This window comes from Microchirus variegatus, assembly GCF_963457635.1.
Source record: "Microchirus variegatus genome assembly, chromosome: 21".
NCBI classification, from domain to species: Eukaryota; Metazoa; Chordata; class Actinopteri; order Pleuronectiformes; family Soleidae; genus Microchirus; species Microchirus variegatus.
Genome location: NC_139822.1, coordinates 16,020,684 through 16,162,009, shown reverse-complemented (window position 1 = coordinate 16,162,009; position 141,326 = coordinate 16,020,684). Strand labels below are relative to the sequence as shown.

General features: G+C 41.3%; 10 protein-coding genes across 11 annotated transcripts in view; 6 read left to right on the top strand and 4 right to left on the bottom strand.

Annotated features, from left to right (window-relative positions):
• akt1 (v-akt murine thymoma viral oncogene homolog 1) overlaps positions 1-12,851 on the top strand; it is a 34,201-nt gene extending 21,350 nt beyond the window's left edge. For both annotated transcript variants that reach the window (XM_083907714.1, XM_083907715.1), the window contains exons 4-14: positions 1,012-1,123; positions 1,429-1,555; positions 3,350-3,481; positions 3,614-3,679; positions 4,296-4,364; positions 4,516-4,641; positions 6,267-6,395; positions 10,012-10,226; positions 11,195-11,282; positions 11,532-11,634; positions 12,649-12,851. In XM_083907714.1, the coding sequence (XP_083763840.1) occupies positions 1,012-1,123; positions 1,429-1,555; positions 3,350-3,481; positions 3,614-3,679; positions 4,296-4,364; positions 4,516-4,641; positions 6,267-6,395; positions 10,012-10,226; positions 11,195-11,282; positions 11,532-11,634; positions 12,649-12,728 (1,247 nt within the window). In that variant the 3' untranslated portion in view covers positions 12,729-12,851. The remainder of the gene's footprint in view (positions 1-1,011; positions 1,124-1,428; positions 1,556-3,349; positions 3,482-3,613; positions 3,680-4,295; positions 4,365-4,515; positions 4,642-6,266; positions 6,396-10,011; positions 10,227-11,194; positions 11,283-11,531; positions 11,635-12,648) is intronic.
• A 7,041-nt stretch (positions 12,852-19,892) lies between these two features.
• Positions 19,893-34,884, top strand: cep170ba (centrosomal protein 170Ba; the record flags this gene model as incomplete). The annotated part of the gene is made up of 18 exons (XM_083907867.1): positions 19,893-19,997; positions 21,284-21,373; positions 22,123-22,201; positions 23,074-23,132; positions 23,800-23,956; positions 26,094-26,222; positions 27,003-27,497; positions 27,573-28,456; positions 28,630-28,788; positions 29,478-29,616; positions 29,728-31,317; positions 32,022-32,271; positions 33,044-33,176; positions 33,641-33,775; positions 33,865-33,953; positions 34,041-34,134; positions 34,210-34,261; positions 34,339-34,884. 18 exons carry the CDS (start codon positions 19,893-19,895, stop codon positions 34,560-34,562), a joined length of 4,863 nt encoding a protein of 1,620 aa, XP_083763993.1. The 3' UTR covers positions 34,563-34,884.
• A 1,427-nt stretch (positions 34,885-36,311) lies between these two features.
• pld4 (phospholipase D family member 4) lies at positions 36,312-39,537 on the top strand. Its single transcript, XM_083907852.1, has 11 exons — positions 36,312-36,362; positions 36,472-36,532; positions 36,613-36,773; positions 37,299-37,482; positions 37,560-37,680; positions 37,771-37,898; positions 37,972-38,172; positions 38,359-38,498; positions 38,595-38,760; positions 38,851-38,947; positions 39,106-39,537. Exons 2-11 carry the CDS (start codon positions 36,485-36,487, stop codon positions 39,306-39,308), a joined length of 1,449 nt encoding a protein of 482 aa, XP_083763978.1. The 5' UTR covers positions 36,312-36,362; positions 36,472-36,484; the 3' UTR covers positions 39,309-39,537.
• Positions 39,538-39,884: 347 nt separating this feature from the next.
• On the top strand, positions 39,885-45,657 carry srp14 (signal recognition particle 14). Its single transcript, XM_083907988.1, has 5 exons — positions 39,885-39,997; positions 41,043-41,115; positions 44,292-44,404; positions 44,485-44,517; positions 44,637-45,657. The coding sequence occupies exons 1-5, from the start codon at positions 39,974-39,976 to the stop codon at positions 44,724-44,726; spliced, it is 333 nt and encodes a 110-aa protein (XP_083764114.1). The 5' UTR covers positions 39,885-39,973; the 3' UTR covers positions 44,727-45,657.
• A 134-nt stretch (positions 45,658-45,791) lies between these two features.
• On the bottom strand, positions 45,792-60,305 carry xgb (x globin; the record flags this gene model as incomplete). Its single annotated transcript, XM_083907992.1, has 5 exons — positions 45,792-45,911; positions 46,196-46,276; positions 48,082-48,202; positions 56,635-56,742; positions 60,124-60,305. The coding sequence occupies 5 exons, from the start codon at positions 60,303-60,305 to the stop codon at positions 45,792-45,794; spliced, it is 612 nt and encodes a 203-aa protein (XP_083764118.1).
• Positions 60,306-61,732: 1,427 nt separating this feature from the next.
• On the bottom strand, positions 61,733-92,622 carry LOC310942642 (pleckstrin homology domain-containing family G member 3-like). Its single transcript, XM_083908056.1, has 19 exons — positions 92,552-92,622; positions 86,936-87,003; positions 75,740-76,272; positions 72,358-72,458; positions 70,826-70,895; positions 70,702-70,748; positions 70,471-70,621; positions 69,544-69,675; positions 69,029-69,211; positions 68,810-68,902; positions 67,665-67,751; positions 67,526-67,556; positions 67,209-67,310; positions 67,060-67,092; positions 66,347-66,357; positions 65,670-66,035; positions 64,780-64,890; positions 62,761-64,213; positions 61,733-62,683 (listed from the first exon to the last, which is right to left on the bottom strand). The coding sequence occupies exons 2-19, from the start codon at positions 86,982-86,984 to the stop codon at positions 62,076-62,078; spliced, it is 4,161 nt and encodes a 1,386-aa protein (XP_083764182.1). The 5' UTR covers positions 86,985-87,003; positions 92,552-92,622; the 3' UTR covers positions 61,733-62,075.
• A 3,159-nt stretch (positions 92,623-95,781) lies between these two features.
• On the bottom strand, positions 95,782-103,844 carry spint1a (serine peptidase inhibitor, Kunitz type 1 a; the record flags this gene model as incomplete). Its single annotated transcript, XM_083908055.1, has 10 exons — positions 95,782-96,688; positions 97,357-97,416; positions 97,577-97,747; positions 97,836-97,886; positions 97,995-98,126; positions 98,953-99,000; positions 99,485-99,652; positions 101,498-101,639; positions 101,756-101,913; positions 103,427-103,844. The coding sequence occupies 10 exons, from the start codon at positions 103,842-103,844 to the stop codon at positions 96,501-96,503; spliced, it is 1,536 nt and encodes a 511-aa protein (XP_083764181.1). The 3' UTR covers positions 95,782-96,500.
• Positions 103,845-107,526: 3,682 nt separating this feature from the next.
• Positions 107,527-114,414, top strand: ppp1r14d (protein phosphatase 1 regulatory inhibitor subunit 14D; the record flags this gene model as incomplete). The annotated part of the gene is made up of 4 exons (XM_083907657.1): positions 107,527-107,826; positions 112,867-112,947; positions 114,203-114,235; positions 114,346-114,414. Exons 1-4 carry the CDS (start codon positions 107,644-107,646, stop codon positions 114,412-114,414), a joined length of 366 nt encoding a protein of 121 aa, XP_083763783.1. The 5' UTR covers positions 107,527-107,643.
• A 1,561-nt stretch (positions 114,415-115,975) lies between these two features.
• Positions 115,976-119,892, bottom strand: zfyve19 (zinc finger, FYVE domain containing 19). The gene is made up of 11 exons (XM_083908243.1): positions 119,790-119,892; positions 119,228-119,349; positions 119,068-119,121; positions 118,811-118,980; positions 118,237-118,379; positions 118,016-118,124; positions 117,664-117,897; positions 117,488-117,564; positions 117,207-117,308; positions 116,950-117,110; positions 115,976-116,746 (listed from the first exon to the last, which is right to left on the bottom strand). Exons 1-11 carry the CDS (start codon positions 119,841-119,843, stop codon positions 116,668-116,670), a joined length of 1,305 nt encoding a protein of 434 aa, XP_083764369.1. The 5' UTR covers positions 119,844-119,892; the 3' UTR covers positions 115,976-116,667.
• Positions 119,893-121,105: 1,213 nt separating this feature from the next.
• bub1bb (BUB1 mitotic checkpoint serine/threonine kinase Bb) lies at positions 121,106-123,096 on the top strand (the record flags this gene model as incomplete). Its single annotated transcript, XM_083908054.1, has 8 exons — positions 121,106-121,251; positions 121,342-121,401; positions 121,511-121,655; positions 121,751-121,947; positions 122,049-122,206; positions 122,313-122,506; positions 122,595-122,695; positions 122,817-123,096. The coding sequence occupies 8 exons, from the start codon at positions 121,106-121,108 to the stop codon at positions 123,094-123,096; spliced, it is 1,281 nt and encodes a 426-aa protein (XP_083764180.1).
• Positions 123,097-141,326: the final 18,230 nt, after the last annotated feature.

Sequence of the window (141,326 nt, the reverse complement as noted above, 5' to 3'; positions counted from 1 at the left end):
ATTTGCTGACATGTTTCATTTGGGAACAGATGTTAACACGGAGGAGGTGCAGATGGAAAGCTCTGCTTTTCAAAATCCAGTTATTAAATTGTTGTGAATAATTGTTTTAGGAGATTGGGTATTTGCAAAGAAAGGATGAGGAGAAATTGTTTTGTTTTCTTTCTTTTTTTAATAATACATCGATAATAAGAAGAAGTGGATTCATCAAACTTCAGTCTGATATTTATGTGTGAATCAAACCATTCACAGAGGAAGTGATTTGTTTTCAGACACATGTAACGGCGACATTGCACTTGTAAAGTTAGAGGCTGCAAACAGGTCGGAGTTTACAAACGCAGAGAATCAATCACAAAAAAACTTTTGAAGTTGACACAATAAATGCTGTATACACACAAATGCTCCCTCAGTCAGGTCTGGCAGAATTGCTTTCCGTTCAAAAGTTTGGGGTCACTTAGAAATGTCCTTATATTTGAAGGAAAATCACTTTTTTTCAATGTTTATAACATTAAGTGAATCAGAGATACACCCTATACATTGTTCATGTGGTAAACGACTATTCTAGCTGAATATGTACATGTCTTGGCTATATTTTCTATTCATTTTGCAACTCTTTGAATGAGTAAAAGTGTGAGTTTTAATGGAAAACACAAACAAATTGTGCTTTAGAACGCTAGTGTACTTAAAGTTACATTATTATAAGTTCATGAAGACCAAGCAGAAGAAATCACCACACTGTGGCTTTAACGTGACACAAATTCAAATCTTATTGATCCCATATTACCAGATGTAATGTTTCAAAGGTGATGACTGTTTGAGGAGCAGAGTTGTTTTCCTGCCGCCAAAGTGCACCTGTTCTTTTCCAAATTAGCCGACAGTGCCTGTTATGGTGGCGATAAAGACAAATTGCTTTAACTGTGGGTTCTGTCTCTCCCCCTGTGCTCTCCTGCACACTGGCCCCCTTCTCTGCCTTCTCTTTTCTCCCACCCTCCCTCCCTCCATGGCTGTGGTCAGAGTGCCAGCTGATGAAGACAGAACGGCCCAAGTCCAACACATTTATCATCCGCTGCCTGCAGTGGACCACTGTCATCGAGCGCACCTTCCACGTGGAGACCCCTGAGGAGAGGCAAGCAAGGAGCGCACACCTCTCAGCTTTTCAGAGCAGCAAAAAAAAAACACAAATCATTTACACGCAGGGAATTTGCCCCCTGTTTAAGCAGTTTAAGATTCTCTGTTTTGTTTTTTTTTAAACACGTGCACAACGTACACATTCAATCATTGTTACGCTCAAGGCCCGCTGGCTGTTGGCACAACTCAAACTTGTAATTACCTTCCTGTTGATAAGAAGACAATTATGTGATTGGGCTGCTGGGCTTTACATGTTGCTTAATGGGTTGATGTAATCTTTGCTTGTGCTTGTGCCTCCCTCAGGGAAGAATGGACCAAAGCCATCGAGACGGTGGCAGAAGGTCTGCAGAAACAAGAGGAGGAGATGATGGATTCTTCTCCGGACCCTATGGACATGGAGGTCTACCTTACCAAACCTAGGCACAAAGTGGTATGGACCTTTCGTACTCAACGCTATGTTCGCTGCAGTATTTTGCCTCAACAGCAGGGGGCGTGCGACCAGAATATTCAGTTGATAAGCGCAATGTTAACACGTGCTTCCGGATAAACGTCATTATCCAACATGGCGACACGCGCTGCATCTATATACGACTTTAGCAGAGTTGCTGCAAATTTAATTTTACTGTTTTGTAAGTAATACAGAACACATTCTCTACACACACAAAATGAACGACAGTAGAAATGGCGTAAGTAAAGTACGCTGCCTAGCAACAACTTTCACAAAGCAATCCCTCATGTTTTTCCACGTCCTATGGCAAAAAAAGTTGTCTTTTTGTAACGCGGTAGCAATCTCCTTCCGTGAATATAAGGCCATTTGTTGCACTTTGCAAAGTTAGAAAAATTCGGCAGTACACGACCAAGCGCTTCGACACCGTTTGGAGACCACAAAGAGGATGGTAAGTAACCATGGAAACAGGATCACTGGACAGGATTCACACATGTATAACTCGGTGCTAAAAGAATACAAGGACATACATTATCCTTGTACGTGCATGTGGAAGTGTGAATCAACTTTCTGCAGACGCGGAACATGCTAACACGACCTGGCGCTGAAGCTAGGTTTATGGTCGCCGTAGTGTGTGCTAGACACATGATATGACGTCATTTTTGTTGTGCGCCAGGCACACACTATGGCGACCATAGACCCAGCTTCAGCGCCAGTTCGTGTTAGCATGTTCCCTATCCGCAGAAAGTTGCTTCGCATTTCCATATGCGCGTACAATGATTATGCATGTCCTTGTATAGGCTATAACTGTGGCTTCCGGTGAGCTGGGCTGCTTCCGGTAGGTTGTGTTTTCGTCGTGATTTCCCGGAGACGCTAGTGAAGTGCTACAGTAAGTCGTAGAGTCAATTTTATTCGTAAAAATTAGGGGATTTCGGATACAAGAGAGACGGTTATCGCATCAAAAAGTCAGAACGTCAACCCTACATTGTTGTGTACCCCTTTGTACAAATTTGTCACGGTACAATAGTACGATAAACTTTCATAGGTTTCCGGAGGATGTGTCTGTGCGAGCCGAATGGATGGTGAGGGAAGTTACATTGTGCATGTAGCCTATTCTTTTAGCACCGAGTTATACAAGTGTGAATCCTGTCCGGCGATCCTGTTTCCATGGTTACCGTCCTCTTTGTGGTCTCTTTTGTCCAAAACCAAAAAAAAAACGCGGGCACCAACCAGACTTTACGCGAGCATACCTCAAGACACTGACGGACACAGAATGTATGACTTGGCCCTAATACATCTCAAGGTTTAATTAAGACAAAAAATCTCAACCACCTTCATTCCTCCTCCTCCCTGAGCACATTCTCCACGATGACCATTAATCTTCTCCGTGACCCTCCTCTACCTCACGTGAACTTTCAGCCCACCTACTACTCCCCACCCCCCAACATCAGCCGTGGGTGGCTTAGCACCAGATAGCATGTCCACCAAGTTTTACACCCCCTCCCTACGTGTGTGTAATGCCACCAAGCTCTAAGGCCAGTGGATTATATGTCCCCCATACAACCATTTTCAACATTCTCCTTCATGCAAGGGTCAGAGGTTAACTGACGCACAACCACATTTAGTCCAGCGGATTAGAGGAGGAGAAATGGCATAGTGGGTGAAATAGTGCCTCAAATGCGTCTTTGTTGGTCTTCTGTTGTGTGTTCCTGGCTGGTTTAGAGTTTGTTCGCGCTGCTGTTTGTAACCACGAGGCTTTCTTTTCCTCTGGCCCTGCAGACTATGCACGACTTTGAATACCTCAAACTCCTGGGAAAGGGCACTTTTGGGAAAGTTATCCTGGTCAAAGAAAAGGCCACAGGACGCTACTACGCCATGAAGATCCTAAAGAAGGAAGTGATCGTAGCAAAAGTGAGTGGATGGCGACGAGCCATGCGAAACACATGAGAGGGGAAGGGCAGTGGAGCTGTGACTGATAGCTAAATGGTTATTCATTGTGAGAGTTGTACACATACTCTGGCTTGGTTTTTTTTCCCCTTTCAGGATGAAGTGGCGCACACACTCACAGAAAACAGAGTCCTCCAGAATTCAAAGCATCCTTTCTTGACGGTAAGGAGTCTCTCCGTATACCTCAACCAAAACCTTATTTTAACTCACAGAAATCCTCCAGGGCGTCCTCCGTACAGCCCTGCTGCATGCTTTCAGAAAAAAAGGGGCTTTTTCACCAGGAATGTTGTGAAGAGCTGTTCTTACAAAAGTCTTTTTATAGCAACACTGGTCACCCTTTTCTTTATCTGTTATCCACTTTCTCTATACGCTACCGTTCAAAAGTTTGGCGTCACTTGAAATGTCCTTATTTCTTTAAGGAAAAGCACTTTTTTCAATCAATATAACATTAAATGAATCAGAAATACAATTGTGTGTGTGGTAAACGACTATTCACTCGTCATGCTGGTGCGTTAACTTGCCCAACACAAGTCTTGACTATAGTTTCTATTCATTTTGCAACTCTTGATGAATAAAAGTGTGACTTTTAATGGAAAACACGACAAAATTGAATTGGTGACCCCAAACTTTTGAACAGTAGTGTAAGTCTGTATATACTGTTTTGACGTTATTTTTATGATTCTGTTTTCATTAGTCTCGTGTTACAGTTTCCTCTTCACTTCGCTGCAAACATCACAAAGTTCTGCTTTGACCGTTGTCGTTGTTTTGCCGCCTGCAGGGACTGAAATACTCCTTCCAAACACACGACCGCCTGTGCTTTGTCATGGAGTACGCCAATGGCGGCGAGGTAAACCGCTTTAACCGTTACTGCCATCAATTCTGCCCTTGTAGGGTCTCGGTTAAACAATTCCCGAGGACCTATTGTCACTAACCTATCTTCTCTTTATCGCTCCCCCTTGCTTCCCGATTTCCAATATCCCCCCTCCGTTTCTCTTCAGCTTTTCTTCCATCTGACGAGGGACCGCGTGTTCTCCGAGGAGCGGGCGCGGTTCTACGGCGCAGAGATCGTGTCAGCGCTGGACTACCTTCACGCTGAAAGAAACGTGGTCTATCGAGATCTAAAGGTAGGAGTTAAAAAAACCGCATCCTTTACTCGTTGTTATATTCTCGCTGTCAGCCACTTTCTCTGCCGCACACCCTCACCCCCCCTGACTCCACCTCACCACACACACACACACACCCTTGCCTTCATTTCTCCCCAGGCAGGATATAAATAGGGTTTGCCTTCATCCAGAGCAGCAGCAGTGGCCAGAGCTTTATTGATCTGCCTCCCCCAGATCAGTCTCTGGACCTCACTGCAGCTGGAGAGAGGCTCGGTCCATTCAGCTATAGCTGCAGTTGCACAGAAACAAACTCATCACCGCCGCCTCCCTCCACACAGCACACATACAGTGTTCTCAGTGGGGTGGGGGGGGGGGGGGTGTTGGTGCTCCTTTGTGAGTGAATGACATCATATTATAAGCTGCCAGGTACCACAGTTTAAAGAGAAAATGACATCAACATCTGCCGACCATCTGAGAATAAAACGAGGGTGCAAGTTTTCAGCTGCTTCTTTTTCAATACAAACCTCTTTATAGTCTCATATAAAGATGAGATCAGAGACGGATGCTGCAGACTGATAGGACATGATTAGGTTTAGGAGGACTATAGGGGGCTATCAGTGTTGCAGTGGCATCTGTGGGCCCACTACTTCCAGCTGATAAAACTATAGCAGCCAGGTCAGCACAGCTTTCTCCCCCTCCCTCTGTCCCTTGGGTTTATGAGGCAGGCTCCCAGTCTGCTAGGGCTACTGAAAATGCCAGGATAGCAGGAATGGAATGGAGGATGTGCTGACTCTGGCCGGGCACTTCTGGCCACGTGTGAGCTACAGCTGCCAGGTGACTTTAACTGAGGGGTGGGGGTGGGGGGGGGGTGATATTAAAAGACTAGCTTCAAGTCATGACACTGCATGATGAACGTACGCAGCTTATTATCTTGTACAGTTGCTCTTTAGGTACAAATCCATCAACAAAAGTAGGGCAAGCAAGGTCTGTGAAGCACGTGCTTAACCCGAGAAAGGATATAAGATTTATTTTTAAATCGATTTTATGATTCTATGAGGCAATTTTTCCAATTAATTCTTCTAAAAGAGAAAATACGGAGGAGATTGGTGTCTGTCTTTTGATTTTCTTCTCAATTGCTCATCTGTTTGACTTCAAACCTTGCAGGTGTATGACTAAATGACTAAAGAAACTGCAGTATAATGGTGGATGTGTTCTTTTTTTTTTTACTTGAAAAGGTGGAAGTACACAGCACCCAGACCATTTACAGTATTATTTTCAAGCATGGTTCACTTCACACTGCAATCAATTTTTAAGAATTCATAAATTAGGGAATTCACCATTAACTAGGTGATAACTAACATGCATATAAGTCGCATACTAGGCCTTTATTGGTAAATATTAAGCACGTATTAACACCTTATGTAGGAAAAATCTTAATTCATGTCGTAATAGAGCTAGAATAGGGTGTTAATATGTGTTTAATGATTATTAATAAAGGCCTAGTATGCTACTTATATATGTTAGTAAGCAACTAGATGGTGAATATATGTCCCCTAATCTAAAGTGTTAGCAAAACTTTTTTTTTCTTCCACCTTCCAGAACGTCTTTGTCCTTTACTGATGATCTTTCGTCTTCTACTCTTTTAGCTGGAAAACCTTATGCTGGACAAAGACGGACACATAAAGATCACCGACTTTGGCCTGTGCAAGGAGGGGATCAAAGACGGCGCCACCATGAAAACCTTCTGTGGGACACCGGAGTACCTCGCACCTGAGGTAAATTACAAAAAGGGGATTCTTTATACGTCTGAAATAATGATATATATATATGTATATATACAGTACGTTCAAAAGTTTGTGGTCACCTATCCAATTTTTGTTGTGTTTTCCGTTAAAAGTCACACTTTTATTCATCAAAAGAGTTGCAAAATGAATAGAAAATATAGTCAAGACATTGACAAGATTAAAAATAATGATCTAACATAACCGTACTATTAGAACACTGGAGAGATGGTTGCTGGAATTGGTCCTCTGTACACCTATGTACATATTCCATTAAAAACCAGACATTTACCACATTAACAATGTATAGAGTGTATTTCTGATTCATTTAATGTTATATTCATTGAAAAAAAAGTGCTTTTCCTTCAAAAATAAGGAAATTTCTAAGTGACCCCATACTTTTGAAAGGTAGTCCAATAGCTATCTGCAGAACAGATGAGTTGCTTTGATAATCCAGATGAGCTGGACTGGAGGCCATGACAAGTGCTTTTAAGGCACAGTATCTAAATACAGGCTCTTTCTGCCTTTTTAGCACTTTCATACTCTCACGTTATTTGAGGATTCCAAACATAAATGCAGCGTCCGTCTGTTTGCTGGACCACAGTCGATGAGAAGCATGTGGAAGAAAAAGAGGTGGGGGGGGCAGCGGTCCCAAAAATGCCTTTCTAATCTCCATCTGAAGTGGAGTTAATAATGAGTGCGCCGTGTGCACAAGGCAAGGCTCTGCTGCTCTCGTGTTTGCTGTGCGGGGACGGGGTGTGGCGGCTCCCTGTTGCGTGCAGGTATGACAAGTGCTGCAGCGGAGCTGCGTAACCCGATATATCATTGTGAGCGAGCGTGGAAGGTGTGTGTGGGTGTGGAGTAGTTGCGCGAGTGTTTGCGCTAGCCCCCCCTGTCTCTCGCCCTGTTGCCATAAAAATGTTTTCCGGAAGAAGGACGTTGACACAGTTGCCGTATCGTTGTTTTTAGACTCCATTTGGAATTTTCTTGTTTTGAAGGGGTGGCGGAGGAGGAGGAGGAGGAGAGTGGAGGGTGGTTATGGGTTGCCAGTACTTCAGGAAACGTGAGCTTCCACCCCTGGGGGAAATGAAAACACCACACAAACACTGCTTTGGTTACAGCTGTTGTGTTGCAGCTTCCACTGCTGACCAGCGAATGCCTCACCTGACCTGAGAGTCATAGCTGACTTATAACATAACTGTCCTTTTCATCAGTCAGCTTTCAGCACCAGGCCATTACGGCACTGGCCAAACATTAAAAAAACCAGTTTATTTTTCCCCTTTTTTTTTAAAGGAAAAAAAGAAAAAGAAATTCCTGAGAGCTCCACCTGTCCACCCTGCGCTTTAACTCGCCCACTTTGCTCCTCCTCCACAGAGAAGCACAGAGTCTGTGACACCTCCAGCCTCGGAAGCAGAGCACAGGGAGACATCAGGGGGGGGTGTTACCATAGCAACAGGGTCGCTGGCGAGCTTCGCTGTGGAGTGCGGGCCAGGCAGTGTTACAGGTTGTTCTGCAGTAAACAATGACCTTGTTGTGTGTGCTGCACAGGAATGCTGTAACGTCTGGGAATATTCCACCCAGAGCAGAGAGGGAGAGAGAGGAGAGGGAAGGAGAGAGAGACCCAATCTGCAAAAAGCCAGAGCAGTTTGTCTCTGGAGGAAGGAGTGGGACAAATTCACTTTGTCACATTTATTAAGTAGTTACAAGAAGAAAACCATTATTGGCTGAGGGAATTTGCTTTGAGGCAATAAGTACAAAGAAAAACGTGGACAGGTTTAATCCAGCCACTGAAACTGATCTGGATTCACAAGCTTGAAAGATTAATGGCTGCCGGCGTGAGCAAAGAAAGTGCATGTAGTATGTGGAGTGGGGGGCTCCAGAGCAGCAGCAGCAGCAGCAGCAAGTGTTTGTGCTTTTATCCTCCCCCCTGTCTGTGCTCCGTTGGGGCAGTGTAATAGTATTTGGGGCTGAGGCCCAAACAGACAGGGAGGCAAGCAGTCCTGGTTACGTATATGAGGGATGAGCTTGGCTCCTGCGCTCCTGGCAGCTTCACAGCTGTGGCGCTCTTCTACATATATGGGGCAGCTGCGGGCCCAGCTGTCGCACGGTGTGAATCACACGACAGCAGCGCTGGAAATAGAGACGGCCCAGTAATCCTAGCCCCGCACCGGGCTTCACGTTACTCCCGCTGCCCTCGCCGTCCTTCTCCTTGACGCTCGCCGCTCACCGCGGCGTCGGGCCGAGTGCCCGCAGACGCACTAACGGCGTGGTTTTGCACCTTTAACGGACACGTCCATCTGTTTTCCACCACCCTCTCTTTCAGCCTGTTCACTGTTGTGTCCATATCTAATTCTATTAATCCGCCCGTGTCTTTTTTGCCTCGGCGTCTATTTTTAGATCTAAATTGCCCACGAGCATCACGCTGCTGGAGCTTTTAAGAGAACAGACTGTTCTCCTTGTCTTGATTTCACCTTCAACATCCGCCTCGCAAGGTAGAATCCAGTACATGTCCCCGGAGACCTTGGAACAACTCCGCTCAGCAGCACATTAGTCATGCAACAGGTCGCCGTGCTCAGTGAGCAGCGCGTTTAAAAAACTGCTCAGGAAAAAGTCATCATATGGAAAGAACCGGACAGGATATTTTCCTGTTTGTGTGCATTTAGCGGTTTCTTTTCTTGTCTGTGTTTGTTGCCACACATTTTGCTTATTTAACTCGCACCTCTGCTGCTTGTTGATCTGTATATATGTGTGTGTGTGTGTGGAAAGGCCTGTGGTGATTAAATATGCAGGGCTCCAGGGGAAACTCTATCCCCAGCTCCTAATGTGAGATGTGAGTCACTGCTGGCCGTGGCTGCCTCAGAAGACCAGACCAGTGGTGGGTGTGGAAGGTGGGGAAGGGAGGGGGGGAGCAGGTGATTCTTTCGGGGGTGAGGTGATTGGGGGGGGGGGGTACAACCCAGTTGCCTTAGTTTAGGGTTTGTGTATCCAGGGCTGCTGTCTTCACAACCTTCTGATGTCCAAACACACCAGAAACACTGTATTATGTCACGGAAATCCTCAGTTTGTTGTGTAAATATATGCCGCCATAAATTGGTTTTGTGTTTATTTTTTAACTACTGCTAAAAGTTAATATCAGGCTACATGCAGCATTTTCAAATAAAACAGAAATAAGTAGTAAAGTAACTAAGCATCAGAATAGAGCTGCAAATAACGATTATTTTCATAATTTCATGATTAATCTGTTGAATATTTTCACGATTAACCGTTTGGTCCGTAAAATGTCAGAAAATGCTAAATGTCTTCATTCAATCATTTTGTCCACAAAACCAAAAAAATTCAGTTTTTAATGATTTCTTTGTTATGTGGAGCAAAAAAACGGAGAAAATATTCTAATATTCTCTCAAATTGCTCAGTTTCTTTATCTACGTCATACTTGCATACCTTTTTGTGCTTTAAAAGAAGAGGCGTTTTAAAAATAAAAAAAAAAAGTTTTTTCACTGATAGTGTGGATAAAAGGAGTATCCAGAGCATAATTCATGTGTTTTTTTTTATCAAAAATGGCTGTCGTTGCTGTCCTGACTCGACTTTTATCCCCCCCCCCCCCCCTTAGGTGCTAGAGGACAACGACTACGGCCGCGCCGTGGACTGGTGGGGTCTGGGAGTGGTGATGTACGAGATGATGTGCGGCAGACTTCCTTTCTACAACAAGGACCACGAGAAGTTGTTTGAGCTCATCCTGATGGAGGACATCCGCTTCCCACGGACGCTCGGGCCCGAAGCTCGCTCGCTGCTTTCTGGACTTCTGAAGAAGGAGCCAATGCATAGGTGAGGACGCTCTGTCCTATCCTCTACTTTAACAGATATATATATATATATATGTATATGTATATATGTGTTTTTTTATGTACATAGGTGTATAGAGGCCCATTTCCAGTGTTTTAATGGTACATTGTGTTTGCTAATCGTGTTAGAAGTAGTGCTGGGCGCGTTAACGTTGACACACCACGCGTTTCCATGGCGACTGACCGGAAAAAGACGCGCGTGACGTCATGTTTACGTGACTCCCGATTGTTAAAATGAGTCTCTAAAGTAAGGCTAAACTTTAAAAACAGAGGCACACATACGCAGTACACAGGTACGCTGGTTATTTTTCAGCGCTGCGCTTTTTTCGTTTAATAAACAGACCGCTCCAGTTCCACTGTAGGTGCTAAAAGGAGCTAATGCAGCTAACGGAGCTAACTGGAAAACGGTGCCCGGACTCCGGTGTCGCAGCTGTTTTGCTGGTTCTTTGACGAAAGCAAAGTCATTATTTCTAATGATACGTAAAAGAGTTGGTCTAAAAAATGTGCTCAAGTTAAATTAAAAAAGTAACTTAAAAGAGTAAAAGTTAATTCTACTCATTTTGCAACTCTTTTGATGAATAAAAGAGTTTTATTGGAAAACACCAAAAAAAAATTGTATAAGTGACCCCAAACTTTTGAACGGTAGTGTATATATACACTTTGCACTTCATTTATAACGTCAGCAAACATTTTCCTTTGACGTTACTGGTGTCACTTGCTAATTTCAGATCTTCTTTAATAGAACATGATGTCAATTTTGTAAACGATGTCCCACGTTTGGAGATGACACATGGTCCGTGAACGCCCCGTTTCAAAAACTAACATGGCGCAATCTCTCCCAGGCTTCACAACAGGAGTTTATTCTGCAGCTGGAGGACTGCGTCCATTTTTATTGACAACCTGAAGGCAACGATTAAAAGAGTTTTGAACTTTTGTCCCGATGTCTTCCAGGTTAGGTGGAGGTCCTGACGACGCCAAGGAAATAATGCAGCACAAGTTCTTTGCGGGAATTGAATGGCAGGATGTTTATGAAAAGAAGGTCAGTCATCTAAGAAAATGTGTGTTTATGTTGTTTTCCCCCCAGTTGTCATCACTTAAAAAGGACAATAAAACTCCCCAGTCGCTGTCACCCCCACGAGGCGTCAATAAAGTTCTGTCGCACCAAAACACCCGCCATCCAGAAACGATACTGATTGTCATCGGGACACGACAACTGTTGCCGAGCTGACGGGCGGCGGCGGCGCAGATGTGCTGCTGATATGTTTGTCTTGTCTCTCTTTCCAAACAGCTGGTGCCGCCGTTTAAGCCCCAAGTTACCTCGGAGACAGACACGCGATACTTTGACGAGGAGTTCACAGCACAGACCATCACCATTACACCACCTGGACAAGGTAAGAAGCACTCGCACATGGAGTCTGACCTTTTTCTTACATGGTGTGAGTAAAAATGAGAACCTGCAGAGTTTATCATTTAAAAACTCCAAACTTATGTCACTGATTCCCTTTTAATTTCACTGTTAGATGTCAGGAAGTTTGGTTATATCACTGGATTATCTTACATATAAAGACACCATTCTGCTCCCTTGAGAGCACTCTGCCCTCTACTGGAGAACCAGATACATGTCACCAGATATGTGAAGAAAGCCTATTTGTGGATGCAGAGTTTACAAGGGCAGGTTTTCTATTTTTTCTATTTTTATGCCGCTATATAAACATAATTAGGAGTGGAATATTTAATTTCTGCCAGGTAACGCTCTCAAGTGTTACCAAATACAACTTTTAAAGGGAGCAATACTAATGAAGAGTACTGAAAGCACTGACAAAAAAAGGAAGTTAAAAAAAGTAACTTAATATTTACTCGGATTAAAAGTTACTTTCTTGTTCTTTCTTGTGTCGTGCAAAAGGGACAAGGGGACACACAAATCTGACATTGATTGTTTTTAATTAAAGGCAAAACTTAAATTAAATTAAATCAAATCAAATCAAATTAAAGTGCTGACAAAATAAAATATGTCAACACAATGTGTCAGTCGACATGGGTCAAACTTTCTCACTCACTCAGGGACCTTTAGTTGAGAACGTGATTTAAAACATAAATACACACTTAAGTTAAAGTAAAATGACAAATATTACTTACTTACTTTAACGTAGTGTTAAAGTACAAGTACACACACAAACACAGCGACGTAAGTAAGTAAATGTAATTCATTACTTGTACAGTGTCATGTGTATCATATAATCTGGTGTGTCATTGCTCCTTTAATTAAGAGGATTAATTGGATTAGAATAAGAAGATGCAGCAGATTATCCCTATTTATGACATCATGTTTCAAAAGATGTCTCAAGTCCCTCTGCCTTTTTTTTGTGCAAAAATAAAGCTAACTGGATTCATCTTCTGCCCCCTAGATGACAGTATGGAGTCCTTCGACAGTGAGCGGAGACCCCACTTCCCCCAGTTCTCGTACTCCGCCAGTGGGACGGCCTAAAGCGACTCTCAAACCTTCCTCTGGTCTCACTATTCCCTCCTCATCACCTCCTCCTCACCACCACCACCACCACCACCACCTGACTGCACTCTCAAAAAAAAAGAAGAAATAAAAGACGGCCGTCGCTGGATGGATTTTACAATCTGAAATATTTTGTGTCGTTTAACAGGAGAGAGAAGCAAAGATAACTGTGGTTGTTCTGTGTGGCCTTTAAAGACTGACCACAGACAGAGAGAGTTAACACTATACCCTGCATTTCCTGGTTGTTATGTTGTATACTGAGCAGGCATCCATACACCATAATGAGTGAGGAAATGTAGCTATGCTGTGCACAAATTAGGCCTCTGCTATTCTTTTTTCTTTCATTTTCAAAAGGGCCATTTTGTATTGAACGTATACAATTACAACAGTTTTAAATAGAAATGGGCATACTGTGGACCAAAAACATCGTGTGTGTGTGTGTGTGTGTGTGTGTGTATGTGTGTGTGAGTGTGATTTCTGAACAATTCAAACACCATTTAAGACCAAGACATTTCTTAGTTCAAAACAAAACAAAAAAACATGAATGTACCGTGTTAAATAAAGTCATTTTCTTCACATGGCTGACTCTCCTCCTCAGACTGAAATGCCACCTCCTTCAGAGGATGATGCCCATCGCTCTTCTTCTTCTTCTTCTTCTTCTTCTTCTTCTTCTTCTTCTTACTTCGCCGACTAACACTTCCACCGTCGCCCGTGTCGTGCCGCACCTCATCAATTGTGCAATACAGTCAGAATTGAGGAATGACAGACGTGATTAATCATTAAGGTAAAAAAAAAAACTCCTACCGTGGATTCCTTTTTATTACACTTTGCACATCTCTTGAGAAACGCCCAGTTTCCTGTTTCAGGACCACAAATCGACCCCCACAGCCCTCCACGAAGAAAGTGCTTATAGTTCCCGATGCCTTTATTCCTCCATATTCTGCTGCAGCTCTCCTCCACCTGGTTTTTCCCTCTGATCGGGGTCATGCAGTGCTGACCGATCAGAAACTCTTCTCTCCTCTGGGTTTGTTTTTGTTTTTTTCCTCCTTGTACAGTACGGTATTGGGTGTTTTCCACCCAGTGCATTCACTGCAGCCTCAGTGAGGTCAGTTAAACTTTTTTTTTGGAATACTTTGCAAACTGGGCTTTTGGATAAAACACACAAAAACATCTTTAAGTTGCTTCTCTTCTTCAAGAGGTTCATGAGTTATTTATATGAGACTAAAATGAGTTTTACTGTGCCAATGATATGCACTTTGCTGCCCCCAAATGATTGTATTTGAACTCTTATTTGTGCTTTATGGTTGGTAAAGACTAAATTAGCTTCTTTTATAATAATGTGGATACAAATGAAACAAGACGTTTGTTTGTGTGTTTGTTTGTTTGAATGAATTTCTCCCCTTTTATAGACATGGCCGCGGCTAAACTGAGACTCGTGGGAACTGAAATAAAACGTGTTCAGAAAAGTGCGTCAGTATTTTTAAAGAAGACAGATAATCATCTTTTTTTTTTTTTTAAAAAGTGCATCGTACGTTATTGAATGTATCGGTTTTTACGATTTTATGTTTTCACTTCAAATCATTTGCAAACATCCTCTTGTTTTCTGTTTTTTTTTGGTTTTCTTCAATCTGATTGTTACTTATTCCTATGCACACTTTTACCTTTTGCTGTCACATTTTGAAAATAGGGAAATGCATTTTATACTTTTTATTTTCAACATTGTTTTTTTTTTTTTGTACCTGCCCTTCCATTTTCCTGAGACTGAGGACACCAGCTTTAGTAAACAAATAATATAAACTTTGTACACTGTTTTTACTTGTCTCGTTCAAAAAAAAAAAGATGAAATAAAAGGTCTTAACATTAAACTGTTCATTCATTATTAAGGGGCTTTACTTTTGAGATATATTTATTACCTGGTCGGTAAAAGGATATAAGACACTCTATTTTGCACATTCTTATAGCCTCTGTGTCGTCTAGTCGTTTGATGTCACTAAATCTGACAAACTGGACCTTTAAAATGTCTTGTTATTGTTAGTGTTGTGAACTTAAAGCTCCAGTATGTAACTGCTTTGGCCAAAAACTTTCTGCTAGTGTCACTACCACCCCAGACCATATTATTTTTCAACTGTTCTCTTCCAACGTTTGGTTCACCTTGCTAGTGTCTCAGAGAACCGGGGTTAGTCCCTTAACCTAAAGTCACTACATCTCATTGAAAAATGCATCAAGCTGAATTCAACCTTAATGAGACATCTCTACCGTTTGGTGTAGTTGTGCAATGCTAAAAAACAATCCACTAGATGGCACTGTGTCTGTGAGCAGTAAGTCATTTAAGAGTTCCTTTATCTTTTGCAGACTGCAAATCATGTTTATGTTTTGAAATCATGTTTTGGCATGTGGCGCCACCTACCGCCGTCTACCAATCATTGCAGTCAGTAGAGTCTCCAGTTACCTAAAAGAAACCTAAAAGACTTCGGTATTTTGAATTTGAATGTAGTAACCGTTTTTGGCCACATTCTTACATATGGCGCCTTTAATTCAACAAAAATAAGTCTTATAAGAGTCAAATAATTTATTCAAAACATGCTCTACCAAACGGTTAAATTGTCATTTTATGGTAAAGGTAGAGAAGCTAGCTAATGTTGGTAAAATTAGCAAAAAAAAAAGGGTTAGTGTTGTTAAAATTACTACTTTAAAGGTATACTTGGGTACTTTTACTTAAGTATCAGGTGGTCTTCTGGAAAGTTTTCGGTTCACTTCCTGGCCTTGCTAGTCTACATGTGTCCTTGAGCAAAGACACTTAACCCCATGTTGCAGCGTGAGAATGAGTGAAAACTGTCGCGTAAAGCAGCTCATCAAGACTAGAAAATCTCTTATTCTTGTACAAAAAGTACAAATTGCAAATTTTATACTTAGGTAAAGTACTTTTTTACATTACAACACTGATCTAAACCTGACTGTGGTGACACAAAAGTGTGCGAAACGTGTGCCAGGAGTCGGCTCAGACTCTGGCTGTGTCAGGGCCATCTTGGCCCCCGTTCTCCGCCTCTGCAGGACGACTCAGGGTCCACGTCTGGGGCTCTGCAGCTGGTCTGAGACAGGGAGAGACGTCTCCCCCCCCCGGGCCCCTCGGGCAGATGGTACAGTCTCTGGAGCAGATGTTGACAGCCACAGCTCACAGTCTGTCTGAGTACAAGCGGCACACAGCGGGACAGAGGTTTTTGGCTTCTGTGTGTGCTGCTCAACAGACAAGCATCACCTCACCTGAGTCCAGCTGCACTGCACAACACACACACACAGACACAGACACACACACACACCACAGAGCTGGAGCTGCTGCAGCTCTGCCACTGGCTTCCCGAGGGTGATGTAGTGTTGTGCTGTGTGGAGGAACTGTCACTCACACATTTACAGCAGTATGCAAGGCAAGATGTTTTTTTTTGTTTTTTTTTTGCACCGGATGCACAAATTTGTCCTATAACAGTTTTACAACAAAATAATAGTATACATACAGACATTATTAGTTTCTTCTTTCTCTTCATCATTTATCATTGTATTCTGTAAAGCACTGGCAACATTTCACACACAAAAAAACCCCACATAGAAATATGTTCATTTAGAGGATTTCTTTATTTTGAAACAGCACAATACCCATATTTAAACTAATAATGATTATTATTATTATTTTCCATATAAAATAAATGATAGATTGAAATAGAGGAAGTGTAATGAATGGGTTTTTTAAAATAATGTAACTTGTGCTGAAAATCAAAATGTTATGAATTTGAACTCGAGCGCCATCTTGTGGTGAGGATTGAGATAAGAAAGCAAAGGTGAAAAGTTTTCCAGTGGTATTTATTGATAATTATATATATGCCATATCCATACCATATATATATATATATATATGTATACATTGTGAGTAGAGCTTTGTTTTGATGACAAATGAGAGCAAAATGTGAATTTAATTTACATTATAATATTTCTATTATATATAATATACATATTGATTGCAATCTGCGCCCAAAGCCACACAGAAGTATTGGTTTTCTTGAGATTAAAGCAGATTATGATGTTGCTCACAGGTGGCGAACAAGCAGTGGAATTTAGGGGAAAACAAAGTCCAGGTCGAACTATAATGACAGAGATCGTCTATGAACACGACGACTCACCTCATAGCGATAAACAAGTTGTAGTTGGTTTTTTTTCCTTTTTAATTTTAACTATTTATTATATTAATGGTGTTGTTTTATAAACGTGTCACATTAAAAATATACGATAATCATTTTTTTGTATAGATTATTATAGGATATGAGAGAATTGATGTAACCTCCATTTCACATACAATTATGAAAACATGGTGATCCAAAATGTATATAAATATAAATGGAGCAATGAAAAAAAACAACTTTTTGTTGTGTATGAACAAATTATACAAACAATAATTTAGATTTTCACCATTATAATTCCTCAGAGAGTTTTCGTGCGCTCAGAAAAACAGACAGAGTGAGAGCTCTTCCTCCGTCTCGCCTCCACAGCCTCTCTCTGCGCATGCTCGTCATTACGGCTTTTGTCAGGCTACGTCACCGCCGTGTCGCGAGGAGGTTTTTCCTCAGCGCTCACTCAGGTTGTCATTCCTCCAGGAAGAAGAGGGTGTGACCGACATTTACCTGTCCACCGCTGCGGCTCTCCCTTCGCGTGTCTCTCGTTGGATATTTAATCTTTTGCGGGTTACGTTAAACACTGGCTTCGCTCAAGAGCAAAGCGGAGAAGGCGCTGAAGGTAACGTTGCTGTTTGTTTGGCAGCAAATCACAGGGGAGGGGGAAAGGGTGCTTGTTTCGGGCTAAAACACAGGCTTAGTGACGTTAGCTAACAACGACGCTGTCACTGTCACACCGCCTTGACGTTAACAACATGTTGCTGACTGTACTGGCCTGTATACAGGTTTTACATTAAACTATCTATGAAAGAAAGCGCTTTTATTGGGTAGACATTTAATGTGGTTATAGAGTTTAATAAACCAAGTGTACAGGAAGTAGCAACGTGAGCGCTGGAAGTTTGAGTGCGACAGTGAAGTACGTCACTGTGAAACAGGTGAATCTAAACATTTATGACCCCGTTGTCTTCATAGCTATCGTGTATGTCTATGTATTTTATTGTTTTATCCCTATTATTTGAATAGCCGTTTTACATTTTATTTGTGTGTTATTGTAATATAATTATGTGTATATATATACACACACATATATGTATATACATGTATGTATATATGTATATATATATATGTGTGTGTATATATATGTATAAAAAATATACCACAATATATATATACACACATATATATATACCTATTCATACATGTGTATTTTGTGGTATATTTCCCATTTTTTACAACTGCTGCTGCAACACAAGAAATCCTATCTACATATTAATCTATTAATCTATGATAATTCGAGTGGTAGTCCGTGGTTAAGGATCAGATACAGTGCTACCATGAGGCAGTGTTGTTGAAACAAACATTGATTTTTAGTGTCAATTATTTACATTTGAAAAACAACATGCGGGAGGGTGTGGTGTTGAAATGTATTGAAATGTTAATTGAATTACAGCTAAATGTTTGTATGGTGTTTATATAAAGAAAATACCCTTTAATCTAAAAAAAAGTGCCAATGTCCAAATTTGTCAAGAATCTAAGATATTTTGGGGAAAACAATGTGGTGAAGAATCAAATCTAACAGTCTGATAACAGTGTGTGTCTAATCTGCATTTTCGAGTTCTCCCTCTTCTGAAACCCGTCTATCCCTAGCCTTTTCTGACTCAGCTTAACAAACACATGAAAAGTTTCAGGGCGCCAGATTAATTATATTACCATGACTGAATTGTTTGGATGAACAGGTCTAACTGTGGTGACACGATGACTTCCCCTGTTTAATCTCTAATCTCTCCACTGTTGCGAGAACAAAACCCCACACTGAGGCCTCCTTTCATTCTCACAGTCCTGGGAATAAAGACCTGAGGGCAGCAGAGAATTTCGATTCTTACAAAACGTACATTTGAGTGAGTTACTTTTACTCTGTACTTTCTACTCTGACTAATAACCGTAATGTGTAACTTATAAATAAGCCAAGTCCGTTGGAGTCAATCCAAGTGAGAGCACACAATGCTGATTAAGTCTATCAGCTCCACATGCCTCTCTCTGTGTGTGTTTCTCAGTAAAGTGGCGTTTAGACAAAAGTAAACAACAGCAACGACATTGCCCTGCTGATGTGAGACGGCTGCAAACCCGCACAGAGTATGACTGAGGACACAAAGACGTCCAGTTTCACGAGTGAATTCTGCTGCTCACAAACCCAGTTGTTCAACACTGAATATAAATATCTAGAAAAGCACTCGGAGAGCGCAGACCTCCGCCAAGGCAGCTCGGTGCCTACAAAATGCGCCTGGGTCAGACAGCAACTGTGTTGTAACCAGCGATATCGTCTACGGATCATGCCCGAAAATTAAACACTTGTTCCTGGTCCCATTGCGGGCATTTTGTGAAAATGTGATCCAAATCCGTCCGTGACTTTTCAAGTTATGTTGCTAACTAACAGACAATCAAACTCCGGCAAAAACATAACCACCCTGGCGGAGGTAAATACGTCTTGCCTCTGGCCTCCTCTGTGCTGCTGGTGTATACACACAAACGCTCCCTCGGTCATGTCTGATAGCCTATTTTCAGATGAGGTATACAAAGCATACAAATAATGAATGTAAACGGAGGCAGAATAACATTGATAACAAATATCACCAAAAGTTACACACTGCTGCAGCCTTAACTGGTCACTGTGTGATCAATATTTTTTTTTTTCTTATTTTCTTCTCATTTTTTTATTTTCCATTGTTTTGTCACCTCTGTTTGTGAAAAGATGTATGATCCTTAGTTGTACCATGTGTTTTATTTGCTGTTGCTTCCTATTATGTATTATATGTATATACTCTATAGTTTGATTGACTAATTGATTAAAGCTTGCTTAAGAACAGATATTTTTCAGCACACTTAGCTTCACAGGTCACCTCACGATGGTTCAATAATCCTTAAATATTTTTTGCTGTTATTTTTTTTTTTGCAGGATGCTAAGAAGATCCTGACTCGTGGCCCCAACATGAGTGTGACATCATGGTTCCTGGTCAGCAGCTCTGGCACACGCCACAGGTTGCCACGGGAGATGATCTTTGTCGGCCGGGATGATTGCGAGCTAATGCTGCAGGTGTGTGTTAAAGAGAGGTTGTGTTTATACAGCAAACAGTGGCACGAATCCTTTGCCGGTCTTCACTGTGATGTGTGAATGGAAGCTCGGGATGCGTTGCATTGCTCCGCACTGATGTCAGAGCGGAAAGCCAGTTTCTTATGTATGTGGAAACACCAGTGGGGAGGCTTGTTGCGTGGTTCATGCGTGCATTTCTCAGCGTGTAACCTAGTGACAGTGTCTTCACACAGAGTTGCCCTGACAGCAGTGATTAAAACACAGCTACATTTTTGCTGCACGGTGTTGTTTTTCCCCATCTGTTGTCTGTTTCTTTGTGGTCTTTTTTTTTGTAACAGTCAGTCTCATTTTCTCCTCGCAGGCCAGTCACAGAAGAATGTTGCCTCGGAAAAGTTGTTTATACTTTCCTGAGTCAGTGTGTTATGTTCAGAAATGCTCTGCCAACCACAGCGGTCTGTTAGACTGAAAAGTTGCGTTTAGGCGTCGCCAGATTCACGAGAAACCTCAGCGCCCAGTCGAGAAAATGATGCAGACTTCATTTCCGTTGCTCAGGACTGCTTTCTGACTTGGCATGCAATCGGTTTCTGCTCCAGATTTCCTTTAGCCCTTTAATCTTTAGGTATTTATTTGCCTTTAACTGTCTATTGAAACCACTGTTCAATTATCTGTAACAGGAGAAGCCAGTTTGGCTTAAAAAGCAGGGATTGAGAGTCAGATGAAATATCATAGCGAAAGTCCTCGACTTGTATGTTTGGACTTTCCACGATCCATATATTTATTTATCTTTATTTCTTGCTGCTGCATTTGTAGCTCAGTGATGCTTTTATTGTTTCCCACAGTGGCAGAGCTTACATTTGCGAGAAAAAGGTGCAATGTGTAATCCTTAAAGATTCTGCATAGTCATTGAAATAACCTAATCATTTGGATTAACTGATAAATTCACTACTTTAAACAGGACAATAAAAGTGCCCTGTGTTGACATTTACAGTGCACACACATGGAAAGATAAGATTTTGGAAATCTCCTTCACTATTTATCTATTTTTTGATGAGGAGCCTGAGGGGGACTCATGAGCAGATTGCCAAAAGCATAATGTACAATTTGGCAAATTTTAAAAATAATAAGTTGCACATTTACTGAATCAATCTTAGGTGCCCATAATTCAAGAATAAAGTCCCATGCAGTTTCATTAAAACCAGTCAAAACTGACTTTAACTTTTAAGATTAGATTAATTTGTGTCCATTGACTCCTCAAACACTAATGGCTTTGTGTTTTACTTCTGTGGCAGTCTCGCAGCGTGGACAAACAGCACGCTGTGATCAACTACGACCAAAACACAGACGAGCACATGGTGAAGGACCTCGGCAGTTTGAATGGGGTGAGTGAGTTCAACTTCCCTCAACCTAGAATGATAAAAAGCCACACTGGGCTCCCTGAAGGCTCCAGTGTCCAGTCCCCAAAGACAGCAAAGCTTGGTCATACACTTCTACAGTATACGGGATTAACCTGTCGGGCCTGGATTTTTTTTTCTTCCCCTTAACATTCCTATATCACGTTGTAGCCCCCGCTCTCTCCCTTCACTACCACCTCATTGCATCATTATCCCAGTTAAATTCAGAGTTGAGCAGTGGGATAAAACCATGCATTGTTCTCAGCGAGTGTTTATTTTGGCCTCGGCTACCGCAGCCAAACTAATCAGAGCAGAACAGTGCACGGACCTGTAACTGAAATCCAACATGGCTGTGTTTTCTCCCCCAATTATCTTCATTTTGCCTGAATAAGAAACCTCTTCTGTTCTTTTTACTCTCCATATCCTTTGCATTTAACGACTTTAGCAGAGGCACAGGAACCTCTGTGTGTGTGTAAAAAGTTATTTGTGTAGCCAGAAGTTCAGTGTTCTACAAAAGCAGAGGAAGACGTTAAAACTCCGACGAGTTCATGTTGTTATGCAATGTGCTCCCGGATTAACTTTCAATGGGGAAAGTGCCACTTACAAAGCACCTTACAGTTTCTGAGTGTGTGCCACAAAGAATTAGAGAGAGGCAGTCACCTGTAAGTAAACACATGTACTTTTTTTTTTTTAGCAAACAATGATTTCAGCTTCATGTTCTTTTGTTTCTTTTGCAGACATTTGTGAATGACCTAAGAATCCCAGACCAGACATACATCACCCTGAAGCTCTCAGATGTCATTCGCTTTGGATATGATATCCTTTTTTTAAAAAATAAAGAGTGAGGTAAACTAAGAGGAACAACGGAGGATGTCAAGTGTTTGGCGCTTTTTCTTCTTGGCACGAAAAAATGCGAGCATTTTTACCATTTCATACACGCAAGCGATCCTTCTCTTTCCACAAACCAGTGTCTAGTTCTGCCCTGTAGCAGCCGGACCACTGTGCTTGGTACTCCAGAGGATGGTTCATGACTTTTGACAAATGCAAATATGGAAACTGTACTAAAGTGAATGGGGCCGCATGGTGGAACTGGGTCTAAATACACTTTGAGCTTAGGTTGGACCAGTTTAAGTAGGTGATTAGCAGCCCACACTGAAATGAGCCAGTGGTCAGTAACTATTGCACTCTGATTTTTTGGCAGTTTCTATCCCCTCTCCGGTCTTTCATTCCATCGGCATGTTAATCCCCTGTGGATTTTCAGTCAGGCGTTTTAGATTATAGTCCATTGTGGACCGAAAATCTCCTGCAGCCTTTGACCCCCACAGAGGGGAAAATGGTGTGGAATGTCGTTTTAGATAACTCAGGTAGTTTGGAATTGTTTAAAGTGAACACACTCACACCCAGTGTGTTGTGACATGTGATGCTGCACGTGTCGACCAGTGAAGATAATGAGCTTGTGTGAATTGTAGCGGGTTTGTTACTCCTTATCTTATTTTCTTTCTTCTCAGGAGAAGGACTATTGACCTACTTAGTCGGGGAAAAAAACAAACATTAACTGATTTTTAGTCTCTGTGCTAAAATCATCTTCTTTGAATCATACATTCTGTGAACTGTGAATGTATAAATATATTAACACTTTTATTTTACAGCTCTTTATAAGTTATTATATTCTTTGACTCTTTGTGTACATGCTCATGTATATATTCTGGAGAGGAGTCAACACAAGGTCCCAGAGGAAGCTCTTAAAGTAAGTAACACTGACGGTCTGTTGCTTTTTTTGATGATGATGATTAATTGCTGTGAACTTTTGAATATCAGTTAATTTCGTTATTTTTTTTAATGTCATTATTGACCATAATTGACTGTAGGTGTGAGTGGTTGTGGAGAATGAAGTGGCAGATGATGAGTGAGACTGAAGTGAATGACTTTTAAAGTGACCAATTAAGCCATAATGTACTTACGCCAATATAGAGTTCTATTATACCGGGTTCTACACTCATTTACAACAACACAGTATTGTGTTTGTTTCATCAGTGTTGAATTAGTTTTTTTTTTTTTTAATGCAATCGTTTTCGTTGGACAGAGAAATATACTTCTCATTGTGTTAATCAAAGGATAACAAAGCCTATAGACTATGTTATCTGGAAGAAAACCTACAGGCATCAACTAAAATTTAAAAAAACATATGGAGCTGCAGTTGGCTGCTGTTTTTATTTTTTCTCAGTTAAAGGAATAACATGCAATAACCATTATATTTGTAAATCTGACAGTGTTAGGAAGCTTCCTTTTTTTTTTCCTGGGAAGTCTCTGGTAGACGCTCTTTATTGTACTGTAAGTTTGAGGACAGTTCTATCTGTACTGATTGTTGTCAGAGGTTCTCTCACATCCTGCTTCCCTCCTGTCTCTTTGTGCAGCATGAGAAATACACCAGCCAGTTGCAGCTCGGCGTAAAGTCCCTGGAGGCCAAGGCGAAAGAAAAACAGCAGCTCCAGAGCTCCGAGAAGAGCAAAGACTCTCTTTCCGGCGCCAAACTGCAGGACAAGGCTGAGCGAAGAGCCCGCTCACTCACAGGTAAACAACTCCTCCAGTTCACACACACACACATACTCAGTCGTAGCAGAAAAGGCGTGAGGTTTTATGATAACAGACGTATGTCAACTGTTGATGTAGTCTGAGAGGAATTGATTTAATTAAAGTAGATTTGAATAGACTGTTCACACATAAGGAGGAGGAAATGTTTGAGTTGCCATGTAGATCCCTTGATAACCATGGGCTCTTTAATCAAGAGCTTCCCCGGTGTGACATTAATATGACACGTGAGCTGAGAGGCTGAAGCCGAAAGCCTGCAAAGTCGGTTTAAGAAATAGATCTTGACATCTCACACATGGCAGACCGAGTACTCAAAAGTAAGGGCTTGTCAGGCAAGTTGAGGTGCGAGAACTTAAAGTGAAGTAGTCTTATCTCTATTGGCCATGCCTGATTGCTGAGATGAAGTGGTGTGCTGCTGTTGCTGGCTCAACACGTGCCATATTAGAAATAGCTTCTGGATTTGTCGCTGCTTATATTTCATACTTTCTCTGAACAGTCAGAGAATTGTTAGCACTTTGTGAATGAAGCTTATAACGTATTCCAGCTGTTGTTGATTTAGCCCTTTACACGTTTCTTTCTCTATAATCGCCCCTGTGAGGTTAGAGGGAAAACAGCTGGCGCTAAAAATAGCACTCGTATCCCTCAGTGTGCCTCACAAATGTTTCATTGACTTGCAGAAAAAAATCTTTATTGTCGTGAAACATGTTAGAACACTCGTCTGGTCTCCTGCAGCTCAGAGCTAACTACAGTAAAACTTTGTCCTGTGTCAGTCGGAGAAAATACAGTACCTGTGCTACACACTTGCAACAGGTGTAAAAGTTTAATGTGCAGATAACTAAACGCAACAATAGGCTTTGTTGTCCACGTATCGTATTGCAAAGAGATTCTCTTCAGCAGAATTAGTTTGACTTCCTGCTTTGATAAAACCATGCTCCGTATCTCTTCCATTTTTATATAATATTTCTAAATAGCAATACATTTCATTAGCTTAATCTCAAAGTTCTCCCTATACTCTGCCCTATAAAAATGTTCACGAACGCAATGACCCTGATATTGGCAGCATATTCGCCCTATATTCACTAACTCTTGTTTGCCCAGAGAGCTGTGTTTATGTCATTCCGTGTGCTCTTACTCGTTCTTCCCTGCAGCTGTACAGGATGTGGATTGTGTCCACTCCTCCAGCTGTCAGCAGAGCAGGACACTTCACTTGCAGTGACTCAGTCAGTCAGTTGTATTTCACTCGACCAGGACCTCATTTAAGGGGCATTTATTCTTGAAATTGAGTTGAAATATGTCTCTAAATGTCTGAATAACGTCCAATTACTGCACAGCATTTGTCCTTTTTACCTTGCTCTCCCTTCAGTGAGTTGGTTATCTTTTGATCATTAACAAAACAGTCCTCAGTCTCGTTTATTTCCTCCTGTATTTGGCTAAAAGCAGATGATTGAGTAAGGGGAAAGGAATTGTTAACATGTTAACAACCTTTGCTTGCTCCGTCTCTGTGTTGACGTCTTATTGTGCGTGTCCAAGGCAACATTGGTAAAGAGCTGTTGATGCTTAGGATTGTGAAGCCTCCCTATTAAACTCCACAGATCTTGTTTAAGATAGCTATCAGCCTGACAACAGCAGCATCTAGATTACCTGAAGGGTAATAGAGGCTGTCTGGTATGGTAAGTGGCTAAATACCATTTTAGAGGGGAAATAAGCAGTCCTCAGGATGAACCTGTACAGGAAGTACAATATATACCAAGACCAAGGTCATTGTGCAACATTTGTGTGTTCCTGACTATTATATTGTATGTCTCCCTCAGATGCACTGATTATCCTTTATCCTGTTTTGTATTTTTTCCTTCAAAGATTAGGAATCCTCCTCATGCTTAACCCTCACTACTCCCTCAATGTCATGGGAATAAGTGGGGAATATAAAATGCCCAAATGTGGTTCCAGTGTTGCATAACACAACATTGTTTTGTTGTGTGATATGCACACGAGATTTGCACAGCTCTTATAAATTCACTTCTCTGACTGACTCTTCTTTTCTTTCCCACATTTCCTTCCTGCCTCCGTCCATTTGCCTAATGCTGTTTTTTTTTTACGTTTGTGTGTTTTTGTCTGTTAGCTACCACAGAATCTCCGATATCCAAGCCCACTCCTTTGTACGGCCAACCCTCGTGGTGGGGGGAGGATGAGGACCCAGCCAACAAAAAGCTCAACAGAGGTGGAAGATCACCAGGACAAGAGTCTCCAGGTCAGAAAATAGATCTGATCATCTTACAGCACTGCACACAAGCCCCTGATTTAATAATGCCTCTATATATTTAAATCTGGTAATGACTATAATTGCATTGATTATTACCACATCCATGAATTAGATCCTAATTTGTTATGACATGTTTTTTCTATGGATCTGCTATCTGATACCCTTTGTGGCTCACTGTGAGATGGATCGCGTTAAGCCCATGGCAGGTTTCTGGCTGCCAGTTTTGAGTTGTTTGCCAGACCATACCATGCCAAGGCAGTGGACAGTGCCTTTCTGCCTCATGATGGATTACGATCCTCTAAGCTGCAGTGTGCATTTTTGTGTGTGTGTGTTTGTGCGTGTGTGTGCCTCATGTTGCCTGATTGGAACAGATTATTCCTGCTCAACTACCCCCTCCATTGGACTCTGAGCTCCCCAAAGTGTTATTTGGCCGCATCCAAATGGCAGCCAAACAGCAACTGGTTGATTTGTTTTCTCAGTCTAACAGCTGTAAACTTTGTATTGCTTGTGGTTCCCAGTTTCAAGGATTGTTTGATAGTGTTGTCCCTGTTGAGCTTTTAACATAATTTGAAACAATGCAATTAGCGTGAACAAAGTCTGCAATTCAATCATTGTTCTGCCAATTTAAACACATATCTTAAGCCAAAGTGCTGGTGTAGGAATATTTTTTATCAGTTGCTATGTGTTCTTGGAGATCTCAAAAACAAATTCACCAGTTGTACATTAATTATGTTTTCTCTTTTCTCTTTATGCGTTTCTTGTCAACAGAGTATGGTAAAGATACGTCCAACTATGAGGTCAATGGCTCTCTGTCAGACAGTCAAGCCAAGTCCATCTTCTCCTACCGCCGGGAACCCAGTTACTTTGAGATCCCAACAAAGGAGATTCAGCAGCGCTCTCCCAAAAAGCCTGATTCACATGTCCATGAAGTTCCCACAAAAGATACCTCTGATCCCACTGACTGTATTCCTCCCACTCCCACACCTCCAGTGGTCCAGAGTCATGCCTCCTTCACCATAGAGTTCGATGAGTGCACACCAGGTAAAATGAAGATCAAGGATCACGTGACCAAGTTTTCTTTTCGGCAGCAGCGAAAGCTTCCCTCCGCAGAGGCTGTCACCGCGCCCACAGAGGTGATGTCAGCAGAGAGCAAAGTTGCTGATTGGCTGGTCCACAGCAATGCTAGCATGATGAGGAGGAAGTCGCAGACTGACTGTGACATGTACAGCACAAACAGTGACCCGTCATTTTTGAAAAGCAAGAGTAAGTCACTGACATGGTTACTGTTTATCACCATTTTCCAACTGGCAAACTAACCTATTCTTTTTCCCTTACCAGCAAACCACTGTGACGACGGCACCCACAGTGACTCAGGAGATCCACATGTCAATGGCAAAGATTTTTTTCAATCAGAACTTCAGATCCGTTCCACGGTGTCTCCACAATCACAGCGAAGCCCTACCTCACAACGGTTAACCTCCCCCGACTCTGTGGAGCCTTTGGCTGAGCCAAAGCAGGCCTTTGTCATTGAATTTTTTGACGAAAACCCCAGAAAGAAGCAGCCTCAGTCCCTCACCAACAACACTACCCCACCTGAGCCCTCAAGCCTCAGGGTTCAGCTAGAGAGAGCAAAGAAAAGCACAAGCCCAACTAATGAAAGACGAGTCCATTCTACGGCCTCCACTACTCCCCCAACACAAAGGTACACTATCCCACTGAAGGATTCTTCTTCCACATGTCTACAAAGAGCTGGCTCATTACGGAGGGAGAAGACAGAGGAACGAATCAGCACCAACTTTTCATCCCGCTCTTTATCGTCTGCCTCTGTAAAGCCCTTTGGTAGTGTGGGCCGGAGATCCAAACTCGCTCAAGAATTTACTGCTGAATTTCTCAGGCAGAAAGAGGAGGCCTATGCTTCTATCTGTCAGAAAAATGCATCTAGTTCTCCCAGAGCAGTGAAAACTCAGGAAGTGTTGAGCTCAGAGGCAAGTCCTCCTCCGTCTAATGCTCCCTGCCAGCCACAGACTTCCTCTCCCATTCACAAGCCAGTCCCACTCAAGACTCCCGTGATGCCCCCTGCGTCTTATGACACTGAAGTCAAGAGCCCCCTTTCTAGCCCGAGAAATGAAGAGGAGGACAGTCTGAGTGATGCGGGAACCTACACGATTGAAGCAGACATCCAAGACAAAGAGCTGGAAGAAGCACGAATCAAAATTGACCAGGTAAGTAGTTCTATGTCCGTTCTTAAACCACATCTTTCTGAGGTTAACAATCACAGCATGTTCCTTTTACTGGCATCTCATTCACCACTGTTTCACCACGGAGAAACTCGAGCAATGGACACTCCCATTCATACACTTATCTGCTATCTGTGATGCTTTTTTTTTCCTGACAGGTCTTTGGTGTTGTTGAGCACCCAGAGCGAACCAACCAGAGTGAAGCAGAAACTTCATCAGCATTTAAGCCTGTAATTATTGAGGGCAGGGAGCAGCATAGGCAGAGTAGCAGTGGGCAGGTGAGGCCAGCTCCAGAACAGGGACAGAGTTTGGTGAAGGTAAACCTTCCTGCTCTCAGTGGGATCAATAATTGGACATTATGATTCAGACAACAAGTTGTCTTATGGTCACCAAATTATTATTGTTTCAATACACAAATCAGCTTACACTACTGTCTTGATTTGTCTTCTTTCTATTTCAGCATTTTTGCTGGCATCTCTCTTGATTGACTTTATCTATTCTTCACAGTTTCTGGGTGCTGTTTGTCTCTCTAACCAAATATAAGGGAAATAACTTTTTTTTAAAATAGCAGTTAGATGGTACACTTATTTTTATTTTATTTTAATTAAAGAGATTGAATTGTGGTGTCTTCTTCTGCTAGTCATTGTATCATCCTTGTGATTTTTTATTCATAAAATTGGAGTGCGCAACTTTTAAATCCAAACAAATGTCCATTCGGTTTAAAACATTGCCACATGGCAGTTTTACTGGAGAGATACTTTTTGTCTCTGCCCATCCCTGTAGTGCCAGCATATACTGTACATGCAAGCACCAATCAGTCAGGTCTGATAGTATTGCTTGACAGAACCCGTTGGCAGAGTTATAACATCAACTTCAACAAAAATCAGCAAAAGTTACGCACTGCAGCTTTAAGCTTTCCTTTTCCGTTTTGTTTTGGTTTGATTGTTGGGGGAAAAAAAATTTATATGTATAAATGATTGAATAAGTTGAATGTTTTCTCCTGCAGGTTCAGGCAGCAGCTGCAGTGTTACAGGGGGCCCCTAAGTGGATGTCTTGCTGGGCCAGCTTGGCAGACAACTACACAGAATCTGGCCCTTCATCTGGACTCTCTGACAATTCTTCCACGATGGAGCTATCAGGAGGGGGTATGTCACATGAAGACATATGATTCTATTTAATATAATAATGAAGAACATATGAATTATATACTGTTTCAATGTGTGTGGTTAATATTCATTAAAACTGTTTCATTTCAGCACGAGATTCAGTCATCGACACTGTCATGCTCAGCCGAAGCAGTGACAGTACGGACTCGAGGGCACGGCGCATCCTGCCCCAGGTACCAGTGGTGGACAAGAGTGACATTTCAACCCCCAGCATTCATGTTCATTCTGACCCCCATTCAACGTTTGATGTACAAGAGAAAAGCGTGGTGGCCTGCACGTCCGAGGATGGCATTCACAGGTTGTCAGTGCAGGACGACGTAGAGCCAGACAGCTTGAGTGATGCCAGCAAGTCAGACGACGGTTCCATCATCGAGCAGAGGAGAAAACCGCTGTCTGATACTGAAGAGAAGAGGCACAGACTCTTAACCAAGCCTGCATCTTTTTATATTGAGTCAGACGACGCTCAAACTAAAACAGAGAGTGGAGATTTTAAAACCGAGAGAAAACAAGCAAACAGAATTTTCTCAACAGCTACCCTGACCAAACAGAAAGGGAATCATGACTCTGGAAAAATCAATCCCAGTGCGTCTGCCCCTATCCTGAGCCAGAGGACGGAGAGTCCAGAGTTCAAAGAGGGTCCAGTATCTACATTAATCAGACAAGAGAGCTTCACCAAGGAGCGGCCTAGCAATGCCAGATTACCCAACATCTCGAGCCAGCCTTCGAAGAAGGATCTAGACCTGGATTTATTCCAGAGATCCTCCAGTCAGGACACTCACTCTTTCCTGAAGGAGACTGAGGATGTTTTGGCTCTTCTAGAGGCCAAACTCCAAGCAGGACAATCAGGAATCACTCCATCTCCGATAATGGACTCTCTCTCAGCGGAGTCTGATGTGGATACTTCCAGCTCAGTCAGCCAACATAGTAATAAGACCAAGTCCAACACACTGACAAAAAAGCCCTCCGTCAGTGGCCTCCATAGAGAAAGATCTTCAGCTAGTATAACTAGTCAGGACTCCAATCATCAGCCCATGCTGTCAGAAAAGCGTCGTGCTCAGGGAGCTGACAGTGGCAATAAGACTGAGTCTGTCAGGAGGCCAGTTGGACTAAAACGTAGTGTTGGAAAATGTGGTTCCACAGACCTAAGTGATGACCCTCACAGTTTACCTTACTCTGATCAGGAGTCTAATACCTACCAAACCCGCAGGAAATACACAGTGCCGCTTCAGAAGGAGGACAACAAGTCGTCGAGCGTGTCGCAGGCCTTGAATCGTGCCAACAGTTTGTCAGCTCCAAGACCCACCAGGACGTCCATGCTACGCCGTGCTCGTCTGGGAGAGGCCTCAGACAATGAGGGAACGGAGACCGACAGGCTGTCACAGGAGGCAACCAACGCCTCAGCCAAACAACAGGAATCCAAGAAACTCTCCAGGCTGGATAAGCTGGCGTTGCCTCGTAAGAGGACAAGCTCGTTTAACACACCCAGCGACACAGAGTCCTCGTCCACGCCTCAATGCAGGGGCACAGGATTTTCCAACTTGGAGTACGGCGGCAGCTCTGCTAGAAGGGGCTCCGCCGCGGGAACGAAACCGATAGAAAGGCCACAGAAAGCAGCGCTCAGCAAGGCGCCGATCACCCGTGGACGTTCAAGCAGCGCGAAATACACCAGCAGCACAGCAAGTGAGTATAATACAGACCATACCATTCATTAAATCAATTATTTTAATATTTTGACTGCCATAAACATTGACTCATGTCTAGTAAAACCAGCATGTTGGAAAAGAAACCACTGTTTGCCTGCACTGGGAGCAGAACAAGCTCTGTCACACAGTCACAGTGGTGAAATGGTTCGATCCATCTAAGTTTATGATCTCTATTTCTCATGAAATCAACCATACATTCTCCAATATACTTTTAAAAAAGTGGTAAAGGAACTAATCCTGGGCTTACATCAATTACACTAACATTCATACATGTCCTCAGTGTTCTCATGCAGTTTATGTATGTTTGAACTTTATTGCTAAAGGCTTGCAATGGGGATACTGTGGATTTGATGAAAACTAAATCACTGGTTCTGTCAAATAATGTTAAATCATTTGCTGCTATTACTTTATCTTCCTTAGGGCACTCAATTACACTATGGTCTGTTGGTACTCAGCTGTTCATGTACTCACATCAGTTTTTGAATTACTTTAAAACACAAAGGAGTTAGAAATATGTTTCCTGGGCGGGCTATTGGTGATAACATCTTAAATACCTGGTGGTGTTTTCTTGCCTGTATTCTTTGATGGTATCTCTCCCTCTCTCTCTCTTTTTTTCTTCCCCGTCTTCTTCTTTCCTGTCTCTCCTCCATCCTCTAACTCAAACTAATTCACGGCGGCAAGGCTCCAGGAGGCGACAGAAAGGCTCCGACTATGCCTCGACCTCAGACGAAGAGTACGACCTAAACCAGAGCACACCTAAACACAAACGCTCCCAACCTTCCTCAGCTTCCCAAGGCTCGCGCAATCCTCCCCTTAGGCCCCAGCCGATGGTTGTACAGCATCCGAAGCCCCGTGGCAGAGATTCAGAAGAGGAGAACCCCGAGGAAGGAACCTTCCAAAACTGGTCCACTCACAGTGCTGAGATTGCACGGTATGATTTTAAAAAAGGTGTTTGGTTGAGTATTACAAATGCAGATATTTTTTTACGTTGCGGATACCAGTGGATTTCAAAGATAAAAATCATGTTAACTGACATAAAGGGTGATTATCACATTCATTTATCGCAATATTGGGTTTTTTTACGTTTAAGACTATCAAAAACTAAGCAAGGTAGAAGAAACCACAAAAAAGGACAGCATAAATTAAATAAAAATGCACAAAAACTTTAAATATCATATGACACCAGCTCTGATAAGACTGCTTTACTGTCATATTAAGTTTTTCTGCCATTGCACACTAATTATTACATGTCTCACTTTATTCTGTTCGATATTGATTCCTTTGGAAATATTTCAGTTACCATCTATTTAGCTTGGTTATGAAAGAGATTTTCACAGAACTAATGCTGCAAATTGAATATGATTTGGATCTCTCTAACCTGCTGCATCATTGGATATAGTAATCATAACAATCAATCAACATTAATGCAGTTTATATTTAAAACTCTATAGATGATAATAAACACATCTATCGACACAGATGTTTGCTTAGCTGCAACAGCTCGTGGTCCATGAGACTATCACAGTCAAGTCTCATGTGATTTCGATAGGCTAGCAAGGCATCAGAAACAGGAAATGGTGTATATTAAGAGATTCATTTAAGGATTTTATCAGATCTTACAAATAAAAAATCTAAATGAATCTGATTTTTTTTTTGTGTGTCTGTGTCAGCCATCTTTCTAACACACTTTATCCTCCTGCTAGGTTGAGTCAAGACCTGGCTAAAGACCTGGCGATCCTGGCCAGAGAGATCCATGACGTGGCAGGTGACGGCGATCCACAGAATCCTGAAGTGGAGAGCAGCACGCCAGTCCCCACAGTGACCACTCATGAAAAGGTGATTCAGAGCAGACGATCACGACTGGTGCAGTGACTGCTTAGTTGAAATAACAGAGACATCAAACGACGCTCTCTCTTATAACTTAAATTGCAGGTTCTTGTATCCACCGATCAGCCATAACAGTAAAACAAGTGACTTTGGCTTTGTCATGTCAGGAACTGGTGAAGTATTAAAGGCTAAGAATAAGTTTTGAATGACATTACAGAATTGGGCGTTGACGTACACTGCTCCACCACAGCATTTGAACCAAGTGACAACTGGCTGTGACTGGTGCCATGTTGAGGTTTTTGCAACCATAAGTTTGCAGAAGTCGTGCACTCGTATGTGCCTTTCCTCTAAATAGGAACATGATTTTCAAAACTGACGTTAGGTCTTCAAACTAGATTCTCAGGAAAATGTATACTTGCATTGTAACTCGTTTCCATGAACTTCTATCCAAACTATTTCTTATCGTGCCCCAGCTTGTTCAGCGAATCCCAGAGGCCGAATTAAACTTCCAGAGAGTCCCGCCAAGTTCTGCATCCAGGAGAGAACCCGAGCAGAGCTCGAGTGACCAGGAAGCGATCTGCAGGCAGCGAGAGCAAAGCAGAGACGAGGTCTGAGAAATATCCCGCTGCTGCGCCGTCAAGTGACAGATGGAAGCTCTGAAGGATCATTCTGACGTATTTCATTTGATTGTGTGCAGGTCGTTGTGGATAATCTGATGCTGGATCCAGTGAGTCAGATCATCGGGGCCATCAGAGAAAACACAGAGCAACTTGCGGACAAAATTAAGTAAGATCCGTCTTAACTTTTCCAGTATTTTTAAATCTGAAACCTGTTGTTTCTAACGACTGCACTTGGTGTGACACACACACACAGGGTGCTGTTCCAGGGCAAGGTGGATATTTGGGAACAAATGGAGGCAATAATTAAATCTGATAATGAAATCCCTGTTCTGAAAACCGGCAACAAGGTCAGTGAATTGTTTTGTGCTAAGTTCATGTTTATGTCAAAACTGTTATTAAAAAGTCGGACATTTTTATTTCAGGAAATCACGTCGATATTAAAAGAACTCCGGAGAGTTCAGCGACAACTTGAAGGTTAGTCGCGTAATTTGTAGTAAATTCATAGTCTTTTAAAAATGTGTCTTAATCGTTGTTTATTTTCCCCTGTCCAGTTATAAACACAGTCATAGAGCCTAGTGGTCAGGCTGAAACACCCAAGGCCCCCGCGTCGACCGTCTCCTCCTCGTCTGGAGTTCGCCCCTCCAGGACTCCTTCCTCGCGAGACTGGAGGACGGCTCACCCTGCGTCCAGACGCGGCGGCGGGCCGAGGCCCGGCGAGGGTGTCAGGAGAGCAGCGATGACGCCAGGCGACCGCAGGGAAGGATATTTAGTCTGAGATCTGAGCTTCAGTCGCAATCGTGCTCACACAGGTGTCGGGACTCCTGTGTGCAAACTGAAACCAAGAGGGAGGAAGTGAGACTAAAAAGTGGATTAAAAAGAACTGCGCCTTCGTAAACACACACACACAATACTACTGCCCTGTGAGCACTACACACACACGTACAGTCTGTAGTACACAGTGATGTCTGTGCTATTGTTCTCATGTGCAGGTTTAAACTTGATTTGATGATTTGAGGAAGTATCACACTACCCCTTTCTCCTCTGAAAGGCTTCAAACCAGTACCAGATTCTCTGTTAGAGATCATCTACAAATGAAATGGGAGATATTTTACCAATTTTTTTTTATTGAAAAACTAGCTCCAGGGGGGCATTTATTAAGAAATCAGATATTTGTGTTCCGTGACATTCGAGGAAATATTAGATTGTTGATTGTTTTACGCCCAAATGGACAGAAACACTTCACAGATGTTAGTGTAGTTTGTTCCCCTCATTTCGTTTCTTTGTGGACCAGTTTCGTGGATGAATGTAAAAAGTATTTATTCGGACAATCTCTGTGTGAGACACTTGTTTGTTTTTGTAACCAAGACGACATAACTTTGGGAGGGAGTTCAGTCCATTTGCTACCAGCCAGTCTATTGTATATGTGTTGTCTTGTATCGCAAATCTTCAGCTCACCTTGACAGGTGTCTCGTTAGTTGAGCTGCAGGTGAAAATCTCTCAGGAACGTGTGTCCAAATTGAACTCACGGCCCGAGTAACCTGGCAACCGCCAATCCCCAGAGGCTGTAAAACACCGGTAGTCGCTGCAAAGTGAGTTTTTTGTGTCGTCTTTTAATGCCTGAGGAGCACATTTAACATCTGAGGGTCTGTTGGTACCGAACTCCTCAGATTGCACCTAAACCTCAGTGCGTTGGTGTTATACACCAAGAGAAGATGAGATAAGACAGGACTGTAAATATGATCGCTCGTCCGTGGCATTCTGTAAATGTATATATCTTAAAAGCCACCAATGTGTTCCACAAATTACCTCTCAGTCTTGTGTTTTGCACTGCTGTAGTACGACATTATTCCTTCAGCCTGATGCGCTGCCACGCTGATGAACTCTTCGTGGTGAGCATTCGATGCCGTTAAAAGTTTGAGCAGAGGGGGGAGACCGGCGAGTTTTTTACTCTCCCGCTTCTCAGTGCAGCCTGTGCGTGTGAATGTCGTTGGGAAGTTTCTATATAAAGTGCCACGGAGCGCGCGTGTGTGTGTGTGGATAAATAAAGTGGTTGTTTACAAACCAGCGAAACTGAATGTTTTGAGTAGTGCTGCTCTTCGCCCACTGTGGAATAGAGTTTTCCTTTTGTTTATTCTTCATCTAAACCACAGGAAAGTCAAGACAGTGTAAATGTGTGTCCTGATTTTGATATTCACTTTCTATTTCCCCCTCCTCCTCCCCCCTCCCTGAATGATTCAGCTGTAATCTTGCTGTGTAACCAGCTGGTATTTATGTTTGGTTATTTATGTCATTTCTTAGATGGTGATTCCAGGTGTGTGTTTTTGTTTTGTCTAATAAATTTGAATAGCAAAGCTGTTTTATCTCAACTTTTTTTCCTCACCTATTCGCTTCGTTCTCTCTGTTTTGTTTTTTTTATGCCTTGGCAATGTGAGTCATCCAGCCAGAAATGAAAGTAAAAATGGGAACTGAGCTGCAGTGTATTGTAGAGGAGCGATATCACTTCTGCTCAGTTTACAGTGAGCACTGAAGAGGGAGCGAGCTGTTTGTTTTGAGAAAGTATCTCCATCATCTTTGTGTAAGTTGTGTTTTCTTCCTTGTTTATACTTGAAAAAAACTTCTTCTTCTGAATTATTCATCTCAAAGCTGTTGTTTATCTGTCTTAATATTTTCTTTATTTTTAAAAGCGAAGGAAATAAAATGTCTACATATAGAAGCCTTCATGATGACTATGATTCCAGCAGCGGGGTAAGACTCCAACAAAATACTCAGCAAAAATATTCACTCTTTCATTTCTCACACTGATTATTCTTTCTATGGCGTGTTAGAGGTCGACCAGCTGCGTGGTGTTGGTTGTGATCGTGGGCTTTCTAACCGTCCTGGGGATTTTGCTCGCCATCGTTGTCCTGGAGAGACCGCCGACACCCGAAGACCACGATACTCTTCCTGAGGACGACGGAAGGCACAATGTCTCTGCAGAGCAGTGCAGGTAACGGACCGTTTTAATGCTGCTCTGTGGCTGTAAACACGGGTGTGTGTGCGCTAAATATAGCAATCAGGAACTGATGCACGCTGACTGATTTCAGTCAATATGATGTTTGATCTCATTTTACTGAAGTGAAATTATATCAGTGAGTCATTCTCTAATTTATAGAGTAATGGTTAAAATTGTTTATATTTCATGTGGTTATGACAAAATTCCTAAGTAATATAAAAGCGGAAATAAAACTGATACACAAGACCTCCAAGGCAACTTCATCTTAAAGAGGAAAGAGGTGGAGATCCATCAACTATACCTCTGTAATTACTACAGTTCTGCACATCACCCTTGTTGTTGAAACTCTTTTTCTCCATACCTCAGGCATTCTCTCAAAAAGTCCACCTAATCATCTGGACCAACTCTTTCTTGTTAAATAAAGGCTCTTTAGCTTTGTAGGGTTGTAGTAGAAGAATATTCCTGAACGCATGTGAACTGCACCGTCACTTCACCCTTTACTCCTCGTCTCATCCTCAGCATATCCCTGGTGGAGAGCATTCCCCTACATGTGAGATATGAAGCCAACGCAACGCGTGGGATTCCTCTGGAGCAAGTCTGGAAAGATCTTCTCTCCGTGGCAACGGAGGAAGTGGACGTGGTCTCTTTCTACTGGACTCTGACCGGGGAAGACATCAACGTTAACTCGTCCACGGACACAGCAGTGAGTGACGGATACATATATTACCTATAAGGTCAGAAATATGTGCTTAATAAGGTCGGCCTGTCCTTATTTGTTAGGGTAAAGACATCCTGAGACGACTTGAGGAGTTGCCCTCCAGGAACGTGTCTGTCCGAGTGGTCACCAGTGAGCCCACGTTCAAAACAAACTCCACAGATTTAAAGATTCTCAAGGAAAAAGGTTGGAACGTATTCTTAAAAATCCATCATATCTAAGTGTTCACGTACAGTTTGTCGACTACGTCACTGAACTTTCTCTCTCCGTCTACAGGGGTTCAGGTGAGGAAGGTGAACTTTGGCCGCCTGACCAAAGGCGTCCTCCACAGCAAGTTCTGGATCGTTGATAAGAAGCATGTGTTCATTGGAAGTGCCAACATGGACTGGAGAGCTCTCACTCAGGTCGAGGATTACTAAAAATCCCCAGTCTGTATCTGTAACGACGACAACTGACTTAATGCGTTTCATTAAACAGGTGAAGGAACTCGGTGTGGTCATCTACAACTGCTCCTCAATAGCACAGGACCTCACTAAGATCTTTCAGTCCTACTGGGTGATGGGACAGTCCAACAGCTCCCTGCCAAGACCCTGGCCCTCACAGTACGACACTGACATCAACAAACAGCACCCCCTGCTGGTGGAAGCTGAAAATGTCTCCAGTAGCATTTACCTCTCGGTAAGTTTCACTTCCATTTTCCCGATTATTCCCCTCATGAGGTCATGTAGAATTAAGTTAGTGACATAAACAGCACGAGAAGATGGTGACAGATTCAGACAGTTGAGCCTCACACTGTTAGTCCATGAATAAAACATAATATGTGACATGTTTTTGTTGTTTTATTCCATGTTTTATTTACTCCAGGCATCTCCACCATCATTCTGTCCTTCCTCGAGGACTCAGGACCTGGAGGCTATTCTGTCCATCATCTCAGAGGCTCAACACTATGTCGACGTCGCTGTCATGGAGTACATCCCTGCCACGTGCTTTCACAATCCCAAGAGGTAATCCTGGTACACAGAGGGGGGGGGGGGGAAACAAACATATATTCGTTTCCATTTTCTGTTTTGTGACTATGGATGTTTTATAACTCAACACAGATACTGGCCGTTCATTGACGATGCCATCCGGATGGCTGCGTTTGAGAGCAAGGTCAGGATCCGGATGCTGATCAGCTGCGGGCGAGACTCTGACCCGACCATGCTGCCGTTCCTTCAGTCTCTGGCCTCGATGGACAGCCCCCACCATGGGATCCACATCCAAGTCGTAAGAAACATGAAAGTAATGTCACGTCTCTTTTGAAGGTGGGGGGGAAAAGTCAGCACTTTTCAAATATCTCTCTCTTTTTTTCTCCAGAAATTGTACATCGTGCCTGTGGGAAACCAGTCTGATATTCCACACGCGAGGGTCAACCACAATAAATACATGGTGACAGATAAAGTCGCTTACATTGGTGAGTAAAGGGTTTTGTTTTCACGCATTCAAAATGAATGTCGTTTGGTCTTCGAGAACAAAACGAAGACGCTGCATCTTTCACCTGTTCGCAGTTTGAAATAAAGCATTCACCATTCAAAATGTTAACTGATGTGAAAACACTGTGTTATTACCCAGGTACTTCCAACTGGTCTGGGGACTACTTTTTGAACACTGCTGGAGTGGGCCTGGTGATTTCCCAGCATGCTCCTCGGCCCGTGTGGAAGACCAAGGCCCTGCAGGGGCAGCTGCGCGCCGTGTTCGACAGAGACTGGCACTCTGAGTTTGCTGTGAATTTAGCCGACCTGGGAAAACACCCAGACTGTGCACTATCGACATGACTTCAGTTCAACAGGAAGAAAAACATATATACATATTTGTACTGAAGTTGTGATTTTTGCTACTGTCCATATTGTATTATCTGTGTGTAGTATATATGTCCAAATCATCACTTTACTTGAAGAGTCATGTTTATTTTTTTTTGCAGCAAATGTTGTTCTTGTTACTGTTGCACTGTTTCTTTGTGGTCATAAAATGTTGACTGATTTTCCATATGTATGATTTATACTGTATCGTTATTAAATAAATACTTTTTTAAAATGAAACCTGTAAATATTAAGAACAAACAAAGCATAAATAAAACTCTATATATGTAATTGTGAGGCTCCTCCATGTTTGACTGTGTGGGTAGAATGTTGTATCAAAAGAAGATCATTCTCATTGATATGTTTTCTTCACTACGTTTTAATATATTTTAATTTTGAAAGTTAAAACATTATGTTTAAATGAAGTTAAGTGGAAGAAAAGTGGAAGAAAATGACTGGTGGACTCGTCAGTGTTTGGCACTGCCGTTCTCCTCCCGGGCTTCAGGTGGCGCTGTGATCTAAACTACACCCCTCCAGGATGCTCGCGCAGGGCGGGGCTCTGCTTTGAGTAGTACGTGTGCTTCACAGCGGTTAGCTTGCAGCTAGTGAGGTTCTTCCACAGCTGAACAGAAGTCAGAATCATGGTACTTCTCGAAAACGACTCGGTAAGAATCGGAAAATACTGCCCTGCTATGTTGTCTTTTTTCTGAGTATAAAGTAGAAATTAAGACGACTCTGTCGTTTTCGCTGTCCAACCATCCCGCGAGCTAAATCCTGTCAGAGCCAGTCGTCAGACCGACTCATTAGCCATCTTTAGGCTTAGCCTAAGCTAACACCGGGTTTAGAACCACGCTGCTTTATTAAACGTTTACTCACTATAATACGTTATCGTGTTCTTCGTGTCGTGTATGTAATGTGACGCTCTGTCGAAATTATGACGTGTTTATGACGTTTTTTTGTCCAGAGAGACGCATCAAACTAGAGACAGCTGTTTTCAATCTAATCATCTACACGTATGAATGCTACAAAACTAACCCCATTTTGTCGTTTTACTTTTCTCTTAAACTCGTTTTCATATTCAATTACTTGTCATTTGTCCTTTTTATTCGGAACAAAATCACACTTGACGATAAATAAAACGTTGTTTATTTAAAACTAAATAAAACTGCATTATTCCAGATTACCCAACGAAAACCACTGACGTAAGAACACAGGGGAGTCATGTAAACTACAGTAATGGGGGCAGAAATGGCGTAATTCACTGACAAAATGTAGCTTCTAATTAAGTATATTTAATATGGGTTACCCACATTTATTAGTGCCTGCTTAGGTCATAATATTATATATTAAAGCAGCAGTTGCTGATATTCACCAGGCTGCAAAACTTGTCTCACAACTTTGAGAAAAAACTCTACAAATAAGTCGTCAACACCTGCAGTTCCACTACAACTGCTGACTAAGAATGCTTGGTTTCACAAAAGCTAACATTCCTCAAGTCACTACTTCCTGAAGAGTGTTTGAGCAGGATTGAACATTGTAATCTTAACGAAGGAAATGGTATTTTATTGCAGCATGTCATCGGAAAGACCATTAAATGTGTCCTCTCTTAGTTTTGCGATCAATTAATGTCCACTTGTCTATATTTTGGATGTGACTGTTGTAATAATGTATGAGTTGAGACGCTGACATCCTTTGTTCTCTGGTGCTCAGTTCCTCACAGAACTCACGCGACTCTTCCAGAAGTGCAGAACATCTGGCAGTGTTGTCATCACACTAAAGAAATGTAAGTAGCGTCCTCCTGCTTCAAAACAATAGTCACATTTTGGACGACATAATAAAGTTTGACATTTTTGTCAAATTTTGGACCCAAATATTTTTTTCAAAAAAAAAGTCACATTTTGGATGACATTGTATGACATTTGTGTCAAATTTTGGACCAAATATATATATATTTTTTTAAATTGTCAAACTTTAGAGTACATAGTATAGTATGACATTGTTTTCACATTTTGGACGACATAGTACAATATGACATTTTTGTCAAGTTTTGGACCAATTTTTTTTTTTTCAAAAAAAGTCACATTTTGGATGACATTGTATGACATTTTTGTCAAGTTTTGGACCAAAACATCTTTTCCAAAGAAATTGTCAGATTTTGGACGACATAGTATAGTATAGTATGATGTTTTTGTAAAATTTTGGACCCAAATTTTTTTTTTTTTTAAATGTCACATTTTGGATGACATTGTATGACATTTTTGTCAAGTTTTGGACCAAATATACATATATTTTTTTAAATTGTCAAATTTTAGAGTACATAGTATAGTATGACATTGTTGTCACATTTTGGACGACACAGAACAATATGACATTTTTTGACAACATGTCAAGTTTTGGACCAATTTTTTTTTCAAGTCAAACTTTTGAGGACATAGTATAGTATGACGTTTTCTCACATTTTGGACCAAAACATCTTTTTCAAAGAAATTGTCAGATTTTGGACGACATGGTATAGTATAACATTTTTGTCAAGTTATGGACCTAATTTTAGAGGACATAGCATAGTATGACGTTTTTGTCAAATTTTTGGAGGACATCGTGTAGTATGACGTTTTTGTCATATTTTAGACGACATATAATATGATGTTTTTGTCAAATTTTGGATCCACATTTTTTTTAAAGGTCAAATTTTGGACGACATACGAATGTATGACTTTTTGTCAAATTTTGGACCAAAACATCTTTTCCAAAGAAATTGTCAGATTTTGGACGACATAGTATAGTATGATGTTTTTGTCAAATTTTGGACCCAAATATATATATATATATATATTTTTTTAGTACATAGTATAGTATGATGTTTTTGTCATATTTTAGATGACATAGTATAATATGATGTTTTTGTCAAATTATGGACCAAAATGTTTTTTCAAACAAATGTCAAATTATAGAGGACATAGTATAGTATGACGTTTTTGTCATATTTTAGACGACATAATATGATGTTTTTGTCAAATTTTGGAACAACATTTTTTTTAAAGGTCAAATTTTGGACGAAATAGTATATAGTATGACTTTTTGTCAAATTTTGGACCAAAACATCTTTTCCAAAGAAATTGTCAGATTTTGGACGACATAGTATAGTATGATGTTTTTGTCAAATTTTGGACCCAAATATATATATATATATATATATATATATATATTTTTTTTTAGTACATAGTATAGTATGACGTTTTTGTCAAATTTTGGACCAAAATGTTTTTCCAAGCAAATGTCAAATTTTGGATGACAGTATAGTATGACATTTTTGTCATGTTTCGGTCCAATTTTTATTTTTTTTTTTTAAATTGTCATATTATAGAGGACATAGTATAGTATGACGTTTTTGTCATATTTTAGACGACATAATAGGATGTTTTTGTCAAATTTTGGACCAACATTTTTTTTAAAGGTCAAATTTTGGACCATAGTATAGTATGACTTTTTGTCAAATTTTGGACCAAAACATCTTTTCCAAAGAAATTGTCAGATTTTGGACGACATAGTATAGTATGATGTTTTTGTCAAATTTTGGACACACATATATATATATATATATATATATATATATATATATTTTTTTAGTACATAGTATAGTATGACGTTTTTGTCATATTTTAGATGACATAGTATAATATGATGTTTTTGTCAAATTTTGGACCAAAAATGTTTTTTTTTTTTAAATGTCAAATTTTGGATGACATAGTATAGTATGACATTTTTGTCAAGTTTCGGTCCAAATTTATTTTTTATTTTTTTATTTTTTTTAAATTGTCAAATTTTAGAGGACATAGTATAGTATGATGTTTTTGTCAAATTTTAGATGACATAGTATAGTATGATGTTTTTGTCAAATTTTGGACCAAATTTTTTTTTAAAGGTCAAATTTTGGACAACATAGTATAGTATGACTTCTTGTCAAATTTTGGACCAAAACATCTTTTCCAAAGAAATTGTCAGATTTTGGACGACATAGTATAGTATGATGTTTTTGTCAAATTTTGGACACACATATATATATATATTTTTTTTTAGTACATAGTATAGTATGACGTTTTTGTCATATTTTAGATGACATAGTATAATATGATGTTTTTGTCAAATTTTGGACCAAAAATGTTTTTTTTTTTTAAATGTCAAATTTTGGATGACATAGTATAGTATGACATTTTTGTCAAGTTTCGGTCCAAATTTATTTTTTATTTTTTTATTTTTTTTAAATTGTCAAATTTTAGAGGACATAGTATAGTATGATGTTTTTGTCAAATTTTGGACCAAATTTTTTTTTAAAGGTCAAATTTTGGACAACATAGTATAGTATGACTTTTTGTCAAATTTTGGACCAAAACATCTTTTCCAAATAAATTGTCAGATTTTGGACGACATAGTATAGTATGATGTTTTTGTCAAATTTTGGACCTATATATATATATATATATATATATATATATATATATATTTAGTACATAGTATAGTGACATTTATGACATATTTTAGATGACATATAATTGTTTTTGTCAAATTTTGGACTATATATTTAGTACATAGTATAGTATGACGTTTTTGTCATATTTTAGATGACATAGTATAATATGTTTTTGTCAAATTTTGGACCAAATATGTTTTTTTCAAAAAATTTCAAATTTTAGATGACATAGTATAGTATGATGTTTTTGTCAAATTTTGGACAACATTTTTTTATAAAGGTCAAATTTTGGACAACATAGTATAGTATGACTTTTTCTCAAAACCAAAACATCTTTTTCAAAGAAATTGTGAGATTTTGGAAGACATAGTATAGTATGATGGTTTTGGCAAATTTTAGACCCACATTATTTTTTTTTAATGTCACATTTTGGACGTGATCGTTTTTGTTGTCCAGCTGCATGTTGATTGTGTCATAATGTCAATATTCAGATGATGGAAGGACCAAGCCAGTACCCAGAAAGGGCCACTCGGAGTCATTTGAACCCTCAGACAACAAATGTCTGATCAGAGCGTCTGAAGGCAAGAAGAAAATTAGCACAGTGGTGAGCACTCAAGGGTTTCTAAAGTCTGATCTTTTTCCTTTAATGTTTTCAAGCTGATGTTTGTTTTCTTGTGAATTCAGATCAGCTCCAAAGAAGTAATCAAGTTTCAAATGGTAGGTCAAGCTGGTTTCATGTTGTAATTGTTTGATTACCTTTGATCACTCATCTAAGATCAATCGTCTTTTGTTTTCCGTACGTCACTTGTGACTTAATCCTAATCTCCTCTGTTCAGGCGTACTCCAACCTCCTCAGAGCTCACATGGATGGACTGAAGAAGAAAGACAAGAAAAGTAAAAGCAAAAAAACTAAAGCCACCCAATGAGCAACAGACTCTCTAACGTAACCTTGGTTACCGACACTGGCCTGAACGATCAGTGGGGGAAAAACATGGGAAAGACCTCTGTCGCCAAAGCAGGCTTTAGTTTCTACCCATTCACCCGAGGCCTCAGACTCACCGTTCATCCACCTGGCGACTGCTTTGATATTATGCCGTTGTTTGCATGGTAACGTCTCATCCCTGGCTGTTCAGTGCCATCGGTGATTCGGAGCAGGACACCCAGCGGTGTCTCCACACTCGTACGCGATGAAGCTGCGCTCAACTGCGCTGAATCTCCACTGCTTCAGAAACCAGGTAAATCACAGCCATGTCACCCCTGGAGCCAAACCCATCGAGGCTAATGATTAACTGCCTTTTCATATTATTTAATTGTCCCTATTTATGTTAGATCAGTGGCTTCACCTTTTTAAGCCGAGTGGGCCTGTAGTGTCCATTTGACAGTTTTCTTTCTTGAATTATGAAACTTCCGCTCGGGTGCTCAGAAATACAAAAACCAAATGTCATCAGGTCTGTTTTTTATTGTCAAATTTCAGGGTGTTTGACATAGCTTGGTGTTTGGCGATGAAAACTGTATTTTAAGTTTTTACTTTTTAATTTGTTTCATGTCCTCTCTGTTTTTGAATCACACCCCCATGCCAAGCTTTTAAACTAGATGTCTTAATTTGTATAACACCAATCAATACAATGTACAGTATAGATTCAGTTATTGTTGTTATTTCAAAGATTATGTCACGTTTGAGTTAAATAGCACAAGAAAAGTTTAGATTTAACAAAAGTCCTTTTTGAGTTAAAAAGACAGATTTGGCTGTGATTATATAATTCATTTCTGTTGATAACAAATACAAGGCAGGTAATTGTTCTGTCTCATCATGCTCCCAAGAATTGATCTGCAGCAGAATTAAAGTTGACAAATAAAGTGCATTGTTAAAAAGTCTGTGGTGTGTTTGTCCGTCGTTAGATCATAAACATGAGCGTGGTAGAAAACAGGACAGTAAATACATTATATACATTTGTGTGTGCCGTTCTGGTGGAAACAGAAGAAGCAGCGTCTCATAGCGCCGTGTTGCTCTTCTCTGGTCTGTTCTTCGGGGACAGCGTGAGGTGACGCTGTCGGCTGCTCTCCTCATGGTATCCCTGCTTCATCAGACCGGTGATGTACTGGAACATGGTCTGGATCGGTGGACGACATCAAGAAATATGTGGGGGGGGGAATGGATGTTAGTAAATAAAGGTTTAAGTGTGTTCATGACACTAAAAGTGTACGTCTGTATTAGTAACACAGGAAACCTAAGTGAGGTGTAAATGTTTACATCAGTCGAGCTTGTGCAGCGCTGGTTTCCTTCATGACTTGTTGCACACGCCGTCACTTGCTCATGCACTAGTTGCACACATCAAGCCTGATTCATGAGGTATTTACCCAGAATACTTTGCTACACACACACACACACACTTACCTTCCACGCCTCCTCGAGCTCAGCTGTCCACCTCTCCTTCAGGATGGGCTGCACTGCACAGATGAATTCTGCTCCAACGTACTGGAAAAACAATTATAGGAGACACTTGATGACATGTTTGTGTCATGGCAACCAGGGCAATACTCGGTTGGAGAGTCGCTCCATTGCTGATATTTATTTATCATTATTATTATTATTTGAAATATTGGGTGTGTTACGCTGCTGTGGTCATAGGCTCTCAGTTTAGCGGTGGGTCTATAACAAAGCGCAACAGAGTGAAACTACATACTATGAAATGACGTTTTCTACCATTTTTGGACGACATACTATACGATGACGTTTTCGACCATTTTTGGACGACATACTATACGATGACGTTTTCGACCATTTTTGGACGACATACTATACAATGACGTTTTTGACCATTTTTGGACGACATAGTATACTATGACGTTTTTGACCATTTTTGGACGACATACTACGCTATGACGTTTTTGACCATTTTTGGACGACATACTACGCTATGACGTTTTTGACCATTTTTGGACGACGGACTACGCTATGACGTTTTTGACCATTTTTGGACGACATACTACGCCATCACGTTTTTGATCATTTTTGGACGACATACTACACCATGACGCTTTTGACCATTTTTGGACGACATACTATACAATTACGTTTTTGACCAATTTTGGAAGACATACTATACGATGACGTTTTCGACCATTTTTGGACGACATACTATACAATTACGTTTTTGACCAATTTTGGACGACATACTATACTATGACGTTTTCGACCAATTTTGGACGACATACTACGCTATGACGTTTTTGACCATTTTTGGACGACATACTACGCTATGACGTTTTTGACCATTTTTGGACGACATACTACGCTATGACGTTTTTGACCATTTTTGGACGACGGACTACGCTATGACGTTTTTGACCATTTTTGGACGACATACTACGCTATGACGTTTTCGACCAATTTTGGACGACATACTATACGATGACGTTTTCGACCATTTTTGGACGACATACTATACGATGACGTTTTCGACCATTTTTGGACGACATACTATACAATGACGTTTTTGACCATTTTTGGACGACATAGTATACAATTACGTTTTTGATCATTTTTGGACGACATACTACACCATGACGCTTTTGACCATTTTTGGACGACATACTATACGATGACGTTTTCGACCATTTTTGGACGACATACTATACAATGACGTTTTTGACCATTTTTGGACGACATAGTATACTATGACGTTTTTGACCATTTTTGGACGACATACTACGCTATGACGTTTTTGACCATTTTTGGACGACATACTACGCTATGACGTTTTTGACCATTTTTGGACGACGGACTACGCTATGACGTTTTTGACCATTTTTGGACGACATACTACGCCATCACGTTTTTGATCATTTTTGGACGACATACTACACCATGACGCTTTTGACCATTTTTGGACGACATACTATACAATTACGTTTTTGACCAATTTTGGAAGACATACTATACGATGACGTTTTCGACCATTTTTGGACGACATACTATACAATTACGTTTTTGACCAATTTTGGACGACATACTATACTATGACGTTTTCGACCAATTTTGGACGACATACTACGCTATGACGTTTTTGACCATTTTTGGACGACATACTACGCTATGACGTTTTTGACCATTTTTGGACGACATACTACGCTATGACGTTTTTGACCATTTTTGGACAACATACCATACGATGACGTTTTTGACCAATTTTGGACGACATACTATACTATGACGTTTTTGGCCGACATACTATACGATGACGTTTTTGTCACAGCTGCATGGGATTATCAGGGTCTTACACTGAAGTATTTGGGTGGAGCGTTGTAGTGATAATGGCTTTTTCCCAGCTCCAGAGCCAGAGCCTCCAGTCTCTCCAGCTGGTCCAGTCGAGCCACGCTTTTCTCGATGAAGGACATCACCCTGAAAGACAAGAAGGAAGAGCAGGAGAGAGATTCAGGCTGCTGGAAAATACACAGTTTCTGGTATGGAAAAGGGAGAAGGTGAGTGGAGGAGTCTTCAGTTTGTGACACTCTGCAGTCTCACCACTAGATGTCACTCATTCTCACACACTGGTCCTTTTAAAAACATTCATATGTTTTCTATTATCTTTTATCAGTTTAGAAAAAGGCATGTTCTGCCTTCAGATGACTCCAGAAAAGCAGAAGGTATAGCATTGTATTATGTCGTCCAGAGTTTGACGAAAAAGACATAGGATAGTATGTCATACAACAACATACTATCACACTATAGTATGTTGTCCAGAAGTTGATTATCAAATTCTGGACGACATACTATACTGTGGCGTTTTTGACCAATTTTGACCATTTTTATACGACATACTACATATGATGTTTTTTTTTACCATTTTTGGACTTTCATTTTCTCTGCATCAAATTGCTGCATATTTACATGATGACTTAAGTTTCTGCTTCACAAAGTTAATGAACAAGTTCACTCCAGTTAACGGTTGACGTGATGTCACATATACATGGTGTTGAAGTGTGTCTGATTCTAAATGAACAGGCAAAGACGACTTAATTAAATAACGATTAAAAGGTTCACGTTAAATACTTGTATGTAACACAACTCATCCACTAGAGGGAGCCAAGACTGACAGAGTAAACAGTTAAAAGCTCTCAGAGAACCTCGGAAGCTGTCGGGGCAGTTAGCTCAGTGGGTAAAACAGCTGCTCTGCAGTTCACAAGTCACAGGTTCAGTTCTTGTTAGAAACAGGACATTTTTCAAGTTCAACGTCCAAAGTGAAGAGACTACCAAGAAATTCAGAGTGAGATCTTAAGGACAAGTAGCTCACACTGTCGGAAGAAGACTTGTATCGCAGAGGTTGATAGTTCAAATCTTACTATCAACTAAAGTTCTTTAGAACTACAGACCAAAATAAGAATTTATAAATACCAGCAACGTGATGTTCTGCACATCAGTAAGAATAGCTCGTGCAGGAAGAGAAAGACTTGTATGTACAAGGTTGTGGGTTCGAACCTTATGGTCAACTGTTTGAGTGCAATGTTCAAAGTCAACAGTCAAAAGCTCTCAGAGAACCTGAAGAAGACAGGTTGCAGGTAGCTCAGTGGACAAGAACGCTGCTCTGAAGTCCTGAAGTCGTAGGTTCGGTTCCTGTGAAGATCAGGACCTTTTAAAGCACATACTCCAAAGTGAAGTTTAAAATGAGACAAAAAGATCAAGACAAAGGCGGCATTGGTGGCACGACGGCTATGTTCCCGACCGGAGCGTTGTGTCAGAGAATAGCAAGGTGGCCGGTTCAGTTCCAACACTGTGTGGTTGTTCAGATGGACCCAACCTAACCTCTTGCTGACCAACCTCACCTCTTGCTGAGTGCCCCCCCACCACACAGCGGGCGTCGTACCCTGGGCGTCGTACCCTGGGCGTCGTACCCTGGGCGTCGTACCCTGGGCGTCGTACCCTGGGCGTCGTACCCTGGGCGTCGTACCCTGGGCGTCCGTCGTAGAATTATTACTAAGTACCCTTCTCCCTGCCCCCCACACCCCACAACCACCTCCACCCCCCAATCCCCGTCGAGCATTCGCGGCCTTCGGCCGCGAGTGCTAGAACGGGTGAAAACTGAACTCACCCCCTGCCACCCCCCCACCTCGCCCACTCCCCCGAACCCCCGTTGAGCATTCGCGGCCAAAGGCCGCGAGTGCGAGAACGTGAGTTTCAACTGTCTTCCAGTTGGGGCCGTAGGCCCCAACTGGCCAAGGCGGACCCGACTGGCCCAAGGGTCAAAAAGAGTTTACCTTTTGTTGCATGCTGCAATAAAGACATGCTGACCTTTGACCTCTTGCAACCCCCCTCTCATCTCCTTCCACTCCACCCTCGCCTCTCTTCTCCTCTCTCCTCTCTCCTTCTCTCTCCTCCTCTCTCGCCTCTCTCCTTCTCTCTCCTTCCACTCCACCCTCGCCTCTCTTCTCCTCTCTCCTCTCTCCTTCTCTCTCCTCCTCTCTCGCCTCTCTCCTTCTCTCTCCTTCCACTCCACCCTCACCTCTCTTTTCCTCTCTCCTTCTCCACCTTCCACCACACCCTCGCCTCCTCCTCTCTCCTTCTCGCCTCTCTTCTCTTTCCACCACACCGTCGCCTCCTCTCACCAACTGCAAGGTCTGGAATCGAACTTGCCACCTTGTGGACTCATCCCCATGGTTGTGAATAAAACCACTGCGCCACTGTTTCCTGCTCCATTCGGGATTTTTGGTCTCGTTTCAATCTTCACTTTGGATGATGTGCTTTAAAAGGTCTTGGTCTGCACAAGAATTGAACCCACAACCTCAGCGACTTCAAAGCAGCGCTCTTGTCCACTGAGCTATCTGCTCCACAGCACTTTGGGTTCACTTAGAGCTTTTGACTGTTGACTTTGAACATTGCACTCAAACAGTTGACCATAAGGTTCGAACTCACAACCTCAGACGTACAAGTCTTTCTCTTCCAGCTCGAGCTATTCTTACTGACGTGCAGAACATCACGTTTCTGGTATTTATAAATTCTTATTTCGATCTGAAGGCCTAAAGAATCTTTGTTGATCGTAAGAGTTGAACTATCAACCTCATCGACACAAGTCTTCTTCCGACAGTGTGAGCTACTTGTCCTTATGATCACGTTCTGAATTACTTGGTTTTCTCTTTTCAATCTTCACTCAGGATGTTCACCTAGAAAAATGTCTCGTCCCTCAGAGGAATCGAACCTATGACTTGCAGACTTCACAGCCGCTGTTTTATCCACTGAGCTAGCTGCTCCGACAGCTCTTAAGGTTCTCTGAGATCTTTTGACTGTGGACTTTGACCATTGCACTCAATGAGCTCACCATAAGGTTCGAACTCATAACCTCAGACATACAAGTCTTCTTCTTCCAGCACGAGCTATTCTTACTGACCGGCAGAATATCACGTTGCTGGTATTTATAAATTCTGAAGTTCTAAAGAACTTTAGATGATAGTAAGATTTGAACTCTCAACCTCAGCGATACAAGTCCTCTTCCAACAGTGTGAGCTATTCGTCCTGATGATCGCACTCTGCATTTCTTGGTAGTCCTTTTTCAATCTTCACTTTGGATGTTGAACTTTGAAAATGTCACGTTTCTCACAAGAACTGAACCTATGACTTGTGAACTTTACAACACCAACAATGTATCCGTAGTGTTTTTACTTAACATCAAATTATCATCAAACATAAAATGATTTGGGGAAATGTACAGAAGGAAAGTGTCACAGTGCTGCCAGGGTTTAAAAGCCTTTCTAAATAAATGTTTTAAGTTTAGATTTTAAAAGACTAAAATGTAAAATTAGCCTGAATCATTTACAAAAGCATGCGCTTGCGGTTCTTTGGCGATCATGTTCTTTTGGCGCTGACCAGAGTGACCTGGATGTTTTCAATCGGTCTGCGTTGATGAAAGGCCGCTCAACACAGTCTAAGAGATTTCATCTGCTGTGCCACGAGAAAACTATATATGTATACATATCTATATAGATATATATCGTCCAAAAATAGACAAAAAGGTCATACTATAGTATGTCGTCCAAAAATGGTAAAAAACGTAATACTATAGTATGTCGTCCAAAAATTGTAAAAATTGGTCAAAAACGTCATACTATAGCATGTTGTCCAAAAATGGTCAAAAACGTCATACTATAGCATGTCGTCCAAAAATGGTCAAAAACGTCATACTATAGCATGTCGTCCAAAAATGGTCAAAAACGTCATACTATAGCATGTTGTCCAAAAATGGTCAAAAACGTTATAGTATAGCATGTTGTCCAAAAATGGTCAAAAAGTCATACTATAGCATGTCGTCCAAAAATGGTCAAAAACGTCATAGTATAGTATGTCGTCCAAAAATTTTCAAAATGAGTCAAAAACGTAAAAGGATAGCATATTGTCCAAAAATTGTCAAAAACGTCATAGTATAGTATGTCGTCCAAAAATTGTCAAAATTAGTTAAAAACGTCATAGTATAGTATGTCGTCCAAAAATTGTCAAAAACGTCATAGTATAGCATGACGTCCAAAATTTTTTAAAAACGTCATAGTATAGCATGTCGTCCTAAAATTGTAAAAAACGTCATAGTATAGTATGTCGTCCAAGATTTTACAAAAACGTCATTCTATACTATGTCGTCCAAAAATGGTAAAAAACGTCATAGTACAGTACGTCGTCCAAAAACTGTCAAAAACATCATGATATATTATGTCTTCCAAAATGGTCAAAAATGGTCAAAAACGTCATCAAATATGTCGTCCAAAACAGGTCAAAAACATCATAGTTTAGCATATCGTCCAAATTTTAACAAAAATGTCTTAAAACACTTAATCGTCCAAAATTTGACCATTCTTAAAAAAAAAAGATTTTGGTCCAAAATTTTACAAAAACAGCGTACTATACTATGTCATACATTTTTATCACTCTACGAACAAGATTCACGGATCCAGCCCCAAAATACGAGCATAACAACAATTGACTTTCAAGAAATACAAGCGGAAAATGTTGTCTTACCTTTGCTGTTTATCAAAACAAGTTATTTCCACCGGAAAACAAAACTGCTTCTCATGAAGAACTACACTTCCCAGCATGCTTTGGGGACAAATCCCAGTCTGATTGGTCATTTACTTTGTATTTTTCAACAGTATTGTTTTGTTACAGAAAAGAGAGAAATCTTTGGTTATTTATGTATTTATGTTCAAATCTGTTCACAGTGTTATTATTTGTTATTAAATGTTACATTAAGTTGTTATATAAGTAAAAAAAAAATCATCAAAAAAATAATTCCAGTGATTTTTTAAAAATCGTGGAATGTATCGAACCGTGGGTCAAAAATCGTGATACAACTCGAATCGTGACTTGGTGTATCATTACAGCCCTGGTATATACTGTATATTTAAACATAGGGATGGAAAAAAACAGTACATGCTCTGAGTTCTAAGGGTTCACCACTGATTCAGGCTCAGGAACGGACGATAATTTGATTCAAATACTGTTCCATTACGAGTTCCAATACTGATGCGGATTAATAATGCGGAATAATAAAATTCACATTTCAAAAAACATAGATGAAATGTCTTCTTCATCATCATCATCAATCTGATGAAAAACTGATACTGTACAAAACATTTGTCCTGTGTGTGTGTGTGTGTGTGTGTGTGTGTGTGTGGCAGATGAATCATGGAGCACAGGGTTAAAGTTGCTTCGCCTCCCTCTGCTCTCTGTGCACTCGTGGCTCTGAGTGTTCGGCTGAAGTGGCCATTTGGCCTCGTCGCTGAATTCAAGAGCAGCTGGTTTCGCGTTGGGAGGCGAACCCTCGGGTCCTCGGGCTGTAATCGACACAGAGGAACAACGCGGCGAGCAGTGGTGCACCATGGGAAAACGGCAGAAGTGCCTGCGATGACGTGTGAGGAGGTTTGATCTGAACCGTCTGCAAAACATGGATTTACCTCATGTTGTTTTATTCTACTGATTTAAAATCTATTAAAAAGTATTTTACCCCGTGTAGAAACGTGTTTTCCTGTTTCCTGACTCACCGTGTACCAAAGTATTTGATCAAATCCTGAGTAAAGTCACTGTTTTATTCCAATCCTCTGTCCGAGTTTGATTTGGAAGTTCAATAAAACATGCAGTGATATGAAATGACTGTCACGATGGCTGAGTTCCATTTATCCTTGTGAGTTTTAGTGGAGTCAAGTTCACTGTCACAGTCCTGACTTTCGTATTTTGGTCCAAAATTTGACAAAAACGTCATACTATACTTTGATGTCCAAAATTTGACAAATTTTTTTGAAAAAAATGTTTTTTGGTAAAAAAATTTGTCAAAAATGTCATTGTATAGTATGTCGTCCAAATATGGTCAAAAACGTCATCATATAGCATGTCATCCAAATTTGTCAAAAACGTCATACAATACTGTCGTCCAAAAGAGGTAAAAATCGGTCAAAAACGTCATAATATACTGTCATCCAAAATTTTTATTTAAAAAAAACCAAAACGTTTTTTGGTCCAAAATTGGACAAAAACGTCATAGTATAGTATGTTGTCCAAAAATGGTCAAAAACCTCATATCATACTAAGTCCTCCAAAATTTGACAAAAACTTCATACTATACTATGTTGTCCAAAATTTGACAAATACGTCATACTATACTATGTAGTACAAAATTTGAATTAAAAAAAAAAAAAAAAGTTTTTTGGTCCAAAATTTGACAAAAACTTCATACTATACTATGTTGTCCAAAATTTGACAAATATGTCATACTATACTATGTAGTACAAAATTTGAATTAAAAAAAAAAAAAATGTTTTTTGGTCCAAAATTTGACAAAAACTTCATACTATACTATGTAGTACAACATTTGAATTAAAAAAAAAAAAAATGTTTTTTGGTCCAAAAATGGTCAAAAACCTCATACCATACTAAGTCCTCTAAAATTTGACAAAAACTTCATACTATACTATGTTGTCCAAAATTTGACAAATACGTCATACTATAGTATGTAGTACAAAATTTGAATTTAAAAAAAAAAAAATGTTTTTTGGTCCAAAATTTGACAAAAACTTCATACTATACTATGTAGTACAACATTTGAATTAAAAAAAAAAAAATGTTTTTGGTCCAAAAATGGTCAAAAACCTCACACCATACTAAGTCCTCTAAAATTTGACAAAAACTTCATACTATACTATGTTGTCCAAAATTTGACAAATACGTCATACTATACTATGTAGTACAAAATTTTAAATTTTTTTGAAAAAATGTTTTTTGGTCCAAAATTTGACAAAAACGTCATAGTATAGTATGTCGTCCAAAAATGGTCAAAAACCTCATACCATACTAAGTCCTCCAAAATTTGACAAAAACTTCATACTATACTATGTTGTCCAAAATTTGACAAATACGTCATACTATACTATGTAGTACAAAATTTGAATTTAAAAAAAAATAAAATGTTTTTTGGTCCAAAATTTGACAAAAACTTCATACTATACTATGTTGTCCAAAATTTGACAAATATGTCATACTATACTATGTAGTACAAAATTTGAATTTAAAAAAAAAAAAAAAAAAAGTTTTTTGGTCCAAAATTTGACAAAAACTTCATACTATACTATGTAGTACAACATTTGAATTAAAAAAAAAAAAAAATGTTTTTTGGTCCAAAAATGGTCAAAAACCTCACACCATACTAAGTCCTCTAAAATTTGACAAAAACTTCATACTATACTATGTTGTCCAAAATTTGACAAATACGTCATACTATACTATGTAGTACAAAATTTTAATTTTTTTTTGAAAAAATGTTTTTTGGTCCAAAATTTGACAAAAACGTCATAGTATAGTATGTCGTCCAAAAATGGTCAAAAACCTCATACCATACTACGTCCTCCAAAATTTGACAAAAACTTCATACTATACTATACTATGTTGTCCAAAATTTGACAAATATGTCATACTATACTATGTAGTACAAAATTTGAATTAAAAAAAAAAAAAATGTTTTTTGGTCCAAAATTTGACAAAAACTTCATACTATACTATGTAGTACAACATTTGAATTAAAAAAAAAAAAAATGTTTTTTGGTCCAAAAATGGTCAAAAACCTCATACCATACTAAGTCCTCTAAAATTTGACAAAAACTTCATACTATACTATGTTGTCCAAAATTTGATAAATACGTCATACTATACTATGTAGTACAAAATTTGATTTTTTTTGAAAAAATGTTTTTTGGTCCAAAAATGGTCAAAAACCTCATACCATACTAAGTCTTCCAAATGTGACAAAAACGTCATCGTATAGTATGTTGTCCAAAAATGGTCAAAAACGTCATCGTATAGCATGTCTTCCAAATTCGACAAAAACGTCACACTATACTATGTTGTCCAAAAAAAAAAAAACAAGTCATACAATAAAATGTCTCATACTGGGCCGAAAGCGCAAAGAGTAAAAATGGGTTTTAAACCTTAGAACACAGAGCATTTCGACTGCGTTTTTCCATTACTATGTTTAAACATACAATCTATACCGAGGCTGTAAGAATGTGCGATATAGTGTCTTATAAACTTTTTTTCCAGCACAACCTATAGGCAATCTGATAAAAATAAATTCATATAAACACATCTGAGCAAAAAGTACTTTTATGAACTTTCATGAAGAAAAACACTCTATTTTGTGTTAACTTTGACTCAATAACACACAAGAAGACGGAAAAAAACACACATTTTTTAAAGCCTGAATGTGTGACCTACAAACACACGTCCCCAGGATGTCCATATAAGGGCGTGGGTTTCCTCCCACAGTCCGGCGACCACAAGGTGTGTGAAATGCAGAGTAAGCGACTGACCGTAAGCCGTGAGCCCTGAGTTCTCGGCTGGTCCGCAGCTTCTCCAGGTCCTCCACATGTCGGAACAGGAAGAAGACGTCCTTGCACTCGGGGTGCGTCTCAAACAACCTGTTACCGTGGCGACAAAGAGCACAAAGCAGCCTCGTCACATCACATCATGTCATGTCATTCCCACACCACCACAGAACAACACGAGCCCCAGAGCTCTGTCACTGTGTGTTTACAGTGTCTCGTTAGCGTCGGTGATTACGGGCTCACACTGACTCTGATGCTTCTTGTCCTCGTGACCCCGCTTCCGCAATCAGTGACAAGCTCCTCGAAAGAAGAGCGTGAGTCAGGATTTCCACCTGGAGCCGTAATGAGCCGCGCTGCCCCGTCACAGCCGGGACACAGTCTCGGTTTTGAAATGAAGCCACTGCCTCCGTGAGTGGTTTTCCTCCTCTGATTCAACCTCAATCAATTCCCTCAACCGCAGTTTGAGGCGAGCTGCCGTCCAATCAGTCTCCAGCTGGGCTTCTTATGACTAGTTTGTGCTGCCGGAATAAATACTATAGTTAATTACCTCCTCTGGATGTGAGCGCTCGCAAGACGACGGCGAGCTTTATGGTAATTCTGCCTTCTTCTGGCAGATGCCAGTGTCGGAGGGAAAAAAGTGATTATGGAGGGACATCAAAGGATGTGGTTAGAGCGTAATGAGTGTGTCGCTTTGTAATTTGAACTTAATTTGATTTGAACAGGAACCATTACTGTAATGGAACTGATATGGATATGTATATACAGTATATATAAGATAAGATATCATAATTATTGGGAACAATACTGTACTAATCTCAATCATCCTTACCATTTAACATCTGTGGGTCAGGCTTTAACATCAATTTATCTGTAGGTACAGTAGGTAAGTTGGTAGAGTTAGGTAGGTAGTTAGGTAGGTATGTAGGTAGGTATGTAAGTTGGTAGGTAGGTAGGTAGTTAGGTAGGTAGGTAGATAGGTATGTAAGTTGGTAGGTAGGTAGTTAGGTAAGTTGGTAGGTATGTAAGTTGGTAGGTAGGTAGTTAGGTAAGTGGGTAGGTAGATAGTTAGGTAGGTAGTTAGATAGGTAGGTAAGTTGGTAGGTAGGTAGTTAGGTAAGTTGGTAGGTATGTAAGTTGGTAGGTATGTAAGTTGGTAGGTAGGTAGGTAGGTAAGTTGGTAGGTATGTAAGTTGGTAGGTAGGGTTAGGGTTATAAGTTGGTAGGTATGTAAGTTGGTAGGTAGGTAGGGTTAGGGTTATAAGTTGGTAGGTATGTAAGTTGGTAGGTAGTTAGGTAGGTAGGTGAGTTGGTAGGTAGGTAGGTAGGTAGGTAGTTAGGTTGGTAGGTAGGTGAAGGTAGGTAAGTTGGTAGTGGTAGGTAGGTAGAGGTAGGTAAGTTGGTAAAGGTAAGTGAGATGGTAAAGGTGGGTAAGATGTTAAGTAGAAGTAGGTAAGTTGGTAGTGGTAGGTAGGTAGGTTGTAGCGGTAGGTAGGTAGAGGTAGGTGAAGGTAGGTAAGTTGGTAAAGGTAGGTGAGATGGTAAAGGTGGGTAAGATGTTAAGTAGAGGTAGGTAAGTTGGTAAGTAGAGGTAGGAAGGTAGGTAGATAGGTAAGTTAGTAGCGGTTGGTAGGTAGAGGTAGGTAAGTACGTAAGTTGGTAGTGGTACGTAGGTAAGTTGGTAGGTAGGTATAGGTAGGAAGGTAAGTAGGTAAGTTGGTAGAGTTAGGTAGGTAATTTGGTAAAGATAGGTAAGTCGGTAGGTAGGTGTAGATAGGTAAGTTGGTAGAGGTAGGTAGGTTGGTTGTGATAGATAGATAGATAGATAGATAGATAGATAGATAGATAGATAGATAGATAGATAGATAGATAGATAGATAGATAGATAGATAGATAGATAGATAGATAGATAGATAGATAGATAGATAGATAGATAGATAACCCAAACCCTATTTTGATGGAATGATGAAGGACAGAAATACAGGAGCACTTTGGTCTCATTCATTCATTCACTCACTCACTGCTTTGTGACTGAATAGACAGACAGACAGACAGACAGACAGACAGACAGACAGACAGACAGACAGCTTCATTGATTGGATTTTTTCAAGGATATGTTTTTGCTTGAATTGAATAAAATGTCCAAATCCAACATTGTCACTCTATTCCATTTTCGATTTTTTTTTTTCCTTTTTCCCCTTTTGTTGACGACTTTGTGTCCGACTTCACTGGTGAAAAGACTGCTGGTGAAATGAGTGTGAAATGTGCTTCCTCGCTTCTTTTTTGCTCCCGCTGCTCAAACACCAGCTTCACTGATGAAGGAAATTGCAAAATCGTCTGCTCTTGTTTTTTTGTTTTTTTTTAAATCCACATCTCTGTCACTGTGAAAACTCTGTGTATAGCGTTTGTCAACACAGGCGCACATTTACGCATGCATAACATATGCAGACAATGTAACACCCTATAGCTCAAGTGGAATTTTAATTGGCACAGTTCAGAGATTGTATTGGTCCCTCATTAACAGAGTCTTTGGAGGGTCTGTACATTACGTATTCTATTAACAACAAAAACACATCCCATGTCAAAAAAATGAGGGTCTATTAAATAGGACGATGAGCAGTTAATGAAAAACAGGCCCCATGTTTGCTGGGGTTACAAGGTCAAGCCCTTCCTCGACTGGGGTCACACAAGGGACACTTTACGTTGGCTTAAAGATGCAGTACGTAAAAGAGTTAAATCGTAATTCTTCACCCAGCAGCAGCAGCAGCAGCAGCAGCCTGGGTGTCTGCCAGCCTTCATCACACACATTCTGTGTTTTGTTTTCACCGCCCAAAGGGCCAAAGATGTTTACCCAGATGCGGGTCATCAACATAATTGATAAAAATGCATTTGCCTGATGGCTTAATGTCTTTAGTGGTATAATATATATATATATATATATATATATAATATATAATGACAGAGCTGGAGCTGTGTGTGTGATCATTTAATGGTGATAGGATGTGATATGAAGTGATAAGACAGGGCGAGGAAGAGGAGGAGGTGTTTTCTGCTTTGAGCCTCCAGTAAACAGCTGAGGGTCAGAGGGCAGAGCAGGAGGACTTTGTTTTGGTCAGACGTCACGGTATCATCAGCAGCCAACAGGTGGATTACATCAGTGTTTTGACACTTGCTGAATGATGCGACCCAGATTAAACACGGATTATACCACAGTTGCCTTTTTGTGTCCTGGTTTTCATTTAATTAAAAAAAAAAAAATGTCTGCTGTGTTATTGTTTTTATAGCTGGGGTTAAACTGATTTTTTTTTGGGTTAGGGTTAGGATTTTCCGTATTTTATATATGTATGGATGAAATTGTAATACACGTCTTCTACATCAGCGTTAATCCACTTAAAGACACTTGAGTTTTTAGTTTGTGACATGCATAATTAAAAAAATAAAAAATAAAAAATAAATAAACCTGGAAAAGCATCTCACCTGACAAACATGATAATCCCAGCTTTGGCTATGTCATCCCGGATAACTTTCCACGACTCTTTGATCATCAGGATCTGCTCGTCGCTGGGATGCAGAGCAGCAGCATCAGCATCAGCATCTTCTCCTTTATTCCTCTCTCCCAAGTCCGTCTTTGCTGCCAGACCTGATATTGCGCAACCCATCCTTCATTAAACAGAACAAAAAAATCAAAAATGACACAGTGAGGATTTCTCTTTTTTGTTCTAATCCAGGGAGGAGAAAATAAAAGAGTGTTTTTTTTTGTCTTTAACCCAGAGAAAAGCTGTTCGCATGTGGTTGCGCTGCGCGACTCTGACTGCGTGTTATATCCACTTCTCTGCCTGATATTACACATCAGCGTCAAGGCAGTGCACACACAGACCGGATGTGTTGTCTAGTCATTGGTTCAAAAATAAAACCAGTCAGCGTTTAGCGCAAGCGTGCTTTTATTCTGAAGGGCAGCCCCTCCACCCGACTTCCGCTGCTCCCCTGCGTGTCTGCGGTTGACAAAAGCTCCGCGAGGACACGCGAACTAACCCGAGGCTCAAAATTAAGCTAGGCTCGTATTTAATAAACCTCAACGAACACTTATTAATAAAGACAAACATATATATATATATATATGTATATATATAAAAACACCCACTTCATAACTCTGCAACTTCCTGTTTACAACCTGATAACAGATAAACCTAATTAATACAATGTATGGGAGCACCTGACACAAAACATGTCCAGTATTAACTATATTATAGAATTAAAATGAGTTACAGTTAAACATAATCGAAATAATAACCAATAATTTAAATGTATTCATAATTTCTAGCAACTTTTAGACAGAAAATTGAGACATTTGTAATATAATATGATGGACAAATAAGCATTACCTCCTTCTCTGCACAGCAGCCATTTTGACATGATTTAGCAGGAACAGCACAGGTGTTACTGATAATAATAATAATGGCCGTGTTTAGTTCATGCAAGTTAGGGAAAAATAAGCAACAGTCACCCGGAAAATGGGGAAGCTAAATGGAATCTTTCATTTGCATTTTGTACAAAGGATTAATTATATAAATATGGAAATACTGAACCATTTATAGTTGTAGATCTAGCTACACTGACTGAATGGACATTAGTATGAGCCGCCATGGCAGGTTAAAAAAAACAACCGAAAACACCCACAGACATTTGAACATTTCTGCTTTTATTTGAAAATATGGGAAACTTCAAGTATGCAACAATATTTTCTGGAAGTGAAAATTAAAACAAAGAAAAAAAAGAAAAAAAAAAGGGTTGATATTTGTCAGTATTTACACGAGGCAGATCTCTCCCGAAATATACAGTTTCATAAATAATCATAATAATGTCTGAGGAAAAATATACAACGTGTTGAGGGAAAAAATAAAGCTCCTGTGATACAGTATGTGCCGACAGTTTCAGAAGCAGCTACAGTGAATGTGTGGGTGTGGGTGTGTGGGGGGGGGGGGGGGGGCAGTTACTGCTGTGACCACATGCATTAAAAAGTGTACAAGTGTTTAAACAAAAACAACAACAACAAGGAAAACTCTTTGGCATTCAGTCAATGGCGGTTTACATGCTTAACGACAGTAGCGATATAGCGAGAATCACCAATGGGTGGGACCCCCCCTCCCAAAAAAAAAAGGATGCATACAATAGTAGAAAAGTAGGACCTGATCTTCAGCTGATACAGGAGAATATGTACAATTTTCTTTTACATGTACAGTGCAGGCAAATACCCGATGTCCAAATAATGCAATATATTTTTCTTAAACGATAATTCACCTCCCTCTCATAAAAGATAAAACTCACCACTGACCATAAAATCCCTTTCAGACTGGCGACAACACAAATCATCAAAAAACATTGTGCAGACAACAAGTTGCATTGTTTTGGTCGAGAGTTTCCTGAAACGTTCACGAGCCCGTGCTTAAGCTCTGGAACTTCTCCCGCAAGCTTTTCACGAGATTACTTTCCGACATCTTCCCCGAACTCAGTGTCTCGCACTTTTCCGCACAGTCCGCGTCGTCCTGGGTGAGACGGTCCCCGTCGTGGAGTTTGCTCCTCGCGGGTTCCTGAAGGTTCTGAACTTCGTGGAGAGGAAGCGACCCGAGCATGTGGTCCAAAGAGTTCCACCTGCACAGCAGGGGCTGAAGCGGGGGCCTGCCCTCGACTACGGGACAACTTTCGGAATGCGTCTTCGCACAGTCCATCAGATCCTTGTGAAGGTCTGACGAGCTGCTATACTTGTGTGAGCAGCCGTTACACGTGTCCCTGCAGGAATCCAACATTCCGTCTGTGCAGCTACGGGTTATTTTTGAGGAGTGGGAGGGCGAGGTGTATTTGGAGCGCAGCTCCTGGACGTGGGGCCAGTGGAAAGGGTCCGATTGTGGGCTTTGTGGGCAGGTGACTGTGCTCTGAGAGCTGGAACAAGAGCTGGGAGTCTGGACTGGACTTGGAGAGAGCACTTCATGGATGACCATCTGATCACATGCAATCAAGGGCAATCTCAGGTTGGGTTTGCCTGCATTCATACAGAGAAAAAAAACATACATGAGTACATGCGATAAGTAATATGGGGATGAACAGCTACTCATGTACCTTTCTTCCTCAGCTGCATCTTCTCCTCGTGGAGTGTAGAAATGTTCTTGAAGCTCTGTTGATTTGCTGTATCTCGGCTCCTTTGCCAGACCATAGGTCTGTTGTTTTTGATGCGCTGGCTGTACTGACGAGCCAGTTGGAACACCTTGTTTTTCATCTTTCCCATGTCCTGCAGGATCTGGTCCTCGTCCAGACTCGTTCGGAAGCTGATGATCTTCGGTAGCTGCTCATGGTTGACGTGGTTATTTTCTTGTGGCGCAAAAGTCTTACTTGGTTTAGATTCTTGACCAGATTCCCCCTCTGTGAGTTGAGAAGATGTGTTGGGTGATGACACTGAGGAACTGTCTGAGGCAGTGCATAATTCATGCTCTTCTAAATTATGTTGTAGTTGTTCATCAGTTTCATTATCTAGAGAGTCTAGGCTTGTATCTTTCACTGCTTCTAAGATCATATCATCAACTTTCTCCTCTTCAGGCTGTTGAAATTCCTGGCTCTCCTCATCCATTTCCATGTCTTGCCAGACCTTGAGCATGTCTGATGAAGGTCTGAACTCTTCTTCTGTGGCGGAGGCTTCAGAGATGCTCTGAGATCGAGTCTTGGATTCCACTTCCCTCTGTGATTCAATTTTCTGATAAATTTCAGTGTTTCGACTCTTTTCCAGTCCAGGAAGGTCAAAAACAGACCAGGAAGTGGGTCGGTTACTACACAAGCCTTTCTTGTGGACTGGAGTGGCCTTCTCCTGAGGAACGCTGTTTAGCTGTTGGCTCAGGTGTCTCACCAGACCTGCTGGGATATAGGAGAGACTTTCCCTGCGCTTGATGCTGAAAGCGGCATCCTGGTCTTCTGCATGCTCGTAGTATTTCCTGATCTTGTGGATGAGGAGGCGATCCTGTTTGGAAAGAGTGGACCTTCGTTCTCCTTCAGCAAAGACGTTCAGTGCAGGACCGTGTGCGGGTGTAGACCGAGGTGCCCCTGAGGTCACCTGAGGCTCTGGAGTGGAGCTGTCAAACATTTGTGTCCGTTTCTCCAAGTCTATGCAGGCAGAGGGACTTCTGAAGACCTCATTGTCTGCCGAGGGCGAGGGGCAGGTAAGGGAACCCAGATCCTCTGAAACCAGACTGCTCCGCCTGGACAAGCTGCTGATGATGAAGCGCTCCGCTATCACACTCGCCTGGTCCAACACGGACGATGGTAGGATGCTTTTACGGTCCAACACGTCCTCCTCCTCCTCCGAGAGCTCCCCATTTGTTATTACGCTCGTCTCCTCCACTTGGAGACTCGAGGTGTCGCTGCCTCCTTCTTCCTCCTCTCCAATCTCCCTGGACGTATCCTGATGTTCTGTGGTTCTGTCGGAGTCTGGTGAAGCAGGGGAGACGGGAGGAGACTGAAGACTCTGGGAGCGATGCATCTCCAGATGATCGCCCTTCTTTGCGTGATGCTTCTCCACATTGACCTGAAACATGAAAAGAGTGTTTGCAAAGTGGGACAGTGAGCGCTCTCCATTCTCCATTAACTTTATGGATGTTTTCGTCCTTATTTTTGAAGGAAAAACACTTTTTCTCAATGAATATAACATTAAATGAATCAGAAATACACTCTATACATTGTTAATGTGGTAAACGACTATTCTAGCTGCAAACGTCTGGTTTTTAATGGAATATGTACATAGGTGTATAGAGGCACATGTTTGCTAATCGCGTTAAAGGCTATTTGATGATTAGAAAACCCTTGAAAACCCTTGTGAAATTATTTCTAATATTGTCAATGTTTGGACTATATTTTCTATTCGTTTTGCAACTCTTTTGATGAATAAAAGTGTGACTTTTAATGGAAAACACCAACAAATTGTAAAGGTGAGCCCAAACTTTATATATATACACATATACACATATATATAAATATATATATATACATATATACATACACACACACACACATATATACATACATATATACATATATATACATACATACATATGCATATATAAAATGTCTTTTCCACAAGGCATCATGGACTACCTGTGTCAATCGTTTCTTTTTCACGGCCACATCCACATGTTCTTCCTCCTCCCCGTAAGTCTCCGACTCCTCTTTCAGTGTAGTTTCACTCATATCTCTGTTGTGATCGTCCTGAAAAGGAAAACATTGATTAAACTCAGAAGGTTTACAGAGGTTTCAAAAATCGTCGAAGCAGAAGAATCTTTCGTGGAGCACAAACGCTAAGGTTTAATGTGTATTCAGGTCACTTTTTCAAACACCCACTTCAATAGTTACGATGAAAGTCTTTCAATCGAAATGACGTGTAATAATGCATATTCAGAATCAGTACTGGAATGATAAATAACCTCAACAAAGCCGTTTTTTTTTATTATGATAATTCAGAAGGGGAAAGGATCATCAAAGAGAAAAGCTTTTACTATAGTAATAATCATACAATTAGGCGGCTACATTCACCTTTGAAGTCAAATAACATTTAACAGGGCACGGTGAGCCGCTCCAATATTTTAATGCAAATGCAGGCACAGTTTCAACAGCACAAGCTCCCGACATCAATCACGTCCCAAAAAAGTATTACCACACAGCGCATGGAACCTTACACATGAGGAAAACAGACGGACACAGGAGTAGAGCACATGCACATGACGGATGACATTCAGCTCCAAAGCAAAGAAACAATGCAAGCAAAGACATGCACCATGTTTGCACTGATACTTTCTTCAATGATCAATGAGCGGGGAAAACCGTCCATGCACTTTCATCAAATCATCATGATACATAAAAGGTGCCCAGTGCAAAAGGGGTAGCAGGTGTTAGTTTGTTCTGTTTATGAAAGGTGGGATGAGAGAAAGAAAAGTGGCAGTGGAAACGAGGAGCAAATAGGAAAACCCGTGGGTGGCAGAAACCCTCACCGTTGTGAAGTGATTGGAAAGCAAAGCCCTGGCTCTATAGTGCCAGCAGGAGATGGCTGCCAGCACTGAACTGGCAAAGTCGGCTACCTGGTCGTCTTCCATCAGTATATCTTCCTTGTAACTCTCTTCCTCATCATTCTCCTCTGCCTTCTCCAGCTCCAGCCCCCCATCGCCGGGTGAAGAACCCAGTTTGGGGCCACTATCAGTGGAACTTAGCCGCTCCAGAGAGTCCCTTCTAGGAATTAGGTGGTCCACACATGGCGTCTCAGCCTCGGCCTCGCCAAGACTGGAAGCCAGCGTACTGACACTAGTGGCTGGCTGAAGGGAGCATCTATCCCCCAGCAGTGCACCCTCACTGTCTGCATGCTGTAAGCGTGAAGTTGTGAGAGACATGTGGTTTGTTATAGCAAGCCAGTGCTAGAGCCATGTTGGTGATTACAAGGGTTGTCAATGGGATGGATTCACTTTTGAAAGCTTTAGGCACATGGGTGAGATATGATTTGACATGATGATTTAGTCACACTTTTTTTTTGCAATTAGAAATTATAAAATAGTCAAAACAAGGTAAACCATATCTCACCACAGTACGCTGCCCTAAACACACGTTGCAACAACAGACTGACAAAAAGCTTATCAAGGGTTAACAAAAAGACGACATTTGGATTTCAGAGTCTTACCTTCAAAACGGCTGCATGGAGAACGAAGATAAATGATAAAAAAAAAAGAAAAAAGAAAAAAGAAGAGAGGTAAACAAATGAGAATGTCAATAAGTGGAAACATCAAATATTATAGGAGAACAGAAATAACCTGAAATAACCGCCATGCATCTTTTACAAATTATGGACAGGACACAATCTCTGCCTCCACAAATGAGACTAGATTAGTTACTCTGGCCCAGACCTAAAGGAGGCCGTGTGATTAGATAAATACCAATTAGAAAGATCTTCCTCTCAAAGTGGACCTGATTCGGTTAGCCAGGATGTGATGACCTACTCGCTCAACTGGGACGGCAAGGCTGACACGAGCATTGTTTTTTCATTAAACTGGCTCCAAAAAAACACAGATCCAGAATCGCAAGAAAATACGAGAACCGGACGTTGCACAGGTCTGAGGGCAACGGTAAAAAAAAAGAGCTTGTGTGCGTGTGTGAGTGTGACAAAAGCCTTGGGCCAACGTGGCATATAATTAACCTCATTATATGCGAGGCCAGTGGAGTGGGAGTGGGAGTGAGCACACGTTTGTCTTTTGATCTGTTCTCCAGGTGTCTTTGTGGGAGAACAAAGCAGAAGTGAAACGGAGATATGAAAAGCTCTTATTTGACAGACACAGAATAACCTTGGCTAGTCCAGAACAGAACAGTTTATACATCCTACGACATAAATTTACCAACCTTTTGTGCTCCTCATGATTTGTTTCGCAGGCTCTGAAAGGAGAGAGATTTAAGGGTGGAGAAAAAACTTAAGTGAGGATTTATGCAAAACACAGGGAGAATTGTTTGTGTGCGACTTAACAAAGTACGCGACGGGGGGGGTCACGTACCAGATCTTCTTCGACCCTTTCGTCCTCCGAGATAGAAATCGTCACCGTGACAGGACTCTGCTCTGCTCAGCCTCTCAGGACTGTACTGGTGCTTCCCTTGATCTGAGCAATAGAGAGATATGCCACTACACTCAGAGCTGTTTTCTCCACATAGATGCATTTCACGGCTATGCCCTTTATGGCAAATTAAGTTTATGTTTTCCAATGAAAACCCCTCTCTTTCTTTGTTTTTGCAAGCATCACCTTTCGTTACCATGGATACTGTTAAAATGGTTACTGTCTTTGCATAAAGCATGCTACAGTTTTCTGACACTCACAGTTTGAATTGTCCAGTATGGCGTCCTTTGCCTTTAAAAAAAGAAAAACAGAGACACGGAGCCATTAAATAAAAAAAAACGAAAGTAGCCAAGGACAAACCCATGTGTTTTTGAGTGATGACCGACAACTCTTGTTTACCTTCTGAGGGATGATGGTGTTGTGGTTCTCAAGAATGAGTCTCTTAATGTGATGGGCCCAGACACGCTTCTCTTCTATTGACTTGGCCTGGAACAAAAAGGCCCAAAAAAGACACTTTCAGACGGTTTTTTTGTTAAGAGCAAAGAAAAAGAACTGAACGCAAAAAATTCTCTGCAGCTGGTGAAGAATGAAATAGAGAAACTTCTGCCGGACGACAAGTTTTTTATTTTCGATGCAATTAAAAGGTCAATCTTCACAGGAGTGATCCAACCTGGAGAAAGACCCCGTGAGCCGTCGACATTTATACATGTGCAACTCCCATTTGCATTCCTCCAATAGACAAAGACTCTGCCATTCCAGGCGGTGTTTTCACACCTCTTTGTCTACTGTAGGTATCGGGGAGCCGACTCCCTGCGGATGTTGTAGGAAGGTGCAAGTTCAGGCTAGACACAATACAATATACACAAATGACCTGGTATTCTGTACTGGGCAGGTATAGGGTGATGGGCAGTTTTAGCTCCGAGTCAGAGAAATTTAATTTACCATTACACTTTAGATTAGGAAACACACATTCACCATTATCTAGGTGCTTACCAACGTGCATATAATAAGCACGTCTTAACACCTTATGTAGGAAAAATCTTAATTCGTGTTGTAATACAGGTAGAATAAGGTTATGTAGAATAAGGTGTTGAGGTGGTAAGCACCGAGTTAATGGTGAATATGTGTTTCCTAGTCTTAAATGTTACACATGCATGGTGGAAAACTTGCAACAGGATCCAGATCCAGCTCTACACAGCAGGTGTTTTCTAATATTCCTGAACAGCTTATTGAAAAGCATTACTGTGTGTGTGTGTGTGTTCTTGCATTTGTGGCTTTGTGAGGACCAAACATCCTATAAACCATATGGAGTGAGGATATATTGAGGACTTAAGGACATTTTTAAAGGTTTTTTCTTGTGGTTAACACCTGGTTTTAGGATTATATTAGAGATGGGGCATTGAGTTGTGGTGGTTAAGGGCTAGAGAGAATGTCAATGAGGGTCCTCACTTCGACTGCTGTGCAAACGTGTGTGTGTGTGTGTGAGATATAACAGTGGTGCAGAAGGAAGAAAAAGGTTAACAGTTACTGTTTTTCTCATTTACCTGCACTGTATGGGGTTGCTTGGGATGCTTAAAATGGATGACACTGAAGAGCAGGGGATCCTTGGCACTGTCAAGTAGCATTAGGGTAGAACACTGCAACCACAGTGAATGTAGACATGTAGCTTCACTCAAATTCATATTTATCTCAATGATATACGTCTTGTGTAATATAAAAGAAGATATCTTAAACCACTAAACCCGCTTATTAATGAACCATACCGAGATGTGGACCTTGTAGACGTAGTGCTCCCCTCTTTTCTTGGTAATGAGGAGCATCCTTTCGAAGAGGAAGAGCGTCCGGGTGTTCTTTGCCCTCAGGACATGAAAGGTGCCCTCCAGCACCAGCTCTCCATAGGTGGTCAGGTCAGGACCCTTCCAGTTGATCAGAAGAGACTGTATCTCCTGCGGGCGCACACATGAAAACACATAGCTCCATACAAATCCTCTCAGCTGCATGTCTTCATCATGAAAGAATATAAATGTCAGCGCAGGGTCAGCATTGATCTGTAAACCTGAAACGGCTGCTCAATGGCTCATCGTTAAAAATACATCTGTGCGCCTCACTTTCGCACCTTCCACCTTCTCTACAGGTGTAGAGATCAAATACGACTCAAATTTTGGATCTTTGGAGGCGACGTACACGAGAAAAGCTCTTCATACGTCTTCTAATTCGCCAGCACAAAATGACTCGGATGCAGCGGTGTCAGGGTGAACGTGTGGTAATTCCGACTGACCTGCACTCTCACGGCGTGTTCATGTTTCCTCTTCATATCATTGATGTACCAGGCCACTCCTGTCATGGTGTCTATGGCCTCCTGAACCACATCATAGCCTTCCTCATCTGGGTCAAAGTGCTTTGCGATTTCCTTTAATAGTGAGCAGAGACAGTTAGAATGTCTGATTAAATCTTTCCCTCATTTCGATAGGGGTTGAGCATGACACCGACTCCTTTATAGGACATATGGCCTATGAATGACACATTAATATTATTAGGCTTAGTCTCAATACATCTCCATTAGAGCTGCAACTAATGATCATTTGATTAATCGATTAATCGTTTGGTCCATAAAATGTCAGTTTTTAGGTCAGGTTTTGTCCACAGACCAAAATGATTCAGTTTTTAATGATTTCTTTGTTATGTGGAGCAAAGAAACGGAAAAAACATTCACATTTAAGAAGCTAAAACAATCAGAACTCTAGTCTTAATAAAGAAAAATCAATTTGATTAATCGTTTCAGCTCTAATCTCTATATATCTTGTTGACTGGTATTTTACAGCAATAATTGTAGTTCTCAAAATCAAGTTCTTCAAAATACAGAGGTCTTTTAGGTTACGTTTTCTGACGTAACTGGCAACCAGCTGAGACTCTACTGACTGCAATGATTGGTGGATGGCGGTAGGTGGCGCCACATGCCAAAACATGATTTCAAAACATAAACATGATTTGCAGTCTGCAAAATATTTATTTTAATGCAAATATTTTGGCTGTACTGTTGTTGTTGGTGAGTTCAGTTTGTTATATGAACATTATTCCTGAGTCTGTGTGACATATTAGGAGGATTTTATGGCCAGTTGCTTTAGATTTATTACATAATGCACCTTTAATGAAAACATCAAAATATTAAAAGAATCAAATCTCAGGCCCTACAGACATGTTGTACCTGTAGTAGCAGATGATATTTCAGGATCCTCTGAACCGGTTTGAGCAGGAACGAGCCCAAAGGGAGGGAGCGTTTCAGCGCGGCCTGTCGATCCCTGAAGAACTTGGCTAAAGTTTTATTCCTCATGGAGTCGGTCAGCGCGGCCACTGAACTGCAAGTCAGCGGACAACGAAAATAATCAGTTACCGCACCAATATCTCTAAAACTAGAGAATATTCTGCAGCTACTTACTTTGGATAGTTGGTGCAATACTGAGTATAAATGTCAAAGTATTCACTCTGAGGAGACACAAAGCCAGACATCAGTGGTGTTCATTCCCTTTGGGTATTGCTGTGATATGGATAGTTTAACTCACCTTGTCTACAAAGCATCTGGCTATGGCTACAGGGTCGTACTCACACATGTCCAAAGACTGCAGTAGTTCACTGAAATGCAGAACAAAACACAAGATAATTAACTCCCTCATATCCTCAACTAAAAGGGAAGGAAGAGAAGAAAGAATGAATAATTTTACAAGGATTCTATTATTGCCCCGAGTCAGAGTTGACATCATACTGATACCACTAGAGGGCAGCACACACTGTTAATACAACAACCTCGTTTTAACGCTTCACACTTGTGTAAGACTTCTTCACATTCTTCATACAGAAAGTCAAATAAAGCACAGGATAAAAACATAACCTGAACCTGACACGTGGCTGACTTTTGAAAGCTTCACATACTGTGACAGCACTGAAATAAAATGTGCATGACTAAGTGAGGACATGTGAAGGGAGGGGTCACTGTGGAATAACACAACTGCACAAGTAAACCACTTCAGTCGACATCGATTCAAACAAGAATAAAAGAATAAAACCCACGTTCTGATGACGTCTCAAGTCATTATTTGCTAATGCGGCGTGACGGCTTCGTCAACCACATTCAACGCTGAGAGGCATAATTTACAAAGACGCAGGTAGATAAATAGGAATTAAGAATATTACAAGGGCTTGGGGGGGGGGGGGCTGCCGTTTACATAAACCCTGCTGAATTTTGAGTAAGTGAAACTTAAATAAAGCACTGTCGCCTCACAGCATCACCCGTTTCAGGCGATGTTCTCTCAGTCTGTGAGTCTGTGTGCGGGTTTTCTACAGGTGTCCTGTTTTTATATGGGCAATTCTATCCAGTTTTAAAGGTCTAACCCTAACCCTGATAGAGTACTACTCTTCCACCTTCCAACATGATGATGCAAGATCTGTGAAGCAAGGCCTTTGCCTGAAGTACATTCTTCTAAGGCTACATAAACCTAAAACTATTTCTTATTATAAAGCAATTATACATTATTACATACATATTTATGGGTAGTGGAGCCTAAATCAACATTTCCCGACCAAAACTTTTATGTAATAGAAGTACATAATGCCTTCTACTTTGCCATTTTAGAAATACCCAAATAATAGAATTCAAATAATCTTTGTTTGTGGTTCAGAGCTGTACAATAGCCTTGACATTTCCTCTTCACCGTGGGAGGGAAGAGGAATCTTAATCGGAGTTTGGTCACCACTGAGCAGCTGCTGACACCAGATGATTCGCAATCAGTATTAAACTACCTATACCATACATTTGTGTGTTTACTGTCGAGTGTGTTGCTCCACATCGTTCCACCCTGTATCTGCGTTGAGTCACTGAACGATAGACAAGCAGCAAGTCAAAGTCATGAATTCTTAACATTCCTTATGTTATCGACACTCAAAACGGCAGAATAGCAGAGAACATATAAATCATAATGCATGAAACTAGCTCTTGCTCAGAGGAAAAGTACTAGGATAACTGAGCCCAGCCTCAAAGCTAGGTAATAAAATGGATGACTGTGATAAGCGTGTGTTGACATTTTGGCTGATGAAGTACCTGTTAAACTCGTAGATGTCTTCTATGTTTCCAAACAGGGCACACACTTGTTCTGGTCGTATGGGTAGATTGCTCATATCGATAATGTGAGCCAAGTAGTCCTGGAAAAAAACAAATGCAAATGCAGCTCATTTCAGTATCTGTTGACATTCTTACAGTTGCCATTCGGGCACTTGCACAATCCTGCCTGTAGAGGGGGCATGCATATAGAGACAGTTTTGTGCCTGCAACCTTCCTACAGTGTAACCTCTATGATGAATGGTCCATTTTCTCATGACATTTGGTTAAATTCAACAGTTGTGTAACAGGGTCAGGGCTGATCTAATGCTTTTCTATGCTAAACATACATGTCATTATTTTACAAGGTAGCGACATTTATGCGATGTGTAAAGTGTCCTTTTAAGGATTTGTTCCATCGCCTGTGCAAGAAGGCTTCTGTTGTACCAGACCATAAACCTTCTGCACGGCATGTTTGCCTCCCTGGACACAAATCCCTCTGGATCTATTCAAAGGTGGATAAAAATAAATAAAAACCAGAGTAACAAAATAATCCAACATCTGGAGTATTGCCTTCCTCTCTTCTTGGTCAACTGTGTGCACTTGCAAACAACTTCAAACCAGTGGGGGAGTAAACGATGAGACACAAACCCACATCCACTCGGGTGTTTGTATAAAGGATCTACCAGTAAACAGCTTAAGCACACAAACACCCTGCCTTACAAACAATGCAGTGCCAAACACAGGCATGGAGTCGTGCCAGATTAGGGGTAGAGTCATCGCACTGCACCAACTCAATGGCCTGCAGGGCAGTTGGTCATGGATGAAGAATTTCAGTCGGCAGGGCGCCTCCTCGTCTCCCGATGGAAAAACTTGCCACTGTTGTTGCACCAAACACCTGTGACCTTAAGCATAGCACGGGAGATTCAACGCCACGTGCGGCGTCTCAAAGCTCTGTTGTTATTAATGGTGCTTGCTGCGGTGGGTAGAGATAGCTATGTCAGCTACATAAATAGCATGACATCACATGGCGTATGAAGCAACGCAGCCCACAGTTTATGTTGCAGTGCAGATTTTTGTTTTAATCCCTTTCCATTCCTGTTGTTGCACGGAAGTGACAGTTCTTCTGTCGACCAATCAGCAGACGGCAGCGCGTCTAGCTCCGCCCTTTACGTGGACACCGCGGCGCCAACAAAAACAGGACTATCAGTTCTGTTGGAGACTACTGAACAAGCAAGCAACGTTTGACCTTAAAAGGCACCAAACGATCAAATCATAGATTCTTACCTAGAATTAAAACAAAAAGAGTGACTTGTTGGACATACGCCATCGATCAAAAGTTTGGGGTCACTTTAGAAATGTCCTTATTTTTGAAGGAAAAGCTCTTTTTTTTCAATGAATATAACATTAAATGAGAAATACACTCTATACATTGTTAATGTGGTAAAACGACTATTCTAGCTGCAAACGTCTGGTTTTTAATGTAATATGTACATAGGTGTATAGAGGCCCATTTCCAGTGTTCTAATTATGTTTGCTAATGGCGTTAGAAGGCTATTGGAGGATTAGAAAACCCTTGTGCTATGATGTTAGCACAGCTGAAAACAGTTTTGCTGGTTCTCGGATGAAAGTGCAAAATTATTATTTTGAATAAAAATCTTTATTTCTAATTATTTTCCATTAATTTTACTACTCTTTTGATGAATAAAAGTGTGACTTTTAATGGACAACACAAAAAAATCTGTATAGGTGACCCCAAACTTTTGAACGGCAGTGTAAGCTTTATCAACATTCTTCTATAAATCATTCTTCTGGGTGTGTTCAGATCAGGTGTTGGTTGTTGAGGGTTTTATTTCGACATGCCAGACCAGCTGAGTCAAACAGCTGTTCTCAGAACATTCCTCCATGGATAAATTCCAGCAAAGAGTCAAAAGATATGAGAGCAAAGTTATTCACTCGAACTCAAAGGCAGAGAGGACGCGGCTTCAACAGCTGCTCCAGACTTGAGAGTCAATATCAAGGGGGAAGCTTTGAATTACTGTAGTTTGCTGAAATAACAATTCCCAGACGAAGAAAGACTTTCACACATCCATGTAGAATTCAAAGCTTGGTGTGAAATCAAAATGAAACTGCATGGGATCGATTTGACTGACGCCCATATTGTAATCATATAAGGACACGTTTGTTCTGGACCGTGTTCCCACACTACAGTCAATGGAAAATACAATTGCTCTCCTTTCAGTCATGTTATTCTCCAGTTGGTGCAAAGTCGGAGGTGTTTGTGTTGGCATGGAGGCCCTGAAAGCTCAGGCTGGGCCGAAGCTCGCTGCAGGGGCTGTGTGAGAGGGGCCAGGAGAGGAGGCTGCTGCTGCTCGTTCAACTGAAACTGTTTTAAAGTCATGGAAGTGTTCGTCCGAAGCAATTCATTATTCAAGCTGCAACGAGGGGAAGCACAGCACCCCCCCCTTCCACAACAACTGCCAGACGCCAGCGCGGTTGGAGACAAGGTGCGGAGAGAGGTGCTTGTTGGTTTCCTGCCAGTCAGTCTGTGAATATATATATGCTTCACATGTTAAAGACATTACCAGATCACCAGAGACTGTTTGACAGCAGATTGCTTCTGCAAAAAAAACAGACCATTAAAAGCCAGGGAGGCTTCTTAGTCTGGGAGTTGTTTCCAGACTACAAAAGTAGAAAAAGTGATAAGAGATAAGCAGTCTGTTAAATAAGTAAAATCATCCCTCCTGGGCCAGTTTCCACTGACTCACACTCATGTTTTTCCTATCTTTGAATAAGAATGGAGAACCCAGGTTTCTTGCCATCAAAGACCAGCACCGTGTCCCAGTTTTAACTGTATTTGAACTCCAGATATGAGCACAGCCCACAATGGGCTGCACAAGCTGTAAATGTTCACCGCTGTATAAATATACAAAAAACACAATGACCACACCATAAACACCACAGCCTATTTCTATGAACTGCACATCTATAAACAAGGCACAGAATCGTCAGATGTCAGGCCTGTATCTTTGCCAACTGACCAGTTTAGAACATAGCCTGGTAAAAAGAAAAGGGGGGAGAATCTTGATGTTATTTTATGTATTAGACTCATTTGTGGCCACAAACAGCTCCTTTTTCTTATCACCTGTTGAGCTCAATTCCCCTATTCTGGCTCCTGCCTGACAAAATTCAGTCATTTATCTTGAAAGTGTGCCGCAGACGTTGAGTCATAGCTGCACATTAATCCAAGCAAAACATGTGCTTCGAATCCACTGAATACTTAATGATTAACTCTACAACGTCGACTGGCTTACAGTGAATACTTGGCGGCAAGTGAAGGAAAATCCAGTGTGGACACAGTTGGCGTACGCCGACATCCACTCACCTCTACAATGCTGCGCAGGTCCTTCACATACATGCGCTCTGTCTCAATTATCTCCATGACAACACGGTCTACATAGGTCAACTTCGGGTTGGGCGCCATAGTGTCTGTGACGACTGGCGAAGCAGGGATGTGAGGAATGTCAGGACTCGCTTTCCTGTTGGAGGCGGCGTTGTTGTTATTCCACTGGTTGCCGACGGCCCTGGACTCCAGCCGTTCCTGCCAGCGGCTCCTGGTGCTCGCGAGGGTGGGACTCTGGTCTCCAGCCCGCTCGACGCTACCTTCGGCCGGGCTCAGCTCCAAGTCTATGTCCTCCCCGCACGGTATGGGCGGCGTGGTAGAGGAAGGAAGAGCGACGGTGCTCCCAAAAAGGCTGCGGCTGTCGCGAGACGAGTCGGAGGACAGGGTGGACACGAGGCTCACTGGACGTTCACCCTCTCCATCCAGCGGCTCCGCACTGTAACAGTCGGAGCCCAGGTCAATATTTGTCTGGTCATGTTCACTTGTGCAGAGGGGTGAGGACAACTGAAGAGATTCTGCATAAGGAAAGAGAAACACAGGTGCAAGTGTTAGAGTTTGAGAAATACTGTAAATGTGTATTTAAATCCAGATATGCCAAACTAACTATTAAAATGATGGATCCATGTGTTTCATAATCCAAAAAAATACATTTCTATTATAACAAAACCTAGTATTCTGGCTCCTTTCAATCAGTGCCATCACATTTATTAATCAATGTCATCGTCTTATGCTGATAACGACTGTGCAGCAGCACTAAAGGGTGTGAGTTAACTTGCTGAGATTACAGTGTCAACACATTCTCATTTTCAGTTTCTGCCTTGCATTATGGGGTATAAAACTTGAGGGCACTGGGAGTTCACATACAGAGCTGTTTTGGTTCACTGGTGTATTTCATCCTGCAAAAAAAGGGATCGTTTAAAAATGCCGTTGCACTTTTTATGCGTCTTCTCTCACCAAGTGCACACATACTGTATGAGCCAGGCCGTGTCTGGGCACAACTTCAGATAAATGTAACTTGGGAAAAAGAAAAGATTGAAGCGACATTGAACGGATGATTGTGCCCATGAATCAATAAAAGAAAGCCCTGAGCTTTGTGTTTATACTCTCGGGCAGAGGCACAGAGCGGTGGTTTACAGTAAAAGGCTTAGCTCAAATCATCACTGACGTGGCCTAATTGCAACACAGCATATTCTATGGAAAACCCAGTCATTTCCTCTTGTTCTACTGACGGCTCAAGGCCGAGCCTTGGAAAAACAGAGAGAGGGAAAACTGATGGAAAGAGAGAGAAGAAAAAAATCAGGGAAAGGCACTCAGGGGTTTGTTTATATGTCTTCATCGAACTGCGTCTGAATGTAAGAGAAATAGAATTCATATTCAGTTTCACATCCTTCCTGGCCAGATGGGGAGTTTTCCTCACAAGTGTGTGAGAATGGGGCACAGAGTGGCCACTCAGCAGAGAGCTCCATTTCCTTAAATATTTGCAGGGCAAAGGGGTCAAAACCATTTTGCTCAGCAAAAAGAAACGGACCTTTGTGATGTGATTTACGCCAGGCTCATAAATAGAAACGGACAGGGCACCAACCGTCATTAAGCTAAATATTAAGTTACACCTTTCAAGTAAATGCAACTGCTAAGTGGGGACAAGAAGCGTAATTTGGTGTTGATAGCTAACAGATGTAGCTGATGTCAGAAGCCAAAATCACACCAGTGTTGACAAGCTTAATATGGTCATTCTTACGAGCTCATTTTCAGCACACACCTGTAGGCTGTACAGAGCACTCTTAAACATTCAATGTCACAAATAATGGAATGAACTACACTGAACAACACATTGACCCACAGCTGCTTCACATGAAGAAACAAGCTGCATTGTTTTGTTCAGACACACACACACACACACACACACACACACACACACACACACCCTCTTTGGCATCTTCAAACTTTCCATTAGTCAGTGCTGAGCTCACTGAGCTCGTCTTGTTCACACTGAAACTGGGCTGACCCGACGGCACAGTTCTCACGCAAAAAACCTCACAAGGAGAAACGGATGAAGGAGGCGAGCGGGAGCCGTGACCGCCGCGTAAACCGCCGTTTATGCTCCGTGACGAATCACAGGCTCGATCGACGTCGAGCGCTGCACTTACAGCGCCGCTGCGAATCAGGAGTCGGCGGCATCCACTTCCTCTGTCAATTCTGTCATTACTTTTGGGTTTTGAGTGTTCCCGTCTCTGGCATGTGGAACTCCCTTCCTCCTCTCTCCTCTTCCTCCCACCAAATATGCCTCTATAATAAATCTGTCTTGCTACAGACAGAGTGCATCCCATTACATGTATAAAAAAAAAAAGAGGATGAGAAGCAGCACAGCACCATGTCTGCACAACTTCCACACACTGCTAATCAATGGTCAGAATTAGGGATTGCATCTAATTAACAATTTTGCAATAGCATGATAACAAAAGTGTCTTCTGAGCAGAAACTATAGTTTTGTTCCATGCATACATCATCCTTTGTGCTCTGCTCTTATAGAATTATGGCAGTGAACTATTGCTGTGTGCACATGCTGAGCAAAAGAAGGAAATGTGAGCTTAGCAGAGAGGAAGTTAAAGATGCATTCTGTAACAGATCTAAAGCAACTGGCCATAAAATCCTACTAATATGTCACAGAGACTCATGAATAATGTTCATATAACATGAAACTGAACTCACCAACAACAACAGTACAGCCAAAATATTTGTATTAAAAATATATATTTTGCAGACTGCAAATCATGTTTATGTTTTGAAATCATGTTTTGGCATGTGGCGCCACCTACCGCCGTCTACCAATCATTGCAGTCAGTAGAGTCTCAGCTGCCGAGCAACCACGGGTTGCCAGTTACGTCAAAAAACGAAACCTAAAAGACCTCGATATTTTGAATTTGAATGTAGTAACCGTTTTTGGCCATATTCTTACATAAGGCACCTTTAAGACTACCTGGCAAAGTCTGAAAATATAATTGGGATATATAAATGATCCAGTGATGCAAAATGTACAAGAAATGCAACACCTTTACCACTATTACCAGCTCTATACAAGCAGACAAAAACTAAAATTCCACACATTCAAAGTGAAGGAACAACACAGGTACTACCGAGTTCTTCTGAAGACAATCTCCAGAATTAAGCATGCACTTCAATCCAGCGCTAGCTCCTAACGCAGCTCTGATATACCACTTCAGATTAGAGGCACTACTGGAAAGGCATTATCAGAGGCTGATACCACTTACACCTAATGTTTCAGGAGGAAAACAACAACGGTGGACCACTCACCGACTTTGTTGAAAAGGGCTGTGCTTAGGAATGCAAATGACCTGGTCAAGATAAGCCACGCACACGGTAATATACCACACACAGCAAAAGTTTTTTCCATTTTTTCCGTTTTCTGCCAGTCATCACGGACAACGTATTCTCTGTGACTCATGAGTGTTGATGCTCCTCTCCTCTCGCTAATGCACAACCATTATCACACAGACCGAATCTGGTCTTGCTTTCGGTGCCACAGAGTCTCTGCAGCATCTGCAAACATTTATCGCAAATCTTTGAGGGATCTGTAGCCACAATGCTAAGGCCATGCCCATTCCTGTGCCACCCAGCTGTCACTTTATCCTTTCTAACATGTACAGTGCATAGTGCATATTTAAATTGAAATATAGCTCAATTAAGCTGTATTCCACCTTCTATGCGTTTTTTTAACAAATGCAGCATCTGTGTTCATTCTCATGTTCCATTTTAATGCAACCAAATTACAATAATACAATAGCATGCCTGTGTTTTACCTGTCATTATCATTTATTTGCTATGCTGCTGCTGGTGCAGTGGTGCTTTTGCAGTATTTAACTGCCATTGTCGTAATGGTTAATAATGGGAAAATAAGCTTACAGCTTCTTTAGCACAATTTGCTATGATTAACTTTATAGGAAGCAGGGGAAATTCATGGGATTTATCCCTTAAAGCCCAAATGTCAGTGCTTTTTTTGGCAGGGATAGGTCTATAAACTGAGAGTATTGTACCAGGAGCTTAAACCATATGTTTTCTGCAAAACTACCACTTGGCAGAAGATGTCAAATATGAACTTGTGTTTTTTTCCCATTTATTTTCATTTATTTCATCTATCTGCCAAGTTGGCAAAAAGAAGTAAAGCCACATATGCGCGGGAAGCCTTTATTCACATTCATGCATTTCAAAACCAGTTGAAGTTTTATCGATGATGTGATTTTAAATTAGCCCTATTTTACAGACTTGTGGCTTTTTCCTCTGCACGGCTCGGTGGACTGACCTGTTAAATCATATCATAGAGAATGGAGAATCAAGAGAATAGTTGTGGTGACGACTTTGTAAGGTTAAACATATAATCCAGGGGGAAAAAAAATCCATTTCAGACCCTACCATCTTCTAACTTTAGTATACGACCTCAACAAAAACACAGCACTCTCCTTTGTTTCACAGCTGCATCAATACAGTCGTTAAGTCACACACATAACCATTAACCAAGTCAAGGCTGGAGAGACAGTATAGTATTTGGACTACGTTTTAGTCAGCCTCTTAACCTCAATAACGCAAGAATTTGTACAATTTCACCTCAAAGAGAACAAAGAACGTTGATGTTTACAGAGCGTAGAGATGGTGCGATCTGAAATAGATTACAAAAAGCTCACATTCTTTGCGAGCATGTTGTGAACACATTACTGATGTTGTTGCCGAAAGGAAGAAAAAAATGGTTGGAATTCCAGAAACAAACTCCCAACACCTCGTTGCGATTCTCCGAATTCCAGTTTCCCGTCTGTTAAGCCGAGGTTAACATTTACAGGAGGGTACACGTGTGACCTTTCCTTTGATTTTTGTTTTGTCTGAAAACAACCCCCAGACAGGCAGTGCATACAAGCAAAGATGTCCAAATAAAATGGCATATAACCGATTCTAGTCCAGTGTGAGGAGTATAACAGGTGTTGCTGAAAGCAGACATGATATTCGCTCACTGATGACTAATCAGTTTGAGCTAATATTGTGACGCTTCACTGGTTTTCCTGTCAGTGTGAGCTGATGAGACGGCTAACAATGCAGACACTTCATAAACTCGTCTGCCTCTGACATCACGCTAACCTAATAAAGCGGTACCAGAGGTTCACAGAAACTCCGGAATTAATACTGCAGCACCTGGTTATTAGCTTTTCTAAAAGGCTACCTTCTCGTGTATGACAGAGGTGGCGTCGGTGTGACGTTCTCGGTGTATGGGACATAAAGGATTCCTTGTGTAATCATTTTTTTCACGCTTGGACAATGACAGACACATCTAACAAACAGTCTTTCACAGTCGAGAGCAGAAAGCCAAATAGAAACTGTACAACCTGGCACACAGTACACCGACGCCTCATTCATGGCTACATTTCACCACCTAGTCCGAGGACATGATAAGACACAGCGAGCGAGCAGCTCTGACGTTAGCTGTCGGTTGCAGTTTAAAGCCTGTGATGACACGACTCGCTGTCTCACTTCATGCAAACCAGCCCTATCCATGCAGATAACCATGCAAATTCTACACAGGACAAGGTATAGTTTTCTCCCGAGACTAAAAAACACCAACTAAACCATTCACAACACTTATCCAACCTGTGTTTTACGCTCATCTCAACAGGATGGAAGGTCTTTGCTTCAAGTACAGCAACTACTACTTTAGAGTATAAGGAAATAAATACGTTTTACAGTGCGAGTTTTACATACAATTATGGTTAATGTTACACAAATCATCACTTGATAATAAAAATCAATAAAAAGGTGCGCCCAGCCTTTTGATACCAAACTTTACTGAACATATAAATGGTTCAGTCCTTCCATACCTTTAAGATGGCAGTGATGAGATCTATCCATCAAAGCGAGAAGGTTGAAAAACGACGTTAAACTCCATAAATGCGTTAGTCCTCCTCTCCAATCCCTCTATTTTTTTGTAACCTCGCATTAATAAGACAATAATAAGCTGCGTGGTGAGTGTGTTCTGTACACATGGCTTAAAAGAAGCTGTTTGCCAGAGAGAGACACACCTGTATGACTATTTCTATCCAAACTTCCTCGGCCTATGAAGGAAGTTACGAATATGTAAATCACCCCAAGGTTTAAATAGGTTTTACCTGTGTATATTCCTGTCTGGCGTGTGTCCATCTGTAGCCTAGCCAAAACACGGGCGTAGAAACGGGAACAACGCCGCCTAGACCGATGTCCAACATGCAAATAATTCTGCTGCAGCATCGGACTCTCTGGGCAGCCACTGAGAGGAACCTTGGCTCCTCTGTAGGTCGCCTCAGCCATTTGCATCAGTAGTTCTTACAGGCATTAAACAAACAGTGAGAGTCAGAATGACAGCACTCTGACACAGCAACATCCCACGGATGAAACAAGCCCTTGCCTGCTCAGGTACTAACCTTCACAGAGCCGCTCCTACTTATTGCTTACACTGATTCACGTATCAAACGGTGATAAATCATAGACCCAGTGGACCGTGAATCACATCTCAAGTCAGAGGGAGACTGGCTTGATCGTACATGTGCGATCGATGGTAATAAAACTGTGGAAATATAAGTAATTTCCGTGTTTAGTTGAATCACGATGATTCACTCCTTGCTTTCCGTGTGCCTGGCACAGTCTTGGAATCCTTAAGAATAACTTTTATCACACATGATGCAACTCACCCTTATCTTCCTCGACAACGTTCATATGTGCAAAGTACATTCTTGCCGTCTTTTCATCTACTTTCATTGCGTGAAAAGAGTTGCTAGTTTTTGAGATGCCCATTGGCCAGTAAGAGGCCTTCGACTTCCGGCATGATTGCATCGTAACAAGGTGAAAATTCCTCACTCCTAATTGTCTGACAATAGAAAACCTCCAACTGGCTCTTGAGGTAACTAATAGGCTAATTTATGTTTCAGAACTAAAGACGCGGTGACCCCGCTTCCCTTGGGAAATGAAGAGCAAATCATGTTTGGCCCTTAATCTTAATAAAGCCCTTCCGCCCCTCAACATCCACTCCTAACTTCCTTGTATAGCCCTCCATCCACAGCCTCTGGCACTCATCTCCTCCCATTGGGGCAGTGGGAGGTAGCCTCCCGCTGATCTCCTCCCCACCTGACCATGGTGAATGAATGGCTGCCCCTCCGGAGGGCAGGAAGAACATGCTAAAAAAAAAAAGGTGCCTCCAAGGATTAAGCTTCACAGACCATTATCAAACAGCACGAGTCAGTACACTAGTGATTAGACGCTGAGACCGACGGCCTGGATTTATTTCTTATTTGTTGATGGAAAGAAGAATTTAGGTCACTTCAAGGTTTTCTTCTTATTCGGTACAAATAGCTTGATTTACACTTTCTGTTTGGCCTCACAACAGGTCTTTAATCCTGTGTTAATAATTAGCCTGAAAGTTGGTAAATATACCACACAGGACAAAGTAGGCCGAGTACACACACACAGACACACACAACTGAACCTGCATTCCACACTGACAGTCAAGGTCAAAATGTGCTGGGAAGTTTTGGGGGAAGTCTTGTGTGTGTGAGTGTGTGTTTTCCATGACTTTTGATAAAACTCAAGTACATAACTGTTAAATATCACCAACTGTCTGTTACATTCAAACCATTTTTCAAATTAATTCACACTCACACAACAGTCGCAGTGTTTCTCAGAACAGCGGACTTTAGCTTAGGTCTGCAATCAATCAATGAATCTGTCAATTATTTTCTTGATTATATGATTCAGTTTCAATGATTTATGTGTTATTATGAAACCCAGAAAATATTCACATTTAAGAAGCTGAAAAATCACAGAACTTAAAGGCGCCATATGTAAGAATGTGGCCAAAAACGGTTACTACACTCAAATTCAAAATACCGAGGTCTTTAAGTTTCTTTATCTCCGCCATTGTAGCTCAGACGTGACTGGCAACCCGTGGTTGCTCGGCAGCTGAGACTCTACTGGCGGCAATGATTGGTAGACGGTGGTAGGTGGCGCAACATGCATAAACATGATTTCAAAACATAAACAAAAATATATTTTTTAATTAAAAAAATAAAAAAATATTTTTTTTGGCTGTACTGTTGTTGGTGAGTTCAGTTTGTTATATGAACATTATTCCTGAGTCTCTGTGACATATTAGGAGGATTTTATGACCAGTTGCTTTAGATTTATTACATAATGCACCTTTAAAGAAGCGCCTATAAAAGCCAATCATTGCCATTGCCAGTCCCTATGATGCCACTGTATACACACAAACGCTCGGACAGGCCTGGGCAGGATTGTTAGGCAAACCCCCTTTTTTTTTATATGAAGGGCATATCATAGATAATAATGTGAAATCATTTCGGTTCATGAAAACCAAACAGAGGTTAGGGTTAACAGCGTAAATCACCAACAAAATGTATATTTTTGGTTACAAATGTTACATATCAAAACAATATGATATGTAATCATTCTGTGACGCACAAATGGGAAATAACAAAGGACAAACCCCCTTCTTGAGATAAGGATTAGGAGAATGGGATTAGCAATTTAACAAAGGTACAAAACTCCCCCCCCAAAAAAGGTCAAATTTAATCCTGTAAACCTCCCCTGTGCCGGACCGTGGCTCCTAAAGGATCCAGACTTGCCAAATGACCTCAGTGCATAGGCATGTGATGATCCACTTAGAATACTCCTCCGTTAACAAGCTCCCCCTCCACGAAACCCTTCAGGCACTGGCAACGCTGCTTGCCCTGGACCTTTTCAAAAAACCCACGTTTCCTATTGACAACACACGCCATCTGGGCCCTGAGGTGTGAGCGCATTGTTAACTTTATCACCAGTCTGACAGTCTACAAGCAAACTGCTGTCCTGTTAGCGCCTCTCTGCTGAGTCCACACAGGCTGGTGGCAGGACAGCTGTGTGGAGTGTGGAGCAACGGAGGTCAGCAGGAGGAACACTTCATTTACTTCACATCAAGCCGTTTATGACGCGCAGAGTTATAAAAGGTGTGATGCCGTTTTCCCTGTCATTAAGACCTTATTAACACTAAAGTTGAAAAGTGAGGAATTTGCCTATTTGCTTTAACATTATCACACAGTATCTGGCAGTGAATTATTTGGATGCATACTTGTTTAGTTACTTAATATTAAGTGTTTTAGAGGAAGACGATAAAGAGTTTTACGGATTCAAACGAGTTGCTAGAGGCCACCTAACAGGAACACCCGAAGTAGAGAGCCTGTAGTTAATGTGGGTAATCCACCACAAGAGCTCCATAAGGAGGAATGCCATTGTCGGAGCTGTAAAATCATTTCCATTGAGATCGTCTTTTGTGAGGGTACGAGAGCCTGAGCCCAACAATGAAGCCACGTTCACAAACGGCGAACACGGAGCCGTGTTTAAGTTCTGTTACAATAAAAAGCTGTGATGTATGGATGACTGAAATAAACGGGAGTTTCTGCAGTTTCAGCAAGTGTCAGAGCAGACACATACTTTACTGAACAGGAGATGATTCAGCTCCACCTGAGTCTGCTGGGAATTAATGCTCCGGGCAATTTAGCCGAGGAAGAGTTCCAGTCCAGGAATCTCTATTAAGAAGCCCGCTCTGAGATGCAGCCATCCCTGCCACCATCATTTGTCTATGTCCACAGCCCTTTGCCCACTGATCTGGAAAATCTGCAGTGAATGGCGATGATCCACCCGTCCCGTACCCTTCAGAACTCCCTGTAAAGGCTTACATTCTGCACGCGCAGCTACATTCCTACATGAGGTGAAGTAGGTCATCAGGAGTCCTTATCTTTCAGAGAGCTGCTTCATATAGCCTTAGGTCTACTGATTCCTTGTTGTGTCACTGTCACACAGTGTCCTGTTAACCCCTGTGTGATACAAGGATAATCATCAAGCTTGTTCCCATTCATCATGGTGATTAACAGTTTGACTTTGATGGGATCATCTCATCCAGATTGCCCTGGAAATGTATTCAAAGTACAGAACAATGAAAAGAAAATCTGAGTAGATCTTGGAGCACCGCCCAAATACTTTCCTTTACACTGGTTTTGTCTGATCATGCCTGGCACCATCCAAACCCTGGTGGTGGTGGTGGTAAAATAATCAAAACACCTTTGACTCTTGAGAGAAATCGGAGCTAGACCACAACCTTTCTATTGTTTGCCTTGACCAGACAAGGGGCTTCCTTTTACCATGTGCATTCCTCGTGCCTGTTGACCGCATACAATCATCACCTAACATAGATAGTGCACTGCCAACAGCCCTGCCCCCTAATTACCATCCACCCATCCACAGCAGGAGGAGACCCAGGTCAGTCACACATTAACTCCAACTGGTTCCTAAACGAACAAAACCGAAAGTTGCGGTGGTGGGAGTTCCGTCAGGTCGATGCGATTTCGCACTAGCCATCTGAGCTGCAAAATAAGCTGTGAGAGCATGCTGTCAGTGCAGCATGGCCTTTTGAGCAAACAGGCAAATTTTCATGAGGGCGGCACACGTCTGCCTGAGCCAAAGGCCTCCTCTGGCCAAAGCCGAAGCGAAGGGACAGGCATGGAGGAAAAAGAGAACCATTGACACACTGGTATTCTTCAGCCAAAGTCGAAGTCCAGAGCCAAATGTGTTCAGTGGAGAGAAGAGGAGGGGTGGGTGTGGGTGGGGGTTGAGGGACAGGGCAAGCAAACAGATACAAAGAGTCTCTGTGTCAATGCAGTGGCTCCACAACTGAAGATAACATTAAAATAATATGTCATTTAAGCGGCCCCTCAACATCCAAGGTCAGCGCCGCTGGCTCGGGCCTACCTTCTTCACGAACTGTGATTGTTATACAATCTGGTTTGATGGTTTCAGTTGTATGAAGGGGTTTGGCCGAGGTCCACGGCTTCACAAAGAGCCTCTCTGCCAGCTGGGACTGTAGGAGGGGAGTACATAGCTCTCTTTCTCAGCTCTGCCTCGCAAAGCCTCTACATTTCCTCTATTCTTCCATTTCAAGGCTTTTTCCATTTGCCTCTTGCTGCACTTGTACTGTACACATGTTAGCATACTGTACCCGGACGCCACCACACAAACCATCGTCTTCATTAAGACTGCACATTATCAGGGTGGTCAAGTCAAACACGGCTATTACCAAGGCAATAACGGCATCGATCTTACCTTCCCCCATTGGGCTCTGGTGGAGAGCAGAATGAGACCCCTCTGGCATGGCACTCAGGCCTCTGGATCTGACAAAACAAAACACAAGAGGGTCAAACAGATGCCTGGTACTTTACGACAAGACATACAGTACAGGCAGCATGGCAATAAGAACTGAAATTGAACTGAATTAATCAATTACTAAATGAATCGTCAACTATTTTGATCATCGATTCATCGGTTTGAAGCTTTTTTCATGATTGAAACTGTTAAAGATTTCTGATTGTTTTAGCTTCTTAAATGTGAATATTTTCTTTGTTTCTTTGCTTAAAACTGAATGATTTTGGTTTATGGACAAAACAAGACATTCAAGAACATCGTCATTTGACACTGATCAATGTTTTTTAACATTTTCTGACATTATGGACCAAACGATTAATCGATTGCGGATCTAATGGCAAGGTTTATTATTTTTCATCAGTTTGACTTGACAAATACCATTGGTTTCTGTATTACATGACACTTTTCTTGACTGGTCTGGGTAATGGAGAGTATCAACTAGCCAGGCTAATCAGGTCTCACATAAAAGGGGAAATTCTTCCCATTCCCTTGCTTGCTGCTCTGGATTAGCTCATGCTGGTAGTGTATAGTGTAACCAGGGCTATAAGATATGTAGGGGGAGATTCAACACAAACAAAGTCAATTTTAACACTATAATATATATATATATTTTTTTTTTATAAATAAAAAACAATTTCAAGCAGCACTAAATACAAGACAGAAAAAAATCAATTCCTAGAGCTAGAATAAATCCATGCCCAACAAAAACAAGTCTCTCATTATAAGTGAGACTGCCCAGTGCTCTGTTTCAAGTCTGGTAGCATGTCTTTTTCTAATCCCTCATGCCAGACTTCAGTACTGTTAATGATGAGGTGCGTGTCCTCAGAGCCGCCATGATGCCATTTTCTCACGACAGTTGTTCTCTGGCTCCTCGGAGCAAATTAAGATCGAGGGCTGGTGCATGAGAACTGGCCTCGGTATAATTCCTGGTGTGCCTCCAGCTTTTTTAAACATTACATTCTTGGGCCGAGCACGATCAGAGGAGCAGAAATTCTTCAGGGATTAGGATGGGGGGGGGGGGGGCATTCTTCGTAGTGTGTTTGCTGGCCACTGTGCCAAACTAACAGCCAGGCCGGGCCGAGGCCAAACTGAGCTCTCTTGCCAAGAGGTCTGGCAATTAAGCAGTGCAGGCATGCAAGAGGAGAAGTCACAGAGCGGCTTCTGAACATCAGATCACTGCTTCACTGTAGGGTTCCTGTAGCTGAAGCCTGGGGCAAAGTATCTCTATCTATCTTTACTGGTCGACAAGAATCCCTGCAGCCAATGTTTGTTTGTTTTGCTTTGCTTTCGGGGGTTTATGTAACGTCAGAATCCCTTTTATTGCATGGTTTCCGTCACTATGCAAGATATGTCATGCAGGAAATATCTGAAATATCTAGAATATAATAAACAAAGTTTCTAGCTTTATGGGTTTCTGAAAAAAAATTCTGTATCGTATGACTGATTTGTCCTCAGTTAATGTGTTACTGTGAGAAAGATTGACGTTTCCTGCGACTTCGACTTTCCTTGGCTCTGTAATTGGATTTCAAGTGGTGGGTTAGTTAGGCTTTGAACTGGTTTCAATGAACAGCAAAATAATCAAATAATCTGATAATCCTTCCCACTTTAAACCTGGAAACTGATGAGATCAGAACTATGCTAATCTCTCTTTGGTCAACAAGAGGCTAGACTAGAGAAAATAATGGGCTCAAACCAACATCGCACCGTAGACGTAAATGTTTTTCCACGTCTTATCAAAGGCTGGAGGCTGAAAGACGGTCTGAGCGAGGAAAGTGGAATGGGTTGAAGTGGTAAAACCAACAACCTGAACATTTCTGGACATCATTGCAAGTAATTATCGTTCACCTCCTGTTTGCCGACATAAAATAATACATCGTCTTTGTTTTCCTAGGGAGGAGGGCACAGAAAATGTTTAAATTCTGAAGAAAGAAAACACGGCGTACAGACCGACATTCATACCAAACTTGCCACCTGTGCTTGAAATGGAGAACATTTGGTTCCCACAGCTGACGCCTGCTTTGCCCACACCGTGAACCCCACCACATGAGAATCAGCAACTTGCCCCCGTAATTGAAGACAGATGCGGTGAAAAGTGAATGGGACGGTTATTAAAAGGAAAGACCTGCGATGGATCACTTCTTCAGATTGGGCAGATAAACTTCCTTGTTCCTCTAATCACTGGGCTTTACACTGATCCCACACAGTCAAAGCCTGAATTCCTTTCTTTAAAACACAACAAACACATGATTAAAGGGGGTGGGCTGCTGACCAGAATACTGCACACGTGCAAACGAGGTGAAAACGTTTCTGTGAGTCATCACAAATGTGTTAAAAGACACACATACCAACATATACCATGAACCAAGACCTCAAGCGTGAAGCGCTGTCGGAAAAGAGCTTTTTTAGCATCGACAGAAGTGAAACAACTGAAAATGTCTAGAGAGGAAGTGAGAGGGAAAACAAAACTTCTGCTATCAGGGAGACAAGTCACTTTCTCTGTCTATCCAGGAAAGAGTCAGAGAGGATGTGACATAATATATAACAACAAAAGGCTCACAATAAATGGATTCTATTAACATCCAAGTCCTGATAAATCCTGTTATTCAAACAGTCTCCAAAAGGAAATACCCATGCACCAGCTGTCTTTAGACCAAGTGATTTATGCACACACAACTGACGACACAGATTAGATTCACGATCTGCAATCTTGCTTCAGTGCAATAATTAATGACCCGAACTGATGTTTTACCTCAGGCAGAAGCTAAAAATAATCCACAGAACTCCCTGGAGCACTTTTCTGTCACTATCGCAGACCTACCGCATTAAATCGCATTCCCCCCCGTCTGGCCCCGACAAGGCCCACAGGAATCTAAAAGCATGACACAAGTCCTTTGGGATGTAGTAGTCGAACACAGAGGAGCAGTGTCTTTAAGACATCACCAATCGGGACAGATGTTTAAGTTTAGAACAAATAAAAGTCCGAGTCTGGCAGAGCAGGCAGAGATCCAGAGTCCTGTGGACTAACTACAGACAAGGAGTCTATATTATTTCAGCATTGGTGCCGTGTTTATTTTGCATGACCTCTCTGTTACCCTGTCAACCCTGACAGAAAATACCCCTTGACAAACAGCTTCTTTTTTTTTTTTTAAGTGCCCTCTTTCCCACATCATGCCTGCAGTTTATCCCCCAACAAACACACACACACACACACAGGCCTTAAGAGGCTAACTGCTTTTCATTCACTGGGCAAAACAATAAATCCTGACAGTCTCTCTTCATCTCAATTAAATCCACGGCTTGGACAAAAGACGCCGCCTGAACCCGTGACTTCCCACAGACACACAGCATATGACCCGCTTATATTTTTCTTTTAGAATGCTGCTTAAATGTGGCGATAAAAGATCCAATACGCACATACGCACACCGGCCAAAATAGCATTTAATGAGAAAATAATCATTCCCCACTGTGTTGAAATAGAAGAAACGGCTATTTTCAACCAATTACCACAGAATGTTTACCTGACAAGTGGCGTTGGTAAGTGCCATCTTATTTGAGAAAGGAAACATAAAGATTTCCAGCTCTTAAAAATCAAAAGTGTTGAAGAACTCGGGGGTAAGTAGTCCTCCATGGTGTCTGTCCTGCTCTGTTTCTGTTCTGGAAGGGAAAGCAGACACCGAACCTTGAAATAGCATTTTCAGCGAGCCCATTTAAAGGTGCATTACACATAAACATCTGCAGACAAACAGCTCCCCCGTGCTTTTGTGGGACTTTACATCGACGACAAAAATGTTTGACCTCCCTTGGGTTTCTGGAATGCTAAAATCGCTTATGGCGCACACACACACACACACACACACACAGACACCTCCGCTGTCAAACAAACACTCCTCAGTGTTGTAAGGTCAGGTTTAAAGTTGACCTTCAACTCTCACAGTGAAACCCAAGCCACAAGCCGGCAAACGCCGCAACTTTACAGTCTCATAAGATCCAGATATATCCTTAAGCAGCATCGAAAATAAGCGTCAAAACCCACTTGTATAAAACCTGAGTCTCTCACATTCTGCAGCTCTGGTAATTTTATCACGGCTCCGGCATACCAAGACTCGGGAAGAAGAGCTCACGTGCCAACTGTGTGTGATCCAAGACTCACTCAGGCAAGTTTCCTGTCTGGACCACCTGGAGGAAAGTGTTATTCTTGACAATGAAGCAACATTTATCTGAAATGAAGTTCACGGGGGTTATTGTCCAACAGGTCAAGTGAGGTCAAAAGGAGTAGAAGAGGGAACTTTTCACTGGCAACTGATTGATTCGTCCTATTCTTTTTCAGCAGCTGGTGGGGAGAGTCACTGACCAATAAATAGCCTGCGTTTAAAACCACAGTGCGTCTCACTGGGGTGCTCATTAGAAAGAACAATTACGTTTTCTGGGGCCAGGCATGGGCACCATAGGGGGGGGGGAGGAATTGCAGAGAAAGAGGAAATGGGAAATGATTCAGCTGCAGCACGAGGATTAGTTTTATTCACAAGACATAAACGCTTAGGTCGGGCGGAAAAGAAGAAGTTCTGCCTTTGGAATAAAAATACAAAAAAAAAAACCTGTTCCCAGCAGCTGATCAAAGTTCACTCAGCTGAGAGTGTGTAGTGTCAAAGACAAACACGACTTATCAGACTGAAACTCCTGCTATCTGCACATCCCAAAGCATGGATGTTGTGAAATGATCTGTATGTGATATGTGGGAATAATATGAGGCAGCAGGAAAGAGTTCTTCATACATAATCCCAGCCTTAATGTACAATTTGCAGATATCAACATTGACGTTCTTCCCTGGGACAAGTGATGCCCTAGGCTAAGTTTACCCTAACCCTAGGCTTCCTTTGTGTGTCGTTTAATATCTTTAAATAATTCCAGGGGAACTGAAACTATCCTTATATGGAATCATGACTCATCAGATTTAGTTTTGTACACATATCAAAATGGAATTATGGATAATAATTATTGTTGCAGATATCCACATTTCATGTTATGGTTATATCTTCAGCTGAACTGAAGATAACTGCAAAGACAAACCCCAATACACATGAATGGGGGAAAGTGACGTCACGTGTGCTAGGAATAATGAAGTTGTTGATATCTGTAATGACAAAAGTGGATAGAGGAATGTCACGGTGGATAACTGAAATAATCCAAGGGAATAATGGGATTACACATCCATAAAAGCTATCAGATGTCACAACGGCGTGTTATTAGTGTGCAGGAATCCAACGTATAGTTCACTTGTATTTAGTAAACTAGTTGTATGGGGTTGTTTTTACTCAGGTAGATTTTTAATCCATTGTTTTTGCTTGCTTTTAATTGACAACTGTATCAGCGCATGAACAATGCAATGAAAGTGTCCATAATGTACAAAACAGAGCAAACAAACCCGGAAAAAAAGAGTACACAACGCTTTGACATGTAGCCACGCGGTTAACGTTAGCTAAGTTTAAACGTAAAAAATAAAAAAATAGCGAACATACCGAACTCGCCAACGTCTCTCCTCTGTCGTGCTCCGTGGAAGAAGAAAATAAAAGTTTCCCTGTTGTGTCTTTGACGTTAAAAACTTCACATTACTCCACTCGTTTCTTCATTTTTTCTACAAACACACGCTTGTCCCGGAACATCGGCCCGTCGTTCAGCGTCTAACAACAACAGCAGCGACCGCAACACTGATGAAGCATCTTTGAAACTACTGGCGAAGACCTAATGCTGCGTTCACGTGCTGTCGGAAACATTACATCCTCCAATTGGTGGTTGCTACTTGCTCGTGTCAAACCGATTGACACTTTGGGCCCAGTGGAAGAATATAGTACAATACTAATAAAACAATATTTGTATTGTTTAATTCATAATTATCAGTTCCGAGCAATTACACGTGATTTGGTACACCGTAACTGTTTTTTTATGGCCACCAATCGGAACAATGTTTTCCTTTACGAGGGGCAAGTGAACGCATCACAGGACCGCCTGTTTTTGACAGGCCAGCGTCTGTGTTGTGAAAGTCTGAGATTTCCCCACATCTGGCTGCAACAATCTCATCCTTTCTCTCAGTAAATAATGGTTTAAAGGTGCCACATGTAAGAATGTGGCCAAAAACGGTTACTACATTCAAATTCAAAATTCTTTTCGTTTAGGTTTTGTTTTCTGACATAACTGGCAACCCGTGGTTGCTCGGCAGCTGAGACTCTACTGGCTGCAATGACTGGTAGACGGCAGTAGGTGGCGCCACATATCAATGATTTCAAAACATAAACATGATTTGCAGTCTGCAAAATATTGTTTTTAATGCAAATATTTTGTCTGTACTGTTGTTGTTGGTGAGTTCAGTTTGTTATATGAACATTATTCCTTAGTCTCTGTGACATATTAGGAGGATCTAAGGTCAACTATTTTTATATTTTTTTTCAGCTTGAATATTTTCTGGTTGCACAAATAAATCATTAAAGGTGTATTATGTAATAAATCCAAAGCAACTGGCCATATAATCCTCCTAATAGTCACAGAGACTCAGGAATAATGTTCATATAACAAACTGAACTCACCAACAACAACAGTACAGCCAAAATATTTGCATTAAAAAAAAATATTTTGCAGACTGCAAATCATGTTTATGTTTTCTAATCATGTTTTGGCATGTGGCGCCACCTACCGCCGTCTACCAACCATTGCAGTCATTAGAGTCTCAGCTGCCAAGCAACCACGGGTTGCCGGTTACGTCAGAAAAAGAAACCTAAAAGACCTCGGTATTTTGAATTTTAATGTAGTAACCGTTTTTGGCCACATTCTTACACATGGCACCTTTAAAACCTTTCAATGATTTTGGTTGCACTGAAGAAACTAAATATCTCCTTATTCATGTTTGTTTTTGCACGAAAAACATCACAGCACATTCCTACTAACTATTTGGCAGTAAAGCCACTTCTGATTGTGATCCTGAAACCAGCGACAGGCCTGTGAAAGAACATAACAAATAGTCACCCTGCCAATTACATTTATAGGGGTCAGCTCCGTAGAATGGTCGAACTCACAAAGGGTGGCTTCTGTGAGACAATCGCGTGGATGATAATTTATGTGTGTCTGATTAAATGGAGAGGGGCCCTCTCTGTGCCCTCCTCCTGGAGATTATTTAAAGATCCACATAGGGGTGGTGGTGGTGGTGTAGAAAAGCAATATGCACAGAGAAAACTGTGTGGAAATGGAAGTGTAATGTAGATGATGAGTCATGAATTGATCATGCTCCAGTAAAATATGCAAAAGAAAAAATGTCATATAGTAACAACAAAAATAATTTTTACTCAACAGGGTGGAGATTTTGTGTCTGCAAATGCAGCAGAGTTGAACCAATGTCGCCACCTGCTGGTCAAAGGACAGCAGTGCCTCTGTCCAGTGCGTAGGTGGAGGCCAAATGGAATTTCAGAAGGAAATGAACAAATATTTGTTGTAGCCCACTCATCAAAATCACATAAAAAGGACTAAACAGGACTACTTGTTATTGAGGAATAAAAGTGTATTTGTTGTATTACTCAGGCCAAAATATGTTGTATTGTTGCTTAAATAAGATGTTATTAAGGCTTTAAAAGGGGTTTTATATAACGTTTGTCTGGGACAAACTGTTGTTTTTGCTGTGTTGTGTTGTGAGTCTTACTTGTTTGGTGTAACGCATCAACTGTATGAAGTCAAACAAATTTAGCTTTAAATATTCTACTTTTGTGGCATTTTACAGGGTTACAGTCAGTTTTAGATATATGTCACCTGTATTCTGGCCTAGTTTTACTACTTTTATTTATTAACCCTTTATGGTACACAAAGTAAAAAAATAAGGAAAATGATTTCTTTGCATTTTATTTTATTTTATTTTATTTACTTATGATAACAATAACGAAAATAAATATATATATATATATATATATTTTATTATTATTATACCCTACAGTATTTCCTTAAAGGGTTAAAGGGCATTCCACTGCATGCTGTAGTATATTAAGTTAGAATATTATGGTCGGTTTTAAATATCATGTATGTAGACAGTGGTTGTTGACGTGTAATTAGTATGTATGTTCTTTGGTAGATGGGTGGGGGGGTTTAAAAAAAAGAAGAAGCTACACCTGAAATTCCTGACATGCTCAATGACAACCTGTACTTATGTGTCGTATATCCTGTCCCTGTTATGTCCTGCATGCGTTGCCATGGACACAACGTCAGCAGACGGGACTTGGCCTGGTTAGGCCTTATCTGAGTCCCAGACGCACACAAAGTACAACGTCAGATGTTCATAACGGAAACCAAACGGGTCTTAAGATAAGCGGATGCGTCCAACACATCTGTGTTTAATCTTAAACCATAGAAACGACAACAATAACAACCCAAAAGGGTCACTGGAGAAGAGCCTGGACAGGATTCAGTGAGTCTGACACATTTGCAAACTCATCACCATGCATTTTATTTGAATACAAGCAAAACACATTCTTAACAGTGTGACAAAGCCTCAGCGATGATATATATGATGTAGATAAGGTGGAAAAACTACAAAAAGTGTGCGTGTGTTTGAACGTTGAAAAGAAGAGACTCCACATAACATTTAGTTCCTATTTTTATTTTGTATAAACATCACAGAACTGCTACGAACAGTTAGATCGAGTCAAATATGTACAATCATTAGAGGAGTAGACTGTTGAATATTCAACAACACTGCTGCTTTTATACGGCATAATAGGTTCCAGTTCGGCTGTTTCTAAAAACACTTTTTTTTTTCTGAGAAATCAAACAAATAATCTCAAGTAAAAATAATTATTTCAATATTCTAAAAGTATATACAACATTATGAATGGTGTGTCAGTGTAACAACATTGTAGAAAACACTAAACTGAGAGTGAAGGAGCCTGTGTAGCTTTAAGACTTAAGTCACAGGGAGCAAAGGTGTGAGATTACAAATCCACAAAAGGCAGGATAATCTTACTTTACATCAACAAGCAACACGGAGAGTTTAGGTTCTGGCATTATTCTGAAAAAAAAGAGGTAAATCCTGGTTACTATGAGATCTTATAATGGAAGAAAAAATGAAAACACTATCATTATTATTCTTACCTGTTTCAATAGGAATAACCCGTAGGACATGGAGTGATAAACTCTCTACACGCTAATTCAATTTCTCCCCACTTAAACCTGAGTACATGCACAGCCAACAGCTTATTTTAACAGGTCACTGCATTAAATACAAGCTAAAAGTCAGACTCATTAAACACTTTGCCTTCTGTGTACATCAAACCTTTAAAAATAACAAAACAAAACAAAAAGAATCCATATATGGACAAAATAAAAAACAGATCCCTCCCAGCATTCAAACTTAAGTCAACGGATATTGTCTCGTCTGTCATTGTTCACCAACTTAGTGTGGGGGGGGGGGGTCAAAGGTGAAGACCAGAGGGAGGGTCAGATGGGCTTAGTGGTGCTATTGTATACCAGGCGTTCTCTGTCCTCGAACGTGGTGACCGGAACGGTGTTGGCGGGCACGCGGTGGTGCTGCGGAGCCTTCTTCTTCCCTTTAAAGAGGAAGTAGAGCAGGACGGCCAGCAGGATGAGGATAGCCAGGCCCAGGATGGCAGCTATCGCTATAATACCTGTGTCAAAGTGTGAAAGACGAGATGTGTTTTTTTTTAAAACGTGGTCAATTTGACAGCTTTTCAGCAATTCATTTATTAAACGATCGGTCGTTCACGAGGCTGCACTCACGGATAAACTAAGGACCTGTCCAAATACTGCCACTAACCCTACATTTTTGCGCATTCTCGTGTAGCTAGGAGCAAGGGGAAGTGCGATTTTGCCCTTATAATCAACCCTCAAAATGTAGTGAGCTCTGATGCGGGCTTAAAAACGAAATTGGAAGATGAAATTACCCACGACGCTTTGCGAATTCAGCGAGCCGGCTGATTTTTTTCAACAAAGATGGCGGCCACATCTGCCGAGGAACAATTTCATTGTAATATATTTTCGCGATTTAGCATGGTACAATGTCGGACCGTTGAGCTTTGAACAGTAATGCAGCTCGCTAACTAGCTAGCTAGCCCGTTATGTAGAGCTACATGACGGGCAAACGCTCTCAAAACACTCGGCAAATATCCGCTAGCTAGCTCTGCTACATCTGGGATAGTTTTGTCAGTGTTTTTGATGCGTGTACCGGCGTTCACAAGTGGAAATTTTAAGGGGGATGTAAACATCGTCTGAGTTTTAAAGATAACTGACATAACTATTCGAGGTGCAGAATTATGAAAGTGATGGGAGGCAATACCTGTCTTGGATCCGTCGGTCTGCTTTTCAAACTCCTCCTTTCTTGCAAATACATCAGTTTCTGAAATGAGGGAGCGGGGAAAAAAAAGAAGGCATAATTCAGTTTTAGAGATTTTTTAGTAGCAGTTTGTAGGCATAGATTTGAATATGAGGCCAGTATTTTAATAAAAAAAAACAAACAAACAAGAGGATGGGGATAGAGAAACTTTGCGTCAACGCACCCGTCACTCCATCACAAACTCTCATACAGGATTCTTTGTTTTCAAATCTGTTCTCATTTCCCTGGCAGCCGCCGTAGTTGAAGCGATAGCAGTTCCTCTGGAGGGGGTTGTAGTACCACTTAGTGAGACTGTCCCTGCAGCTTCCTGTGTTGGGAAACTCCGTGCAGCGCACTGTGGGGGACGTAAAATGAGACGGTAAGCGTGAGATCGTAGCGCTGTGGGTTTTCACAAAAGAAATCTAGAAAAGTTCAAATCAAACCTTTTTGCTCATCCAATGGCATCATCAGCAGAATCCGAAACTTGTTGTTCACTAAAAGCACACGGGAGGGGGGGGGGGAGAGAGAGGGAAAAGTTTAATTTCACATTTAACACTTTTAATGAACTCATTTAAGAATTCTGCGTGGGGGTCACTGCTCACAGTCATCGCACTTCTGCTCGTCCGAGGCGTCGTCGCACTGCGCCGTGGAGTCGCACTCGAGGCCCGGGTCCAAACAGCAGCCGTCGTCACAGGCGAACTGCTCGGTGGTGCAGGGAGCGCCGCATTTCTTTCCTGCGGCACACAAACGCACCCAAGGATTATTGACACTGTCGACAGCACGCTAGGGATGCAATCGTTTTTGTTTCATTTCAGAATGTTATGCTTTTTAGGAGAATGGGTCGCTAACGTAGAAGGAACAAGGGCGTCCAATCTGAAAGTCCCATTTTCCACAGAAGTGTGTGAGATAACCTCACTTATCTCTTAATGCATCACTTGTTTGACTTGACCGCAGACAGTTCTTATTTTTTCTTATGTCGCTCTCACTTCCTCTTTGTCATAAATAGCAGACGTATAATTACAAAGGCAGGGTGTCCTGCACAGACATTTAACTGTCTGAATCAATGAAAAAGGGGCCTGTTCTGTTACTGTATGTACTGTAGGTTGTCTTTGTCGAGTCATTTTGTGCACTAATGCTACGGAATTAGATTTGTGTCAATATTTTCAAACAACAACAAACAACACTCGTTCCAGTATTCCCTGTCAACATCCGACAAAATAATTGTTAAAAAAACGTTTGCCATACATACATATATATGTTTATATATGAAAGTGTATTTCCAAACAATAAAATACAATATTTTTGAATGATTAAATACTGACCTGATTATAAACACAAGTTATTTACAATTATTTTGTCAAATATATATATACATACATATATACATATATACAGACAAATACACACATATATATATATACACAAATACATGTATATATACTGACTATATTGACTTCACTTTACGGCACTAGGGTACTTTAGTTATAGTGAAATAGTGAAAACCACTTATCCTAGGAATATAAAACATATGCAAATCAGATCACATTAAGAGTCACCTACCTCCTGGTGTACCAATTGGCAGACCTCTACCAGTTTTACTGGTTTTCTCTGAAAGGAAAAAAAAGAGATTAAAACCAATCCCAACAGTGCGATGAGTTAACAAAAATCAGTAATTTGTTCAATTTAATAATTATCTTTCTAAATGGGGCCTAAAATATCCTAACAAGCAACATTACATTTGCTTTACACGACACGAGATCTGTAAATTTCACAACTTCACATCTAACTCTCGGCAGGAAACCATTGTGCTGACAAGTGTTGGATCGACAGTGGTGATAATACAGCTGCCATAAGCTTTTCAAATAGTTGCTCAGTAAACATTTCACACTATAATTATGTGCCAATAATTGCTGATAGGACAACAAAAAGGGGGAACAAAAAGTTGTACAATTCTGTTGAATATAATGCGTTTACAATGATCGATGCGACGTTTACATCATCTAAACCAAAGCACGGACTCGTGTTTCCTCTTTTAATCACATTTACTCAGAAAGAATAAGGGTTCTTTTAAATATCATGTATGTACGGATACCTGAGCCGAGGCAGGCTTTGGTGCACTCGTCCTTGGACAAATAGTTGTTGAGGTTCCCCTTGCAGCCTCCAAAGGTGAACTCCTCGCAATTCTCCGAGGCGGCGTTGTAATGCCACCGAGGGAAAGATCCGCGGCACGGCCCGATCTTCTTGGGAGCCATACAGTGATCTGGTGGACGGCATCGAATAAATCGTTAGCTTGCAAAGAAGTGCAAGAAATATGCAAAACTCAAAACACAAATGTGCCATAGTGAGTCCATTTTCCACAAAAGGGCTTTGAAAATAGTGATTTTTAGTGTGTGAGATAACACAAACAGTGCTTATTCTTTCATATGTTAGTCTCGCTTCCTCGTCTCGGCGGCTGCGTCATAAATAGCAGACGTATAATTACAAAGACAGGTGTCCTGCACAGACATTTAACTGCCTGTATCGATGGAAAAAAGAGGCCAGTACTGTATGTACTGTAGCTTTGTGTGTCTGTTGAGTCACACCAACACAAAGTGCATTAAAATAAAAAAGAAAGAACGCTCTGACTGCAAAGTGACACAGCTGTAAGCTACACTTTTCATTAGCAAGCTCTCACATTACGAGGAGCGATTGTCATTCAACGAATGAGCTGTGTTGTTATTCAAACCGTCCATTATCGTGCGTTTAATTTGTCAGTATTGACATGTAGAGTCAGTGGCATGCCCATGCATTTCACACTTAAGAACATTCCTAGGACACATGCTGTTAATGGGTAACTGAGCCACTTTCATGTCCTTTCTTGTCCCTTGGTTTACAAATCGACAAGCAACCCGAAAATTTTTAAAAATTAAAGTGAAAGACAATACTTTTAGAGGATTCAAAGCAACAACTTTTAATCAATACTGAAGCAGATTGTGGTAGTGGCGACCGGAGTTGTCTTGTTTGTGTAACTTAAGCTGAAACCAGACTGACAGGTTTTGTTGAGTCGGGGGTGGAGAGAGTGGGGTGGCAGCAGGGGAGAAGCAAAAACCTCACAAACCACTCTGCTGCGTTTTGTTTTCTGTAGAAACTCTAAACAAAAAACATGTGCCGTGCCGAGAAGCCTTCAGAATCTGACTTGCGGCTTCCAAGCGTTGCGCAACAGAAGGGAAGTGATATCACGTCTGTCACGTCGTCGCTCTTCCACGACACACGAAAAACTGATCCAGCGCAGCCACAGTTGAAGAAACAAAAGTGGGATCAGGTTAAATCGTCTTTATAAAGAGCTTTTATCTCTGTATCTTTGCTTTGTGTTGTCAGGAATTTGGCGGACACGTCTTGACATGTTGGATAACAATCAACATGGGAACTGTTCATGTGACGAAAAGCCAAACAATTGAAGGGAAACTGAGGTTTAGAAATCAAACAAATCTCCTCAAAAGTCAAAATACGAATTTCTAATTTGAGCGTCCTAACTTGTAGCTCAATTCCCCGTCTGTGTTTAATGTTTAGTGTGTGTTAATCTGTGTTTGTTGTTGGGATGGTTAATGAGCGAGGGGGTGGGCTGACCAGAGGGTGTGGTGGGGGCTTGTTCTTTCTTGCGTTCTTATCCCCCGTAAAGCACTTTGTGTTGTCTTGATTTGTATGAAAAGGTGCAACACAGATACAATCTGATTGATTGATCGATAAACTACGACTATGCATTCGTCGTAGTTTCATCGGATATGAAGATTTGGAGTTTTAAAAGGAAGAGGAAGAGTGTTTTCTTTGGAAAATCTTTCACGACCGCAGGGCATTATTATGGCTCACATGTTGCCAAACAGTAAATATAAGGTGGTTGACGGTGAATAAGCCAACAGACGTGTCAACAAATGCAGTGGGATAATGACTCATGTTTACGACGGAAAAGCATTTTTGTTTTTGCTTTAAATGCAGGAAAAAAATACAGGAACAAATTTAAATTGACAAGCCAGGATTTCCTCTATGTCGTATTCAAATAAACAAGTTATGCTTCATAACTAATTGATTACGTTCAGATCATGGTTGGCTCATGGGCCCAAATACTCACGCTCAGACTGCTCAGGAGTGAGGACCAGGACGGTGACCTTGGTCGAGTCCGACTGGCCTATGGTGTCCGTGACGATCAGCTGGAACTTGTACACTCCAGACGTCAGATTGGACACAATAATCTGGTCTTCGAAGCTGGTTTCCTACAAGGAATAATAATAATAAAAAAAAAAAAGCCAGTGTTGCAACATTACTACAACTGGATTCTCAGAAAGGACCGTGGAAAGAATGAGGCTTGCGTCGCCGTCACTGCACTCACCTCAATGACGGCATAAGGATATCCAGTTAGCATTTGCCACTGGTAGGTCACAATCCCATTGTCGTCTTTGCTCTGGATGCCATTCAGTGTCACGCTGTCCTGAGGTTGGGCCACTTGGTCCAGTCCGCCATTGGCTATTGGTGGACGGTCATTGTCATCTGCAGGGACACGATGAGATCAATGTAGTTTTAAAATAATAATAATAAAATAAAAAAAACCTCTGCCATAACTCGATCCCAACAATGCACTATTTCCTGTTACAACATTGCAACACATAAGTGTCAGAAACCTGAACCTGTACACCAGAGGCCATTACAGCCCGGCATGTGTGAACATGTTGAAGTGAAGGCTTCTGCCGTAAAACTGCTGGAAAGACGAGGAAACTTGAGGACGAGTGGGTCAGTTTTGCCTTGTTACTGTGAAACGGAGCCAGTGAGACTAAAGGAAGTGGTATGTTCTAACAGTAGGAACGGGACAATACGAACATTTCCCGTCAGAACTACACTGAAATAAATATTATCGAAATAAAGAATCATACATAAATGAGTGACCCAAATCTATCTTCATTTGGTTTACATCCATATGAGGAAGGTTAATACTGGTCAAAATCACTTGATCAGATATCATAAAAATCAGCTTAAACTCAAAAGGCGACACGCTGTGAATACACATGAGATGCACATGGCTGCCATGGTGAGCATTTTGTTTAGTAAATATCTGATTATAGCCATGTAGTAAATGCATCAGCACAAGAAAAAAACATCTTATCGGCAGCCGAGTTGTTGGGAGGGAGGTAAGAGATTGGTAGATACTCAAGTTTGAGAGTGTGGTAACAAAAGTGGAAACGGAAATAACATTAGACGACTAATTCACACAAAAAAAATACACATTATTTGGGATATGAGCTACCTACAAAAGAACAAACAAAGCACGTCACTGAATATCGTTTAGTATTTATGAATGAGCTAAAGTCAAAAAGTTTCTGCGCCACAGTCACGAGCATCTCACTAGAGCGGCAACTAACGATTTTCATAATCGATTAATCTGTCGATTATTCGATGAATCGTTTGGTCCATAAAATGTCAGAAAATGTAAAAAAAAAAATGTTGATCAGTGTTTGTCAAATCTGGAAACGACGATGTTCTTGAATGTCTTGTTTTGTCCACAAACCAAAACGATTCAGTTTTAATTATTTCTTTTTTATGTGGAGCAAAGAAACGAAGAACATATTCACATTAAAGAACCTGAAACAATCAGAAATCCTGTTTTAATTATGAAAAAAGCTTCAAACCGATCTTCGATTATCAAAAGTTGGCGATTAGTTTTGTAATCGATTAATCGTTTCAGCTCTACATCTCACCAATAATGTTTGTGTTGTCCTCAGTGGGTTCATTGCACAACTGCCATTTTGTTTTAACATGTTTTAACAGGAAAAGCTCCTGAACACATTAATGTTTAGTGACTCAGTAATCACGAATTTCATGGTTTAAACCTGTTTATTTTCAGTCAAAATTGACGTTGTGCAAAAGGGGGGCCCCTCTGAGTCCCCCCACCCCCTTTTGCTCCGTACCTGCTACAGGTAAGGGACCGACTCTAGTAATAACACATCGATAAGTAGCTTTGAATAACACAGAAACATGGTGGAACATTGACTTTATGTGTTGTTCTTACTTGGAGGAACGTCCACCTGGAGGTAGCCGTCAAACACGGTGTCCAGGATGTAGTTGATGTATCCCTTCTTCTTGACGAAGCGGCACACGTACTTCTTCTTGTACAGGCAGCCGAAGAGGAAGCACGACTTGATGGAGTTCTCCTCGTCCCCTCGCTCCATGAAGGCCACGTTACACATGGGCTCCTTGCAGCAGGCGGCCACGCAGTCCCGGGCGGCGTCCAGCTTGGGCGACGACAGGAACTTGGCGCCGTCTTTCACCGACTCGTCCGCGTCGAGGACAAAGTCCTCACTTCCGCTCTTGAATTTGGCAAAGCACTCGTCCGCGTCGGCGTCGGCGTCCTGACCTCCGCTGGAGCCGACGAGGAGCAACACGAGCAGCGCGCACGCTCCAAACTCTCCCTTGAGAGGGACTTTCATTGTTTTTTTTTTCTCCAAAATGTCCCCCACACCTGTAATAAGTAATAGAAACACACACCTGTAGCGACACAAGGTGAAATAAACACCACTGTGTTGAAGTATTTAGGCCTAAAAACACAACGCTCCCACTCCAAGAAAGCAGCCTTCAGTCAAATGGCGTATCAATAAAAAGTGTCCGTGAAGAGGCGTCGACGCAGGTCCCCCGCGGAGACACAACACACACACAACACACACACACACACACACACTGCTGCTCTTTAACAACTCCGAAACTCCTCCACACGGACTCACACTCGTTTGTGTGTCGACGACAAGCAGCGAAGACACTGAGGAGCACAGGTGACTCACCTGAGAGCAGATACAGGAAGTGAAATTCCACTCCTGACACGCCACTCCCTAACTTCTGACGCCCGTGTAATGGAGTGAAACTGCGACATCAAAAAAACCCCCTGCTGCCAGTGTTACAACCGCAACTTTTGTTTTTGTTTGTTTGTTTAAACGCGAGCAAGTTTTCCTTGATTTATTTTATAATACCGTTGAATTCGGACTCCTCATAATTCTAGGAAAATTGACTAGAATTATATCTACATCTCTCACACTGGAGAGATGTGATCTCAGCTGTAGATACTCGTACATACCGCTGACAAAATACCAAACGCATGAATGATAAGTGACGTCATACGCCACTGGAAGAAAGTCAGAATGATTTAAAGGTTACATTATGTAATAAATCTAAAGCAACTGGCCATAAAATCATCCTAATATGTCACACAGACTCAGGAATAATGTTCATATAACAAACTGAACTCACCAACAACAACAGTACAGCATAGGTATTTGCATTAAAAAAAACATTTTGCAGACTGCAAATCATGTTTTGGCATGTGGCGCCACCTACCAATCATTGCAGTCAGTAGAGTAGAGTCTCAGCTGCCGCGCAACCACGGGTTGCCAGTTACGTCAAAAAACGAAACCTAAAAGACCTCTGTATTTTGAATTTGAATGTAGTAACCATTTTTGGCCACATTCTTACATATGGCACCTTTAAATTAAAATTCTGACGTTTTTCTCAGAATTATTCTAACGTTAACCCTTTTTTTAACCCTTCAAGGTACACAAGAAAAAAGCAAAGGAAACATTATTTCTTTGCATTTTTTATTATTTTATTTTATTTACTTATGATAACAATAATGAAAATCATTATATATATATATATATATATATATATATATATATATATATATATGTATATATATATATATATATATATATATATATGTATATATATATATATATACACATTTTAATTAGACCCTAATGTATTTCAGATACAGGCCTCTACCATTTGCATAATTCATAAAGTACAACATTCACAAGTCACATTAAGTGTTAGTGAGTTCAGCTTGATGCATTTTTCAATGAGATAAAGTGACTTAAAGTGTGGTCGACCAAATGGTTGAGTAGCTTAACCTTAAAGGGTTAAACAGAATTCAAATCTTCAATTTAAATCAAGATAAATTGCTTATAATTTCCATTCAATTCAAGTCATTATACAGAGCAAATTAATTACAACAAAATTAGCAGTTTTATTCAACTGTCATTTAATAGAAATTAGAGAAAAAGGTAAAAACAACGCAATACAGGAGTTAGAAAGCTAAAGATTAAATGGCATTATTCATTATAAATAAATTATTAATTTACTATATACAGAGGCTATAAGAATGTGCAATATCGAGTGTCTTTTATCCTTTTTTTCCCCAGCACAACTTAAGCAATTAGTAGTATATACTAATAAAAGTATATAAACACAAAACAAATGTTTAAAATCGGATTGAATTTGTGAAATTTGGAAATGTGTCAGAGTTCAAAGTTCACTTGGCTCGCTTTCATGAACAAAAAGAAAAGAAAAAACGCAATATTTTGTGACTTCTGCACAATTATTGCTACTTTAAATCACAACTAAAAATGCGATGTAAAATGAATCACAACTTTGACTCAACAACACATTAGAAGATTAAAAAACACATTTTTAAAGCCTGAATATGTGACTTATAAAGACACACCCCCAGGATGTCCATATAAGGAGTTGTATATTATTCCCATGGCAAATTACCTGTGGCACAGATCTATGCCTCGTGAGCACTAAGGGGTTAAAACAAAAATGACATTTATGCTTTGTTTTGTTTTGATTGACACGTATAGTTATCTCAGTTCTGTTCATCTACACCATTATCATCGTCATGTACTGGCGTTAATCCAGAAGGTGGCAGCATCATCACACTAACATCTGAAGAAGAGGCTTCAGAGTGAACTCATTTTCCCATTTAGTGTTGGAAGACAGTGTAATAATCCATGTAAATCATCATCTATAGTCAGGAACATACTCTCCTCGTAAAGATGGGTGAGCCCATACATTAACTGAGTCATAGCATTAGCATAGCATGTGACGACACAGGTCAACAACAGGGGAGAGGCAGGAAGTTGTTGCTCAGATTATGCAATCGGCTACTTTGACTGAGAACATGTAATTCCAGCTAAATATAGGCAGTTTTGCGAAAAATAAAACAAAACAGGAACCATTAACTGCAAATCATCCTGCTATTAAACGTTATAAACTCTGTTTTTCTTTTTTTTTTGTAACCCTCCTAGAAATGAGCCTGCACAGGTCTCCAGAACCAGTCAGTCAGAGTCTTTTCGGGGGGCAGCACCAAGCAGCCCAAGACGAAGATGAATGAATATTTGTTTGCCTGGGAAAGGCGAGCCGCTCGAGCCCCGCTCAATAATTCAGTGTTTGTAACAGACGGTGCATCAGTGGGTGAACACAGCGCAGCAGCTATGGCTGATTGATCGCTCCTGCCAAAACAAGAAAGCCCGTCGCCATCGTTCATATCGTAATTGGATCCGTGGAAAACTCTGCAGCCTGTTGACTCTTTTGTGTCACATGTAAAAAAAAAAAAAATTGAATAAATGAATTGAACTATGGATGTTTAACAGTGCGTTGATATTTGATTTTGCAACAAAAAAAAAGACAAAACTAATCGCGCTCCGCTATCCATCTATTATGCATGTGCACGTAACTGAGGATGCCAGTTTGACTTCAAGGCTTATTAAACGTACACCTGATAATGTTCATTTATAAAAAGGACAGGGCCGGCTATCACACTAGAGGAACCCTGGCTCACCTGTCAGGGGGACGCAGCTATTGTCGGAAGAGTTTGTTCACACAAGAGCTCCAAGCTCAACGTCAAACTATTTTGACTCTACGACGACACTGGAAAAGGAAATGTGCTAAAAGAAGACGGAGAAATAATAGCTAATTTCTATTTTGTGTTGGTATAGTTTGAGTAACAGCATTATCACGATCAGCAGTTGCTCTCTTACCCTTTTTCCCACATTTTTATTGCTGCAATTGACCTCTGCTCTCCCACCTGCTGTAACACCAAAAGCAAACACACCCTATGAGGTGCAAGTGCAGTCGTGCACACACACACACACACAAAGTGTGCACGCAGAGGCATATCTCATTACCATCCTCCTGATAGTGCAGCCAGTGGGTGTTGCAAGAGAGTGAGCTTTATAGAGAGAGACAGAGAGGGAGAGAGGGAGGGAGAGGCAGAGAACTGGAGGCATCATTACAGAGGAGAACACCAACGACTCGACAAGATAACAGGAGATACGCATGGAAACAGCAGCTCACTGGAACACAAGCAGAGACACAGTAAGCTTGTGTGTGAGTGTGTGAGAGAGTGTGAGAGTGTGTGTGAGTGAGTGTGTGGTTCTCCCGAGGCCGTGGAAAGCCATGGCGTCAGAGCCCAGCACCCAGTCCAGGGTGATGTTCCAGGCAGGAGACCAGAAGCCAGCGGAGCCGGCTCACCGCAAGCTGGGGAAGCTGACGGTGAAGTACAACCGCAAGGACCTGCAGAGGAGGCTGGACATCGAGGAGTGGATCGACGGGCAGCTTCACCTGCTGTTTGACTGTGAGGTAGGGCTCAGAGTGTGTCCGGGGTGGGGGGGCTTGGTGGACTGCTCAGGGGTGCCTGTGGTGATGGGCCATCCATCATGGCAGCTCACAGTCACCTAAGAGAGGAGTGGGTGCTGAGGCAGAGCCACATGTTTGGAGTTTTAACATTATTATTGTCTATTTTATTATTAGGAATAATTTAAAAGCCTGTTGCAACCCCTGACAACACAACACTTAACATCATTTAAGATTCTAGGATCGGTAACATCTGATGTGAAGGAGAAAAGGAAACCGTGAGAGCGCCGGGGAGATTGTGATGATAATTTATCATAATAATCTGTTTACAACCATAATAAATGAAAGCTAACGACAGCACAGTTGTGGTTTTTATGTTGTGCTGATTTGGTGGCATTGGGAAAACATCCTTGCAGTCTGGGCAGATAAGATCATGCTAAACCATCTCTGCTTTAACAGAAATTACATAGAAATGTAGCATATCCTCACTATATATGGGTGCAATGCAATCCCAATTCCGCTCCTGTGTGGTCGGATCCAGTCCAGTTATGACAGAGAGCCTCCATATAATGACATTCTCCAGAAAGGAAGAGAAACCATGGCAACAGATGTCTCTTTGCCCACACGAGGCAGCAGCAGCAGCACCGTGGCACGCGGATGAATTAGGGATGTCTGCCGAGCATCTCGGAGCTTCCCGATTACGTTTTTGCGGATCGGATGACGGAGACGGCAGAGTCGAATGTGGCCGCACATGTTCCTCTCTGTCGCCGACTTCACCTTTTATCATGAAGTGGCTCTTTTTGAATAATGGTTAGGTTTCCAATTATTTAGCTGCAGTAGCTGTAACTGAACCTAATTTACCCGCCCTGGATTAATTAATTAAGTATTTCTGATTCTGATTCTGAAAATATGTGTTTATGCTACAATTTCACGCGTGAGCATTACACACACTCACACACGTTTATTTTTTTACGTTCAGTCAAATGCCAAAGATCACAGAGTCTGACAGACATAAAACAACAAAAGCTGCCATCGCCCTGAGACTTTTACAACACTTCGTCACAGTGGGAGAGCCCGGGATCGGTAATATCGTGCTTATTTTATGAGCTTCACTCATTCACTCAGAGCCTACTTCCTCTCTGTGGTGTTATATGGTAATATGTTTGTGAGGCAGAGGCGGGAATAGATAACAAAAACCAGGAAACGTAGATTACAAAAGGTTCATCTTGTCCCAGAAACGTCCACGCTCTGCTCATCATGTATCACAGATAGTGACAGTCTTTCGTTATGGAAGACATGACTCATTTTTACAATCTTAAATCGAATAGACTTAGATATTTAGCGTTCACGTTTGCAGAAATTGGGCATGACTCGTCCATGTGTCCTGGCCAGCGTGATGAATTTTGCATAGGCTCAGGGCAAGAATACTCTGTTGGGTCCCGAGTCTTCCGCGTGGAAGCGTTTACCATCAGTCCCCTGTGTCACCGCCTGAATTATTTAGCCACATCTCCAATTCATACTAGTGCTGCTTCAGTTTTGGAGCGGCCGGACTTCTTTTGAGAACTTCACACCTATCGAGAGAAGGCAAACTGCCGTGTCTTTTCACTTTTATCGAGCTTTCGGTCTATTTGACCTTCAGAGCGCACGGCAAGCGACAAAAAAAGTGTCAAAAACTAGCCTCAGTTCACATGACAATGATTTGATGACTCACTGATTGGATATTATTCTGATGTGTGGGCAGCGTGTTGCTCTGACAGGAAAAGATAAGTTAAACAAAGCAAAAAAAACAACTCCTCCAAACAAAACAGCTAATTTCCTGGGCTTGGGTTTCCTTCACATTAACATAACAAACACATACGCAGCCACTCTAACGTCTGATGTTAGCTCGTTTCGTTGTGATATTTGGACTTTAATCAACGTGGAAGTTGGCAGTAAACACATCCATGAACATCCTGTAGTGGATCGTTTTTTTTTTTAAAATGTAAACAATTGTCAAGTTATATTAAAACGATTGTCAAATGAGATCAAGTCTCTGTGTTTCTGGGTATAGCAGTGTTTTGATGTCAATAAAGACAAAAATACTGAAAACTAGAAAAGCACTCGGCGAGTGCAGACCTCCACCAAGGCAGCTCAGCCCTCCCACAAAATAGCGATAAAAACAGTGATATCGTCTATGGATCACGCCCAAAATGTAATCATTCCCTGAAAATTTCATCCAAATCCGTCTGCGACTTTTCGGGTTATGTAGCTAACAGACAGACAGATAGACAAACAAACAAACTCCGGCGAACAGGCCGGAGTACGACTGAAAACCCAAAGTCGTGTCCATGTTAATTTTCAGAAGTGAATTCTACAGCTCGAAAAAACCCTACTCGTTCAGAAGTGTGACATGTACACGCAGACAGGCTCTCCCTTTGGTCTGATAGTATTGCTTGACAGAGCTTGTCGTCAGACAACAAGAATCACCACATTTAAAGGACACTCAGGCCTGAGTTTTTGCCAATGGGACAAAATCAGAAGAGTCATCAAAATCATAAGGAAGTAGGCCTATACACTTTGGGTAATGAATATCAATACTCTGTTTCATAAAGTCACTACAAACAACAGTAAACTTTATAGTGTACAATGGTACTGCTGTTCAATTTCATACATTTTTTTAAGATTAAACATTTCTCATTTTTAAATAAAAATTTCAGTGGTTGCAAAATTCAACCGCTTGTTTAGACTTCCCCTGAAAACCACTCTCGTATTCATGAATTCCGCCGTTACTGCCAACATTCATTTCAGCCTCAGTCTGTTGCTTTTAACTTCAAAAAGTGCCGCTGAGACATTTCTGCCCCGAGGCCTCATTAAAAAGCTCTTTTCCGCCCGACAATGAAGGTAATTATCAACAAGCCGCGCTATATATGTTACGAAATACTAAGAGTAACTGGAAGCGCGGAATCGGTGAAAATGTCTCTAATTGATATTGGGCATGCACGTGGACCTGCTGCACTCAGAGGAGAGCATCAATAAAAGATCAGTGGAGACCAGACCATGTCATTTTACATTTGACACATTTAATATTACTATTCTCTAAAGCTGTACAAAAACATGTAAGATTAGCTAAAGCTGATGTTTACCACATTAACAATGTATAGAGTGTATTTCTGATGCATTTAATGTTATATTCATTGAAAAAAAAGTGATTTTCCTTCAAAAATACAGACATTTCTAAGTGACTTTCTAAGTAACTTTTTAACGGTAGTGTATAAGGAAATATTTCCCACTGCACAGAACACAGAAATGCCCAGACAAACACATCACAGCTGGTAAAGCAAATCCCACACAGCACAGAAATGTACAGCGTGGATTGAAAAGAAAAAAACAAAGAGGCCTTTATGCGTCCTACAGGCATCAGCACAATCACATGAGTTCCAAACTGGCGGCATGTATCAGACGGAGAGGACATTGGGGACTCTGAAAGGTATAGGCCCATCTTATTCTGCCACTCAGCACTTCCACATTGATTAGTTCTCCCCTCATCCAGAAAGCTGTACGAGAGAGCGTCGTCCTCACCAGCCGTGAAAACTCCCCAACCGGAAAATATTACTCTTAAAAAAAGGCCCCATTTGTCAAAATATGAGAGTACTTGTGCTGAGTCCAGGTATCTTAGTGTTCAGGATTCCTTTAGAGAGCACAACTCATTCAGGTGTGGGTATAAGAGCGAGCGACGTCGCCTGATTACTTTGCTATATTTATGTTTTTTTATGACTTTTATATAGACAATTATCACACAAGGTGACACAATCATATAGAAAGAAAGAAATCTGGCACAATTTAAGCAAGAAATACACGCCGACATCGTAAACCATCCGTGAAATGTGACGGTAGCTTGTCACAACTATGACATCCTGGAGCCCTTTTTTCCCTTCATGCCTCACTGCTCTTCAGCTTTACTCACATCGAGAAAGAATGGAAAATATTTTATAATACTTTTTTTGTTTGTTTACTACATGCATAGTTTTGATGTCCTCAGTATTAATCTGATCAGCAATCGTGGGTCCGTGAGCCAAAAGTGGCCCAAGATTTCAAGTTTGGGGCTTTTATTGTGAAAGAATATGAACTGAGCTGCTGATTAAACACAACGTCCACATAAAATGTGGATTTTTGACGTTTTACGGAATTTTCAGTGCGACTGTTTGTACACTGTCTGCTTTTTTGTGACACTTCTCGATGTGAAATCATTTTAGACATGTTAGGTAAGTCATTAACCTTGCATGACATCCACTGTTGTATTTGTGAAACTTTTTATTTTATTTGTGAAAATGCTAAAGGGGGAGATTTCACCGTTTTTGTTTTATACCTAGACCTCATTTAGACCAGGTCTGGATCCAAAACCATTGCACCTAGACTTCTTCAAATCTGTAATAGATTAATCTATAGACCCTGAAGATTCATAAAAACACAATCTCTGATTTGTGAAACCTGTATTATATTTGTGTCAATGCAATAAAGGCACAATTCACCGTTTAATTCACAGTTTTTTCAGCATATAGACCTCATTAAAACCAGGTTGGGATCCAAAACCACTGTACCTAGACTTCTCAATTCTGAACTAGATTAATCTACATAGCCTGAAGATTCGTACAAACACCATCTCTGATTTGTGAAACCTGTATTATATTTGTGAAAATGCAATAAAGGGACATTTCACTGTTTTTTCACCATTTGGACCACTTTGGACCAGATCCTGATTCAAAACCACTGTACCTAGACTTCTCTTTGGCCTAATATCCAGTTGATCACCAAAAAAAACTGTCCCTCAGCCACATTTACTTGCTGATCCCTGCTCTACAGTGGAGAAAGTATTGAAAACAAACCCTCACATCACATCACATCTCTCCGACAGTGACTCTGCTCACGGGTCACGGTCACGGTCACTGCCATGGCTGAGTGGACATGACAAGACGCCCACATTTCCAAACATTTGCAGCAGTATAACCAGAAGCACTACTGTGAAGGATATTTTTTTTGTCTAATGTGCTTCTCTCTTTGCTCTCACAGGAGGAGGAAATCCCCGAGTTAGAGATCGATATAGATGAGCTGCTGGAGCTGCCAGACGAGGGACAGAGAACCCGGCTGCAGGTAAACACTGTGTGTTTTCACGTTTTACCCTTCTTTAAAGGAGACATATTTTGCTAACTCTACTTCTTAATCGTTTAAATACTTATATTTGGGACTCTAGCGGCCCTATGAGTAGGCAAAGTGTGAATAAAAGATGACTCACTCATGTTTTTGTGGTCCTCCTCATTGCTACGTCACAATGACACATTCCTGGAATTGTTGTCTCGTGGAGCTTGTCCCCCGAAAAAAACGCGAGAGTGCAGGAGGGCAATAGTATCCGGAAGAGCGGAAGTCCGCAAAGTGTTCTATTCTTGGTCGCACCGTGTAGCGTAAAGTTCTACACAAACTTCCAGCCTCAGAGAATGTACGTGTCCAGTGGATACATGTTATATATGACGGCAATGTGCCGGCTAGAGTTGGCCAAATGATGGCTTTTCCAAATGCTAACTGCTGTTAGCTGCCGGAGCCTCAGGGACGCTGACGTAGTTTCTTCTTTATTAATGGCGGGTTACAGCTTTTGTTTGTGTATACCGCCACCTACTGTACAGGAGCGTGTAGGGACTGGACGGGGTAGACTCACATTCTCATTTGTGTCAGGAGAAAATAATTAATAGATACATAAATAAGTACAATAATGATATTAATAATGAATAAATAACAAAAAGTTAATACATTTAACTTTAATTAAATTTTCCATTAATCTTGTATTCTTTCTCATGTAGTTTCCTGTGTCTCATTTGCATTTAAAGAGACAGTCACTCAAAACCGAGCGTTGTGAACAGGGCTGTTTTGAATTGTTTGTTTTGGAGGAATAGGGAATAATCTGTCTACTTTAATCCTTTGCTTGTTTTGTGTTGTCTGCACACATCTGTCTTGTTTTTTTTTGCTGCTGTAACAAGTCAATTTCCCCCTTGAGGGGATAAAATAAAGCTTTATCTTATCTTATCTTTCAGTACAGTAATAAAAAAAATGAATGTATTGATAATGTATATCAGGGAGGATGAATTTTAACTTTACAACATGGTCATGATTCCAAACATTTTCACATATAGGACTTACACTTGCCTGGATATTCTTTAGAAATAACATGACATTATTGTAATGTTATCTCCTTATTAGCACAATAAAAATGTATTATTAAACACTACCACTCTAAAACTATTGCCGTTTTGTTACTGTACTGTACTGTAAAGTGTTATCAGCGTCACAAGAACTGCTGGAATCCAATGTTTGTCATAAATCCAGATTTATTATGCATGTTTGTTTTTTTTGTTAGGAGCTCTTGCAGGAATGCGGGAAGCCAAAAGAGGTAAGAAAAAAAAAACATTACTCATAGGAAAACTATTCCACGGCAAATATAGAATATACACAGTATAGGAAATTAAATATTTGACTCTATTCCTTCTCCTCCCCCCACAGGAATTTATCAATGGGCTGCTCTATAGGATAAAGGGTCTACGTAAAATGTCCGGTCCCTTGAAGAAATAATTCTAGGTCAAATCAAGTTGAAAGAAAATGTGGGAAAATGCTTCCTCATGTCCCAGACGTCCGACTGTTTGTCTGCCTGCACGTTGGAATCAGTTTAACACCAGAGCAATGAGGTTTTCAATGTTTTTTTTTATTATTATTATTATTGCTATTATTTCACTTTAATTTATGGACTGCTATAACACGTTTCCTCCCTCAACACCTAAACCAATGATGCACACGAGATAAAAGCTGTAATGAGACAGACGCAGTTTTTTTTTCTTTTCTGTGTAAGATTGTACATTTTCAGTTGCCTATTTATGTACATAGATCTTTTTTTTGTTGTTCTGATAACAGTGTTGTACGTCGAAATAAAACGGAACATTTTCAAGACAATGCTGTTGAATGCGATTTCTTCCAAGAACGGCATCATCGAGTGACTGATCCAACAGGTGTCAGAAATCATTCATTCCCTGTTATACAACATAACTATTGAGATGTTCATAACATAGTATACTATATAGCATATTATATAGCTCTCCGACTGGAATACAGCCTACCATTTCTTCATTTTTCTATTACTACTGCTGTAATATAACATTCCCGAGATACACTACCGTTGAAAAGTTTGGGCTCACTTAGAAATGTCCGTACTTTTTGAAGGAAAAGCACTTTTTTTTCAATGAATATAACATGAAATGAATCAGAAATACACTCTATACATTGTTAATGTGGTAAACGACTATTCTAGCTGCAAACGTCTGGTTTTTAATGGAATATGTACATAGGTGTATAGAGGCCCATTTCCAGTGTTCTAATGGTACATTGTGTTTGCTAATCGTGTTAGAAGACTATTGGATGATTAGAAAACCCTTGTGCAATGATGTTAGCACAGCTGAAAACAGTTTTCCTGGTTCAAAAATCATTATTTCTAATCTTGTCAATGCCTTGACTTGATTTTCTATTCCTTTTGCAACTCTTTTGACAAATAAAAGTGTGACTTTTAATGGAAAACAGACAAAAATATATATATATAGGTGAGCCCAAACTTTTGAACGGAAGTGTACATGTGTCTGTTTTTTTTTAATCTATAGTGATGAAGACAAAGGAGACATTGACATGTCACATCCAGGAGTAAACACAGCAAAAATCAGGAGCAGGAAGGTCCATTAAGTATGCATCCATTATCCTCATCCATTTCCTGTCTGTGGTGTGTGTGTGTGTGTGTGTGTGTGTGTGTGTGTGTATGACAAGGCCAGAAAAAAGGCAAACACAGTAACGGCCTCCATACGAACCTTAATGGAGCAAGACCCTAGAGGAGAGTGTAATTATGGTTTCTCCTCAGTTAGCGAGACAGTAATGCACACTGATGAAACTGCACTCTGGCCATCTCTCCCACACACACACACTCACACACGCAGAGAGAGGGTCTTCCGGCTGAGGGCTCCATTATAGTAATTTGCTCGCTTCAACCCCCATTTTCACTTTCTCCGACACGGAGGCCGTCTAGAACTACAAGATGTGCCCTTTTTTTGGTCAAGCACTAGACTGATCGGAAAAAGAAAGAAGTGCTCTAGTGTTTAAAAATAAAACTTAAGATGTGAGATAGCACCCGTACCACGTTCAATTCCTTTATAATAATGACATTACAACACAAGGACAAGGCAACAATCATGTCAGACTCACAGCCAAACATAGATTACAAGAGTGACTGCCAGATCCTTTTATACTGACTTGCATTGACAGTTGTTTGGGACTATACATCATCCCAGATGAGCTCATGACACGTCTGCCTTCTATTTCTATTTTTTTTTTTTAAAAGAAGGTGACAAGTGCAAAGAGTCTGAGATGAGGCTTTGTTGCCTTTAGGAAGTGACAGAAATAAAACTTAATCTTGAATTGTGCATTTACTTCATGCAGAAGCTACAAAGATTTACTAAAATAGAAAGACTTTAAGAGCAGCCCTCTGCTAAGATTCACTTACCTCTTTTTTTTGTGTTATACATTATGGGGTCAAAATAAGAGCCACATCTTCCACTTAATCAGTTTAAATGCTAATCTCGCTGTTGTCTACGCGATGACAGGTCATTTTCAAAGATTGGATGAGAGGTTAAAATGACGTGTTATGGGTTGCTGTTGGCAGATTATTTTTGAGAAACCCTTTCTTTTTTTTTTAAACTATGTATGTTAAGTCACTTAAGGCCAAAGCACAAGTCTAAGGATAATAACTGTCAAGAGCCTGATATGGCAAACATGTACGACACAGCTTAACTATCATGTCTTCCTCTTCTTCTTTGGCGCAGTGTAGTTTGTAGTGCGATGCTCCATCCTGTCATATTTATCATGGCCTTCCCTGGGGAGATAACGGAGAGTGGGGTTGATAATTCATCACACTAAATACTTTATCTTCCTGCTGCTGAACAGTATGGCAGCAGCCTGTCTACTAAGTATCTGGGTCGTGGTACACATTCCAAATCACACGCACACGTTTCTTGGGCACTGGGTTTAAGATTTCTGTGCGAAGATTGAGTTTGTAATGTGTGCGCGCTCGGCTACCTGAAGCAGCGGTTGCAGTAAAGGTCCCCGTCGCAGGTGTGGCAGCGAACTGTGGCGTCATGATTACAGATGCAACACCACGGGAGTTCCTCCTCGTCACTGTCTGAGGGCTGATGTGTTACGGCAGCTGGTGAAACCCTGCTCTTGGGTCCAGGAGGAGCCTGTGTGTTCAAAATACATCAGCACAACCAGGGATTAAACGTTAGTTAACAAGCTCATTTATAGTCTGGATTGATACTTGGCTGTTTTTCCAGTACCAGTTTCTTTGAGGGTTTTTTCTTTTCCGTGTTCCTTGGTCCACACTGTTCAAAAGGTATGTTATAGCCACTGGCCTCATCGAGTGCAGCTTCTTCTGAGAGCTGGACAAAAAAAAACAGAAGAGAAAAAGGGAAATTTATGAAGAAATCTGTAGCTCATGTCACAAATAATTAAAAACGGCAAAATAGCAACCCCTTGTGGCACACCGTGCACATTAAAGGTGTGGTATGTCCTTTGTGACACATTTAATATGTATAATTGATGACATAAAAGTAAACACCTGCTTTAACACTCTCTTCACAGCTTCCTCTTCAGTCTCCTCCTCGCTGTCGGGATGCTGGAAATTGTCCATGGTAACTAGAAGTGATGTGGAATAAGACAATGGTTGCAGTAAAACCTCTTATCATATATTAAATGACATATGATAAAGAGAGGTGTATGCCAATAAAGATGTACTTTTATCTGGGTCCTGCCCCTTTAACTGGGCCAACCTCTTGGCCATGTGCAGGATCTGATCCTGGGAATGCTGCTCCTTCCTCAGCTCCTCCATGGCCTCCTCCAGCAGACGGGCCTTTTCGGACTCCAGCTGCTGTTGGGCGTCCTGGTTCTCCTCCAGATTCTCGTCGAGCACTCCTTCTTCCCCCCGGTTGAGATCATTCATGCGGCCTGCAACATCTGCAGTGGGAGCAACTGAGCATATTTGTGAGATTAAACTATTGTGTTGTCTGATCACAGCATATATGAGGATCACATTGTCAATTATTAAATGAATGTGAGTGAAAAGCAGGTGGAAGTGATCAGATCTTACTGAAATCAGGATTTGCTTGCTCGTCATCGATGGTAACCTCGTCTGCCAGCTGTCTTAGGAGATCATTGGCTTGTTCAGTCTGTGTCCTTATATCCGGAGGCTGGTGCATCTGCACAGATGAGCATATGTACAATTACAGCACGCTATTTATTCGTGATGCATCGAATACATTAATGAATAAAAAAAGAAGTTACAAACAAGCACAAAAGGGTTTATCTCACAGGTGTCGGGGCTTGAGACGGCGGAGGTTGGCCACGTAAAGCTGCCAAACGGTCCTCCATCTCCTCTGCAGAAGGCACCGTCTGACTCGGAGCTTTTAAAGCAGCGAGGCGAGATTCAATCTCTTTCTCAGAGGGGATAGACTCTGAGGAGGAGGAGGAGTTGCAACACTTACAGTGACTTTTGCAAGTATAATTACAACAGCTATACAGTCCTGTACAAGTCTCCATTAGATTTGTCGCTTAAGCAATGGTGGAATATCCATATGGTATAGTTATTTCTCAATTACTTCAGTGAAACATATCCAGAAAATACAGTAATGTATGCAGTTTTAAAATAACACATTTTTCAGGAAGAAATAAAACAGCTTTCACAGGTTTAAGTGTCAAGTATTGACGGCTCATTGACAGCTTGCTGATACATAAGAGCCACCTTTAGTCACATCATTCCAATCCAAATGCCAATGATCGCAGAATTTGACAAACATAAAAACAATAACGCTGGTGGTGCCCAGATAAATATGTACAATACTGTATAATAATATAGAGTAAACCAAAGCAGTAGCTGCAAACGTACTTGGTGCAGTTTCCTCTTTGAGCTTCTGAAGTCTTTCAGCAATAGCCTGATCTTCTTTACTCAGGCCCTTGGCCGGCAGATGCCCTACTTTGCTCTGCCTGCTACCTCCGTGTGCAAGAGACTGCTGTGTTGATGGTCCCGCCTGTTTGGCCTCAAAAGCAGCGACTCGCCTGCGGAAGAAGCATTTACATTAAAACTTCAGATATCATGAGACTGCTATGTTAACAAAAACGTCTTACAACCGATCATATACTGACTTTTTGTAGTTTTCAGGAGGAGACCATCTTCCAGCACTGTTCTGAGGCTGTCCACTAGAAATGAAGATTAGAAGCTTTAAGGCATATACTGCGTACGTCATATTTACTGATAACTGCAATTGTTTTGACGTATAGTTCTTAAGCATGGTGTGAAATTTACCTCGTCAGACTGCCATGGCACTGCTTACACACCTTCTGTTGGGCGGTGCCCCAGCGAGGTACCACAGCACTGAAGGTCAAACAGCTGGAGCAGAAGGAGCGGCCACAGTTCTTACAGCCCAGCTATGTTTTAAATGACAGCATACGTCACATAATATGGCTTTCTGTTAAATGTCTGTATAAATATCATTACATCAAGACATAAATATATATATATATGTATATCTTCCCTTCAGATATTTTTTGTTTTAGGTCATTTGTAGCTACAATTAAAATGTTATATACAATTTTCTACACAGCTTACTGTACAAGCAACACATTATTTACATTTGTATAACTGTATTCACATTTCTAAACTCATTCAATTTAACAAAACTAATGGGATTTTGCCATTTTGACTGTGTGTATATAGGTTACTAGGTAAAAACAGTACCAGTACATTTTATCCATGCATTTTAATTCCTCCGTTGCGTATTTTTTACGTGAATAAGAACAACCGCAACATAAAAAACAAATCACTGGTTAACGATCAGTGTCTGTGACATGAGTCAGCTGAACATTACCTCCTTCTTGAAGAGGCTGAACTTTGACGCACAACAAAAACAACGGTTGTCCATGCCGGTACGTGTACACAGTCATGTGGCAGGCAATTCAGCTGCAACTGCCAGCGCTGCTTTTGATAAATGTGTGATAAAAGTCCACCCTGTGAACAATAAATATCCAGATATTAATGTCTATTTTCCATCTGTCAGTGTTGCTATTATCAAATCCGGAAGTGTTCCAAACAAAGGAAGTGATGTCATTGTGCGTTTTCCGGTTTCTGGCTCCTCCAATCAGCGTCCGCCAAATTCTCTCGCGGTCCTCGTTCGAATGAAAACAGAGCTGACAACGAACAGCAGTGTGTGCTGCGGTTGAGTCTCGGAGCTGTTGAATTATCAAGAAAAAGACGAGGAAAACTTGGAAGCGGTATGAGAAATGACCACGTTATGCGAATACATATTCATTGTATAAATATGACACATAGGCGTTCTTGATATTTCGAACGACAATGAAAATCGGTCTGGCAAGGGCGGACGTTGGCTAGCTAGTGCGTTAGCTCTCCACGTACTGTCGTCAGTTTAGCACCTCCTTTGGAGATGACGAGCGTAGTACTACATGTTTATTGGTGTCTAAAACGTGTATAAACGGGCTGATTTATGCCCAAATTCAGTAATTGACACTGGAAACTTCATTTTTAGAATTCACTGACCCATCATATAAAATACAGCTACAGCTATATACAGAGACAGCTATTTAGCTAAGTCTGGTATAGACACGGTTATGTACATGGTCCCTGTCAACTAACTAACTAGTAAACTAAACCAGTAGTGATCTTATATTAAGGATTATTTAAGTGATACTATTCTGTGCATCATTTGTTGTTCTATTTTGTCAAATGGAGGAAAAAAGTGGTTTATTTATAGGCAAACAAGATCCCCATTATATCAGATAAGAAACTTTATTGTCATTGGGACAACGAGATATTGCACAACGAAATTAAGTGCAGGTTTCCCAGTCCAAACATTAATAATATATAGAAAGTAAAAAAATAAAAGATACATATAAATATGTAAAGAAGACTACAAAATAAACTAACTGAGAAAGACGTTGACACACAGACGTATTGGACATAGTGTCCTGAACTATGACATAAACCTGGCACGTAAGCATCAAAATATCTAGTCTAGCAGCATTTAAACAGTTGATAGCATGGATAGAAACCGTTTCTGAGACTGTTTGTCTTCATGGTTCTAAAGCACCCGTGTATCACAATGTGCTGAACCTTAACGTTAATGCATTTGTTTTGTCCTTGTTTAGGTTTCTGCTTTAAATTTCCACAATGGCAGAAGGAGGAGATGCGGATTGGGAACTGAGCAAAGAAAACATTCAGCCGCTGAGGAGGGGCAGAGACATAGCAGTCTTACACCAAGCGCTCAGTCAACAACAGGACGGACTCAGCTCTGCCAACATCTGCCAACAGAAACAGTAAGTATGAAGTATATTGTTACCATGTTGAGAGACTGCAATTTGTGACAAAAATCAAAAACATATTTTCTTCTCTTGTTGTTTACCCAGGGCTTTTGAGTCTGAACTTCGCATGTATGAAGGCGATGATCCACTTGATGTTTGGGATCGGTAAGTGAGATATGGAACTAATTATGTGCAGTCATACGAGTTCTTTACACCTGGTATTAAAATGCCTTTTCTGTAATTGGATAAAACGGCATGGTTCTGTCTTTCACAGGTATACCAAGTGGACAGAGCAAACCTTCCCTCAAGGTGGAAAAGAGAGCAACCTTGTCATGCTGTTGGACCAGGCTGTGAACAGATTCACAGAGGAAAAGAAATATTATGCAGACCCTCGCTTTATTGACCTCTGGATCAAATACGTATGTTATGTTGAACCTATGTTGCACCTAAACTTGTACGTGGTGAAATAATAGAGCAGTAATAACTTTTCCCACACGTGTGTATGTGTCATCAGTCAAAGTACTGCCCGGATCCACTGGACTCCTTCAGGTACATGCAGGCACAGGCGATAGGAACAACTCAGGCATCCTTCTACATCGCCTGGTCTGAGGCGTACGAGAATAAAGGCAACTCTCTCAAAGCAGACCAAGTCTATCAGGAGGGATTAAGAATGAATGCGGAGCCACGCGAGAAGCTGCAACAGTTTCACAAGTATGAATCAATGCACTATACTTGGAATTAAAATAAATGTTGAAAAGCAACTGATTTTCCATGTTTGTATCATTAAAGGTTCTCTTTATTGTTGTTTATAGTGCTCTGCAGGCGCGCGTTTCCCGAGATGCGATGATGCAGATTGTAGAGGAGGACAGTGATGACGAATCCAAACTACCAGAGAGAGTCTCTTTGATTGACCTCAAATCTAGAGGGAAGAAAAAGGCCTTTATCAACAGAACAGGCCCTGCAATCAAAAGTAAGTATAAATTGCACCTTTCGTTCACACTTTTAAAATGTTAGAGCACCTTCTCTTTAAATTGAAACACTCTTTAATGTCATTTTCTTGTGGTTTTCATGGACAGATATTTCTGGAGGCCTTCAGTCACGAGGTACCCCTGTTCTCGCCAACACTTCAAACAGTCGACTGATGATCTTCGATGAAAACCAAGCTCAAAGCTCTGCTCCACCAGAGCCTAAAGTGGAGCCTTGGAAGGCTCCACCACCGTCGAAGGCAAAGGAGAACGAGAGGAATCCAGAGAGATGGTGTGATGTCAAGGTAGGAGACGAGGTGTTCTGTTACAAAAAATAAAAATATGTGGAATATAATCTGGTTCCATGTGTGTAACATTTTTTATCCATCATAGCTTCCCACAAAGTCCAAATATGGACATACTGTTATGGCTCCACCACCTCCCAAACCCACCTTCCAACCATTTGTTGAGGAATCAGAACAACCTCCAACAGTGTGAGTGACTATTATTCGCCTTTTTGATTTATTGTGCATCCCTGTTCTAACCCATATTAGTTGATGCCCCTTTTTCGACTCCGGTCTAATTTGTGCCATTTTCTCTTCTTTCCTTCCTCAGGACTCCGTGCAAGATCAACACGGTGGTGAACAAGGTTTTATCTGCGCGTCGGCCGTGCAGAGAAGAAACTCCTCTGAAGAGGCTGCAGGAGCGTCATCAGCAGCAGCAGAGAGAGGCAGAGTCAGGCACGCCACACGAGCAGAGCATGTACTGTAAAGAGCTGCTGCTCAGCGGCACCGCCGAGTTCTCCTTTGAGGAGCTGCGCGCCGAACGCTACTTCAAGAAGACGGCACAGGAGTCGCAGGAGGACGATCGAGCTACAGTCGGTGCTGCAACCTGATCTACTCAGACTGATCTTCTGTTTTTTTTTTTTTTATTATTTCCCCTTCATTTTTATCTGCAAGTATCGTCTAATTACTGTTTTGCATTGTGTCCTATATTGTAAATATTTAGTTGAAGGAGAACCAGTTACATCGGAAACGCTAATGAAGATTCCGTTAAAACAAAATAATAGTAATAGGAACACAGTACAGTCCAATGTAGTCCAGAACAACATGACTTTATCAACATTTATTCACTTGTACAAACTAAACACTGCTCAACTCACTGATCTCCAATTTTAGTAATTTGTCTATATTTTTGTTCCTGTTGCGTTGTTCTTAAGAACAGTGCTCTTTTTTTATTAAGTCATTTTGTATTGAGCATATTTCTTTTTGTAAAAATGACTCCAGTCTACAAAAGACTTCAGCGAGGTGATTAAACCGGGTTTAAAGTTTCAGACTGAGGACAATTTTTCCTTCATTGATGTTCAATAAACCTGTTAAAATGTCCAGCTGGTGAATAGTGGTATTGTGATTTTTATTTTATTTTTGTCCTGAGGGGAATTAAAGTAATGCATTGTCAGCAGGGGACATGAATGGGGGGGGGGCATGGATTGTATTCCTGATAATGGTGGTTGGATTACTAATGGGCTGTGAGAACAGTTAGTGTAATCTGCAGCAGTTTACAGAGTCAGCACTCTTTCCCCAGAGTGGAAATAAAGTGCATTTAAATAGTCAGAAATGCCACTATTAATGCTGCTGCTCATGAAGAGACTTAATGTGAAGTCTGGAGGACACTGGAATGTTTTAGAAATCCCAGCGTTGGGCAAACTTGGACGCACAAATCTTAAATGTTAATCATTGCCCAGTAGAGGTTACCGAGAAGCCCGCTGACAAAAGTAGTGCGAGTAAACATAATGTGTGATTATGGGCTGGAACATACACTACTGTTCAAAGCACGTTTTTTTTCAATGAATATAACATGAAATGAATCAGAAATACACTCTATACCTTGTTAATGTGGTAAACGACTATTCTAGCTGCAAACGTCTGGTTTTTAATGGAATATGTACATAGGTGTATAGAGGCCCATTTCCAGTGTTCTAATGGTACATTGTGTTTGCTAATGGCGTTAGAAGGCTATTGGATGATTAGAAAACCATACAAATCATTAATTCTAATGTTGTCAATGTCTTGACTATATTTTCTATTCATTTTGCAACTCTTTTGATGAATAAAAGTGCGAGATTTAATGGAAAACACCCCAAAAAATTGTATAGGTGACCCCAAACTTTTGAACGGCAGTGTATGTGTACACTAAAAGTGCTAAGTAGAACCATATAAGGTTCTTCGGCTTGTCCACCAAGAACCCTTTTAAAACCCTTTATTCAGGAAAGGGTTTTTTAATGGTTCCAGGTAGAACCTCAGCCCTTGTAGAAGAACCCTTTTGAAACCCTTATTTCTAAAAGTGTACGCTCATTAGCCAGGACACCACTATCCTGACGAAGCACTGGGACACAGTGTTGCTGCAGTCGTCTTTACATGCACACAGGGCGAGAGAGGAACATACTTTAATCTCATACTGGAAATATGACAGTGTCGGCCAACATCGGTCTGGGTTTGTTCCCCAGAACTGTCTACTTTAATGTTTTGGCCTTGCACTTAGAGGAGCTGAAATTCAGTGATAAATGACGGGGAGCGACACGATTGCGCGTCTCCCACCATAATAACACAGCGTAATGTAATGTATCCTCTATAGCTCGCTATTTGGCAGGACATGGAAAAAAAGTCCTGCCAAAATTAAAGGCTCATCCCCGTGAATGCAAAATCCATGGCTCTGTGTTCCTCCAGCACAGAGGTGGTACCTTTGCTTGATGTGCTGCAGACGGGCCCTCAGAGGAGAAGCTTTTGTTGTGTCTCTGAGAGACAGGAACACTCAGGCTCTATGTGGGCCACATTTTACAGTCAGCGCTCTTTACCATTTGCTCGACTTGTGTTTACATGCACCAGTTAACAGAAAGTTCCCGCAGCCTCTACTTTTCGCTTGCAAGCCACTCGTGGAAAATGTGCTTTTGCAGTCACAAATTTTGTCATATTTCTGTGTTTATTTTATATAATTTTATCTGCAGCAGCACACTGGCTTTTCTTTATTTTTCCTATGATGACGGCGTGGCACTTCCTTATGTGACACTGTTGCAGACAAAGTAGGAGAATGACACACTTTATTTCCGTCGTCATTGTCTTGTCAAATGGAGCTAAAGTAGATTTATAGGTCATCTGGAAATGTCATTGGATTTTTCAAAGTTGGGGGGGTGGGTGGAAATGCATTTGCATCAGCTGTGTAGGCTGAGCCCCGGCGTAATCCTGACAAAGTCGCCCTTAAACAATAGAGTGGATTGACATGCAAATAATTAAGGCAGTTCACTTAATTCAGACCCACAGGCTTTCTTATTAATGACACTGTGTTTTAAAACTAGTATTGTCATTGTAAGCTCTTTTTAAAGTTCCAGGACTTAACAAACCGGAGCGGATGGGGGGGGGGGGAAGCTGATGAATAAACCCTGCAGAGCTAAGAACAATTTTAGTTTCCACGTCTCACTCAAAGTGCAAAGACAGCATTTAAATGACCGTCCCTAATATGATGTAACTCCCTCTTGGAACAGTCCACAAGACCTCTGCTTGGTATCCTGTGGAATCATACACCACCACGATGTTGGCATCGGATCCACCGAGTCCTAGAATGTACACGATGAGACCTACAGGGGGTGAGTTTAGCTTTTCCAGCACTGACACATCTCACACCTGACCATCAGGATATAACACAGATCAATACCTTTTCAATGACATACAGTACCATTCAAAAGCTTGGGGTCACTTAGAAATGTCCTTATTTTGAAGGAAAATCACTTTTTCTTCAATGAATATAACAGTAAATGAATCATAAATACACTCTATACATTGTTAATGTGGTAAAACGACTATTCTAGCGGCAAACGTCTGGTTTTTAATGGAATATGTACATAGGTGTATAGAGGCCCATTTCCAGTGTTCTAATGGTACATCGTGTTTGCTAATGGCGTTAGAAGGCTATTGGATGATTAGAAAACCCTTGTGCAATGATGTTTGCACAGCTGAAAACAGTATTATTTTGAATAAAAATCATTATTTCTAATCTTGTCAATGTCTTGACTATATTTTCCATTCATTTCGCAACTCTTTTGATGAATAAAAGTGTGACTTTTAACCCTTTAAGGTACTACTCAACCATTTGGTCGACCACACTTTAAGTCACTATATCTCATTGAAAAATACATCAAGCTGAACTCACTAACACTTAATGTGACTTGTTCTGAATGTTGTACATTTTTGAATTGTGCAAACAAGGTTTATTATGAACAGACGTCTGAACCGTTTGGTAGAGGCCTGTATCTGAAATACTGTAGGGTCTAATTAAAGAAAAAAAAAAAAAAATATTGATTTTTGTTATTGTTCTCATAAGTAAATAAAATAATAAAAAATGCAAATAAATTTTTTTTCCTTTGCTTTTTTTTCTTGGTGTGTACCTTAAAGGTACAATATGTAGTATTTATGGGTTTATATAACCCAAAATCCACTTTTTAATACATATTATGTGCTCCTGCATTGTCTAGTCGCTGTATAATAGTTTTTGTTTCATTTTCGTAGTGTTTCAAAAAGTCATGTAAAATAACATGGTCGCGGGCCGCGGTTGCATTGCCACTGTTAGCAGCGAGACGCCATGTTTCTACCGGAGCCTGTAAGGACAAACACGAGAGAACAAATCAAGCGTCGCTTTACTTGTAGCGGAAGTCCCGCCTCCTCTCTCTCCGCTTCGTCTGCTACGGCCGCAGTAGCTCGCCCTCTCCCTCACCTCACAAACCTCATCTGCTGACACGGAGAAAGACGACGAGGACGACATTTGACCAGCTGAGGATACCGTAGCGCTCAGGGAAGGGAGGGGGTGAGCAGAGCAGCAGGTCTTTGTTGTAGATTTCAGCCTCTCCTCTAGATGGCACTATAAACTACTTATTTCCCCTTTAAACGGTTAATGGAAAACCTTGTCTAGGTGAGCCCAAACTTTTGACCGGTAGTGTATACTAATAAACTAAACCTTGACGGTCAGCGGCTGTGTTTGGGACACAAACAAAACAGGAACAAAAATCTGTGCACAAATGGGCTACTTTCTAAAAGATTGGCAGTAAAAGTAAAACTTCCCCAACAGCCATTCACTAATTCTATCAAAGTAATAGATGAACGAACACAAAACTGAGCAAAAACAGATAAAAAATGAGACAAAAAGCACAACTCGACCAAACCAAACCTGCCTTTATAACCTCCCATGCAGGCTGATTGCCCTCAGCTGTGGGAGAACACAGGTGCACCCAGTTTAACTCCTGATAAACAAATATAAGCGACTTAAATCTCTTATTTTACACACATTAGAAACCATTTTGTGTTGACCTTTTGACCTTGTCCAGTTCTCATTCAAACTGTGAGATAAGTATAAGTCATATTTCTGATAGTAAGAGCAGAAGAGTCTGCCATACCACAAACTTATTTCCACTTCAGTTTGTTGAATGTGTAAGAAGGAAAATCCTTAAATGTGCCACTGCACTGCAAGCATCTCTCATACTACAGGTTTCCCCCAAATCTGACTCACTCTGCGAGCTTCTTTTTCCCCCCGCCTTGCACGTCTTGACCCTAATACATTTTCCTGCTTTGTATCTGGTCTTTGCTGCTGTATAAATTATTCAGGAAATGATTGTGGTGAAAAAAAAAAAAGAGAGAGGAGGGAACGTTTGAGTCAAACCCCTCGACTGGCTGTAATGTCAGTTATTCCTGAAGATTATTGGGTCACAACAGGATGATATTCTCCGAGAATATGTAGTGCACACCCCCTCCATTACACACACATGCAACCATCTGTCATGCCTGACCCTGTCAGTGCATGGATAATGCATTTGACTGAACAGCAGCACAGTGGTGTGTGAACACACAGCACCCGCATGTTTTCATGTCACCCACCCATGACGTGTAAAGGAGACGGAGGGAGGGTGAAAGGTATCCCATGTGATGAAGTGTGGAGGAGGCTCCTCTTTCACAAGAGTCACTGGAAACCACACACACACATACACACTCTTGTACTTGCTGCATACTGAGGACCAGCATTTCCACTTTATAAATCAACACAATTACAAATATCTACTCCATGAATTACATCTATAAAGAACGACTGAGTGCAGTACCATAAGATGTCTGCAGGTGGAGCCCCAGAGCAAAAAGTGTGTGAAACAAACGGGTTTTTGTACCAAATTGACGATCTCTGTTAAAAAACAGCCTACAGCATGTTTACAACCTCAGGAAATGATTTAAATGAAAACAAAGTGAGGACTGGCCAAAATGTCCACACTTTGTAAAAATGACCTCACTTTGTTGGTTAAAAACCTTCACTGGTCCTCAGTATGCCGCAAGTACAAGAACACACACACACATTCTTGTGCTTGCTGCATACTGAGGACCAGCATTTCCACTTTATAAATCAACACAATTTCAAATATCTACTTCATGAATGACATCTATAAAGAACTACTGAGTGCAGTACCATAAAATGTCTGCAGGTGGAGCCCCAGAGCAAAAAGTGTGTGAAACAAACAGGTTTTTGTACCAAATTGACGATCTCTGTTAAAAAACAAGACTATAGCATGTTTACAACCTCAGGAAGTGATTTCAATGAAAACAAAGTGAGGACTGGCCAAAATGTCCACACTTTGTAAAAATGACCTCACTTTGTTGGTTAAAAACCTTCACTGGTCCTCAGTATGCTGCAAGTACAAGAACACACACACATTCTTGTGCTTGCTGCATACTGAGGACCAGCATTTCCACCTCATAAATCAACACAATTACAAATATCTACTTCATGAATGACATCTATAAAGAACTACTGAGTGCAGTACCATAAAATGTCTGCAGGTGAAGCCCCAGAGCAAAAAGTGTGTGAAACAAACGGGTTTTTGTACCAAATTGACGATCTCTGTTAAAAAACAAGACTATAGCATGTTTACAACCTTCAGGAAGTGATTTCAATGAAAACAAAGTGAGGACCGGCCAAAATGTCCACACTTTGTAAAAATGACCTCACTTTGTTGGTTAAAAACCTTCACTGGTCCTCAGTATGCTGCAAGTACAAGAACACACACACACATTCTTGTTAACATACCATCAAAAGCCAAAACCGTAACCATAACCAGTAAATGTCTAACCCATTTTGACACGTTTTAGCAGGAAACGTGCAGGCGTTGCCGATCCCATTCAAAGCCCACGTTCAGTCCATGCAAGTCAGGACAGTGAGCTAAATGGAACTCAGCCAATAATACATTTTACATTTCAATAAGTAAACCTCTGATCTTTCAACTGCGACTCGTCAAAAATGGCTGCCGTGCTCTTCGATCTTCAGTCGCTCATCTCAACCAGCACCTCAGACGACGACCTGTCCTTACATGCGTCAGTAATGTTTATCCCAGAAACTGTACTCAAAGAGTTGTGAGGACCGACCGACACGTCCTCACAAGTTCAAAATCCAGTGTTGACCTCACGGCCTCGACATGTACTTACACATCGTGCACCCACGTGCACACACTGTAAACACACTTAAGTCTTGTGTAAAGTACCGAAAAGGGATACTTGCGTAAAAGTCTCTTACCAGGAAATGACCCTTTGTCAATGTTGAAGTCACTTTTTTAGGATATTAATTTAAAAGTCTTAAAGTATATGGCATTTACTGTACTTAACCCTTTAAGGTGCTACTCAACCGTTTGGTCGACCACACTTTAAGTCACTATATCTCATTAAAAAATGCATCACTAACACTTAATGTGACTTGGTCTGAACGTTGTATTTTGAATTGAATTATGCAAACAAGGTTTATTATGAACAGACGTCTCCACCGTTTGGTAGAGGCCTGTATATGAAATACTGTAGGGTCTAATTAAAATAAAAATAAAATAATGATCTTTTTTACTCCACTACATTTCATTTGTTACACGTTACTACCAAATAAAATCAGTAGAAGAAGGTTGTTATTATGGTCTGTACTTATATAGACCAGGGGTGTCAAACTCATTTTCACTGTCATACAGAATAAATGTAGCTAAATGAAACCAAATATAATGTAAAACAAAGGTAACTGCTCCGTAAAATATTGCGAAATAACTTTCTAACACAACCACCATGCATTGTGGGAAATGTAGTTTATGCAACGCACGTCTTAAAGCAGCACAGATCTATTTTAACACAGATTTTTTTTAAGACCAACTAATCACTCGCGGGCCGGATAAAAATGACGTGGCGGGCCACATCTGGGCCCCGGGCCTCGAGTTTGACACGTGTGATATAGAGCTTGCAATATGGGGTTTTAAGGGTCTCGCTCAAGGTCACATAATACTGTAGACTAGCAGAGCCGGGAATGGAACACACAACCTTCCAGTTAAAAGACAACACCCGAACAGCCTCACTTTTTAAAAAAAATAACTTTTACTTCTAAAACTCAAGTACATTTCATATCAGACTTTCGATACTTAAGTACAGTAACTAAGTATTTTTACTTCTGGTACGCACACACACACACTCACACTCACACACACACACACACACACACACACACACACACACACACACACACACACACACACACACACACACACACACACACACACACACACACACTATCAATTCTTTAGCAGCCCAATGAAGGAGTGGGAGGAGGCAGTGAATAGGGAAGTGATAAAGAGAAGGAGGGAGGGAGAGAGATAGAGGTGGGAGGGAGTATGAGTGTGTGTGTGTGTGTGTGTGGGAGAGAGAGAGAGAGAGAGAGAGAGAGGTTGATGAAAGGAGGTGTACATGGAGCCCTGATATTTCCTCCTTCTGGATGCTGCCTCTCCTCTCCTCTCTTCTCTCCATGGCTTTTTCGTCCCTCCATTGCTCGGTCACCGTGCGCGCGTCTCCCCGGGAGCAGGCACCGGCGCGCGGAGCAGAGGATGAATCAGCCCCGACAAAAGAGGCTTTGAGACGACGATGATGAAGATGATGATGATGGTGGTGGTGGTGGTGCGCGCTTCTTCTTCTTCTTCTTCTGCTCCTGCCTGGAGGGAGGAACGCGTCAGGCTTTCCCATGCAAGCGGCAGCCTGCACTGCGCGCTTGCATGAGAGCCAGCTCTCCTCCTCCTCCTCCTCCTCCTCCTCCTCCTCATCGCTGTGTGTGTGAGAGAGGAGCAGCAGCAGCGTGTATGTACGTGAGTGAGCGTGTGGATGTGTGTGAGTGTTGTGTAATAGTGTGTGTGAGCGTGTATGTGCGCACCCTCGCTTCCAATCCCTCCTGGAGGAGAGAGGTTCTCCTCTTCGCTGGTTCGCAAGGTAAGGGTTTTGGTTTTTTGTGTGTGTGTGTCCATCAAAGAATCCCTCTCCTCATGATAAGGAGAGTGGGGTAAAGAGGAGGTGAGAGGCTTAACGTCATTGATAAAGAGCAGACTGGAGTCTATGTGTCGTCGGTGGGCATCTGCTGTGGTGGAGGAGGTGGAGGAGGAGGATGCAGTATACGTGCGTCCTGGTGCTGATGTGATATGGGGGTGAAAGATGGGGAGAAAACAGGGGGAAGACTCAGAGAGACGTTTTCAGTGATGGAGTCTTCACCTTCTCCTCACCTCCTGTCCTCAAAATCCCTCTCTCTCTCTCTCTCTCTCTCTCCTTCTTCTTCTTCTTCCCTTCCCTCTCCAACCTCATGTCCTCATCCTTGATTTCACAATGAAGCGTTCAGTGATCACTGAAACGTTTTACTCTCTTCCTCAAAATGGCTCACATTTTTTTTTTTACAAATCTCACTGCTGTGGGTACAGAGGGTGCCTGTACCAGTGTGTATTCTAGTGTGTGTGTGTGTGTGTCTGTTTTGGCTCATTTGAGGACATTTTAGCAGGTCATCACAACTTCAAAGCCATTCTGAGGTGGAATTAGGGTCAATTCCAATTCCTATCTTAACCCTTAATCTTAACTGGCCCTCAAAACCAAGTGTTGAGGGTCATTTTGTCACTTAGAAATGGGACACCCCCCTTAAATGCAGATACGTCTTCAGCCTGCGGGGGGCAGAATAACGCCAAAGCTGCGTCCAGTCTGTCAACTCCAAAAAAGAAGAAGAAGAACGTATTTACGTTACGATTATTATTTATTACGATCCTTTTGTCAGTCAAGTTATTAGGTTGTCAGTTAGTTATAAGATGATACTCATACAAATACCACAATCGCTTGTCCGCACCGGTCGGCTATTGACAAAAGATCGTAAAATAACAAATAAATGTTACGCAACAATGACGTCAGCAATCCATAATATGGGCCTAAACTAAGATAATACAATGGTTTTCATCATTTTTATATCTCTATTAACAAAGAAAATACTTGATTTGTACTCGTTTCGCTGCTTTCGACGCCATCTTTGTTGTGTCAAAACACGCAATGCATTCTGGGTAGCCCTCAAAAAATCTCACTATTGAGCGCGATACAGCCCTTAAACTTGCCCCTCAACTTAAGTTTTCTGAGAATCGGGACAGCACTTGCACGAGAGGGAGCACAGATTGTTGAGATTGAGGCTTAAGCAAGGACTTAAGATTGGGGTAAAACATTGTAATAGAATGATGTATTATGTCTATTTACAGTGTGTGTGTGTGTGTGTGTGTGTGGGAGCTGAGTTTCCAGGCGATCGTCGCTGGTTTAACTCGTTCGTTGTCAGGCTCACGTGAAGAAAGTGATGTGACACAGCAGTGCACGGCGGGGACATTTACTTTGATCGGCAAATGTCACCGTTTAAAAAAAACCTGTCTTACGAGAGCTCGGAGTAAATGTGGGAGGAGATCTTTGAAGTGTTCGAGACCTCATGAAACAAAGAAGAGTATGTTCTCCCCGTTTGGATTGATTTATGTCTTCACAAAAGTCAGGCACTTCTGAAAGGTCTGTGGTGAGAAGGACACTTTAAATGTCCTGGGCTTTGAAGGAACCGAAGGAACCTCTTGGATGAGTCTTCAAGAAAAACTTGGAGTGAATTCCAATTCCCTGCTTAAGCCTCAATCTCAAAAATGTGCACTGTCCCGATTCTCAGAAAAATTAAGTTGACGGGCGAGTTTAAGGGCTGTATTGCCCTCAATATTGAGATTTTCCTAGACCACCCTTAGGAGCAAGGGCTACCCAGAATGCATTGCGTGTTTTGCCATAACAAAGATGGCGCCGAAAGCAGCGAAACGAGTACAAATCAAGTATTTTCTTTGTTAATAGAGATATAAAACATATGAAAACCATTGTATTATCTTAGTTCAGGCCCATTTTATGGATTACTGACGTCATTGTTGCGTAACATTTATTTTTATTTTACGATCTTTTGTCCGGCGCGGGACAAGCGATGGTTTGCTATGGTTTACTTTTCAATAAGTCGTGGTGTGTGGTAACTGTCAGCTGAATATGTCCGTGGTTGTGGTATTTGTATGAGTATCATCTGATAACTAACTGACAACCTAATAACTTGACTGACAAACGGATCGTAATAAATAATCGTGACGTAAATGCGTTCTTCTTCTACTTCTTTTTTGGAGTTGACAGACTGGACGCAGCTTTGGAGTTATTCTGCCCTCTACAGTCTGAAGACGTATCTGCATTTAATCCGATACAAACATACATCCGATGATGCAACAGAGGCGCTTGAAATAATCTGTGTTTGTGTCTCAGGTTACTCATCGTTGATATTCAAGGAGGACGAGAGGGAGGGATAAAGGTTAGGGGAAGTGACAGACACACACACACATTCTCATATTTCCATTCATTTGGACATACAGTACCGTTCAAGAGTTTGCGCTCACCTATGCAAAGTTTTCCATTAAAAGTCACACTTTTATTCATCAAGAGTTGCAAAATGAATAGAAAATATAGGTTTTCAGCTGTGCTAACATCATTGCACAAGGGTTTTCTAATCATCCAATAGCCTTCTAACGCCATTAGCAAACACAATGTACCATTAGAACACTGGAAATGGGCCTCTATACACCTATGTACATAGACGTTTGCAGCTAGAATAGTCGTTTACCACATTAACAATGTATAGAGTGTATTTCTGATTCATTTAATGTTACATTCATTGGACAAAAGTGATTTTCCTTCAATAATAAGGACATTTCTACCCCAAACTTTTGAACGGTAGTGTGTCAACACTAAACTCAACCAGTTCCCCAGAAATGAGGTTCTGCCACATATTAGGACCATTGTTTCTGCCAGAAAAGGTCTTAAATAGGTAACTAATGCAAGAACACACACACACACTCTTAGAAATAAAAGTGCCAAGTAGAACCATACAAGGTTCTTCGACTTGTTCTCATAGGAGAACCCTTAGTGCTACCAAGAACGCTTTTAAAACCCTTTATTCAGGAAAGTAAATGGTTCCAGGTAGAACCTCGGCCCTTGTAGAAGGACCCTTTTGGAACCTTTATTTCTAAGAATGTACACACTACTTTTTAAGGCAGCGTACCGTCGCTCCCACCTTGCCTCCAACCTTCCACGGGTCCACGGTGCGTCTCGCACTGGCAGCACAGACCTGAGGGCATTTTCTGGGTGACAGGACAGGAAGGTACAGGAACCTGTGACGTTAGCTGCCACACACACACTCACACACTCACACCACTGCATTTGCAACAGCAAAGCGTTGGTCATGTTCTTGTCAGCGAAAGCAGGAGACAGTGTGCATTACCAGCTTAGCATCTCCACCGGCCATGTAGACACGATGAAGCACTCAGGATTAAATCAGGCTCTGAGCCCAAATTAGGGCACCGTGGGTGAAATGGAAAAAGCACCAGTGCTGCGTGACAGAGGAGGACGAGCACAGTCCGCGCAGATTGATGCCGTGAAGTATCGGAGGTTGAAAATGCTTGATTCGTCCCTGGGAGTGACACGCTGCTGAGGCTCGGGCTGAAAAAAGCATAAATCAAAGCTTTCATAAGCACATGCGCGTACAGTAATGCTTGCACCAGGGCCTGGAGCATCAATAAATTAGACCCGAGAGAGATGAATTAGGCTCATACCATTGGTCCGGGCCGATCATATGTCTCTATCAGCGCAGCATCAAATTGTTCAAAGCACTTGTGAGAGCCAAGAGGATCTTTAATTAAACAGAGTGTTGGCGAGGACCTGCCTTTCCTGATTCTCCTGACTCCAGCCTTTAGGATACGTTCTGTTACATGGAGAAATCTGAGTTAAGAGTGTTTGTATAGTGATGTGTCAGCATCAGTAGTGCATCCCATAAAAGCCCCGGGATACTAGACGCGCTTGCTTTTACAATGTCATTATGTTAAGGTGTGTGGAGGAGATAGAAGACTCCGGCTTTTACCGTGTATTAATGTCCGGAGCCTCTCACCACAGGGAGGAACAAAGTCGTTTCCTTGTCCGTGTTTTTTTTTCTTTCTTCTTCTTCTTTGCCTGGGAGAATCAGTGCCAATATGAACGGTGACAGAATGATGTATGCGCTCGCTCTCGTGTCCTCAAATCGCCTTTTTTCCCGAGGCTGGTTTACTGCAGACAAAGCTGCCCGAGATGATTGAGAAGAGCGAGCATACGTCTTCAGCGCAGAGAGAGCAGACCAAACCAGGAAGTAGTGACATTCATGTCCAGAGCCTGTGTTCTGTGTATAATTTAATCCCAATCGAGACAAAGTGAAAACATGCAGGGCGTCTCATCACTTTCTGAGTCTCATTTCCTGTCTTGACCTCTCATTTCTTCACTCTTGGAAATAAGGGTCCTCCTACAAGGACTGAGGTTCTACCTGGAACCATTTGCTTCTGAAAAACCCTTTCCCGAAGAAAGGGTTTTTCAAGGGTTCCAGGTGGAACCTTTATGAAAAGGTTCTACCTGGAGCCAAAAAGGGTTCCTACTATGAGGACAAGCTGAAGAACCTTATATGGTTCTACTTAGCACTTTTATTTCTAAGAGTGTACTGCAATCTGCAGATTTACAGGGTGCCAAACTATGTTTGGACTGTATTTTTTAGTGTTAGTGTGTTGGTGTAGTGCACATGTGTCAAACTCAAGGCCTGGGGGCCAGATGTGGCCCGCCACATCATTTCATGTGGCCCGCGAGGTCTATGCCATAAACTGCATTTCCCACAATGCATGGCAATTGTGTTACCCGTGAAGTGACGGCATTCCCGCCCCTAGTTTGTATCACTGTATGTGCATCATGCGACGAGTGAAATTGAGATTTAAATATCCACAGATGATCCCAAAATGTCCAGGAAGGGAAAGATTGATGCAGATGGAAGGCAGTTTCATGAAAGATGGGAAGGCGAATACATGTTTGTGCTTCAAGGAGAAAACAACGTTACATCTTTTGTGTTGTGAGGCGGTGTCGGTCGTCAAAGAGTACGATCTACGTACATCGGCATTTTGACACCAAACAGGGAGCCAAGTATGCCAAAGTTAGCCAGTTAGCTAGCTTTATTATGGCTGAAGAAGTCACCCGTAAGGATGCGTTTACATTTAGTTACAATTATTCTGTCTTACAGTTACATCTGGCCCTTTGAGGGCAACCATTATGCTGATGTGGCCCTCAGTGAAAATGAGTTTGACACCCCTGGTGCAGTGGTTAGCACTAGACCCAGGTTATCCACCTGGTCGGAACCAGGGCATTTCTGCACGGAGTTAGCATGTTCTCCCTGTGTGCATCAGGGATTTCTCTTGGTTCTTTGTGGGATAAGGACAACTGTGCACTCTAGATTGACCAGAGGTGTGAGAATGGTGACCTGTCCCAGGTCTTTTGCTCTATATCAGCTGGGATTGGCACTAGCATCCCTTGCAACCCTCGTGTGGTGGATAAATGGTAGAAGATGAGTGTGTACCTTTTATTTCTAAGAGTGTTCTGGATCTGGACTCCTGTCCTCGATAACACTTTACAACACACGAAAATGGTTATTAAGATTAACTACTGACCTAATTATTAGTTAATCACAACCCAGTGATTAGTCCATGAGCAGTTGTTGGGCGCTTTATTGTCGGGGCACAGATATCAAATCTTACAACACGCTTTCATCATTTCTCGGGCCTTTTTCTTCTTTTTTTTTTACCCCCCCCCCCCAGTTCAGACCACATGAAAAGCAACAGACGAGCTCTTTGTTTGTGCACTTTCTCAGAACCACAGTGCTCACAGTGTGAGGGGTGGTGAACCATGTTGTGGCGTTAAGCACTGTACTCGGTACAGAGGTTTGTTTGAGCAGGGAGCTCGCTAATGAAGCGTTTTCTGTGAGGTCTGTGGCATTAAAACAGCTCCGAGATAAGTTTACTCGCACTGAAATCTGTGCGTGAATACGGCTCGACACTCGTTTAATGTTCACTGATTTGCAAAGAACACACACAGCTCTAACTGGTGGAATTTCTTTTTGGTACATGTTGACATACATCACACACACAACACTCATCGCTCACTCATCTTCTACCACACTTGTCCACCACATGAGGGTCGCAGGGGGATGCTGGTGCCAAACCCAACCCTAACCCAGCTGACATAGAGACAAACAACCACACATTCTCACACCTTTGGTCAATCTAGAGTGCCCAATTTGCCTAATCCTCCAAAGAACCCAGAGAAATCCCTGAGAACGTGCTAACTCCATGCAGAAAGGCCCTTGTTCCGACCAGGTGGAGAACCTGGGTCTAGTGCTAACCACTGCACCAACACACTAATACTAAAAATACAGTCCAAACATAGTTCGGCACCCTGTAACTCTTAGAAATAAAAGTGCTCAGTAGAACCATATAAGGTTCTTATATGGTTCCAGGTAGAACCTTTTTATAAAGGTTTTAAAGGGTTCTCTTTTGGAGGGTTTCATCAAGAACCCTTTTAAAACCCTTTATTCAGGAAAGGGGTTTTAAAGGGTTCTCTGGATCAAAATGATTATTACTGGAACCATTAGCGTTACCAAGAACCCTTGAAGAAAGGGTTTTTCAGAAGTAAATGGTTCCAGGTAGAACCTCAGCCCTTGTAGAAGGACCCCTTTGGAACCCTTATTTCTTAGAGTGTAGAACTAATCTGAAGGGGGGCAGGGAGTTTATTGTCCTTATCTGGGGGGAGTTCTGTACCTTCTCCCTGAAGGCAGCATTTTGAAGATGTGACGAGCAGGGCGTGTGGAACCGGAGAGGACTTCCTTTGTCCCGTTTGCTGCTCGTTTGATGTCGAGTGATTTTTTCGAAGATGTCGTGTTTGAAACGCGTCCCGAACGCTGACTTCACACACATGCCCTTGGGTGTGCTCTACATTCTGTCCTTTTATCAGAGGTACAGATACACAGAGGACTAATTTGTTGTTGACCACTGACACACACACATACATGGATCTTTTCCACTGTACTATTATCCTATACGACTCAGAGTCGCTCCTTTTATTTTATGAGCGTTGCGTTAAATGCTATGAGTGAATTACCTCTGCAACGTTCGATCAATATCAAACTAAGACGATGAGTCTACAGGCATGCTGACACAGCAAAAGCTAAATATTAATGTCACGCTACCACTTACTAATGCTATACAAGCGCAGCGTTTTAGCATAACATGCAAATATTTGGTCCACGGAACAACAGAACAGCTATTAAAGTGGCAGCAGTGTATCCCGGTGAGGGCTTTTGCTGATGTAGCTCATCTGTCTCAAGGTTTTTATTTTCAGCGATGGTCTTCTGCATAACATGGAACATGGAACAGTTGAGTTACTGTTGCCCGTCTGAGTCTGGTCCTTCTTCCTCTGACCTCGAGCAGCAAAAAAAAGAGATATTTAATATATATTATTTAATATAGTCAAGACATTGACAAGATTAGAAATAATGTTTTTTTTCAAAATAATCATTTTGCCCTTTCGCTGTGCTAACGTCGTTGCACAAGGGTTTTCAAGGGTTTTCTAATCATCCAATAGCCCTAGAATTGGATAGAACACTGGAAATGGGCCTCTATACACCTATGTACATATTCCAATAAAAAACAGACGTTTGAAGCTAGAATAGTCTTTTACCACATTAACAATGTATAGAGTGATTCATTTAATGTTGTATTCATTGGGGAAAAAGTGCTTTTCCTTAAAAAATAAGTACATTTCTCAGTGAACCCAAACTTTTGAATGTGATTTAGTTCATACAATTGTGAACCAAATTTCATCGCAGTCCTAATAACTGTTGCGTCACTTCAGACTGGACCCACGTATTCATCCGTGTCGACTAGCATTAGCATTAGCATACTTTTTTTTTTTTTTTTGCCATTCTGCACCAAACCTCATGCTACTTATTCCAAAGTGCTTTGGCGTGTGCGTGATATACCGGACTGCTGTCGTGAAATATGCACGGCAGCAGCACGTTATTCAGTTTATTGCATCACTTCGTCGTCTCCTGTTGACAATCGTCTGCAGAGGTTGTGCTCTTGCACCGTCCGATGCTCGGTCAACCTTCTTTTCACGCCCTCGGAGGCTGCGGCGTGTGTGTGCTCTGTTTACGAGGACGCGACCAAACCAGTCTCATTTACACTCAAAGGGTAAAACGGTCACCGTAATGAAGCGGAGCAAATCTCTAATCACTGCACTGCGTGGTCCGAGCAGTTAAGACCTGGATACTATCTGTGCCACTATGAAATAGATGTAGCCCCCCCCCATCCCCCTGTATTACACAATAGCCAGATTATGCCTTACTGACACACACACACACAGAGGAAAAAGAGGATTAGCTCATCTCCATCATCTCATGTCTCACTTTTTTTTTTTTTTTTTTTTTTTGACATCAATCCTGTACAGAATAAACCCGTGTCACGGTGCTACAGAGGTGGTGGAGGATGATGATGACGTGTCCTAAAATTAGATCAGTGAAGGACTGAACAGCACACTAATCCTGTGAGCACAGTCACCTGCACGCACCCTACATTTCATGCCAACAAAAAAGATAGAAGCATAAATTGGGGCAAAAAAAAAAACATTCAATACTGGGCAATAGTGGTGGGCGGATCGATCCAAAAATATCGATATATCGACAGAGGCCTTTTTGGCAGAAAATATCCAGGTATATAATAGGGGTGAAAGTAATATTTTGGCCATCTTCAACATTGAATAATACATATTTTTAAGTGCAGCTGGTAATTTGTTACTTTAGCCAACTCAATAAAGTATAAAGTATAAAGTATGCCAAGACCTTGAAATAATATCCCATTGAAGCGTGTTATTTTAATTTTGCTTTATTTTTGTATTCTACTTGAAAGCAAAGCATTTGTTTATAACATTTGTATATAACAACAAGTATTTTACTCATAAACTGTCCTGGATGGATTACTATTAACTAATAATTCATCAATAATCCTAACGAAAGGACTGAGCAGCGTGAAAGGAGCGCCGTAAGTATCGGTATCGCCGATGCTGACTGCTATTGGATCGGTACCAAAACTTGCAGTATTGCCCACCCCTACTGGGCAAATCCAATATCTCTCTTATCTCCTCCCATTCATCCTCTTCTTCTTCTTCTATCATGTTGTATCTGCCAAACATGTGGATTGCCTGGTTGAGAGGTCCAGTTGCTCTGCCAGGTGGAGATACTCCATCCAGGCTGCGATTGGGTCCTCGCTTTGGCCCCGAGTGTGGGATTGATCGACGACTCTGCAGAGAAACGGCATCTATTGGCTCATTTTTCACAATTTGCACGCTTCGTTTGTCTTCATTCAGTCATCAAAGTCGGTGTTTAGTCACACCTCGTGTTGCAAAACACTTTTTGCACTCGTGATTTTTTTTTTTGGTGTGTCATGCATTTTGGATCTTCTTCATTAATCAGCTGCTGCAAACAGTTACCTCATCCTCTTTTTTTTTTTTTTTTGCTTTCCACACCCCCCCTGACAGCAGCCGTCTTTGATAGATTCAAGACGAGCCTCCGAAGCTTTAGGGTCAAGTCCCTGCAGTTTTGACGGATGTGACCAGAAAGTGTAACGACTCGCTGGGCGAGTTCGGCGCCGAGCATATGTATTATACCAGTCTGAAAATCAATAGCATATTGTTATCAAGACAGTTATAAACTTGGCAGAGTCAGGAGAGGTCAATACGCGGCCAGTTGCATGTGATTAAAGCTTGTAAATCAATAACTGCATTAACTTTTCAACTTTGCGCGTGTGCGCGCGCTCTAACTTGGTCGTTAGTTAATATTTCCAGAGTT

Bases quoted from the DNA above. Each gene is read 5' to 3' on its own strand.
- pld4 (XM_083907852.1), top strand. From the start codon at position 36,485: ATGTCTACATATAGAAGCCTTCATGATGACTATGATTCCAGCAGCGGG. The intron at 36,774-37,298 runs GTAACGGACCGT...TCTCATCCTCAG, and splicing joins GTCTCTGCAGAGCAGTGCAG to CATATCCCTGGTGGAGAGCA. The intron at 38,948-39,105 runs GTGAGTAAAGGG...GTTATTACCCAG, and splicing joins AGATAAAGTCGCTTACATTG to GTACTTCCAACTGGTCTGGG.
- srp14 (XM_083907988.1), top strand. From the start codon at position 39,974: ATGGTACTTCTCGAAAACGACTCG. The intron at 39,998-41,042 runs GTAAGAATCGGA...TCTGGTGCTCAG, and splicing joins TACTTCTCGAAAACGACTCG to TTCCTCACAGAACTCACGCG. The intron at 44,518-44,636 runs GTAGGTCAAGCT...TCCTCTGTTCAG, and splicing joins AAGTAATCAAGTTTCAAATG to GCGTACTCCAACCTCCTCAG.
- LOC310942642 (XM_083908056.1), bottom strand. From the start codon at position 86,984: ATGCCAGAGGGGTCTCATTCTGCTCTCCACCAGAGCCCAATGGGGGAA. The intron at 76,273-86,935 runs GTAAGATCGATG...TTCCTTATGCAG, and splicing joins CCAGAGCCCAATGGGGGAAG to AATCTCTTCAGTTGTCCTCA. The intron at 68,903-69,028 runs GTATGGTTCATT...CTGTGGTTGCAG, and splicing joins TCTACAAGGTCCACATCTCG to TGTTCTACCCTAATGCTACT.
- zfyve19 (XM_083908243.1), bottom strand. From the start codon at position 119,843: ATGGACAACCGTTGTTTTTGTTGTGCGTCAAAGTTCAGCCTCTTCAAG. The intron at 118,380-118,810 runs GTACGTTTGCAG...CCTCCTCCTCAG, and splicing joins CAAAGAGGAAACTGCACCAA to AGTCTATCCCCTCTGAGAAA. The intron at 116,747-116,949 runs GTAGCCGAGCGC...TTATCTCCCCAG, and splicing joins TACTGCAACCGCTGCTTCAG to GGAAGGCCATGATAAATATG.